At 39.6% G+C, this 128,354-nt stretch overlaps 4 protein-coding genes and 2 pseudogenes across 6 annotated transcripts; 1 reads left to right on the top strand and 5 right to left on the bottom strand.

Moving 5' to 3' along the window:
- Positions 1-17,203: 17,203 nt before the first annotated feature.
- LOC126621545 (uncharacterized) lies at positions 17,204-17,738 on the bottom strand. Its single transcript, XM_050290070.1, has 2 exons — positions 17,378-17,738; positions 17,204-17,334 (listed from the first exon to the last, which is right to left on the bottom strand). Exons 1-2 carry the CDS (start codon positions 17,736-17,738, stop codon positions 17,204-17,206), a joined length of 492 nt encoding a protein of 163 aa, XP_050146027.1.
- An 828-nt stretch (positions 17,739-18,566) lies between these two features.
- On the bottom strand, positions 18,567-21,216 carry LOC126621475 (uncharacterized). Its single transcript, XM_050289974.1, has 7 exons — positions 21,082-21,216; positions 20,656-21,012; positions 20,393-20,544; positions 20,322-20,334; positions 19,694-20,121; positions 19,420-19,549; positions 18,567-18,830 (listed from the first exon to the last, which is right to left on the bottom strand). The coding sequence occupies exons 1-7, from the start codon at positions 21,214-21,216 to the stop codon at positions 18,567-18,569; spliced, it is 1,479 nt and encodes a 492-aa protein (XP_050145931.1).
- Positions 21,217-51,474: 30,258 nt separating this feature from the next.
- Positions 51,475-66,809, bottom strand: LOC126621491 (TMV resistance protein N-like). 3 transcript variants are annotated; one of them, XM_050289994.1, is made up of 9 exons: positions 65,987-66,809; positions 65,063-65,606; positions 55,708-56,256; positions 55,326-55,601; positions 54,013-55,230; positions 53,249-53,889; positions 53,070-53,154; positions 52,366-53,004; positions 51,475-52,294 (listed from the first exon to the last, which is right to left on the bottom strand). In XM_050289994.1, exons 1-9 carry the CDS (start codon positions 66,487-66,489, stop codon positions 51,758-51,760), a joined length of 4,992 nt encoding a protein of 1,663 aa, XP_050145951.1. In that variant the 5' UTR covers positions 66,490-66,809; the 3' UTR covers positions 51,475-51,757. The 3 variants fall into 3 exon arrangements, with proteins under 3 accessions (XP_050145951.1, XP_050145950.1, XP_050145952.1); XM_050289993.1 differs by lacking the exon at positions 55,708-56,256 and having other exon boundaries at positions 64,514-65,606; positions 65,987-66,807; XM_050289995.1 differs by lacking the exon at positions 55,708-56,256 and having other exon boundaries at positions 51,475-52,264; positions 64,514-65,606; positions 65,987-66,807.
- Positions 59,657-62,569, bottom strand: LOC126621493 (uncharacterized; annotated as a pseudogene).
- Positions 66,810-69,636: 2,827 nt separating the features above from the next.
- LOC126621469 (uncharacterized) lies at positions 69,637-72,886 on the bottom strand (annotated as a pseudogene).
- Positions 72,887-99,860: 26,974 nt separating this feature from the next.
- Positions 99,861-101,595, top strand: LOC126621498 (uncharacterized). Its single transcript, XM_050290002.1, has one exon. The coding sequence runs from the start codon at positions 101,085-101,087 to the stop codon at positions 101,574-101,576; it is 492 nt and encodes a 163-aa protein (XP_050145959.1). The 5' UTR covers positions 99,861-101,084; the 3' UTR covers positions 101,577-101,595.
- The last annotated feature ends 26,759 nt before the right edge of the window (positions 101,596-128,354 follow it).

The raw sequence follows: 128,354 nt of genomic DNA, 5'->3' as shown, positions 1-128,354 counted from the left end.
AAACTTAATTGTTTTCAACTTAAAACACTACCTCTTCACTCTTGGCGCTGTCCGTTCGACGTGTATCTGCAACAAATATATAGCCCATATGAGAAACAAGATCCTTTACTACTAATTTGAATATAAATACTAAATAAACAACCTAAACCCTCAAACCCCACACAAAATACGCACAAATTAACAAAGGATGCTATTTCAACAGGAACATGCTTCTACACCTAGATGCTTGGTAACCAATAAAACATTTCATATATGGAAACTCTGGTATCCAAACCTACAGAAACTCTACCACAACAGCATCAAAGAGCTTACAGTTCCTTGATGCTATCATGGTACTGTTTCTGTAGGTTTTGGAGCTTACTGTGCAGTCACTCAAAAAAACTGGACCACCTTTTGAGAAAAACACCGTGCCTACCATAATATAGCCTTCATATTAGTTCATTAAATTGACTATACCTAACTTCAAAACACAGCCGCCATATCAGTCCATATTGATAATCAAAATATTGAGAATGGCAGCAGCAGAAATCTGAACTCCGTTACTAAGTCATCCAGATCATTTACGATACTGGAAGAAATAAACCATTTCAACTTGGACTTAAGAGTTGTGGACGAAGCATGTACAGAACAAAACTAACAGATTGTAACTACTTTGCAGAGCATAAAGGCATGGAAAAGATTCACTAATTGATAAAAGCACAATTAGACATGTCATTGCTTTTGAAAGTCTCATTGAGTTTTGTCAAGTCAGTTGGTCCACAAGTCGGATCATAAACCAACCAGAAAATATCTAACAAGCATCATTGTGCTCTATAGAGAGAATACACACTAATACAACAAAATATGGGATCACGACATATAGATATTGAGCCCACATGCACGCACATGGATTGCATACATAGGCACATCATACCAAATTGCATCTGCTGCTCGTTATTTAGAACACAGTGTATGAGTCTCACAATCTAAATGGAACCCCATCAAACATTGATTTAAATGTCCATGATTATATACAAGAATTAAGAAAAAATATGAAAAAAATTCCAACATTAAGAAGATAATAATGTAAAGAGGTTTTAAAGGGTTCTTTCTACGAACTATCGAATTCCATAGTTCAGCGTCAGCCTTTTGAAGATAAGCATCGTACTACTAAATAATGAAACTACAATGACTACAACAAACAGAACTACCACTTCTCAAGTCTAAACATAGGAAGCACAACAAATATACATACCTGGGTACACCTATGAATTGGCATACTAAGTACTGAGAAAACAAACTAGCTTACTGAAATGGAGAATATTCCATTTACCCAATGCCCAACGAGAAGTAGACTGAAGTTGATAATTTATCAGAAGTGCTACCCATGGAAAAGGTCCGATACCTAGTCATCTTCATATTAAATTCTAGTAAGAAGAATAGGACATTTGGTTGCTTATATCGTAGCAGCGTGACCTAGTGCCACTAATGGTATCCAATGTTGCCCCAATAACTCTTCGACTACACTCGTAATTGTTGCCATTGAAATGTAATCCATACCCATTAGATTGGTTATTTACTCCAGGGGGAGTGGGCTCCGAATAAAAAAGAATGTTTCAGCAACCATGAAATCAAATACGCCAGTATAATTCGGTGGATACTAGTCTGAAAATGAAACAAAAGAAAATAGAAAACACATCACCTGGGGGATAGTTCGGTGGATACTAGTCTGAAAATCTAGGTGTCGATAAACCCATGGAATTTGGAGAGCGTTCCATACTGTTAATTGGTACAGGGGCGGACCTCAGTTTGTGAGGAAAACGGGATGTGGATGTCACCATAGAAGTAGTATTATGCGCGGGCTCGTCTTGCCCAGAGATCTGTGAAACAAAAACCATGAGTCAGTGTCAAGAATCTAATAAAACTTAGATAGCCTACTGTGAAAAAGTTGCAAATGCTGGTCTGCCACCAATCACAGAAAGGCACCTCATGTAACATGAGTTAACAATAAATAACCTCACTAGTCTGCCACCAATCACAGGCGGAAAGAGTAAACGTTTCAAGAGATTTCAAACTAATGGAAGGTGGAAGGATCTTTACAAATTTGTAGTTTTTCATATTTAGTAAGATGAGATTTTAGAGAGATCCAATGAATGTGTGAACCTCAACCAATCTTGTACAGCCTATCAAGTGTTTGTTCAAAATCTAGTCGAGTATATATCCTAGTGTGGTAATACTGTTAGGATACTTGCGAAGTGGCATGATCTTGCAATGACAGATATGTGGTAGATGTTCAAAAGTTAGTTAGTTAGTTGGAAATACCCTACAAATAGCAAATTGTAAGGAAAACTCAACAGTCAATGAAATAGTACTGTTCTTTTGTTATACTCTCTCTGTGTGTAGCCATTGAAGATGTGGAGCTAGGTTCTAACATTGGTATCAAGCCAGTCGTTCATTCCTCTCAATCTTTCCTTGTTGTATGACGCGTCAAGCATCCCGGAAAAATATGGAAACTAGGATTTTGAATCTGGAAACCAAATTCGATGAGTTCAAGTCCTCACAAGATGAATTGCGATCATAATTCAAGACGTCTCACGACCTAATTCTCCTTCAATTACAGTCGCTCATGGCGCTTGGCAATGGAGGTTATGTGGGAGAATCTTCAGAGGCAACTCCATTAAATCCACATATGCAAGATGGGTCGAATCCTAATTGGGTTCCCAATTTCAAGAATCAAGATTGCAGCCATTAGTACCAGCAACAATCGCGATCGCCATTCTTGAAGATGGACTTCCCTCGATTCAATGACAGCGATGATCCACCGGGGTGAATTTATAAAGCCTAGCATTACTTTGAGTTCTTCATTGAGGATTCGAAGAAGGTCAAGTTAGCATCTTTTCACATGGAAGGGGAAGCTTTGCATTGGTTTCAATGGGCGCGATGTCTAATCAATTATCCTAATTGGGAGGAATTTACAAAAGTCCGGTGTCAAGTGGTTAAAATTCGTCAAGTGGGTACTCTTCGCGATTATGTGATCGAGTTCAAATGCCTGGCAAATCGTACCAGAGATATAAATCCATCACTACTGAAGTCTTGTGTCATTGGGGGAGTAAAGGCAGAACTCAGACACGATGTGAAACTCTTGAAGCCAAAGGATGTTCTTGAAGCCTCAACTTTTTTTGCACAACAAATCGATTCCAAGCTTACTGATCTCAAGGTGAAATCTTTCTATAAACCTCATGTGATTCAGCCTAATTTTAGGTCACCTTCAAGATTTATTAATGTGAGAAGATTAACCCTATAAGAGGTAGATCATTGTAGGAAGAATGGTATTTGTTTCCATTGCAAAGAGAAGTATGTTCGAGGTCATAGTTGTGAAAAGAAACAATTGTTATTACTTGATGTGAAAGACTATGTGGAGAGTAAAGAGAATGAGGTCGAGAATGATTTAGAAGAGGATGAACCAGAAATTACTGCTTGTGCACTATCTGGGACTCCAACACCTCCATCTATTAACACTATGAAAGTTCCTGGTTTTATTAAGAATTGTCTAGTCACAATCTTGATATATTCGGGCAGCTCACATAATTTTATAGATCTGGGATTGGGTAAAAGACTCAAGAGTCATTTAGACACAGGGCATGTGTTCAATGTGAAAATTGCAGATGGTGGTAAAGTAGCGACACATGGTACATTGTCTCAAGCTTAAATTAGAATCCAGGAATATAAAGGAGTTTTAGATCTATATGCTATTACATTGGAGGGTTGTGATATTGTTCTTGTGTAACGACCCGTCCCCAAACATTTCAGTTTTTATAATTTTATAGTGTGAATATACGAAAATGCCCTTCGAGGTGAAATCATTGACTTTTGTTGACCTTCGTACCAGGCAATGTATGACCTATTCTATTAGCGTTTTCTTGTAGTACTCATCGCTATGAACGTATGAGCGTAAATAGAATTGAATTTGGAGTTACGATGAACATTTTACAGAACTACAAAGTTGAGGGGCAAGTAGTCAATTCACTATTCTAGATATTAGGGTTTGATATTTTTATTATTTTAATAATTTTCTATCACGTGGGGCCCACACCCCACTTCCCCCTTTTTCCTGTGTCATTCGCCCCTCGATCCATTGGACTCTCTCAAACCCTCAGCTTCCTCTCATATTTCCCTCATATCTCCCTCATCTCTCTGTCATTTCCTCACCCATCTCCCGTGCCTCACCTCTGCAACAACAATGGGGACACTTACACGCATGCAGGACCACCAACTCAACCACATCTGGCCCTTCGTCTCTCTGATCTTCTTCATCTCTTCTTCTATGTCTGTGCACGCTGCACAAGAAAGCAGAAATCACATCGCCGTACTCCGACGAGCCTCATGAGCAAACGATCTTCACCTCACTCCCTTCACTACCTAATTGTACGACAGAACCAAAGGACAAAGTTTTGAACTTGTTATCTTCCCCTTATCTCTTTCTCTCTTATACTGATTAAATCAAACCATCGTCGGTGCCATGTTTCACGGCGAGCTCCTTGAAGTTCTGACCTTGGTAAGCCTTAGAACTCCCCAAATTCTCTTGTAATGATGATCTGGAACTTTCTATAACCTTAATGGGGGAAAGTGATTGCAGATGGGTGATTTCCCCAGATTCTGACTGAGATCCGACAACTTTCGAGCCATTTTCTGGCTAACTCTAGCCACAAGATAGGTATATTCCTTCTCCTTGTTTCTCTAGCTTTAAAACCATATATTATGCGTTGGTTTTGGTTGAGTTTTGACCCCAAAACGGAGCCGGGGAGGTTTCCCGACCAAAATTTCCAGATCTGGCCTTCTTCTTCCTTGAGTCCGGCGGGTGTGACCCACGAGCCTAATCGGGTTGACCCAACTTGCAACCCAAAACCAGGCCCAACCCAGTAATCGGACCCAATCCAATAATTGGCCCAAACCTTTAAGCCATGTAACCTAAACCCTTGGTCCATTAACCTTAACATGGCCCAACCTAACAACCCAAAGCCCATATCCGACCCGAACCCAAGCCCACTTTCTATGGTTGGCGCGTGGAGCACACGCGCCTCTGCCAGAGATACTGTGCTTCGTTGCCGTCGACGGCAGAGCTAGCGAATTTTTCGACGACCTTTTCGACCACCCCTCTCGGCACGTAGCCTCCCAGGCCGCCGCCCCGTGGCGGTGCGTGGGGTAACCCGAGGTCCCTCCTTGGGTTTTTCAGCGTGCTGAATCCGAATCTGCTGTCCGTTTTCCCAAATTCTAACATTTTAGTAAAGTTTTATTAAAGGGAGCTTTAATGAAAAGGGCTTGGACAAAGTTTAATTTAACCAAAAACCACCCTATACTATTATTTAATAAAAAAGACTTCATATTTAATCATAAGGACAAAACTATTCTATTTCAGGCCCACAACCATTAAACCCACATGGGATGAATTAAAAGCCCAAAACGAAATAATTTTTTTTTCCAGCCCCTGCCTATAACAGAAATCCCATTCTGTTAGCCAATCTGTTAGAATTAAACTTCTTTTTATTTACAAGTATGCCACTACCTCATTAATCCACCAAACAGAGATTAATAGGTTTGTTATTCAAAAGGTGCCTACCTCCTCCAACGAACGAGCTTCCTCTCACCTTACGATTTCTTCCGACTTCAGTCGGTTGAAATGAGATAGCTAACAAGCCGTCGAGAATGAGCTTCTGGTCCTTAGCCTCGAGCTTACCGACGTCAATCTCCATAGTCTCCGACGACGTTTCTGAAAATGCTGCGCCATACTCGGGTGTAGGTCAGGAGTCGTTCCAACACGGTCCACCGCAGCGCCTCCTCATCGTCCCCTTCCTCCCGAAACGACCCCGATCTCGGGAACACGTTCTCCGCCGAGTTCCACATCGGAAATCCCCAAAAGCTCTCCCTAGCCACAGAAAAATGCAGAGGCTTAGGCTGAAGAGGGAGATAAGAGAGAGAGAAAGAGAGAGAGAGAGAGAGAGAGAGAGAGAGGCTAATAAAAAGTGGAGTGTGAAAGTGAGAGGCACATGTTTGATTGCTGAAAGTGGTGGTTGGAGCTCTGCATTTAATTTATCTATCTAAATAAGTCTTGGTGTTTGTTGGCACAGATGAGAGAGAGACAGAGACAGAGCTTCTACTCTCTCTCTAAAATATTTCATCTTTCTCTATCTAAAATGCCTCGTTAAAGTTTTTCACAGTTTGTGCAGGACGACAGAGAGAAAGGTTCATTTAATGGTGCGGGAAAGATAGAAAGCATGAGGCCTCTTCCAAATCACAACTTGCTCGGATATATAAATCAACTCTATCTGCTCCATAGATGAAGCTTCTATTTAATCCAACGGCTGGAATTAATCGTGAAATGGGGAAGTTTGAAAGAATATCATTTTTGGAGGCTCAAAATAATTGATGCCCTTGTTTTCTTTTTTACCTACGAAAAAAATGAAAACTCTTTGTTTCTTGGTACTATTGCTATATTTCTATAAGTAGTGTTTATTTTGTTCAATTCCAGAAATACTGTGAGTTATTTTGCTATCTTTCTATAAATAGTGTTTATTTTGTGTGGAGGAAAGTGGCATTTGGTTGGTGGAAGGTTAATTATGTTGGTGCATGGAGAGAAAAGACGATGATTGGTGGTACGGGTTGGGTGATTAAAAACAACAGTGGTTAGTTCCAATTGGGAGGAGGTTCTGGTGGAGTGAGGGCAGCCTCCAGTTTAGCCGTCGAATCTATGACGGTGAGGGAGGCCTTATGGGCCTACGTTGAGAAGGGAGCAAGTAATTGTGGAGTCTGACTCCCTTAACCTCATCTTCTGAACACTGGTACTATCATTATTTCTTAAACTGAATATTGACTATTTCGTAAACTGAACATTGACTATTTCGTAAACTGAACCGACTATTTCTTAAACTTAACTGACTATTTCTTAAACTGAACACTGACTATTTCTTAAACAAAACACCCACTATTTCTAGAATTGAACACATGTATTATCATTATTTCTTAAATTGAACACGTGTACTATCATTATTTCTTAAATTGAACACGGGTACAATAACTATTTCTTAAACTGAACACTAGTACTATCACTAGTTCTTAAATTAAACACTGATTATTTCTTAAACTGAACACTGACTATTTCTATAACTGAACACGAGTATTATCATTATTTCTTAAACTTAACACTGGTACTATCACTATTTCTTAAACTAAATACTGCCTATTTCGTAAACTGAACCGATTATTTCTTAAATTGAACTGACTAATTTTTAAACTGAACACTAGTACTATCACTATTTCTTAAATTAAACACTGATTATTTCTTAAACTGAACATTGACTATTTCTATAACTGAACAGCAGTGTTATCATTATTTCTTAAACTGAACACTGGTACTATCACTATTTCTTAAACTGAATACTGACTATTTCGTAAACTGAACTGACTATTTGTTAAACTGAACATTGACTATATTTTAAACAGAACACCCACTATTTCTAGAATTGAACACGTGTATTATCATTATTTCTTAAATTGAACACTGATACTATCACTATTTCATAAAAAAAGAGGAAGATAGAAGGGAGTCTGCATATTCAAGATGAAATATGAAGAGATATAAAGAACTTGACATTAAAAAAAAATCGATTAACTTTCAATGTTTATCGATATTCTGTTCCCTATTAATACGGGATTGTGTACAAGAGCTTCAACCCAATCAAAATTTCACCCACAAGAATGGTTGATGACTTTTCAGTCAACCTGCTACCTAAATCAAGGTCAGACTAAAACATGTTCTACAGAAATGTATAAAATGGGTTTTCATAAATCATAATTCGTCCTCCAAGAGATCGATTTCTCTCTTAAACCTAATGAATTGCCTAAATGGCTCAATGATATACACAAATGTGTACTTGAACACGAAACTCCACATGATGCACAAAAGAACACAGTTAGTCTTTGAAACTGCAAAGCAACCTACTACCATCCAGCGGACATGCGATTCATTCCCCTTCCTCTTTGAGCATGTGCTTCTCTTCCACTACAACATGCATTGTCAGATCAAATTCCATCAAAGTGCCAATCCAAGATACACAAATTCACACAGATTTCAGTACCAATTTTTTCATCAACCAAACAGAGAAATATAAAAAAAAACAAGAAAATTCAATTCGATTCAATTCAATTTACCTTACTTAGCGAGAGAAGAGGTTGGTGAATTCGTTCTTCTCATTCTCACTACAAAAAAAGGAAGAGCTAGATCAATGAATCAAGCTCAGATCACACAAAATCAATTCATGAAAATCCAGAAAATTGGATTTTCTGTAAACAAGATCTGTGACGTGACAAGTAAGAAAATATTATAACCCAAGATCCAATTCCTTCCTTCCAACTAAACTTAAAATTGTGACGCAATTCACTGAGACTCCCTGCAAACAAGAACAATCACCCTCCCATCCATCCTCCATCCTATATCGTTGGTTAACCATTTCTCTCTCTCTCTCTCTCTCTCTCTCTCTCTCTCTCTCTCTATCTCTCTTCCCCCCCTCTCTCTCTCTATCTCTCTTCCCTCTCTCTCCTCTCTCTCTGTCGGTCTGCAATTGTTATTAATTATATATCCTAACACCAAATGCATGAAAAACCAGGACTACAACAGAATGAATAGTCTAGGAAAAGAAAAGGCAATTAGCCACTCTCACCCACAAAAACATGTCCATGTACGTTCACATAAACACTCGAAGAAAAACATTCTAAAAGTGGACTAGCTATTTAATAACTTGAAACTTGATAAACGACTCAACATGTAATGTTAAAAGGCATCCAAATCGGGTAGGAGGTTGGAATACCAACATATGTATTGGGATAATGAGGCCTTATCAAATCACAAACCAGAAACACCCAAGCAAACCAAACCTTATCCCGAATTTGATTTGTACTAGAGGTATGAAACTAAACCTTCTCAAACAAAACAAGCAAAGCCACACCAAATAAAGCAAGAATTTGCTCTTTTCCTCTCCTAATTTTAGTATTTCAAAACCAGAAAAACATCATTATGAGGACTATTAAAAAAGAAGGAAGAGCAATCCAAGTTGCACAACCTAACAATTTTCTCTTTTCCTCTTTTATTTTCCTGAACTATTTTCTTTACGAATGTACCAAAATCACATGCTCATTAAAAAAAAAACAATGTAATGAGAATGCCGGAATGTAAGGAGAAAACTTGTTCTGAAATGGTCATATGGAAATATGTAAGCATAATTTGGCTATTAGCAGAATCCATACCTGAGTGACTACAGGTAAACTGAGAAAAGAAGGATGGGCTGACCTCTCCGGATGCTCTTCGATAAACTTCGCCTTAACGGAATCATTCAGCACCTAAAGAAACTGGCAAACACAACTCGCTTTTGATTTTCGAACGCTCGATTCATCAACTACTAAAAAGCCAACAACCAAAATGCATAAAACACTCAAAAACCAAACGTGAAAAGAACAATTCAAAAAACAGTAACCAAACGTGAAAACACAATTCTAATCTATTTTCCTATTTTTCTGTAATTTTAGGGAAAGATATGTAAAAGCCACAATTTAAAGATAAAAGAGAAAAGGCTTGTTAATACCAAGAACTTGTGCAGTTGGTGTTGCAATAGACCATTGGATTCATAGAAATCTCAAGTGTTTGAGAACTAATGATGTATGCAAAAGAAATTCAACTGCAAAGATTCAAAATCATAAATTGAAAACAGGAATGAAACAGCAACATGCAAATTTTTGAAAACAAAAACCAGATCGAAAGAGAAAGGTAACGTGTTATACTGACAGGGGAACTCAAGCTCCAGAGAATCGATGCTGAGAAGGTCACCCGTGCTTATCCTATTCGATCGATTCGATTGATTTGAAAAATGGTGGAACTCAAATTGAATTGAAAACAAAAATACATATTGGGTGGTGAGATCGAGAGAAAGGGAGAGAGAGATTCGATCGATTCGATTGAAAAATGGAGGAATTGGAATTGAACATGGAAATAAACGGTAACAGTTATTAGATGGAGATATCGAAATAGTGAGGGAGAGATAAAGCTTGCCGTCAGGGCAAAAGCGGAATGTTATTGCTTGGGCCATTCTTATTGGGCTGATTTAAAATTGAACTTTGCACTAACCATTAAATAAACTTGCAACATGGTTTTTGGTTAAAACTTAATGTTTTTAAGCCCTTTTGGTTAGTTTTCCTTTTATTAAATGGTCTCTATTTGTGTTTAGGTGCGTCGGTGGGAAGTGACATTGTCCTCTCTAGTTCGAGCGGCTCTGACACATCCCGACCCGGAATGTCCACTAGGACTCCGAATCGAGTTGTGTTGGCCGACACCTGGAAGGTGACGAAGCCATAAAGTATTATGATGTGGAAAATGTGAATAAATTTAAACCAAAAAGTGCCTAAAGACAAGAGTGCGCTGTGAGTGGGGATGAACCAATTTCACACGCGACCTCAGAGCATAAGTAAAGTACAGTAGTGTGGATAAAGATCATACCCTCAGAGGTAGCCACCTATACTGAGATTTTCCAAGAATCCTTATCGATACGGACTTTCAACAGCTAAAACTTGGAGGGGTGCAAAAACAAGAGTGAGTGGGCCTGAAAATAAAGATTTTAATAAAAACCTTTTGAAAACGTTATAACCTCTCGTCGTAAAACCTGTATAATTTCCCAGAAAATAATAATACATATGTATATTGAAATCATGCTTGAGAGTAGTGAAAACCAAGTATATGCCATGTCAAGTATCTCAACAATGAAATAAGTAAGCTAGGTGAAATAAATCAATGTAAAATGATATGCCAGCCAGAGTCACCTAACGTGACCTGTACGGCTGAACCTACAGCTCATTAAATATGCCTGCATATGAGTCGGAACCACCTAATGTGGTTTGTACGACAGGGTTGTGAACCAAACTTGGATCCAAGGTGAGCGTACGGTGCGGGAGGTGAACTTCACGTGAAAGACTTTGCCCTGGCCACTGGCGGGAGCACTAACACCGAGGTGAAGGATAATGAGCTCTACATGCCCCTACGTATAACCATAACCAATGCAACCACTAACATCATACAATACTCACCTGAAACTTACCTGGCCTCCGTAGTGTCATACAATAGTTTGCATATACATACCAATGCATATAATAAAATGAAATGCAAGCATGACATGGCATTTAAAAGAATACGCTCGTTTAAAACAGTTTCTGGGAAAATGTAAAGCATATATACGTATATATAGAAAACCAAAAGCCCACTCACCTGGAGTTCGTGCTACAACTCCCTAGCATAAACATCAAGGCGTTACGAATGATCGGTGCCTAGAACAATTATCAAATCATGTCTTAGAATTCTTGTCAATAGAACATATAACTTACATATCCTATTCGGGAAGATCCGTACGTCGGATCCCCGATCCGTAAGTTTCTAATATGCTCAAACATTACGTATTATAACATATAAAAGTTTGGTGACGATCCAACTGTCGGATCGTCGATTGCTATAATAATCAAGCGGCAGACCTTAATGGGTTCAAACGACGAAAATTCGTCAATCGGACCTTACAAATGGAATCAGGGTATTCAAATTTAACCTAGGAAGGTGAGGGGACGTCTCGGCCCATAAGCCGCCGCAGGTGGAGGTTGGCCGCCCCGACTCGCAGGAAAATTTAACTATTTCTAAAAATTCTCAAATTTTACAGGAATGAATATCTCAATGAGTGGAGCAACTTTCATACCTACGACCAAAGCCAATTTGGCCGGGAAAAGCCTTAATTTCATGAAAACCCTTAGGAATCTTAGGTTTGGGTGTGTTTTGATTCGACCTCTAAACTCACTCCAATGCCTTAAACATTGCTTGGGCCTTGCTTCTGGGATTGAGGGGAGTCCATTGGTAGTGGTGGTTGACAGAGTTAGCTTCACGATCATTGGATTTTTGCCGTGTACCCTCAGAACCCATGAGTTCCATTCTTGTCTAAATCTAGTGACATTTGATTGGAAATGGAAGATGGCAGGTCATGGAAGGTTTCTCACGTGGTGGGTGGCGACGATTTGACGGAAAAACCAACGGAAACCGCCAGAAAAGATGGAGGAACCGGGTCAGGTCGCGGGTCAATGGGGAACCCAGCGGGTTCCTCTCCTTCTCCCTTTCTCTCATTTTCCCTCATTTCCTCTTTTCCCATTGGTTCTCCTCATTTTCTCCCTTCCTCGTTGGTCCGGTTCCTCCCTCATTTCTCTCATTTATCCTCCATCTCCACCGACCATCTTTCTTTCTTTTAATCTGGGCCACACACGTGGCTCCACCAGATTTTGCTCCAAAAATCTGAAGTATTCTAGAAATAAATAAATTTACAATTTTGCCCTCGACTTCATTCTTTAATATCTCCTTATGTGACATGACATGGTAGTCAACAAAAGTCAACACTTTGTCTCGAAGGGCATTTTCGTAAAATCACTTTTTAAAATTATAAAAATCATAATAATTGGGCACAGGTCGTTACATGCTCCCTGACAACAAAATATCTATGAGTGGACCCCATGTTTTATAAAATATTAGGCTTGCATGCATTTCATATTTCATGAATTGAGTATGTTTTATAATATGCTTTACAGATTTTTATAATTATGGTTACGGAGAAATTATGATTTATTTAAATTGCTTTTACAAAATAGTTATGACTTATCAAATTTACGTTTTACTAAAGGTTATGAATTATTGGATTTCCGTATATGAAATTATATGGATTTACAAATATGATTTATGTTGGATTTATGAGATGAGGCTTTGTGCTTTTGAGCTCTGGTGATTTGATACGAGTTTTTGAGATATGTTTTCGGTGCTTATCTAGTGGGTATGTAGCCATAGGACACAGTTGAGGATATTTACAACATACCCTCAGCTTCACTAGCGAAGCCAGTGTCGGACAACTTCACTAGCCACGACTAGTGTTGGTGTGTTATGTATATGTTTCTTCTGTGGCGTAACCCAGAGTCATACAGCTTCACCTTCGGGTGATGGACAGGTTATGCCTTCGGGCGACTATGATACCCCTAGTTGAGTACATCATTGATGTGATTTACAGAGGTTTTACGGACTTGCGTTTGGGCTACTATATCACCATTATTGAGCATTGTTTTATTTATACATGTTTTACGAATGTTTTCCATGGCATGCTAGAGTTTTCAGAAAACCTATTATGTAGACTAATACTATATATGTGCTTTCAAAACAGGGGGTTAGTATGTTCAGAAAGAAAATGGTTTTCTTATTATTAGTATTATTATTATAAACTTTGGTCCACTCACCCTTTGTTTTGCGCCCCCTTCAGGAGTTAGAGTCGAGGTATTCGATCCCAGCATCAGAGCACTTCTACATAGGTATCTTCGAGTATTCTCTGTGTAGGACCCATTCCTTTGTTCGTACCTTTTTATAATAATTCTTTCACATTATTCTTGATTAGTGGTATGCTCTGAACATGTTTCTGCATTGGCATATTTCTTTCTAACAACATATTTGATTTATATGCATGTTTAAAATGGCTTCGTCACCCTCGGGTGTCGGCCATCATGTGCTTCTCCTGATATTCGAAGATATTGGGGTCGGGGCGTGTCATCTTGGGGTTCAGTGGCTTAAAACCTTGGGACCTATATTGTGGGATTTTGATAAACTATATATGCAATTTATCAAGGATGCAAGAACCTTCTGCATTACTAGTCCTACATCTCAGGGATCACATATTGAGGATATATCAGCATATCAAATGCAAAGGTTAATAACCCAAGAAACAACAATGGGTGCAATTCTCTTTCAAGTTGAATCTGCACCAAGTGAAACTCAGCATGTCAATTATGAGTCATTGGATCAAAATTCTTAAAACCTTTCTGTTGAACAACAAGAAGCTTTACATCAGTTATTGGAGGATTATGAGATGGTATTCCTCACTCCAAACATTATGCCTCCTCACATGATCCATGATCATCGAATTCCATTAATTAAAGGCTGCAAACCTCTCAATTCCAAGCCCTACGATATGGTCATATTCAAAAAGATGAAATAGAAAAATGTGTACAAGAACTCTTGCAAGATGGTTTCATCTAAGTTAGCAACTGTCCATATTCTTCACCTGTGATCTTGGTTAGGAAAAATGAGGGTACTTGGAGAATGTGTATGGACTATAGAGGGCTTAATGATATCACTATCAAGGATAAGTTTTCTATCCCTCTTATTGATGAATTACTTGATGAATTGTTTGGAGCACAATACTTTTCCAAATTAGACTTAAGGGCAGGTTATTACCAAATTGGAATACATGTTAATGATGTTTAAAAGACTGCATTTCGAACACATGATGGTCATTATGAATTTCTGGTATTACCATTTGGATTGACCAATGTACCTACCACTTTTCAGTGCTTAATGAATGAAATATTTAGACCACATCTCAGAAAATTTATCTTAGTTTTCTTTGATGATATCTTGGTCTATAGTGCTTCTTGGAGCTTACATTTGCAGCATTTGAAAATGGTGTTTGACACCTTGAAGGAGCACACATTGTTTGTAAAGCAGTCTAAATGTGCTTTTGGTAAATCACAAGTTGAATACTTTGGTCATATATTCTCAAATGATGGTGTTGCTGCAGACCCTACGAAATTGGATTCCATTTCTAAATGGCTTATTCCTACTAGTGTTAAAGCTCTTAGAGGCTTCTTGGGGTTAACTAGTTACTATAGGAAGTTCATTCCCCATTTTGGTAAGATTATCAGTCCCTTGAAGCTACAGAGGCATTTCTCACTCTCAAACAAGCTATGCTAAGTAAACAGGTGCTTGCAATCATAAAAGTAGTGAATCAATTTTCATCCATTCATAAAAAGTAATTCAAACGAAATGTCATAACAAACTTGCAATCATATTCGGGTCTTCAAAACAGCCCCTAACTACTAAAAATTAGTTACACATAATCCTTAAATAAAACCAAAAGAAAAACATGAGTTTGAGAAGATAAAACCGAAATAAGAGAATGCCAAGATTTCCTCCTTCCTTTCCTTCATTCCCTAACGCTGTTGCCTTGCCTTTTCTTTCTGTTCTATTTTTTCTTTCTCCTCTTCTTTGCCGCTGCAACCTGCAGCCTTTTTATTCTTACTTGCTGCCCCAGTTTCTTCTTCATAACTCACCCTACTAACAACCATTTAGTGATGACAATAAGTGAGAGGAAATGGTAAAACAATTGTAACTCTTTAGGTAGCCTTTATGCCCATTACCCCCACTTATTCCTCATCTTTAATTCCATTTCCTCTGATATTTGAATAGGTATCAGTTGGCTTGTTTTCTTAATTTGTGGATAGCAATTCCCTTACTAACATGAAAAAGTAGCAACATGAAAAACATTAGCTTCCCCCTATGTGACCCTCATATAATTTCATTCAAGGAAACAAATCATCAAGAACCTTAGCTAGCACCAAACAAGCCAATCCAAGCTCATTTTCCTTATTCAAATGTTAGCAGTAACCTTTTAATCATCCCTAAAGTGTAGTGTGTGTAATAGCCATGCTAATGCAATTTCAAGTTTTTTTTTTAAAACACCACATACAAACTAGTGACCTTCTCACAAGACATACACTCAATCACACATATGTTTAGTTTAACATGTTTTGCTCAAAGAATCAAATGTGAAAGATCTACCATAAGCTTGCATAAAGATCTCATCTCCACAATCATAATTGCAAAACTTAAATCAAGAGGACTTTTATTGGTTGTAATGAGGCTTAGAGAGAGGGTTATAGAAATGAAGGGATAGGTAAACACAAGTTCCAAGCTACATTGCAAGCAATTCTCTTGTTGAGATTTATAAGAACTCAAGCTCTCCAGCCACTCTACTAATACCTCTAACCACACCCCTAAACTGAAACTTAAAATTTTTTTTTATTTGCTTTGTATACAATTTTTCTTTCTTCTTCTTCTTCTTCTTCTTTTTCTTTCTTTTTTTTTTTTACATTTTTTAAAACTAAATACAAACATGAAATACCCCCACACTTATTCTTTTGCCAAACTCCTTCAAAGTACTTCACAAACATTTCTCATAAGACAATCTCACATTGCTCACTAGCTAGCTTGGAAATGGTAAGGAAAAATGTTTAAGGTATAAGGGTAGACATATCTGGTGATAAGAAATAAAAGGCTCAACATACGACTCAAATTGGTAATCTAATGATATCATTTTTCTTCAGGAAACATGCTTATTTGGGCCATGGTGGTAAACCTAATGCGTCTTTCCTTTTCAAGTTCATGCAATCAAATGACAAACATTTCAAAAGATCGTTATGCAAGTTCTAGAGATGTAAGTCACATAAGTTCATCACACATGAAAGAATATGAGTGTATGAAAAATGCACACACTTTCAATAGGCTCAAAAACTCACATAGGCTGTATATGGTCACTATGTTCACATACGAAGCTTTAAGTCATGCTTTAGTTTCACATCAACAAGGCTATGTGCATTTGGGTTTTCAAAGATGATTAAAGATGTACAAGGCTAAAAAGAGAATAAAGAATTTCACACAATACATGCTTACTAAGTTCTTGATCACCATGGTTCAAATTCAATCCAATTATATCATTGGGTCGGGAAACTAACAAAAATCTAATTCAAAACAATAAAGAAAATAAGACTATTTTTAGATTTTCAAATTTTCTTAATGTTTTTTTTGGGGTTTTTTTAGAGTAAACAAAACTAATTAAGAAAATAAAAAGAAACAACACTGACACAAATCAAACCAGTTCTTAGTCGAAGGGAAGAAAATTTTCAATTTGGTCATTTTTTCAATCCTTACCCCCAAACCTAAACTGAACATTGTCCCCAATGTCAGAAAACACAATAATGCATAAAATAAAAATAAAATAAAATAGTAAGAAACAAAATAAAGCATTTAGACTGAAAACTTCCCCAATTTGCAATAAAATCAAATGATGACCCCCAAACTTCAATTATGCAATAAACTCCAATGGTGGACATGATCAAACTTTCCTACAAAGAAAAGAAATAATTCAGTTTAACACGAAAGAAAATTCAGAAAACAAAAACAAACGGAAAATTGAAAATGACATAAAAAGACAATGAATAGAAATATTGGGTTGCCTCCTAATAAGCGCTTGCTTTTATGTCCCCAGCTGGACGATACCAAGAGTAATCATCCAAGGGAAGATGGTTCTTGGAGGGCTACAACCTCCACATCATGCTCCGCAAAAGACTCGTAATATGGCTTGAGTCTATGCCCATTCACTTTGAACACGTTTCCAGTCTTTGCACTTTGGATTTCCACTGCACCATGAGGAAAAATATTAGTTATAACAAATGGACCAACCCATCGAGAATGAAGCTACCTGGAAATAACCGAAGGCGAGAATTAAATAGAAGAACTTTTGTCCAATGACAAAGCTCTTCCTTGATATCATCTTGTCATGAAATGCCTTTGATTTCTCCTTGTATATTCGACTAGACTCGTATGCATCATTTCGGATTTCATCTAACTCATTCAATTGAAACTTCCTCTGTTGTCCGGCAACACTCATGTCCATGTTGTAGGCTTTGATCGCCCAATAAGTTTTGTGTTCTAACTCTACTGGAAGACGATATGGTTTCCCATAAACTAACCGAAATGGGGACATTCCAATAGGAGTCTTATAGGCAGTCCTATAAGCCCATAATGCATCGTTCAAGCGCATGCTCCAATCCTTCCTACTAGGACTCACAATTTCCTCCAAAATTTGCTTCACCTCATGGTTTGATACTTTTGCTTAACCACTAGTTTGCGGTTGATAAGGTGTAGACACCTTATGTGTGACATTGTACTTCCTAAGCAATGCTTCAAATGTTTTATTGCAAAAGTGACTCCCTCCATCGCTAATGATTTGTCTAGGTGTTCCATATCTTGCAAAGATGTTAGTCTTAATAAAATCTGAAACAACTTTTGAATCATTAGTTTTGGTGGCTTTCGCCTCCACCCATTTAGAAACATAACCCACAACCAATCAAATGTAAAGAAAACCATTAGAAGATGGAAAAGGTCCCATGAAATCAATGCCCCACACATCAAAGATCTCAACAATCAAAATAGGGGTTTGTGGCATTTGATTTCTTGGGCCCAAGTTACTTGTTCGTTGACAACGATCACATGTTGCACAAAGCTCGTACGCATCCTTAAACAAACTAGGCCAATAAAAACCACTCTCTAACACCTTAAGAGCTGTCCTCTTTGCTCCAAAATGGCCGCCACATGCATAAGAATGACAAAAAGTTAGAATATATTTAAACTTAGATTCAGGGACACACCTTCTAATCAATTGATCAGGGCAATATTTCCACAAATAAAGATCATTCCACTCGTAGTATTTGGCGGTTTTGACAGTCTTATCTTTCTAAGCACGTGTAAAATCATACGGAATCTTTTTAATGACCTTGTAATTGATAATATATGCATGCCAAGGGTCAGTAGCCTTTAATGAAAACAATTGCTCATCCGGAAAACTCTCATGTAAAGGGATGAGATCTTCCTATGTGTTTGAATGCACAAGTCTGCTAAGATCATCTGCTACAACATTCTCACTCCCTTTCTTATCTTTGATCTCTAAGTCAAACTCTTGAAGCAGAAGTATCCATCGAATGAGTCGCGGTTTTGCATCTTTTTTTGTGAGTAGATACTTCAAAGCTGCATGGTTAGAAAACACAATAACTTTAGTCCCAATCAGATAAGATCTAAATTTTTCTAAAGCAAATACAACAGCTAAAAGCTCATTCTCTGTTGTTGAATAATTCAACTGTGCATCATTGAGTGTTCAAGATGCATAATAGATGACATGTGGCACTTTGTTGACACGCTACCCTAGAATTGCACCGACGACATAGTTTGAAGCATCACACATCAACTCAAAAGGTAAACTCCAATCTGGTGGCATGATCATAGGAGCCGTGGATAACAACTCCTTAAGCTTGTTGAATGCTACCACACACTCTTAATTCATATCAAATGTTACATCATTTTGAAGCAAACAACACAAGGGTCTAGAAATCATTGAGAAGTCCCTCATAAACCTACGGTAGAAACCTGCATGTCTAAGAAAAGAACGAACCTCCCTGACAGTAGTAGGGAGGGGTAAAGAACTAACAAGTTCTACTTTAGATTTATCAACTTCAATTCCATTTTTCAGATATGATATGCCCTAGAACTAATCCATGCGAAACCATGAAATGACATTTTTCCCAATTTAAGACCAGATTAGTTTTTTGGCAACTTTTTAAAACTAGGGACAAATTATGTAGACATGTATCAAAAGAATCACCATAAATTGAAAAATCATCCATGAACACTTCAATTATTTTCTCAATCACACCATAAAAGATACTTACCATACACCTTTGAAATGTGGCAGGGGTGTTGCAAAGTCCAAATGGCATCCTTCGATATGCAAATGTGCCAAATGGACATGTGAAAGTTGTCTTTTCATGATCCTCTAGAGCAACTGCAATCTGATTATATCTAGAATAGCCATCAAGAAAGCAATAATGAGAATGACCAGCTAACCTTTCTAACATTTGATAAATGAATGGGACAGGAAAGTGATCCTTGCGTGTGGTGCTGTTTATCTTTCGACAGTCTGTACAGACTTTCCAACTATTTTACACACGTGTAAGCACTAGCTCACTAGCTTCATTCTTAACAACTGTGACTCTAGATCGCTTCAGAACTACTTGAATAGGGCTCACCCACTTGCTGTCTGAGATAGGATATATGATGCCAACATCCAGAAGTTTGATAACCTCTTTCTTGACGACCTTCATCATGAGTGGGTTCAAACGGCGTTGAGCTTCCTTTGTTGGTTTTGCACCTTCCTCTAACAGAATCATATGCATACATGTAGCTGGATTAATATCTTTGATATCTGCAATGCTCCAAGTTATGACAGTTTTGTGATCCTTCAGTACCCGGATCAGTTTCTCCCTCTCTTCTATTGTGAGTTGTGACGATATGATGACCAGTAATGTTTCATCCGTTCCCAAAAATGGATACTTCAAATGTTTAGGAATCGGTTTAAGCTCCAATTTGGGCGCCTGAATCATAGAAGGAAGAGTTTTTTCGTTAGAAGTAGAAAGATAAATAAAATAGGAAGAAGACTTACCACATATTGGTGAAAGAAACTCAAGAGTTGACACTATTTGGATTAATTCTTCTTCAATGTGCTTGGAATAATTAAGCTTTCCATGTGTAATGCTATGCACTAACGCCTTTTCTAAATTATCTTGTCCCACACCTTCATTAAAATCCTACACAAAATAGTCAAACACATCAATAGAAAAACAAGATTCAAAATCACTAGGGTACCTTATAGCATTGAAGATTCTGAACTTGACGCTTTCTCTATCAATTTCCATGCTTAAGGTACCATCGTAGACATCAATCTTTGTACGTGCCATTCTAAGGAATGGTCTTCCCAATATAAGAGGAAGTGCAACAGGCATATGGTCATGTTCCATCTCAAGAACAAAAAAATCAGCGGGAAAAATGAGCTCATTCACTTGCACCAGTACATCCTCTAATAGGCCTTTGGGATATCTATTTGAACGATCTGCCAACTAGATTACTACCTTTGTTTCCTTCAAGTATCCAAGGTTCAATGATTTATACACTAAATATGGCATCAGATTAATGGATGCCCCCAAATCACACAATGCTTTCCCAAACTTTTTCCCTTCGATTACACATGGAATGGTAAAGCTACCGGCATCTTTCAACTTCGGTGGCAGCTTCCTCTGCAAAACAGCTGATACTTCCTCGCTTAATGCCACAATTTCTTGAGCATTGAATCTCCTCTTGTTCGTACAAAGCTCTTTAAGGAACTTTGCATACTTGGGCACTTGTTTCATGGCATCTAAAAGAGGTAAGTTCACTTGGACTTTCCGGAAAGTATACAAAATTTCCTTATCAGTTTGCTTTTTCTTAGACTTCATAAACCTACGAGGAAAAGGAACAGGGACACATGAGTTAAATGAATTTTGAACTTCTTTACTTACCTTATTAGAATCTTTTTTGTTCAATTCTGTAGCTTTAAGAGACTTTTCAGTTTCTGTTGAAGCCTCATCTTGCTCAAGATTTTTGGTTTGTAGCTCCCCTTGCTCATTTGTATCTTTTCGAGTCCTCTTTTGCATCCTTGGCTGCTCAAAAACTTATTTTCCACTCCTTAAAGTCACAACATTCATCTGCTCCGCATTTGGATTCACCACAGTTTTGCTAGGTAACCTTCATGGTTGGTGTTGTTGCCCCATCAAACTTGCTAACTAACTCATTTGGCGCTCAAGGTTTTCAATTGCTTTGTTTGTTTTCTGTTGATGAGATTGAGTAGAGTTAGCTAAAGAAGCAATTAAATCCTCAAGAGACTTACTTGGAGCTTGTTGTTGAGGTTGAAATGGTGCTTGCGGTCTTGCTTGAAAGAAGCCAGGTGGACGGTTATAGTTGTTGGGAACAGATTGTTGTCCGTTGTCTTGATTGTTCCACTTTAAGTGTGGATGATCAATAAATTTTAAGTAGTTCACATATTAAGAAAAACGAGTTAGGGGAATTGCTATCCACCACCAAATAATCATGCAAACATGTTATGTTTCATTCAAATTCCTTTTATTTCCAGATGAAGATGCTCAAGTTGGCTCAATGTTAGAACTCAACCTATTACTCTTTCTTATGTAATATGTTAAGAGAATGGCGTTTTCAATTTAACTTAGTCCCTAGCATGCAATCTAGAATGACGTGTTCATAGATTTAACAAGTAGAAATCATTAAGAACGAAAAGAGTTTTGAGTCATCACAAGGCATCGTAAGTACTAGAGTTGTCTTACTTATCCTAGAAATTAGTTCACATGTTAATCGCAATTAACAAGTACTACTCTAGAACATATGTAGGTCCTCTTTCGACAAGGGAAGGCACACACATATTCATAGCATTAGAATCCTAGATATGCTTACTAAGTATGCATCCGTAGAAAACACGTAAAGAATTCATCGATGAGACAAGTAGTGAACCAATTTTCATCCATTCATAAAAGTAATTCAAACGAAATGTCATAACAAACTGGCAATCATATTCGGAGCTTTAAAAAAGCCCCTAACTACTAAAAATTAGTTACACATAATCCTTAAATAAAACCAAAAGAAAGACATGAGTTGGAGAAGATAAAACCGAAAGAAGAGAATGCCAAGATTTCCTCCTGCCTTTCCTTCATTCCCCAACACTGCTGCCTTGCCTTTTCTTTCTGTTCTATTTTTTTCTCTCTTCTTCTTTGCTGCTGCAACCTGCAGCTCTTTTGTTCTTACTTGCTGCCCTAGTTTCTTCTCCATAACTCACCTTACTAACAGCCATTTAGTGATGACAATAAGTGAGAGGAAATGGTAAAACAATTGTAACTCTTTAGGTAGCCTTTATGCCTATTACTCCCACTTAATCCTCATCTTTAATTCCATTTCCTCTGATATTTGAATAGGTATCAGCTGGCTTGTTCTTGGCTGCATCAGTTTTGGCTTCTAGATTTATTCGATTTATTGCTTTCAATGCTTTCTTGTCAGTTACAAACTGCTCAGCCTCATGGGATTCTTTCAGTGTTAAAACGACCATAACTTCTTCTACCAAACTGATATTAGCAATCCGTGAAATGCCCTAGAAAATAGACATCTGTAGCTTTCCAAGCATATAAGGCTCATTCTCTAATTCATTCTGAGCTGTTTGCAACTTGCTTCCAAAGTCAGCTGACCTCTACAGGTAGTTTTGACAAATTTGTTACTTAAAATCCCACTTGTGCTATTTTTCTTTTCTTTGCTTGACAAATCCTACAAAACACAAAAACAAAGTAAATAGCTAAAAAATAAAAGGAACTAATTAAGAAAAGACAAGTGAATTTGATGTAAAATATATATAAAAATGAGCTTATCAGTAAGCCATTTATCATAAAGATTGATGCTTCAGGGCATGGGATTGGTGCAGCATTGCAGGAAGAGGGGAGACCAATAGCTTTCACAAGTAAAGCTTTATGTCCAAGAAACCAGGTTTTATCAGCTTATGAAAGAGAGATGTTGGCAATTCTACATGTTGTGCATAAATGACAATCATATTTGGTTGGGAATCACTTTATAATTCAAACAGATCACCACAACCTCAAATACTTTCTTCAAGGCAGGGCTCACACTCCTTTTCAACAAAAATAGGTGACTAAACTTCTTGGTTTTGACTATGAAATTCAATTTAAACAAGGGTGCAATAATCAAGCTGCAGATGCACTGTCCCCATTGACACTTGATTCTCCTCTGCACTCATTGGATAACATGCAACTGTTGGCATTCTCATACCTTTACTCTCAATGGATGGCTGATTTGTGCTGCATATTGAAAGAGATCATTGGATCATTGCCAAGACTCAAAGTGTATTAGCTAAGGATGAGAATGTTGCTCCAATTACCAATCTGAAATTTCAAGTAGACAATGGATTCTTGAAATACAAGAGTCGGATTGTATTGAGCCCCACCAGTTCTTGGAGGGACAAGATTTTTGCTGAGCATCATGCTACCCCAAGTACTGGACATGAAGGGTTTTTGAAGACCTAAAAAAGGATATCAAGATGTTTCTACTGGGAAGGCATGAAAAGGAATATTAAAGACTTGGTAGCTTGCTGTTCTACTTGTCAACAAAGTAAATATGAACTCTTTCACCTCTAGGCCTTTTATAACCTCTCCCAATTCCTACAAAGATTTGGTCTGATATTTCTATGGACTTCGTTGAAGGACTACCTCCATGCAGAGGTAAGACTGTGATATGGGTTGTAGTTGATAGACTTTCCAACACTACTACAATATTAGCTTTAGGTGGCGGATGATGGTGGCGGATATTAGAAAAATCATGTTGGATAAATTATATCCGACACATCATTTAATTAGTGGCGGATATTAGAAAAATCCTGTCGGTTATATCTAACATAAAGTCTTGGCGGATATTTAGCGGTGGATATAAAAAAAATCCTATCGGTTATAACCGACAGTATTTTTGAATTTTTTTTTAAATATTTTTGACAGATTCTGACGGTTTTTAAGTTAATGGTGGCTGTTATAACCGACAGAAATTGACTATTTTAGTATTCTGGCGGTTATAACCGACATAAATGAAAATTTTATGATTTTAAAATGTTATATTGATTACAAATAAATAAATAAACACATATTAATTTTTTTTTTCACTCATAACCCTAGAGTCTAATGAACCCAATTCCTACGAGCCATAAATTTTTTGAGAGAATAATAACAACATACTACAATCTGAAGCTCTATCATTTTTGTAATAAGGATTATGCTCCCTCACAGGCAAGGGACAAGATACCAAGAAATTTAAACAATTTTTTTTCAATGCGTCACAAAGCACATTGTCAGGCACATAAACACACATGAACATCTGATGAACTCTATCATGTCTGATTTTATTATTTTAAAATGTTATATTGATTAAAAATAAATAAATAAATAAACACATTTTTTAAATATTTTTTTTCACTCATGGCCCGGTCGGATATAACCGACACGAACAAAGTAAAATTTTGGACGGCCGCCAGAATAATCTCTGATTTTTTTTTTTTTTTTGCGATTTTTTACACATGCTATCTCGGAGTTTATACAAACATATTTGACTGTTAGATCGTTGAAACTAGTTTCGTAGAATGCATATCCTATCAAATTGATAGATTTAACAAACACTTAAGAGTTAATGTTATACTTCCATTAAGTATAAAATAAGATTTATCCACTGGTGTAAATATTTTAAATTGAAGATCAAATTCATTCATAGCATTCTTATAGTGTCACAGCCCATCCCGGAGATGTGTATTATTTATTTATCGATGGCGTGAAATTACCTAAATACCCTTGGACATTGAGAATTATTATGGGGTGTTGTGGTTTTGACTTAAGGTTGTGGACTAATTAGTTCTATTCCTCTATTATTGGACCCAATTAGAACAAAGTGTTTCTTTTGTTCTAGTTGGTTGGTTGGACAAGTTTAGGCCACACACACACCCCCACATCACCCGTGTACCCTCTCTCTCTCTCCTCCTTCTCGGATTTTCTACCATTGTCTGTACAACCGTACGAAAAACTCTCAAATACCATCTACCATTCACAGATCGAGGGATTTAAGGTCACTATCGTCTTCTTGGTGACTCCACGAGTCAAGTGGTACCTTTAGTTCGAGGAAAAGTTCATGGAAACTCGAGGAACCAGAAGCTCCGGTGTGAGGTATAGTACCTTGATTTTGATCGTGGATGTTTTAACGTGTTTTAATGCTTAAGAAAAGTTCTAAACAACTTTATTTAAGTTTTTGAGAAGTGTTGAGGTGATTTGGACGTTAAGAACCCGAGAAATCATAACCCCGATCTTGAGTACTGTTCATGCACTAATTAATGCGTGGTTTTTAGGAGTTTTTAAGCTCATAGAGAGCTTTAGGAGGTCCTAAGGAGGCTCGGAGTGGTTCGTTGGATAAATTTGGAAGTCGGAAAGCCGTAATTCAAAAAGTTGCAGAGGTGGCCGGAGATTCGAGCTTTCTCCGACGAGATCTCATGGGTTTTAGGACCCAACTCAGGTATAACGTTGTTTTACTCATCGAGAGCTTTCATTTGGTTCAAGTTTCATGCATTTTGGGTTAAAAATGGTCGAGATATAAGGTTTTGAAAAATTCCCAGTTTTCCGGCAACGGTGACGGTCGCCGGAGTTCGAAGGAAGAAGAAGACCGAATATTCCGTTAAGTTTAACGGAATATTCTAACGGCGTTAAGTCACACCGTTAAGTTTTATTAAGGAACAAACGAATATTCGACGAAATATTCCTGACGGCGTTGACTGACGCCGTTAGTATGCCTGTCACGTGGCCGCGCGTGGGAGCGTGTAGGGCCGTGCCCTTACCGACGCGTGAGGGGTCCAAAAATTATTTAAAAAATTTGGGGATGATCCTGAGGTTGTGTAGGTCACTGTGGTATATTCATATACCCATTTAAGCATTGTATGAGAAGTTATTAGCTAGTTTTGTCTATATGCTTTAAAATAACGTTTTTATAGTTAATTCGCATATAGGTGAGACTTATCCCAAGGACGAGCGTATCCAAGGACGACGCGGGGGCTACGACCCTTCGACTTACCAGTGAGTGGGCTTTTGGTTTTTAGTATATATTTATATACTTGATATTTTCCCAGAAATATGTGTTTAAAATGATAGTATGCCATAAATGCCATGCATATAAGTTATAATTCAAGTATGAATTGGTATGTGATGCGTTATATATATAATTGTGGTGCTGTGGACGCTCAGGTAAGTTCAGGTGAGTTATGTTTGGTTATGTGAATTGTCGATAATGCGATATGTGATTGAATAATGTTGAGCTCAATAAACTGCATTTAGGGTGATTGTGATTTAGCCATAGATATGGCACATGCCTCTTTATTATGTCACCTCCCGCACCATATGCTCATATTGGATCCGATTTAGGTGCATAGTCTTGTCGTACAGACCTTAATTATGGTTCCGACTCGTAGGTGACTAGCGATTTATCGCCCAGCTATTATGTGAGAGTAGTATTAAGCATGATTGTATTACACCCATTATTGTCGTACAAACCTTTTTGTTTGGTTCCAACTTTTGTGCAGTATATTGCCATATAGGTCATTGTAGTGACTCCGGCTAGAGTGACTTTTGAGCTATGAATTCAGCTGTACAGACTACCACAGGGGTTCCGGCGAACATGTTATATTTCTATGAAATTATTCTTACCTGAATTGCTTACTCTGTTATATCTTGGCATGGCATACATATTAATATGATTTTGTGTTGCATGATTTGAATTGATATGATTTCATATATATTTATGTATATGCTTATATCTTGATTCTCGGAAAAATTATACATGTTTTACAGCGAGGGGTTAGATATGTTGATAAATGAAATGGTTTTGTAAAACATTTGTTTTTGCCCACTCACGTTTTCTGTTTTGCGCCCCTCCAGGTTTTAAGTAAGCTTGTTGTTGGTGGCTTGATGACGTCGGCAGTTCTGACCTATCTAAATAATAGTAGGACATTCCTGGTATTGTATAACTAGTACTTGTCCTACTAGACTGCACCTAGACTTATTATGCTCTAATTAGGAGTACTTACTTTTGTAACTAACTCCTATCACTTCTAGTTTAGTAGTGCACTCTAGTAATTCGGTTTTTAATTGTTCGTATATTTCCTATCATTATTGCTTCTGCACTGTGCACATGGCTACGTCACTCTCACGTGATGGCCAACATGCCTTGATCTCGGTCGGGGTGTGTCAGTTTAGTATCAGAGCCTAGGTTTAGCAGTCCTGTATAATTCTTGAATATTCTAATCCTTGTGATGTCTTATGTCAGAACTATGCCGCCTCGTAGAGAGCCCCGTCACTCAGCTGAGCCTAGTTTCTCTGATATTGCTCAATTAGGGGAAGCTATAATTACTGCTATTTAGTCTGCATTCCGTCCTCCCCAGAGGACACATCTTGAGACGATGTATAACCTGAAACTGAATCACTTCATTGGAAATGAAGGACATGAGGGGGCGGAAAAATGGCTTAATCATATTGAGAATACCTTTCTAGTGATGCAGAGTCAGGGGAATCTTCCTCCTAATAGGTGGGTTGAGACGACTACCTGGTTTTTGGGAGAGCAGCCTGCATCCTGGTGGAGACAGGAGTCTTACCAGTTGACCCCAGCAGAGATTGCGGACTGGGGAGTGTTTAAAGAGTTGTTTCGAAAAAAGGTTCATTCCTCCTGAGTATATTGATCGTAAGAAATAGGAGTTTACCCATTTGAAGCAAGGAAATATGTCAGCTAATGAGTATTACATGATGTTTACTAATCTGTTGAGATATGATCCGGAAGTTGCTGCTAATCCGGTTGAGATATTCCGTCATTTCAGATTGGGTACTAAGAAGAAGTGGCGTTCCATAGCGACATCGACTCCCTGTGCCACTTACCAAGAGTTTTATGAGGTTCTACTGCGGATTGAGGACTCAGAAAAAGTGAAAGATGAGGAAGGAAAGAATGAGGGCCAGAGACGAGATGATAAAGGAAAAGGGCAAGCATTTCAGGGACCTCGCAAGACCCAGAACTTTAAGAGGAGTGGTGGCAGTTCCAGCTCTTCTAGCGGAGGATTGAGTACTAATATGCATAGGAGAGGTGGTAGATTTACTGGAGACCCTAGGTTCCAGAGGCAGAGAGATTTTAGTGGTCTAGGTGGTTCCGGCTAGAGTGACTTTTGAGCTATGAATTCAGCTGTACAGACTACCACAGGGGTTCCAGCGAACATGTTATATTTCTATGAAATTATTCTTACCTGAATTGCTTACTCTGTTATATCTTGGCATGGCATACATATGAATATGATTTTTTGAAGCATGATTTGAATTGATATGATTTCATATATATTTATGTATATGCTTATATCTTGATTCTCGGAAAAATTATACATGTTTTACAACGAGGGGTTAGATATGTTGATAAATGAAATGATTTTGTAAAACATTTGTTTTTGCCCACTCACGTTTTCTGCTTTGCGCCCCTCCAGGTTTTAAGTAAGCTTGCTGTTGGTGGCTTGAGGACGTCGGCAGTTCTGACCTATCTAAATAATAGTAGGACATTCCTGGTATTGTATAACTAGTACTTGTCCTAATGGATTGCACCTAGACTTATTATGCTCTGATTAAGAGTACTTACTTTTGTAACTAACTCCTGTCACTTCTAGTTTAGTAGTGCACTCTAGTAATTCAGTTTTTAATTGTTCTTATATTTCCTATCATTATTGCTTCCGCATTGTGCACATGGCTACGTCACTGTCACGTGACGGCCAGCATGCCTTGATCTCAGTTGGGATGTGTCATATAGGATCAAGGACTGTAGCTGCAAAAAATCATCAAAATCGGAGCTAAAATAACCGTTAAATTGTGATTTTTCGTTTATAACCATCGAAAACTTTTGTTTCGTTACCTAATCTCTGAATGTTTTTTTTTGCGAGTTTTTTACGTATGCGATCTCGGAGTAAATATTTTAAAATAAGATTTTGTGGTATCCACTAGTGTAAATATTTTAAATTGAAGATCGAATTTGTTCAATGCATTCTGATAGGAGCTAAAATAACCGTTAAATTGTGATTTTTCGTTTATAACCGTCGAAAACTTTTGTTCCATTACCTAATTTCTGAAAGTTTGTTTTTTACAATTTTTTACGTATGCAATCTTGAAGTGTGTACAAATACGTTTGACGGTTGGATTGTTGAAAAAAGTTTCGTAGAATGCATATCGCGTCAAAACGGTAGATTAAACAAACACTTAGAGTTAATATTATACTTCCATTAAGTATAAAATAAGATTTTGTGGTATCCACTAGTGTAAATATTTTAAATTGAATATCGAATTCGTTCACTGCATTCTTATAGGGTCGAGGAGTGTGGCAGTAAAAAAATCATCAAAACCGAAGCTAAAATAACCGTTAAATTGTGATTTTTTGTTTCTAACTGTTGAAAACTTTTGTTCCGTTACCTAATCTCTGAATGCTTTTTTTTTTTTAGCGATTTTTACATATGTGATCCTGTAGTATCTACAAACAAGTTTGACGGTTAGATCATTGAAACTAGTTTCATAGAGCATATCTCCGTTAAAATTGCCTAAATTTTGAAGTGGGAAAAGTAATTTGTGCTAAATTTTTATTTATGTTTTTCAAGTATTTATTAGACAATATTTAGTTTGTGTGATGACATTTTCATTGTATAATTATCTTTTTGTTTCTTTTTTGCGTATTTTATATGGGTTATTATATATTAAACCAAACAATTATTTATTTAATTTTTAAAAACATATTCTATTTAAAAACATATTATTTATTTATTTATTAAATCAAACAATAATTATTTTATTTTTTAAAATTGTAACAAAATTTTGGGGGGATTTTGCCACCATTTTTTTCTGTCGGTTTATATTTTAGAAAATATTTCTGTCGATTTTAACTGTGACAGCCCGTCCCTAAAAATTATAGTTTTTATAATTTTTAAAGTGTGAAATTACAAAAAAGCCCTAGAAGTGAAGGTGTTGACTTTCATTGACCAACGCGTAGTGAAACGTAATAAATATTCTTTTAGTGTATTCCTGAAGTATTCGTCGATGTTATTCTTAGGCTAATTAGATGCCTTGAGTTCAGTTTTGGTAGTTGTATGACGTAGGTTGATTGTTGGAATCTAAATTCTCTACGTTACGTTAATAGGTCATTATATGAATCGACGATCCGACTGTTGGATCGTCACCTAACTTTAATATGTTATAGTACGTAATATTTGAGAACCATATGAACTTATGGGTCGGGAATCCGACGTACGGATCTTCCCGAATTGGATTTGTAAGTTCATAAAATAAAATGTTGACCGCCACTTGATTTTGGCAATTGGTGGAGATCCGACCGTTGGATCATAATGAAACCTTAGGATGTTATTCTAGAAGTATAATATGGATCTTTGGAAGCAACGGATCGAAAATCCGTGATGCAGATCTTCCGAATTGAATTGCGTAGGGATGTGTTTTATGTAAATTATGTATTTTATCGGTTAGAACTCTGAGATGTGATTCGATAATTGGTTATAGGCGACGATGGTTCGTGATATCTCGATATGCATGCTAGGGAGTCGTAGTGTGGACCTCAGGTGAGTGGGTCTTTTCCTTTCTACTGTATATTATATATATATATATGATTGACAATTCCATAAATGTTTATAAATTGATTATTGCTTATGATTACTGTGAATGCTTTGAAATACTATTGCGAACTACGAATGGCTTGATCCCAGTTTAGGTTACGTAGGCAGTCTAACGAGACGTTAGATCCAACCATATAATAAATGAGAATGAATAATCGAGACAATAGCCTAGTTTGGGAATGGGGCATTATAGTTTATGCATTCTAGACCATTTGTTTATACGTTTATATATCTGGAAATATTATGATATGTTGAATTTCAGACTTATATCCTGGTATTTCTATCTGTATATTCCTTGCACATAATTATTGTGAACGCTCCGAAGTGCAAAGGTGAACGCATGACACACAAGTAAGTTCTGGTAAGTATACGGTATTAGTTGAATTGATGGGGTTATGGTATGACTACATTTATGTTTTAAGCAACTTCAACACTGTCGTACAGGTTGCAATAGTAGGCAACTCCGGCATTGTAGTACAATTTGCTTATGAATCGTACATGTTATATTAGATGCATTTAAAGCTCATAAACCTGCACCCCCGGTGTTAGTGCTTCCGCCCGTGGCCAGGGCATAGTCGTTCACGTAATGTTCACCTCCCGCACCATACGCTCACCTTGAATTCAAGGTAGGTGCACAGGCCTGTCGTACATACCAATATAGGTGGTTCTGACTCGTAGGTGACTCTTCACGTGATCGTAGCACTTGAGCGTATTCATTTACACCTAGTCCTGTCGTACAGACCACTACAGTGGTTTCGACTCGTGTGCAGGCGTAATGTCGTATAGGTCACTATAGGTGACTCTGGCTAGATTGATTGATGAGATATGAATATGTCGTACAGGTCTCACTATAGGTGATATATGAATATGTCATACAGGTCATTATAGGTGACTCCAGAAAGATTGATTGATGAGATATGAATATGTCGTACAGGTCACTATAGGTGACTCCGGCTAGATTGATTGATGAGATATGAATATTTATACAGGTCATTATAGGTGACTCCGGCTAGATTGATTGATGAGATATGAATATGTCGTACATGTTACTATAGGTGACTCCGGCTAGATTGATTGGTGACTCTGGCTATATTGATTGATGAGATATGAATATGTCGTACAGGTCACTATAAGTGACTCCGGCTAGATTGATTGATGAGATATGAATATGTCGTATAGGTCACTGGAGGTGACTCCCGACTTATGAGCTAGGATATGTGATGAGATATGGATAAGTCGTACAGGTCACTAGAGGTGACTCCCGACTTATAAGCTAGCATATGTGATGAGCTAGCATATGTGACGAAATATGTGATGAACTAGCATATGTGATGAAATAGGTGATACACTAGTATATGTGATCAGATATGGGTAAGTCGTACAGGTCACCCTAGGTGATTCCGACTTACGTACTAGTATGAGTTCTTAATCGCATGATTATTTGATATTACTGATGAGATGCTGTGTTGTGGTATATTATGATTTTTCTGGAAATTATACAGGTGTTGCAGCGAGGGGTTATAATGTTTTATATGGTTTCTATTAAAATTTTATTTACAGGGCCACTCACCCTTGTCTTGTCTTCACCCTCCAAGTTTTATTAGTTGAGCTTTCTTATCATCAAAGATTCGTGGCGATTCTTAGTATTGGAGATAAATTTCGAGGGTACGATTCTTAATTCACTCTCCTGTACTTACTTATGCTCTAACATCACGTGTGAAGTGGGTTTATTCCCACTCACCAGTGCACTATGGTATTTAGGCACTCTTAGGTTTAAATTTATTCACAATTTTTCCACATCATCACACTTTATGGCTTCGTCACCTTCCAGGTGTCGGCCAGCACAACTCAATTCGGAGTCTTAGAGGACATTTCGGAGTCTTAGTGGACATTTCGGGTCGGGGTGTGTCATTAACCGACAGTAATGAAAATTTTCCAACATAAAACCCCTCCATCTCTTTCTTGCGCCGGTGCCTTCTCCCTTCCCCATTCCTTCCCCATTTTCTCCTCCCTGCATTTCCTTCTTTTCTCTTGTGAGAACCCGTTTTTGGTTAGGTTTCTATGAAGTTTTAAGATCATAAAATGGGATCTTTCCCCACTTCCATCAGCCGACCTTCTTTCTTTTTCTACAAACATCATCATGACCTTTTTATCTTTTCAACATCCCCATCATTACTTTTTATTAAATCTCTCTCACTTCTTCTCTCATGTCCCATTCTCCCAATTTTATTTTATTTCTTCTCCCTATATCAGCCGGTTCTCTTCCCTCACATCTTTCTCTCTCTCTGACACACACCCCACTTTCCCATGCACTCTCCCCTCCCTCACGTCACTCTTTCTCAGCCACTCAATCTCTCTCTATTTTATATCACTTTTTCCCTCAAACTCTTTCATTTCATCTGCACGCACAGAGAGCAGTGTTGCAAAGAGCAACTTAGAGAAGCAGGGAGAAAGGCCGAGAGTACGAATAAGAGCAAAGGCTCTCGTTTGTTATCATGCAAAGGAGTTAATCAGTATGCATGTAAGCTTAAGTTATGGAGATTTTTAGATAGGTTGTCTTGTCAAAGCTCGAATTATCAAGGTGAGTGGGATGTTACATCTCTTCTCTTTTCCTCTCTCATCATTTCCTGCTCCCTTCCCCCTTCCTTCCCCATTTTCTCCCTTCCCTTCCTTTTGTCGAGTTCAACACTTGCAACTGAGAGCCTTTGGGAAAGGACAAGGTGAAATAATTCATTCATTTACGTATATGTGTGTGCTAGACATGAGTTTAAGCACAATTGTCACATTGCCAGATTCAATTGGGAGGCTGAAGCTCTTGCGCTACCTCGATTTATCCTCTTTTTGTCTGATTTTATTTTCTCGGCAACCAAACATGCATCAACTTTTGATTTCTCGGAAACCCTAATTATCTATTTCTTCGATTAAAGTGATATAGGCTACGACGAGAAGCGACATAATTTAATTCAGAGAATCGATTTCGCTTGGGCTGTGGAGAAGGACGAGAACAAGAAGCAGAAGAATAGCTCGAAAGCGAGCGCGGCAACGCAGTGGAAATGGTAGAGCATGGTGGAGAACTTGCAGCTGGCGCACCAAGAGCTCTCCGTTATCATAGATCTCATCAACATGGTAAGTATTTCGATTTTCATTCGACTTCGGGGAGAGATTCATTTGAATGAGCAATGCTTGCTGTGATTAAGTGATTCTAATGGAGTGTGAATATGTGCAGGTAGAAACAAACGATGCTGTAACAGTGGCTAGCATGACGCATCCTAAGTCGCTTCCTAATGAAGCTATGTTTGATCTTGCTGTGAATATGGAAAATGCAAAAAGTGGTTGTTTATATATATATTTTTATTATTAATATATTTTCTGTCGATTTTATTTGACAATAATGTTTTTATTTATTGTTATTAATAAATTCTATGTCGGTTATATCCGACAGAAGTTCTGTCGGTTTTAGTATTTTCTGTCAGTTTTAGCCAACATAAATGCTCTTATTTATTCATTATTAATATATTCTGTGTCGGTTGTATCCGACATAATTTCTGTCGGTTTTAGAGTATTTTTTGTCAGAAAATTCATTTCCTGACGCAGACAATTCTGTATAGGTAATTTTGTCGATTTTTGGACCGCCAGTTAGCAGTTATAGATAATTTTGTAGTAGTGCAAATACTCTCATTTCACTGCTCTAGGACATCCATATTTTACTTCCTTGGTGGCTCAACTTTTTGTGGATAACATCTTCAAATTGCATGGGATGCCAAATTCAATCATTAGTGACAGAGATCCGATCTTTTTGAGTAAATTTTGGAAAGAGTTTTTCATCTTGCAAGGTTTTTCATTATGTTATAGTTCTGGATACCATCCTTAAACTGATGGTCAAACAGAAGTTGTAAAAAATACGTGTTTGGATACCTATTTGAGATGCTTTTGCAGCCTTCAACCAAAGATATGGGTTTCGTGGTTATCTTGGGCAGAATGGAGTTTTAACACCAGCTATCATACATGCCTATGATAGTAGAACTACTAAGGTAGACTCAATAGATTAGAGTTTGAAAGAAAGAGACAAGGTTCTTTCATTACTCAAAAGTAACTTGGAAGCTGCTCAATGTCGAATGCGTGTACAAGCTGATAAACATAGGACTGAGGGCTGGTTTGGTATTGCTGTGCTTTGAAAAAAAGCTGCTGTGAGAATAAGCGGCTGTGAAATAAAGCCAGTAGAGTGTTTGGTAAACGTTTTTGTGAAAGTGCTTTTGGAAAAAAAAGCAGGATGATAGTGTGTCTTTTCATTAAATGAGCACTGTAGCTCCGTGTGCTTTGAAAAAATTGGCTTTTTTTCAAAGCAGCAAATAGCAGCTTCAGCTTTTCCTTTGATTTTCAGCTTATTCTCACAGCAGCTTCCAAAATAAGCCCTTTTTTTTCAGTTTACCAAACACAAAAATGACCCTCAGCTTTTTTTCACAGTGGCTTTTTTTAAAATCACCTTAATCCCAAACGGGGCCCGAGAAGGCCTTTGAAGTTGGTGATTGGGTTTATTTGAGGTTGGTACCTTACCAACACATGTTTATGTCTTCACATCCTTTCCACAAACTCCAACCTCGATTTTATGGTCCTTTCCAAATTTTAGCTAAAGTGGGACAGGTGGCATACAAGTTACAACTTCCTGAGCAATCTAAGTTACATCCAGTGTTCCATATTTCTTGCTTAAAAAAGCATTTGGGTACAAATGTACATGCTACTGCACCATTGTTTGTGATAACATATTCTGGCATCCTACAAGATGTGCCTATCGCTATTTTGGATAGGAGATTGATCAAAAAAGGTAATGCATCTACTACTGAAGTATTGATTCAATGGAAAAACCACTCAAAGGAGGATGCAACTTGGAACTCTATCAATATTTGAAGCACAAGTTTCTTGAAGTTGCTCAATTATGAACTTTCTTGTTGTAGTGTTGAAATATTGTGATAATTTTTTCTGATTTGTTGGTAGTGTTGTGTTCTTTCATTGTTACAAGTTGTGTTTCAAGGGGAGGGGGTATTGTTAGGATACTTGCCAAGTGGCATGATCTTGCAACGACAGATGTATGGTAGATGTTCAAAAGTTAGTTAGTTAGTTCGTTAGACCATCTCCAAAGGAGGTGTCAAATTTTGAACATAAAATTTAAATTTTGACAGCTTATGTGGCACTTTGACATCTTTTAAAGTTTTGTTTTCCAACCGATATGTCAAATTAAATTATTATTTCATAAAATAAATTATTAAACTAATTAAATTTTAATAAAGGACATTTAAAGTTTAATCAGTAATCTGTTCACTTTCCTTTATTGAAAAGAAGAAGAAAAGTATGATAATTGCATCGGTCAACTCAACATTAATTATAAATTGATTATACTAATTAAAAATGAATAAAATACATTTAATAATTAATAAAAAAACATTTGAAGCTGCTGTAACATATCATCACCACATAAGATTTGGCACTTCGGTTGGAGAATATTAATCTGATGTATACATTTTGGCATCTCTTTTGGAGATGCTCTTAGTTAGTTGGAAATATCCTGCAAATAGCAAATTGTAAGGAAAGCTCAACAGTCAATGAAATAGTATTGTTCTTTTGTTACTCTCTCTCTCTCTCTCTCTCTCTCTCTCTCTCTCTCTCTCTCTCTCTCTCTCTCTCTCTGTGTGTGTGCAGGCATTGAAGATGTGGAGCTAGGTTCTAACAAGTAGCAGACATATCATTTGTTTTTGTAAAAAGAAAAGAAAGACCAAACTTTTGAGTGTTTTCGTACCCATCTTCCAACTGCGATCCAGAGAGATTGGATACTTGAGCTTTTCTACATTGCCTTGAAATGCTTGTTCATGCTGAAACAAGGCTTTCTTTAAACTACCTGCTTGTTTTTGTACCTCGAATGGATGGACGTGATAGAAAACGGGGACTAGTGTTTGCCCCATCGCATTCATGATCCTTTGAAAGCTCATCCAAGCACCACGTCGATGTCGAGTTCGCTTAATTACTGGAAATAGTGAGAATTACTTTCGAACCTTGCCTTGACCACATCGTACGGACACAGAGGGGTCAAAAATGATGATGTAGAAGAAGAAGCAGCGATATCTGTTTCTGGGGTCATTGAGGTTGCAAATTAATTTTGCATAAATCAGATGATCCGAATCAATGTGTGTACCAAATTGCCATAGCAAATTTCTGGAATCTTTTTAAAGAATGGAGTATGGATGGCAGAGAAGTAGAACTCAACGGTTGAGGTTGAGATTGAGGGAGTGCAAGTACAAAGTGTAGGAGTTTTGAGACTCCTATTGTCCCACATCGGGAAACAACAATTTGTCAAAGGCCTTTATATAGGTGTTGACCCTAAAAACTACAAAGCCTACGTGGCGCGCAGGCCGAGTAATCTATAAGATAACTACGTCCTTCGGTGATTGCGGGGCGTGCCAACTCGTCGGCCGAGCTCGGCCGAGGAGTAAATTTGTTGATGTTGCTTTGGGTGCGCGGCTGACTTCTGCGTCTTGCGATTGCGGCCGAGAAAGGAACACGTCTCGGCCTCTTGGGCTCTCGAACCTGAAGACAAGGTTACTATTCTTACGAAGTTCAATATCAAATTCGGCTTTCAATGTGCCGAACGTAATAACGTGTAACACCTCACTTCGCCAAGAAGGCTGATGAGATGACCTCGACCAATAAGGGTTCAGAAACCCTTCTCGACCGAGACTTGGATAGGTAATCAACCGTTCTCGCCGCAGTGCTGTTGATGCCAACGGAAGATACTGCGAGACCGATTGATTCTACGGTGACAGAGCTATCTATGCCGACTTAAGATATCACCGGTTGCTCCCACAGTGCTGTTGATGCCAACGGAAGATGTGTAAGCGAAAAGGAAAAAGAAAAATCACAAGTTGTGAGAATTTGCGCAGGGCAATTTTGTGTTGATTTGCAGGGGGCTTCCTTAATGCACAGCTTCCCCTATTTATAGCGCTGGTCCTCGAGCCCGAGTTACAATCCTATTCGGACTAGGTTTCCCTCCCTGGATCAACATCACCTCGACCAATCCTATCTCCACTAGGACTACGAATCTAGTCCTTAACTGAGCCGGATTCGCTTTCTGGATTACTGATCCCGTCGAGAGTCCCTATTGTACTAGGACTCGGCTTGCGTTCTGATTTAACCGACCTAGGCTTGGAAGCCCATGAGCTGAACGATCCATGGCCCTTTCGCCGCACGGCCTCCCGGGCCGAGAGTGATCCTACCCTCGGCCCAAACTATTATTTTGGGCCCAAACATTGCCGCCTCGCTTCTGAGGTCCTCGGCCTTGAAGAAGCGAATCTACCACTCAGAACCCTAATGCCCGAGTTCCAAGGCGCATTTATTGAACATGATTGCACGATCTTGATCCTGCTAACTAAACTCGCCACGTGGCGTCCTCCAACACGGCCAACCCTAATGATGACGTCTAAGGCGTGCGGCTGCCTGAACCGTCAACTTAACCACTACCTCAATTCACGAGCCACTATCTCAATCCGTGAGTCCACCTGTCATCGTGCAAGTGTCGAAACGTCTTCCGCCATTAATTTCGCCGTCACACGCGATCGTGCGCCCCCAAAACCTGAAACCTTCGGTCTTCTCAACTGCATTTCCCAAATGTTCATCATGATCAACGATTCCTTCGATCAATTTTTCCCTTTGTTTTGAATTTCGAACGATTGCTCTTCCCTCCACAACTGTATAAATACCGAAATTCTCTCATTTGCACTTTACGCTCTCAAAATTTTCTGAAATCTCTTGCCCTTCTTCTCCAGCACATTTCTTTTTCCAGGTCTTCGTCTTCAAATCCCCCAACCCAGAAAACCTTTTACGCCGTGCTTCCTTCCTATAATGGCGTCTTTCATCTCCAAGCTTTCCAGGGAATGTGAACAGCACCAGAAAATCCTTGATCGGAGCTCGATAAAAAACATACGGTTTGAAAGTGACATGAGCACTATCCACCAAATCTTGGGTCCTCTCTTCAAGGCTACAATACCGTCGACCATTACTGGCCTTCTCCAGGAGCACTGCCTAACACCCTTGTTCCAAGGGTTTGAATGGTCGAGATGGGATGCGGCGAAACCCCAAGGCTCCTGGCCTTCGACGACCACAACCTGGGCAGCCTGGGTCGTTCGAATGGAACGGCTCTTCGGCGAGCAATGGAGAGCCCTCGGCATTTACGACGTTATCCTTCTCTCGTCAATGGATGTCATTCTCGACAAGGAGCTTCTCCTAGCCGCCTTGTGCTTCTGGTGCTCGGCCACCAACACCCTGGTTTTTCCTCTTGGTCCCATCGGTCCCACCATCCTTGATGTCACCGCCATTCTGGGGACTTCGGCAACCGGGATCCCTATCGACGCGGCCCTCTCTGGGCACCCGTCGAATATTGATCTGAAGACGCTTTTCGATCGACGAGCCTTCGAGACCTTGAACCGTGACGGTCAAATCCCGTCGAAAGAAGACATTCAGAAGCTCCACAAGAACTTCTTTAATTACAACACCCTCTATCTTCACTTCGCCGGCCGAGGAGAAGAGGACCTACGAGAGGGAGAGCATGAAGCCTTCCTCTTCTATTGGTACACAAGTGTTTGGTCGAGAACATGCCGGTAGCCGAAGCCCTGGCTAGTGGTCACGTCCTGACACTGAGTTCCAACATTCTCGCCCATCTCTTCCGTTGCCTGGCCGAGGCGACCCTCCACAAGGTCGACCCACACCAGAATGGTCCCCTTTGGGTCTTCCAGCTCTGGTTACAAGTGTACTTCGCCTCCCTTCGACCGGCCATAGCTGACTTCTCGCCAACGGAGGCTCTTGGACCTCAGCTGGCCTCCCGACCGACACCTCCTCACCAAGCCGAAGAGGTATTTCGGTACCTCTTCGCTCTTGATGATCTCTCCAACGACGAATTCTTGATATGTCGTCGTCGGGACTATCCTTCCTCCATCAGACTACTTACCTCTGTGTGGGGCGCGGAGGAGGATGCCGAGCTTCGTCAGACTTGGGGGTCGTTTGTGCTCGCTCGCGACCTCCCTCTCGGCTGCGATGGGAAACGGTCGGGTTGGGAAGTGTACCATTTGAACTTCCTTGCCCGACAACTCGGCTATCTTCAGGGTTGCCCTGTTCCCCTTCTCTCCTCCCGAACAGTCCTAAGCCGTGGACGTGAACCTCATTCCTCGGAGAAGGAATGTAAAACTACCGAGAGGGAGTTCCAAGAGTACTGCCAAAAATTCCGCCTTCGACCGGCCACCCCAGAAACCCTTTGCACCGACACCTTCGGTGAATGGTGGGAAAATTACACCCAGGAGTTCTTTGGTGCTCCGGTCGAAGAGGTGCTGAACAAACTCTTCGGTGACTGACCGAAGAAGGCCTCGGCCCCTCAATCTCAAGGTAATTGTTCATTTCTCCTCTTTTTTTTCAACTCTGCATACTGATTTGCCTTGCTGAATTGCTTTTATCTTCTCAGGTAGTCGGCCTTCAAGAAAAGCGGATGTAGTTGCCGCTGCTACGGCCGAGAAAAAATCGGTCGTGGCCAAGAAGGACAAAACTGCTGGTCGGGCCGTGCTGATCAAACGGCCTCGGCCAGAGGCCGAGCCGGCTGTCGAGTCTTTCCCGCCTGCCAAGCGGGTAAAAAAACTGGCGAAGAAAGGTGCACGAGAGATCCACGTCATCTCCAGTCATACTACGGGGACGACGACTCCCAGTGCTTCCTCTTCTCCCGCCGCCGGCCATTCCTTGGTCGAGAAACCGCCAGCTTCGGTCGCAGAGATAGTTCAAGCGTGGCCTGTCTCTGGGGCCGGCACACCAGTCGTGCCTCCCTCCGTCGAGGAGGCACCTGTCCCACAGAAGGCGGTTTCTGCGACCGAGGGCACCTCCCCCAAAAATCCAAAGCCCTCGGTCTTCGTTCTGGAAGAGAGTGAGGGGAGCGACGAGGTCCCGCTGGCACATCGTCCTCATACTCGCCGATAACCTCCTCCAGTGTCCGAGATGGCGGTTCAAGCCGGCCCCTCCACGGCCAATCGTGGCAAGCGTCCGGTCGAGGAACCAACGACGGTGTCTGAACCCCTTGCTCATTCTTAGGACCAGGGTGTTCCTTCCTCAGAAGCAGCTGTCCCGGTCGGCCCCTCCACAGCTGACCGTGGCAAACGACCAGTCGAGGAACCCGAGGCAACGGTGGAATCACCCGTTCATCCTCAAGACCAGGGCTTCCACATTCCTCCGCAGGAGGCTACTTCGGCCTTCGTAAGTATCTTCCACCGTCTTTCCTTGATTGCTTTTCCACTTTAGAATTCTAAACGAGGAAAATACTAAATGTCAGGTGCCTGTACATTCTTTTCACCGACAATTCTACGCGCCAAAGGGCGTTATCTATATTTCTTGGCCGCCTCAGTGGCCATCAAACGTAGATAACCTCCATCGGCCGCGTGAACTGAGAAGCAATCTGAGACACTGGGCTCGGCCATTGAGTTCTTTAGGTTCGAGCAACGATCCTGGGGACATGGCCGAGGTCTCCTCTCGGTAGGTTAAAAAAACGAAACCTTCTTGCTATTCTTGCCATGACTTCTTCGGAACTTAACCTGATTTGTGTGTGCAGGCTTCGTGGGAGGTCGAATTTAAAGCTCTTTTATCCAGCACCCCTAGAGGGGCTGGTCCTTCGGCCGCCGCAACCGAAATTGCTGATTTAACTGCTCTGACCCGGCTGCAAGAAGTCCTATCGCTTTCGACGTCGCAAGTTCTTGAGCGCAAAGGTCTTGATCTGCTGGGAGAATGTCTAAACGACCTTGGAGCCGATGGTCAGCTGAGCGGCGAGGCTGTCGTTCAGGCGTCAACTGCCTTGGAGCGGGTTCGAGAAACATTCAATGTTTCCGAAAATGCTTTGAGGGCCGAACAAGACCTGCAGGCTGCCCTGGTCGTTCAATATGCTCTTCGTCCCAAGGTTGACGCTTTGAAGGCTAAAGGGGAAGTTTTGGCCGACCTCGACCGTCAAATGGCCGAACTATCAAAACGAAGATCGGTCATTGCTTCCGATCTTGCCAGGGACTTCGAGTCGGGCTGCAAGGCTTGCTTAACCGAGTATACGACGAATGCAAAACGGGTCGAGCAGTTGAAGCTGGAGAAGAAAAATCGGCAGGCCCAGGTCATCATGGGCGAAGTACGGTGGTTGGAGCTGAAAGCCCTGCTCGGCACTCTTCTACCCTCTTCACCTTGAATGTATTTGATTGTAAACCGTCCAACCTACTCATTTTGTAAATGCTTATCAATCTTAATGGACCTGTTTTCTATTCCCGCATTTCCCATGTGACTGGATAATATTTCTTTAAAAACTTTCCATTAATTGGTAATCTGTGGACTACACCGGTCCGGTCTTTAAGATGATACGCCCCTTTGCCGTTTACTTTATGCACAACGAATGGCCCTTCCCAATTCGGCGACCACTTGCCAAACCTAGGATCTTTTAGTCCTACGGGCAACACCGTTTGCCACACTAATTCACCCTCGCCGAATGTTTTCTGTCGCACCTTTTGATTATGGGCTCGCTCGGCAATCCGTTTTTGTGCCACCAGTAAGTTATAGGCGTCAAGTCGTGCTTCTTCCAAATCTTCGAGTTCCTGCCTCATGGACTGACTATATTCGACGCTAAACAAACTACTTTGTTCGATTAATCGCAACGAATTTATGCTTAACTCGACTGGTAACATTGCATCGTGTCCGTAGGTCAATGCGTACGGGGTTGTCGCAGTCGCCGATCGGGGCGATGTTCGATATGCCCATAATGCCTCGTTCAACTTCAAATGCCACATGCCAGGCCTTTCTTTTATCATTTTTTCAAGGATGCCGATCAACACTTTATTACTTGCTTCGGCCTGCCCATTCGCCTGTGGATAATATGGTGTAGACTGTTCGAGCCGAATTTTCAAATTTGCCGTATACTCTTTAAACCTCTCGGCTGTGAAGATTGTTCCATTGTCAGTTATGATCGTTTCTGGTACGCCAAATCTGGTTACGATGTGTTCCTCCACGAAATCGCAAACTTCTTTAGATGTTAGTTCGGCATATGACTTCGCTTCGACCTACTTGGTAAAGTAATCGGTTGCGACTATTACCCATGCGTGCTTAGCGGCTCCAGAAGACGGCGTGATTTTGCCGATTACGTCCATGGCCCATCCTCTAAACGGCCATGGCTTTATGACCGAATGCAAAGATTCGGCCGGGACCCTTTGTATAGGCCCGTGGATTTGGCATTGTACACATCCTCGTGCAAACTCGATACAATCCTTTAGTATCCTTGGCCAAAAATAGCCGTGTCGTCGAAGTAGCCATCGCATTTTTCGTCCGGATTGATGAGCTCCGCATATCCCTTCATGGATTTCTGTAATCGCCCGAGCACTCTCTTGGGGGCCGAGGCATAGCAATAACAAACCATCTTCGCCTTTTCGGTATAACTCGTTCTGATACATGACATAGTTCGTGGCGTGAACTCTCATCTTGCGATCATGTTTACCATTGGGATTGTCTAGGTACTGCATAATGGGCCTTCTCCAATCATCTGGTATTGCCTCGACGGCACAAACGTCCACAGGGTCGTCTCTATCTAACAACGAAGGTAAGGACATGACTCTTATACGTATCACGTTGTCACGCTGGAGGACTTGTTGGTTAACCAAGGCCGGGTATAGCTGTCGCAACACGGGTATTTCTCGGCCTAACTTGCCCCCCAAGAGTTGCGCGCCAGAGGCAATTTGAGCCAATTCGTCTGCGTCGGTATTAAGACTCCGGGAAATATGTTTAAATGTAATACCGTCGAAGGACTCGGCCAAATAGCTGGCGATCATGTGGTAAGGCGCCAGGGTACAACTCATGCAACGAAAAGAACCATTGAGTTGGTTAATCACAAGTTCGGAGTCGCCGAGGACGAGGGTGCGGGTTGCCCGCAGGTCATGAAGAATTCCAAGGCCGACGATTAGGGCTTCGTATTCGGCCTGATTGTTGGTGCATTCGAAATCCAACTTAAGCGAAAATAACCAGCGATCGTGGTTTAGGGATTGAATGACAATTCCCACGCCCGCCGAAGATGACGTACTGGAGCCGTCAAAGTACATCGTCCAGTGGTTGTCGCGCGTCTGAACCATGCCGATTTCAACGTCGTTGCCCCCAAAACCGTATGGGGAGGGATGTTGAGCAAGGAAATCAGCCAGTGCCTGGCCCTTGGGCTACGTACTGCAAGCTAAATTCGGACAGTGCCATGGTCCATTTCCCAATGCGGCCCTTTACGATTGGTCGGGTGAGCATGTAGCGGATGACGTCGGTCTGAGCAATGACTTGGGTAACTGATGGGAGCATATAATGCCGAAGCTTGGAAGCGGTGAAAAACACGGCCAGGCATAGCTTCTCGACGACCGGATAATTGGTCTCCGGTTGACTGAGATTGCGGCTGAGATAAAAAATAGCCTGCTCTCGTCCGGCGTCGTTATCTTACGCAAGGAGGCAGCCGATGAACTCTTCGACCGCCGAGATATAGAGCTTAAGAGGCTTACTGCGCCGAGGAGGAACCAGGACAGGTGGGTTCGTGAGGGAGACTTTGATTTGCGTAAACGCCGCCTGATGCTCGTTGTTCCACACAAATTTATCTGAATCTTTGAGTTTCAAAAGCGTGGAGAACGCTTTCATCTTACCTGCTGAGTTGGCAATAAATCGGCGGAGGAAATTGATCTGTCCGAGTAAGGACTGGAGTTGTCTTTTCGTCGTTGGGGGTGGGGCATTGAGGATTGCGCGGGCCTTATTCTCATCGACTTCAATCCCACGGTGATGCACGAGGAAGCCAAGAAAATTCCCGGCCAATACGCCGAAGGCACACTTGGCAGGATTCATCTTGAGGTTGTGCCGAAGCATGCGGAGGAAAGCCTGTCGGAGATCGTCCAGATGTGTCTGTCGGAGTTTAGATTTGATGACAACATCGTCGATGTAAACTTTGATGATGGTTCCAATTAAATCATGGAAGATGGTATTCATCGCCCGTTGGTATGTGGCGCCGGCATTCTTGAGGCCGAATGGCATAACAACCCATTCGTAAGTGCCGAGTGCCCCCAGGCAACGGAAAGCAGTTTTGTGCACATCGGCTTCGGCAATGAATATTTGGTTGTACCCGGCGTGTCCATCCATAAAGGATAAGATTGCATGATTTACCGCAGCATCGATTAACAGGTCTGAGATCGGCATTGGATACGCATCTTTGGGAGTTGCCAGATTCAGATTTCTGAAATCGATACAGATGCGTAGTGCACCACTTTTCTTTAAAACAGGCACGATATTTGCCAACCATTCAACATATCGAGCTGTCCGAATGAACCCAGCTTTCAAAAGCCGAACCAATTCGTCCTTGATGCCGAGTTGCACTTCGGTCGAGAATCGACGAGGTGGCTGACGGAAAGGTTTACATCCGGGCTTAATACGTAATTCATGCTCGACCAGAGTACGCTCTAAGCCGGGCATTTCATGATAGCTCCAAGCAAAACAATCCTTGAACTCCGTAAGCAAGGCACGAAACTCGTCCTTCATTTGTTGGGGAAGTAACGCACTAATAAACAAAGGCCGTGGGTCATCGGCCGTCCCAACATTAATCTCTTCCAAGGGGTCCTTAACTTGGGGCTGATGATCTTCGAGTTCGGCCGGGGCAGCTTGAATTTTATCAAGAGACAAGACAGGACCATTATCTCCTTCAGCAAGGAACTCGACGAGGTTAACTCCCGAATTTGGTTGTTTAGATATAGTATACCAATGGGCCAGCAGTCGTTCCATAGTAGATGAAACCGCGGCCCTACGTGTTTCCCGATCGGTGTCAAACATCAGCTTCGGGGAGGAAATTGGCTAATCTGAGTCTCGCCGAATCCTGCTGGACAGTCTCGGCGCCAACCTCGATAGCTGAACCGAAATCCGAGTCGGCCGTCCTTCTTCATTGAAGCCTTGCAATGTAATGTAGCCGACGTGGTCATCATAGTACCGTGCTTGGATCATGTTAGCTTCGAAGGGCTGGCTATTGGCCGGGTGAACAGTGACCGAGTTGCCGTCCCAAAATACAAGCACTTGATACAATGATGAAGGAATACAGCTGGTTTGATGAATCCAGTCTCGACCGAGCAGTGCATTATACTCGGTTTTGGAATTAACCACGAAAAAGGCGGTCATGTGAGTGCGACCAGCAATGTTTACAGTTAACGGAAGTACACCTTTGGTTTGGGATTTGTCGCCGACGAAACTACTCATTGTGATCCCTGACGGAATAAGTTCGTCATTCGAGCGACGTAAGGCCTTCATGATGTTCAGAGGCATGATATTGACGGTAGCTCCACAGTCGACGAAAACTCTGGATACCTCTCGATATGGGCCGTCACATACAAAGGCTTTAAATGGTGAAGTTTGGCCGATGATGAACGAGGAAACAATTCGGCCAAAGCCGCCTTTAGACTATCATCTTTTGTTGTTGACTCAACCTCAACAACAGATACAAAATCAACATGGCCGGCTTCTTCGGCGACTACGTCACCATCGAGGAAATTCGGTTGGGTCGTGCTTGACTGAAAATCGGCGGGTAACACATGGACCATACTGATTTCCATGTTATCTAGGACTGACGGGCCCATCGGGTTAGGACCCTCCTCACTAGCTTCATCTCTGGTCTGGTCGACAACCGCGGACTCTGTTGCTGTCAAGGTTGGACAACGAGACTCTTCTGTTCCTTCTTCGATGGTTTGATCCTGCGGTGCTGCTTCTTGTTGGTTCTGCGTACCTACCTCATGTGAGGTTGAGATCGACAATGTGCTCGGGGTAAGGACCTGCTCCTGGTAGTGTAGCCGGGCATCCCTAGTGTCGAGATAAGCATCCAGACGCGCAACACGTGCTATTTCATCGGTCGTAAGGCCGAAGAGCGAAACAGTCGAGAATACTTCGAAGTGATATCGTAAATATTGAAGGTCCTCCATTGAGAAAGGAAGGTCGGCTGCATCAATATCAGTGTATGGGTCGACTTCAAATCCAAGGACACGAGCTTCTCGTATGTGCTGGAACCTTGCTTTCAGCCCTGGGTCTGAGGTTTTCTGGATGATTCGCTCGGCATCAGGACAAGTCAGGACTAGATCAATGGTGTCCTGGCACGCCTTTGGCAAGCCATACAGATCATTGGCCGAATGTTTCTTATGGAATTCTCGCATGTACTCCAAAGCCTCCCTAAGGAACGGGGGGTGCAAATTCCGTCGGATCTTGATCAAAGGTCCTTGTATAGCCGGCGGGGCTAATTTGCTTTCGGCCTCTTGCCTGAAATGTTCAAGGCGCGCCTTCATCTCCCCTGGTCGAAGAAGAAGTTTGATCCGTTTATCGGCATCTTCAAACGTGGTTTCGACATCTTGGTCGACCAGCCGTCTCCCTTGAGCCAACTCTGTCATAATGGCTGGAGGTGGTCGTTCATCATCAGTAGCCATTGTGTCCTTCGGCCGCCATTTAGGGACCGAAGTTTCTTGGGCTGCCCGTCGGCGGGCCATGCAATCTATCCTTTGATGCCGGCGTTTCTGAGATTTGGACAACGCGGTGTAGACGCCTTTCGAAGAATGATATGTATACCAACGTTGATCTCTAGGTTCGGGAGGTTTGAAGGTTTTTTGGCTCCTCGATGATTCTGAACTACTAGAATTACGTTTATAGTAATCATCGTCATAGAATGAAGCATCAAAATCGAGGCGCCGCCTGACCGGGGGTGTCTCTTCCATTCGTACTTTAGGACTGAGCCTATAAAAAACCCCTTGATGTTGGCCTACTTCGGCAACCTTCTGTTGGATTGCGGCCGTAGGTCGTTCCGTTATAAGCGAAGAGGGCTTCTCCTCTGGCTCACTACCGACCTTGGCTCTGCATTTGCTGCACAAAACCGTTGTCCCACTGTCTTCATCGGTGGTATAATCTACCATAGGTTTGACAATAGCAGGTCCCGTTAAAGCTGTAGGTGGTTTGTTTGAACGAAAATCGGCCATGAAATGTGGCCGAGAATTCTGATTCCGAAAGCGTTGCGTCACAACATCTTCGGCCTTCCCTTTCCCTTTATCTTTAGGTAGGCATGCATCAACCATATTTACTGTTGCCGTGGGGAACGGGTCAGTATCAACACTCATCTTCTTCTCTGGAAATTTCAATTTGCCATTATCAATCCAGCTTTGGACGTTGTCTCGAAACACGACACAATTGCTTGTCGTATGCTTGCTTGAATTGTGGTATTTACAATATACCTTTCCTTTAAGCTCTTCGGCCTTGGGAATGTTGTGACCAGGCCGAAGCTTGATGATTCTTGCTGATAACAGTTGGTCAAAAATTGCGTCAGCCTTTGTAATATCAAAAGTATAAACTTTTGACAGTTTCAACGTTCCCTCAGTGGCCGAACGGCTTTTGACTTCCCTAGAGTCAACTTGAGTTAATGCCTTGCAGACGTACGGCTTATCTATCACTATCTCAGCTGCATCCACACTAACGCATTCATCCTCGATTGATGCATAATTGACAGTAGGATTCTTGTAAATCGTCCCCCGAGTTGGAACCTTCGAAATTTTTTCCTCGCGGAGCAAGTAATCATACTGCTCGACATGCTGGGCTAATTCGTACATATCCCGAAAGTTTGCCCCCAAGAATTTCTTTTTGTATTCGACGTCGAGGCCGTTCAAAGCAAGCCTGACAAATTCGACTTCGGGTAAAGGCATTCGGCACCAATTCCTGGCTGATTTGAACCTGGTAAGATAATCCATTGGTGACTCATCAAATGCTTGAGCCATCCTTGCTAATGAGGAAACTGACATCTCCATTCCTGGCCGATAAAACTGCTCGTGGAATTTCTCGACCAACCCCTCCCAGTTTTGGACGAAATTAGGAGGGAGATTGATATACCAGGCGAATACTGAACCGGTCAATGAGAAGTTGAACAACCGTAACTTATGGAAATCACTATTAACATCCCCGCATTGCGCGGTGAAACGAGCCACGTGCTCCAACGAGGACAGAGACGATTCACCGGCAAAAAGGCTAAAATCTGGGATCTTGAAACCCTTCGGGTATCCGAATGTTTCCACGTAGGCCGGGTACGGATGGATAAACTTAGGAAACTTCGGCCCTTTCTTCATGGCCGAGTCGATCATCCGCTGAACTTCGGTCATGTCAACAGGTGTTGCTTCGACCCTCTGGTCGGTTCCGTCTGACCTACTATTCGACCCTCCTCTTTTTTCCAAGTCAATTTGTTTGAGCCGAGCAGGAATAGGTTCGGTCGGTACAATTGGTAACGGATTGTTTCCTGATGGTAAGTGCTGTAGAAGATCGAAAGGCCTGCTGTCACTGACTTTACTAACCAACATTTCGAGCAATTTGGTTTGTCGCTCATTGGAACTGGGTATCACGTCATGCAGCTTGTCAATGCCTCGACTAAACGTCTGCTCGACTGACCGAGATTGCTCGTCTAGTCGCTTCCGAAGAAACGACCTTGTTGGCGGATCAAATCCTTCACCACCATCCTCATCGCACTCTTCTACGATCCCTTCATTGAGAACGCATGTGTTTCTGTTAGGGATTTCTAGACCGCGTAGTTGACCGCCGAGATTAACTTCTCTCTCTCGGCGAGTCGCGCTCGTGGACTCAGGTGTCACAGCGCTAAGGGGATTCTGCGCCTGCGGCACACTTTGTCCTATGTTCTGATTCGGTAAATCGGCTGTCGACTTTCCCATAGCTGTTTTCTTTTTTACCGATCGTGTTTCAATTGGCATGAACTTCGTAGTCTAGCACTGGGTCCCACTGGGCGTGCCAAAATGTTGACCCTAAAAACTACAAAGCCTACGTGGCGCGCAGGCCGAGTAATCTATAAGCTAACTACGTCATTCGGTGATTGCGGGGCGTGCCAACTCGTCGGCCGAGCTCGACCGAGGAGTAAAGTTGTTGATGTTGCTTTGGGTGCGCGGCTGACTTCTGCGTCTTGCGATTGCGGCCGAGAAAGGAACACGTATCGGCCTCTTGGGCTCTCGAACCTGAAGACAAGGTTACTATTCTTACGAAGTTCAATATCAAATTCGGCTTTCAATGTGCCGAACGTAATAACGTGTAACACCTCACTTCGCCAAGAAGGCTGATGAGATGACCTCGACCAATAAGGGTTCAGAAACCCTTCTCGACCGAGACTTGGATAGGTAATCAACCGTTCTCGCCGCAGTGCTGTTGATGCCAACGGAAGATACTGCGAGACCGATTGATTCTACGGTGACAGAGCTATCTATGCCGACTTAAGATATCACCGGTTGCTCCCACAGTGCTGTTGATGCCAACGGAAGATGTGTAAGCGAAAAGGAAAAAGAAAAATCACAAGTTGTGAGAATTTGCGCAGGGCAATTTTGTGTTGATTTGCAGGGGGCTTCCTTAATGCACAGCTTCCCCTATTTATAGCGCTGGTCCTCGAGCCCGAGTTACAATCCTATTCGGACTAGGTTTCCCTCCCTGGATCAACATCACCTCGACCAATCCTATCTCCACTAGGACTACGAATCTAGTCCTTAACTGAGCCGGATTCGCTTTCTGGATTACTGATCCCGTCGAGAGTCCCTATTGTACTAGGACTCGGCTTGCGTTCTTATTTAACCGACCTAGGCTTGGAAGCCCATGAGCTGAACGATCCATGGCCCTTTCGCCGCACGGCCTCCCGGGCCGAGAGTGATCCTACCCTTGGCCCAAACTATTATTTTGGGCCCAAACAATAGGTCTAGTCCTTCCTGCCAGCGGTTAGGGCTTGGATCATTTGGAATGAGGATTGAGGTTTGGGCAACCAATTATGTGGATTAGGCTTGATGATTATAACAATATTATAAATTAATATTAATCGAATCAATTAGTTTTAATTTTGAATTAAGTTTTGAATTAAAATTAATTAAAAATGTTTTGATTAATAGAGGTATGAACGAGCCTATATAATTGGAGTCTTCAGTTCCATCAAAACATCATATTTTCTTCTTTCTTTTTCTTCGGTACAGATTCTCAGAGAGTAAACACACAAAACAATTCGCTAGAATTCTATAATCCAGTGTGGGTTGTAGAATTAGGTAGTTGTATCGTGGTCGGGCATACATTGTAGAACCACAAGCACAAGAGTGAGACGAAAATACTGTTTAAAGAACATAGCGTTTGCTCTAGCCTCTACCTTTGATTCACTCAAGTTAGTATCATTTTAATTTATGTATTTATTGTGTAATTTCATTTTGTATTGCAAGTATATTTGAATAATAAAGTATAAGTATTTTGAGTTCTGTATTTCTGTTATTTTTGTTTTTAAATTGTTCTCCAACACAAAGTGGCATCGTCTCGTCTATATATCTAAGACCTCCCTCCCTCCATGGAGAATTCTTTAATACTTTGACGTCGACTTTGAACAGGATGAAAGATTTAAATTCTACATTTTATATGTTCACTCTAATCAATTGATATCAGTTTACTCTGCTGCTAGAGATTTTGGTATATCATATATTTTGCTGCGTTAAAACAAACACTTATTTGGGTTGTTTGACTACAGTTAAAACATAACATCAACCCTAGTTATTTGGCAAGGTTTCCAAACAAATCCACTCCACTATTCAAGTTATTTGGCAGTTATTGAAACAAATTCACCATGTCTAATTTCAACGTACTTATAATAACAACCGCTGATGGCCTTGCAAACTTTTGAACATAAACTAATTGCTTCCTGTCAATGCATATACTTCCGTTGACAACTTCATTGTCGAATTTTTCTGGGTGCAACAAGTAAAAGGTCAATTACAACACGTTTGCCATCGTCCTTGGCAAGGGACCAGTAAGCTCTCCTAATCTTTAATCGTGTCCTGTTGGTACTACTATTTACCATATTCTGCAGCTTCCTTGCAATGGTCGCAGTTTGCAGATAACTCGCTGACGGTCAATGTTTGTACAAGCTCTTCAACATCCTCCTTGAATACTAGACGAATGGCACATTCATGCAGTCCTAAGCCCGGGCCATTGGACCCAAAAGTTGCACCGACTAGATTCAATTGATTCCACGATTCAGGAAATAGAGCACGCGGTATATAGACAAACCAAATCAAATCATGCGCATGCAACCACATGTCTTTATCTGTATCGAATGTAAAACGGAGCTTATTGTCACGATCAACCTGAGTGTTCAGATCACAAATGAGCTCACGAGCGAACTCTGAATCCGGAGTGTCATTGATGATGTTTGGATGTTCATGGATCGATGAAGAAACAGATAGAGCAATCCCTAACCAATTACCATCATCGTACAAATTTTGAGGCACTTCAATTTGTGCAGAGTCGCCTTTATTCGGATTCAAGAACCACTTCGGAAATTCAATTCCAGCAAGCTTCAATGCAAAGTGATCGTCAGACCAGACCTGAAGAGAAAATTTCTAAATGTGAGAGAGAGAGAGAGAGAGAGAGAGAGAGAGAGATAAGAGAGACATACCCAGTTTCTGATATTTTGAGAGATCAACTGGAACTTTCTTTCGTGTGGAGTACTGTGATCGCATTCTTGGGGACTATGTTTTTCCTCTGTGAGGACTTTGTGACGTTGCTCCAGAATTAAGTTTATCCAATGTTTTACCACCAATTCATTATAATATCCAAGGAGGGTGTCTGAACTGCCTAATATACACTGTATGATTGTCTGGACAAATCCTTGTAAATCTTGCTTGTACAAAATCCGGAGCCCACAGATCTTAACCTTTAAAGCAGGTTTATAGGTAATAAAGGAAAGGCAGATTTTCCTTGATGATGTTTTAGTGAACAGTTCGGGAATCATTGCTCGTGGAATGTAAACAATTAAAAGGTGATGCTTATCAGATATCACGGACTCAAAGTTTAGGGACAGATTCATATAATGTTTACCCATTTCGAGTCGACAAGAACCATGATACTGATCCTCCTTTACGATGTGCTGGTGTTCCACTGCAAGTGATACGCATAGAGAAAACCCCATCCACTTCTTACTCTTGTGCAGATTCTGAGGCAACTTGATCGTCACAGAAGTCCCAACTTCAGTGTTGAACCACGCTGGGGATCCACTTAAAGAAAAATCATAGTTTTGGTACCTATGGTTTAGTCCCTGGAGAATGCAGAAATAATGTGTTGAGAGAGAGAGAGAGAGAGAGAGAGAGAGAGAGGAGAGACCTCCAGGTATCTTGGAAGAACAGACTCAATGTTCCTTCTCAACAGAACTGTGGAACCTTCTTCACAAGTTGGAATAAATTTCTCCCTGTATATATCAAAGAACTCCAACGTTAAATGAAGGATGAAGTTTTAAATTTTTAACGCAGCTAATAACGTAGTTTTCAGAAATTAAACTCTACCATCTCAAAATGTCATTCTCCAGATTAAACCATCCAAGCTCTGATGCAGCTTTACCAACTTCATTCAAATTGGAGGGCTCAGAAGGGATTATTTGCTGACTTTGTTTGGACAGCACAGGTATTTGTTGTTGTAGCTGCTGCCGCCCTCCAATACCAAAACTATGTGGTATGAATGTTTGGATAAGCTTTTCAACATCTTGCTCATAAATTAGATGAATCCCACATTTCTGGACCTCCATGCACGGGTTGTTGGTTTCAAATACAGACCCAATAACAAAAGATTCATTTAACATCCTTGGAAAGCACACACAAGGTACATAGAAAGCACAAAGTAACTCAGAATTTGATTCAACTGAGTTGAGATGTGTCCAGTCAAGGAGGAATGGTTCCAGTTGAAATTCCTCAGTTTCCACTCTGCATTTGTAGAAGTAATCAGAAGCAAAATCCGATTCAATCTGGGAGACACCAGGTTTTCGCTTCACCAAGAAAACAATAGCAACGCCCATCCACTTCTTATCATTTTTCAAATCTGGAGGCACCGGGATTGATATGAAATCTCTGGTAGCTATGTTGTTGAACCACTTTGGAATTTCATTTTGATAATCACAAGACTTTATGGAATATGACTTATAATCGAATAGCTGTAACATAAAACAGAAGGATTATGATTAGTTATAGAAAAAGACAGATACTTGGCATAGCGAAAATATGCTCGACATTTTTTTGTGGGTATGTGTGCGTGTGAGACAGAGTGAGAGAGAGACTTCAATGTCTTTTTGCAGCACTTGATTTGGCAGTGAAAGATCATGAACTGGTTTCCATTGTTGAAGTTTATCTGATTCGGGGTCAAAACTAAAGAAACTACGCCCTGGGACAGTTGATGAAGTCCACGTCTTTGTATGTTTTGGGTCTGGTGGCGATGAAGTAGAAGATTCTTGATGCTTGGATGAAATCAGGGCACTGATTGTAGTCATTCCAGAAACATCTGAGGTCCATACTTTGAATTGATCTGGGAAATCTATCAGTGATGTACAATCATCAGCGGGCACATGTCGAACACTTAATGGAAGCTTCTTAGGCAGTGACTGAAGCCTACTACAATTCCTCAATTTGAGAGATTCAAGCTTGGATAGCTGGCCAATGCTTTCGGGTAAGTGCACAAAGTTATTAGCACTCAAGTCTAATGTCCTTAGGGAAATTAAGGTGCCAAGATCATCAGGTATTGCTCCATCTATCAGATTGCAATCACTTAAGTTTAGGCTCGTCAAAGAAGTTAAACCAGAGAATGAAGTAGGCAACAACAAGCTCACAGGAACATTTCCCTTTCTACCCCACCACCAACAAGTAAAGAGAGAATGCCACGATTTTGAAGGTAGATCCTTACATCCTTGGAAGGATAGAGTCTTCAGATTTTTCATAGCTGCAATGGATGATGATTCTCTTATAGCAGTTCCACTTATATCAAGGTCCTCAAGATATTCCACACAATTCAAATCCTCAGGTATGTCATCAAGTTCTGAGCAACCTGTTAGAATGAGAGTTTTCAGAGACGTCAAATACTGAATGGTACTTGGAAGACGGAAAAGGTTTCTGCAGCCTCCCAAATTCATCAATGTAAGACCAGTCAAACGTTGAATTGATGGAGGTAAATCTTCAATGGCAGTTCCATCTAGATGAAGCTCCAACAAGCTTTTCATATTTCCTTCAATTTCAGGAAACCTCTTGAGTCTTGAAGAACCAGAGAGAGTTAAAGTTTTAAGAGATTCCAAACTGATGAAAGGTGGAAGGCTCTCAATGGATTTGCAGTTTCTCATATTCAACAAGATAAGGTTTTTGAGAAATCCAAGGGATGGGTGAACCTCAACCAATCTTGTACAACCTTGAAGCACCAACTTCTCAAGATTTGGAACCTCAACGAAGTTTGGGGTTGCAATCAAGTACACGGAATCACTTAGATCGATAAACTGTAGCATACTCCAGCGCTGGTACAACATAGAAATTACTATAAAGTGAAATAAATAATACGTTGATATTAATATTTTTCAAAATATAAGCACGCACAAAGACATAATCTTACTTTATTTCCCCTCCATACTTGTTTGATACGGCTTGAATGCATGCGGAGTTCCACTAGCTTATCTGATTGAAAGTTTGATGGCAAAGAATTAAAAGGAAATGCATGCCATTCCAGCAGTTGTAACTCGTTAGAAAGGTATCTGATAGATCCAGGAAAGTGCACATTACTAATTTTTAACAATCTTAGCTTGCACATCTTTGAGAACGGGTCAACATTTACGTGAACCACCTCTTGTTTTGGTAGATTCAAGAATATACCTTCCACTGCAAGTGTTCCCTAACAAAAAAGAAGGAAATTAGTTGCAGTACAAGGACATAGAAAATACAAAGATGATAAATTCGTTTTAGTAATCTTTGAATCTATATTTGTAATAATATATTACCTCATTGTTTACAAATACATGGATGATATCCTTGGGAAGCCATAGCCTGCTACGTTTGCCCGGCTCTTCACAGCATTCACGACGAACAATCTCCCAACCTAATTCTTGAATCAAATCATGCATCCACAATTTTCTTCCAAATAGAGTTAGTAGAGATTTTTCCATGAGAACTGCTATATCAATGTCTGGACGATAGCCACAACTACTTTCCAGTATTCTTGTAACTCGATCTTTATCCTCCCCTTTAAAGAAACATGCAATGTCCAAAAATACTTTCTTTTCTACGTCTTGTAAAGCATCAAAACTTACTTTAAGCACATCAGTAATTCTTCTGTCAGGATTTTCTTTAAGTCTATCCAAAGCACTTGACCATACTTCTACGCTTCTACCAAAGAGGAATGAACCCAACACTTCAATAGCTAATGGGAGGCCATTAGCGTATTCCACAACATTCTTTGATAGCTCGAGAAAGTCTTCTCCAACCTGGTCTTTCTTGAATGCTTTCCGACAAAAGAGCTGAAGAGCTTCATCATCAGTTAACGGCTTAACCTTATACATTTCATCCACTCCATATGTGCATAGCAAGTGCTTATCCCTTGATGTTACAATGATCCTACTCCCCGAACCAAACCAACTATGACCACACAATGCTTCCAACTGTTCTAATTGATCCACATCATCAAGAATGACAAGAACCATTCTAGTACGCAGTCTCTGTCTTATCTTTTTCATCCCCATACGGATATTATGTACATCTACATTACTCTCAAACAGGATATCTGAAAGAAGTTGCTTTTGTAAATGGACTAGACCTTGTTTCTCAGTTACCTCTCTAACATTGGCAAGAAAGCTGTAAGCATCAAACCGAGAACGTATCCTATCAAAAACTACTTCTGCAATGGTTGTCTTGCCCATGCCCCCCATCCCCCAAATCCCTAACATGCATACATTGTTCAACCCTGTGTCTAGGCATGAAATCACTTCGTTTACGCGTGAATCCATCCCAACTAAATCCATATGTATACTTGAAATTGTTTGATTTAGTTTAGTGAAAATATATCTCACAATATCTTCAATAATTTTCGACTCATATCTGAAAAAACGAATAAATAATCCTCTCATTGAAGTTTTGTCAGCACCACTCAACCAAATAAAAAGATAACAAAATGTTAAATTTTGTATGTTCCTTCTTCTTTGTTTCAAGAACGGAAAAAGCTCTTTGGTATACCTCCTCTGCAATTTTCTTGTAAAAAACAAAAAGAAAAGAATAAAGTTTTACAGTGCTACAAGGAGATCGGTAACCTTACCCATCTTGTAAATGCCATCCATAGAGATCAGCTACTTCAGTAAGTGCATCTCTCCACTTACGCACCTTCTCTGTGTTATCCTTAAAGGCTTCTTCATGCTTGGAGAAGGCTTTCCTGAAATTCCCCATTTGTTTTCGTACCTCAGATGGATCCACGTCATAGAAAACTGGGAGTATTGTCTGCCCCATCACTTTCATGCATTCAACACTCTTTGCAAGCTCATCCAAGCAACATGTTGAGTAGGCATAGTTTCTTGAAAGAACAACAATTACATATCTTGATTCTTCAATTGCTTTCAAGAGTTCTGGCGAGATGGGATTTTCCCTCTCAAGTTGTTCAGCACCTCTGAATGCAAATACTCCCTTGTGATTCAGAGAAGTATACAGATGGTCTACAAAATTTATGCGGGTGTCAACGCCTCTGAAACTGAGGAACACATCGTATGTCCATTGAGGAGTTGGAGGAGACCAATAAGAAGACGAAGGAATATCTGTTTGGCTGATCATTGAAGGTGTGGAAGGTTACCACTTTGGCTATGGTGAAGATTACAGAAAGGTCTGTGCAGAATCTGATCAGAAACACTGAAAGTGGGTGTTAACACTATGCATTTACTCTGAACAAATGATAAATCATCACAGAAAGCTTTTTGAAAGAAGAGAGAATCTACCTAATTGGTAAATCCCTCATTTCCTCGCACTATCTCTACCACAAAAACGAAAACCAAAAACTAAATATTAATTTCGCTATATTTTTTCAGTTTTGGTATTGATAGTCTGATAGAACCCTGACCCGCAATGGCCTCAACCTGCAATGGCAGCTATGGTGACAGTGATGAAAGGACAATTTAGAGAGAAAAGGAAGAAGGAAATTCTATATTGATTAATTCCACGATGCCCTTACAATTTCCTCTGGCCACCATTTAACCACGAGCCATTGTATTTTTTCCCCACTGGACTCCACTAAAGACTTAGGTGATTACATTTGAACCCGAGTACAGATTCCGATGCTTCTTGCCATCCATCTCCTCTTACTCTGCCGCAATGAGACAAAGTGTGCTTCGCCATTCCAACATTATAGAAATATAATACCTTTGATTAGTTCTAAGTTATGTACCATATTTTCAGGCTTCAGCCAAACAATGGTTAGAGGTATGGAATGGAGACAACAATTGGCTTGATTTATTTAACGTCTCTGGAAATTGAGAAGAAGATGCATAGAGCACACAGAAAATTAGAGTGGGTATGTGAATACGTAACGCGATCCCTACAGTTATCTGGTACCAGTAGGAATTCATTGGTTCCGCCAATTTGGCAATGATACAAGTAATTCCAAGTTTCTGAATCCGATTCAATGGGGGATACTTCAGGATTCTCCTTGACCGACAAGAGAGCACACAGTGCAACCCTCGTCCACTTTCTTTCATTCTTCATATATATATATATATATATATCATTCACTATCTACCAGTCAACAGAAAGGAACAAAATCTCAAGAAAAATCTGCACTTATTTAATGGATAGTCAACAGAAAGAAACAAAATCTCAAGAAAAATCTACACTTATTTATGGATGGATGGATGCTCTTGACAGAACTATGTACATAATACAAGTATACCGACATAATAGCACCTCATGTCAATAAAATAAAAACATATGGACAAAGATTTTATTTTATTGACACGGAACAATACGGTGATAATATAAGTGTGCCATATATGTAGGTCCTTCTCATTCTTGTGACTTGATTTTATGCTTGAGATAATTTTCTGAATTTTCTATCCGCATAGGATGCATAAGTTAAGATCATGTAGGTTATTTCAAAAGCACTATTCTCATTTGTTATTGAATTTATCAAAAATCTATATTGTCATCCTCATTCATATCAGTCTAGCCCAAGAACTTCTTTAGTTAATTTAAGTGAACACAATTATTATCAGACCAAACACTAATTGTGATCTTGACAACTCTTTTTTAAGTAATCTTAAGTGTGAATGTAAGCAAATTAAACTTTGTAATCTACAAATGTAAACAGCTAATCAAATTGTCTGCCATGCCTTGAAAGTTTGACCTAATCTGCAAAATTCAAATACTGTTTATAGACATGCAGATACAAGTTCGAATCCCGATCCCGTAACTTAGACTGGGTCATTGCTTTTCAGATGAGATAAAATTGATACACTTCAATCATTAAAAAGTAAATTAGTAGTATTAGTAATAATAATGATAATGAATACACATTTAGCAACCCAATTTTGCTAACAATGGGCTTGTCTTCACCAACTTTGGTATGGCATGATTCCCTTCCAATGGCGGCTCGTGCTGCTTTGTTTTCAGACCATGTTGGGTTTCTTGGCTTCTGCTTCTCAATTTAATATGCATCTCGACATACAGGTTTGTCTGACCTTTTTATGTTCTTTTCTTAACCTGTGATGTTGCTTGATCTGTTTTGCAAGTTTAGACCTTTTAGGTTTGCTTTTAGAAGGGTTAGGTTTCATGTCTCCCTCCCCTTTTTTTCCCTGTACCATTATTGTTTTCGTTTGTAGAAGGGTAAGGTTTTATGTCCCCATTCTTCTTCATGTATTTTTTCTTTTTTCTTTTTTTTTTCCTTGTACTATGAGGGGTTTGGTTTATGTCCCTCCTGACTAAGTGTAACTTCTTTTTTCTTTATCAATAAAATTCCTCTCGTACCATCAAGCTTTCCCAAAAAAAAAAATTAAAAAGAACCCAAGTGAATCAGGTCGGCATGGTTTCAAACCTTCACAAGGAAGAAGACACCCCATTGAGCAACAAAACCCCACAACTGAAGGAAATAACTTCCCACAAAAGTTGACAAAATTGATCCAATGAAAAAAAGACAAAAGGCTTTACAAGTTGTAACATGCATGCTTGCCCTAGCACTTGAGAATCAGATGATCAACATGTCTTGTACTATACCAATTTTAATTACCCTGCCTTGCTTGTTCCGAATGATAACATTTGGCAGATAATCGGCAGAGGGTCAAAGTTTGTACGAGATCTTCCACATCCTCCTTAAACACTAGACGAAGACCACATTGATGCAGTCCTAAGCCTGGGCTATTGGACCCAAAAGTTGCCCTGACTAGATTGCATTGATTCAGCGAACCAGAAAATTTAGCACGTGGTGCATACGTAAACCAAGTGAAGTTGCAAGCATGCAACCACAAGGCTTTGTTTGTATGCTCTAAACCATGGAGTCTGACATTAGGGAGATTGGTGTCCAGATAGCAATACAGTGCACGACTAAACTCTGAATCCGGAGTGTCAAGAATGACGGTTGGATGTTCGTGGATCGAGGCATAAGAACATGCAGCAATACCCATCCAGTTAGCATCATCGAACAAATTTGGAGGTAGTTGTATCTGTGCAGAACCGCCTTTATTCAAATGCACGAACCACTTGGGAATTTCAATTCCAGGGAACCTACATGTACACTCAGCCACAGACCAGTCCTGTAAATCACAGTTACATATGTGAGATTTATATGAGAGAGAGAGAGAGAGAGAGAGAGAGAGAGAGACCTGATTCCTGTAATGGCTCAAGATCAACTGAAACAGCTCTCTTTCATGCTGCGAGGAACTGAATTGTCTACTGAGTTCTCTATCAATTTTAAGACCTTGCCATCTTACCAAAGTTAGCCAATCTTCTACCATTTTTTTATTATACTTTTCAAAGAGGGTGGTGTCAGAGCTACGCAATATGCACTGGATGATTGTCTGTACAAATCCTTTTAAATCTTGCCGGTAAAAAACACGGTACCCGCACACTTGAACCTCAACGGCAGAGTTGTCAATTCCGAACAAAGTGCTTCTTGAACTTGATCGAGTGAACCATTCCGGCAACTCTGCCTTCGGTATGTAAATAATTCAAAGTTGACTTTTATCACATATAAAATTGGTCGAGCATAGGGACAACTCTATATGAACATTGCCCGAATTTACTTGACAAGAAACTTTATAACCCCTTTTTACTTTATGCCAGTCCAGTACTGAAAATGACACACATAGAGCAACTCCCATCCATTTCTTATTTTTGTAGAGAGTTTTAGGCAGCTGGGTTGAAACGGAGGACCCGACTCTAGGATTGAACCAAGATGGGCTTCCACTTAAACCAAATTGATAAAATTGACCCATGTGGTGTAGTCCCTGCTGGAAAATGCAGAAATGATTAATTAATGTGTATCTGTGTGTATGCGTGCGCCCGCAAGATGCAAGAGAGAGAGAGAGAGAGTGAGTGACCTCCAGATATCTTGGAAGAAGTGACTCAATATTCCTCCTTAAAAGAATTGTCGAACCCTTTTCGGCGGCTGTAAAATTCTCCCTGCAACCAGATAACAAATGGGAAGAAAAAAAAAACAAAGGATTACTTTATACATACAGCATCACATAATGATCAAGAAGATTCTAGACGCAACAAAGTTCTGGTCAGAATATCATACCATTCCAAAATGTTATCCACCAAATTAAACCACCCATATTCAAGTTCTATAGCCTTATTAACCTCAATTGGATTGCAGTTATCTTGAAACGGGGTTTGATGTCGAAAACCTTCATGATCATCCTGCATAGTTTTTTGGATAAACCCTGCAACATCTTGCTTGTACACTAGACGAATACCACATTTTTGGACCTTCATGGATGGGTTGTCTGTCTCAAATGCAGCCCACATTGCACCTGATTTATTTAACATCTTCCGAAATCCCAGACAAGGTACATAAAACACAGCACAAACATTAGAACTAGATTTGACTAAGTTGCAGGAGTTTTCGGTGTCAAACACTAATGGCTCCACTATGAATTCACTAGTTCCGAATTTGCATCGATAGAAATAATTAGAAGTTTCTGAACTTGATCCAATGTGAGAAACAACAGGATCTCCTTTGACTGAGAAAACAGCACACAATGCAACCCCAATCCACTTTTTATCTTCATCCAAATCTGGAGATAGAGGGATTGCTATAGATTCTCTGGTAGCAGTATCAGTGTACCACTCTGGAATTTCAGTACGAGTAGAAACAGATTGATAGGGCGATGCCGTAAAATCCAACCCCTGAAACGTAAAACAGAAAACGATTAAAAGTTATAAAAGAAAGATGATCAATTTCTGTGCAAGTTGTCGCGTGTCATACTGACAGATAGAAATAGCCCTATAAAAGAAGAGAGAGATAGAGATAGAGATAGAGGGAGAGAGAGACCTCAAGGTCTTTTTGAAGCACTTGAGCTGGTACTGAAAACTCATCGACTGCTTTCCATTCTGGATGCTCAACAGATGATTTGAGACAACTGACAGTTGTAGTTTTCATTCCCCCTATAGTTGTTGAAGTCCACGAAGTTAAATCCTTGATGTTTCTTGAGGATGTTAAACTGTCCCACATCGGTGGGGTGAAGAAAACCAAAGGGGTTTAAATAGTATTACCCCACTCTAACTAATATCGAGGCCTTTTGTGCTAAAACCCCACACCTGACGGATTGGGCAGGTGGTTAAGTTGGGGACAATATCGATGTCGTTAGAGTGGGGTGGGCCCGACGATCCAAAAATTATTCCAACATGGTATCAGAGCCCACGGTTGTGGGCCCGTGCAAGCCAACGAGCTTGTCACCACCCGGAAGGAAACAAGTCTGAGCTCTTAATATAGAGACGACCGCTGAGTTCCAATTGAAAACAAGTGGGCCCAACGTCAGCCGACCTCTGAGTTTCAATCACCGATGTGGATCTCCACGTGTGAACCACTAAATGAGGTTACACGTGAGGGGGAGTGTTAAACTGTCCCACATCGGTGGGGTGAAGAAAACCAAAGGGGTTTAAATAGTATTACCCCACTCTAACTAATATCGAGGCCTTTTGTGCTAAAACCCCACACCTGACGGATTGGGCAGGTGGTTAAGTTGGGGACAATATCGATGTCGTTAGAGTGGGGTGGGCCCGACGATCCAAAAATTATTCCAACAGAGGAAGGAAAAAGTTGTTGATTCTAAGAGGGAATGAGGTGACTGATCGTAGTAATTCCCGTATCATTGGAAGTCCATATTTTGAATTGACTTTTGAAATCAATCAGTGCAATGCAATCATCCGCATTCACTTGTCGAACACTTAAAGGAAGCTTCTTAGGCAGCAATTGAAGTTTACTACAATGGCTCACGTTCAGAGATTTAAGATTGCAGAGTTGAGAGATACCTTCTGGTAAGGAAACAAAATTATTACCACTTAAATTTAAGATTTCTAAGGAGAATAAGCTGCCAAGATCATCTGGAACTTCTCCCTCTGTCAGATTGCAATCACTCAAGTTTAGCTTTGTTAAGGAAGTTAAACCCGAGAATGAAGTCGGCAACAACAAACTCAACGGACCTTGGACCTTTTTACCCCACCACCAACAATTAAAGAGTGAATGCCATGATTTTGGAGGAAGATCCTTACATCCTTGCAAGGAAAGAAACTGTAGATTCTTCATATCTAGAATGAATGATGATTCTCGTATTGCAGTTCCACTTATATCAAGCCTCTCCAGACATTCCACAGAACTCAGATTTGCCGGCATCTCGTCAAGCTCTGAGCAACCTGATAGATTCAGAGATTTCAGAGACGTTAGATACTGAATGGTACTTGGAAGATGCAAAAGGTTTTTGCAGTCTTGTAAGTTCAAGAAAGTAAGGCCAGGCAAACACTCAATAGACGTAGGTAATTCCTCTATAGCAGTTCCATCTAAATGAAGCTTCAACAGGTTTCCCATATATCCTCCAATTTCAGGAAACTTCTTGAGTCTCGAACAGGTAGAAAGAATAAAAATCTCAAGAGATTCCAAGCTAATGGAAGGTGGAAGGCTCTCAACACGTTTGCAGTTTCTCATATTCAACAAAATAAGTTTTTTGAGAACTCCAATGGAGGGGTGAACCTCGACCAATCTTGTACAATCTTGAAGCACTAGTGTCTCAATATTTGGAGCCTCACTGAAGTTTAGGGTCTTGATCAAGTATTTGGAACCACTTAAATCAATAAACTGTAGCATTCTCCAACTCTGATATAATTTAAAGAATAATTAGTCAAATGATATGAAACAAATAAAATGGGTTGATATATTAAAAAAATATAATAAAAAGCTTACTTGATTTCCCCTCCATAGTTCTTTAATAAAGCTCGAATGCATGATGAGTTCAACAAGATTATTTGATTGAAAGTTTGATGGAAAAGAACTTAAAGGACATCCATGCCATTCCAAAAGCTGTAACTCATTTGAAAGATATTTGACACACCCAGAAAATGTCACATTACTAATTCTGAGCAATCTTAGCTTGGGCATCTTTGGGAAGGGATCAACATTCCAGAAAACCTCCTCTTCTTTTGGGAAATTCAAGAATATACCTTCAACCGCAATTGTTCCCTAATGAAGAAGAAGAAAGAATTAGTTGCAGTACATACTGTAAAATATTACGAAGATGATAATAAGTTCTAACAATCTTGAAACCTACATTTATACTAACATTTTACCTCATCATTTACAAGTACATGGATGATATCTTTGGGAAGCCACAACCTGCTACGTTTGCCCGGCTCTTCACTGCATTCTCGACGAACAATCTCCCAGCCTAATTCTTGTATCAAATCATGCATCCACAACTTTCTTCCGAACAGAGTTAGTAGAGATTTTTCCATGAGAACTGCTATATCAATGTCTGGACGATAGCCGCAATTACTTTCCAGTATTCTTATTACGTGATCTTTATCCTCCCCTTTAAAGAAACATGCAATGTCCAGAAATACTGTCTTTTCTATGTCATGTAAAGCGTCAAAACTAACTTTAAGCACATCAGTAATTCTTCTGTCAGGATTTTCTTTTAGTCTGTCCAAAGCACTTGACCATACTTCTATGCTTCTACCAAAGAGAAATGAACCCAAAACTTCAATAGCTAATGGGAGGCCATTAGCATATTCTACAACATTCTTTGATAGCTCGAGAAAGTCTTCTCCAACCAGGTCTTTCTTGAATGCTTTCCGACCAAAGAGCTGAAGAGCTTCATCATCAGTTAATGGCTTAACCTTATACATTTTATCCACTCCATATGTGCGTAGTAAATGCTCATCCCTTGATGTTATTATGATCCTACTCCCTGAACCAAACCAACTATGACCACACAATGCTTCCAATTGTTCTAATTGATCCACATCATCAAGAATGATAAGAACCATTCTAGTACGCAGTCTCTGTCTCATCTTTCTCATCCCCATATGGATATTATTTATATCTACATTACTCTCAAACAGGATATCTGAAAGAAGTTGCTTTTGTAAATAGACTAGACCTTGTTTCTCAGTTACCTCTCTAACATTGGCAAGAAAGCTGTAAGCTTCAAACTGAGAACGTATCTTATCAAAAACTACTTCTGCAATGGTTCTCTTACCCATGCCCCCCATCCCCCAAATCCCTAACACACTTACATTGTTCAACCCCGTATCCAAGCAAGAAAGCACTTCTTTTACGTGAGAATCCATCCCAATTAAATCTGTATGTATACTTGAGATTGTTTGATTTACTTTAGTGAAAATATATCTCACAATATCTTCAATAATTTTGGATTCATATCTGCAAAAAGTAACACTGATAAGTGACCACCTCATGGTATGTTAATCAGCACCACTGCACCAATCAAAGTGATAGAATGGAATGTTTTATATTGTATGTTTTTCCATGAGTAAATTGGGTAAAACTACCAAGCCGAATTTTATTTTTTAAAAACGCCCTATACCATAATTTCAAAAGCATACAATCTGTAGCCTAAAAATCATTTTAATGTGATCGAACTATGCCTTGGTTCTAGGCTTTTTGCTTGTAGGAAACATTAATATTTTTCGAACCACAGGCTTCGATTTGTTTTTCAGTCCTTTTAAATTTTGTTTCTTTAATTATTTTGAAGTGGTCAGACAGCTGGCTTAACTACGAAAAAGATATTAAAAGCAGCTTACCCATCTTGCAAATGCCATCCGGAGAGATTGGCTACTTGAAGAAGAGCTGTTCTCCACCTTTGCAACTTCTCTATATTTTCTTTAAAGGCTTCTTCATGCTTAGAGAAGGCTATCCCGAAATACCCTGTTTGTTTTCGTACCTCGGATGGATCCACGTCATAGAAAACTGGGAGTATTGTCTGCCCCATCACTTTCATGCATTCAACTGCCTTTGCAAGCTGATCCAAGCACCATGCTGAATTGGCGTAATTTCTTGAAAGAATGACAAGTACAAACCTGGATTCTTCGATTCCTTTCAAGATTGTTGGGGAGATGGCTTTTCCCCTCTCAAGTTCTTCATCATCTCTAAACGTGAATATTCCCTTCTGGTTCAAAGCAGCATATAGATGATCCGAAAAGTTTCTGCGAGTGTCTTCGCCTCTGAAACTGAGGAAAACATCGTATGTCCATCGAGAGGTTAGAGAAGAGAAAGAAGAAGAAGGAATATCATTTTGGGTGGTCATTGCAGGACTAAGTCAGGGTGTAAAGGTCTGTTTTATGAAAAATATCAATTCAAATGGTGTATGCAAAAACTGACAATCGGAAGAACACAAGCATCTGTTTAGGTCTTTCAAGGCTAGTTCCGTGTTAGGCTTAAAACTGCAGTATTTGGGGCAACAGCCAAAGCACAATCCACGTGAAATATGCTAGTACAAAAGTTGAGGTGGAATGTTTACCCAAAAAAAAAAAAAGTTGTGGTTGAAGTTTTTCAAAAGCGATGGTCTGATTACTGATTAAGGAGGAGGATCAACACTGAAAAGCATCAGAATGAGTTTCTAGGAAATGTGGTGGGAACAACATTTAGCTTTAGCTGCTTTAATAAAAATCATCAACATTAACATTACTTTTCAAAATGCGGCAGCTACTTTTTTCTTGAGCTTTCACATAACTGTTGCAATATATCACTAATAAAAAACTTCAGAGCTAGTCCCTTTAATCTGTTCAGTGGGTCTAAAAACCTACCAACCATGGTTTTTTCTTTTCTACTAATCCCATGTTACCCATCCCTAAATTTACGGTTTTAATAAATTTAAAACGAGAACTTATGAAAATGCCTCTGAAGGCAAAATCATTGACTTATGTTGACCCTCGTATCGTGAGACGTGTTCTTGTAGTACTCGTCGCTACAAACGCGTAGGTGCGAGCAGAATTAAATTTTGAACTAAAATGAAGATTTTACGAAATTCGAATCATCGGGGCATTTTGGTAATTTTAGCATCTCGGGAGATATTTTTCTATTTCGTCTTTTCTTGTCTTGTTTGGTGAGCCGGTGGGGCCCACTTTTGATTTTTGGTCTCCCGGCCCTCTCTCTTTCCCCTCTCCTTACTCTCTTGCCCCATGAACCCTCTCTCTCTTTCCTTTAACTCTCAACTCTCTCTTCTCCCATCTCTCTCTCATCTCTCCCTCTCTATGTGAATCACCCTCCGTACGGGCATAACACAAACAAACAACAAACAACAACAACGACAGCACCACCTTGATCACCATGAATCCAGAAATGATGGAAAGCCCCCCAAACCCTTTCCTCCATCATCAAGTAGAAAACATAATACTTGAGCATCTGGCAAGAATAATATGTTTCTTAAAAAAATCGCTAAACCGTCTAACAATTCAATCATTAAACGTTACACTGCGACCCAAGATAAAGATAAAGTTCATAGTTCGTGTGAAATCCCGTCCCCAGATTTCACTGTTTAAAATTTCGTATTTCGTATTCGTAGTTTCGACGCGTATATTTTTTCGATAAGTAAAAGGACGAAATTGCCCCTATTGTACTAAATGGAATTCCTCGCGGATGTATTTGATCCTTTCAATATTTTCCAGATTTCTTTACATATTCGAATAGCACATCTCGATTCGAATGAGTGAGTGCAAACGGAATGTAATTTGGAGTTATAACAAAGAAGTTATAAATGAGCAAAGAAAAGGGTGAAATGGTCATTTGACCATTATCTGGAAGGCTCCAGATTTGTTGGAGCAAAGATCAGTGAAGCCACGTGTGTGGCTGTGATGGAAAGGAAAGGAGAGAAAAGGAGGGGTGCAGACCAATGAGAGGGGAGAGCAAGGAGGGAAAAGAGGGTAGCGAGAACCGGCCGACCGGGTTCCCTTTCTTCGACCTGCGACCTGACTCGGTTCCCTTCAAAATTTTTGGCTATTTTTCTTCGGTATTTCTAGTGAATTACACTGATCCACCACCTACAAATGGATCCTCGACCTCCCTTCTCCCATTTTCACCAAAAATCTGAGAGTTTTTGGTCTTGGTTTTACAAGAATTGCACCGATGGCATCACGGGGTTCACGGCGGTGATTCACTATAAGGTGATTCCTTCAACCACCACCACCATTAGCCTTCTCTTGAGCCCAGGAACAAACCCCAAACAAGTTTGGAGGCGGCGCAGTAGCAGAGAAGGCCAATCGAAGTTCACCCATTTTTGGGTTTCCAGCGGATTGAGGATGATTTGAGGTGTTTTCCAGCTGAATTGGATTTCGGCCTAGGTATGAAAGTTTTTCCTCTCATTGAGATCTACATGCTTGTAAACTTTGGTAATTTTTAGAATTAGTCGAAAAATTAGGTTTCCGCTCGCCATAAACTGCCACCTGCGGCAGCACGTGGCCAATGGGCCGACGATGCCTCTTTAAGTTAAATTCAATATCCTAATTTCATATTTGATATCCATTTGATGTGATTTGATTGTTTGAACCTCGTTTCATTAGGGTTCACCACTTGACTATTGTAGCGAACGACAATCCGACTGTTGGATCGTCACCAAACCTTAATGCGTTATAGCACATAATATTTGAGAACATTAGAAACTGACGGATTGGGAATCTGATGTATGGATTTTTCCGAATTGAATTTCTAAGTTTGTAAAATCAAACGTTGACCGCCACTTGAATTGGTGATTGGTGGAGATCCGACCGTTGGATCGCGATTAAATTTTAGTATGTTGTTTTATGAGCATAATAAGGACCTTAGGAAGTTATGGATTTGAAATCCGGTACGTGGATCTTCCGGATCGAACTATGTAGGGTTGTGGACCCTACCGTTGACTTTTGGTCAACATGTCTCGAGTCATTTAAAATACTAACATTAGTACTACAGGAGACTAAGTGAAGTCTAATGGGCCTACATTGGTTAGTGAGTGACTTTAATATATGTGATATGTCTATTATCTTGGTTTTGTATTTAATGTCTTTTGTGGATATCACTTGATTTTATAAAATGTGATTTGATTGTGTATTAAAAACATTTATGAAATGTGATTTGACATGCATAATTGAAATGTGGTTTGATTTGCATGATTGATATGATGTGATGAAATGTGAGGGCTAGTTGTGGATATCACTTCATTGATCTGTTCTAAATTTATTATTTGTGCTTTGTTCAGTTTGTTGAGCCTTTGTAAATTGAGAATATCTCCAACCAAACGAGGGCCAAAGGGCCATAGGGCTCGTTTTAGCTCTGTCACAAAAAACCGTCTCCAACCGAGGGCCATGGGGCCAAACATAATTTATTATTTAAATTTAAAAACTACAACAACTTAAATTTAAAAACTACAACTTATATTTAAAAACTACAACTTATATTTAAAAACTACAACAACTTAAATTTAATATCTATAATCATCATGATCTTCATCATCCGTCATTGCAAGAGTATAGTCGGAGGTAAATAACTACCCCCGGGTCATAATTTCATTTTTTTTCCTATCAAAATAGGCCTTACTCATTGGACTGTAATTCGAAGCGTTCCTTTCCATATTCTTATCATCCATCTCTTCTTGTATTTGTTTGGCTAGTTCTTCATGCCTACGGTTCCTTTCTTCCGCGGCAAAGGCATTTTGCTCTGCCATTAATCGCAATGAGGCCGCCACTTCCTGTTGAGCGACGTAATCATCATTTACCTTGCCCTTTTCCTTCAACCTTCAGGCCTTGTTTTGTCTCATAGCCCTAGGTATGGAACCTTCACCCGAAGACTGATTTTCTACCCTTATTTGTTGAATGGTGGGAGATCCATCATCATCCATATCTACAGTTAAGGATGCAGTTTCGAACACCGGCATAGGACCTACTCTATGTTGAGGTGGATCTTCAAATAACACCCACCCTTTACAAATTTCCCAACAACTATGATGCTGAAAGGGTTTCGAGCTGCCCTCCATATACAATTCCTTCGCTTGGCATACCTAGAAAGTATAATTACAAAAATTAAAGGAAATTAATTTATGAAATTAAATGTAATATAATTAAATATTTAAAATAAATTGTGAAAACACTTACTTCGTCGTAGTAATTGGCGCTGCTTTCATGTCTACTTGCGGCTACTAACAGTGCTTGATGCCATTTGTTCAAACTTGGCTGAATATGTTTCTTCCATCTTGAAGAACAACTCTCGTGGTTTTGGGTATTCGATGGAGTGGTGCCTTTGTAGAACTTTAAGTATTTTTTAGACACACGAGTCCAAACACCATCACTTGTTTGAGAACTCCCCCTCACACTATCTTCTGAGACCTATCTATAAGCCCTGCAAAGAGCTTCATCTTCGTTTCAGGTCGAAGTCCTACTTTTCAATGCATCTGAGGCCATTTGAAAATTATTGAAAAAATTGAAGGAAAGATTATTGGAAGAGGTAAGAAAATATGAGAATTGAAATGGTGTAGGAATGGTGAAAATTTTGTGAGGAATGGTGTAGGAATGGCTTAGGTATTTATAGGAAAAAATGAGAATTTTTAAGAATTTAAAAAAATATATTGGCCCAAAATAAATAAATAAATAAATAACCAACGGTAACTTACGTCAGTTAACTGTTGGGGATTCAAAATTGAGCCTAGCCTGGGGCTGGCTAGCTGGCTTATTTGGGCTGGCAGGTTGGCCCTTTTTTTGTCCAGTGGGGCCCACGAGCCCTTTGGCCTAACCCTCAGTTGGAGACGGTTTTCGAGCTACTTTCGGCCATCTGGACCCTTCGATTGGAGATGGTTTGAGTAACTTGAGTGGTCCGGAATTGTATCCACTCGAATTTCGTTGAGAGGTTCGAAATCTCTTCTAGAATCGTATCCTAGTTTGGATTCCCTTGAGTGGTCCGGAATCCCGCTTGGTATTTTGGTTTCGTTAAGTGGTCTAGAACCCGATGTTGTTGGATTTCATTGAGTGGTCCGAAATCTCATTCTTCAAAGATGTAGGTTTTGGTTGAACTGTGTCGCTCTAGCCCTGCATTTTGGTGCATTGTATATGTTATTGATTGATATGATTGTGGAATAGTGTTGGGAAGCATATGAGTGTGAATGGTATACCTGTGTGAATGGCACGATAACAATTGTTGTTCGGCTTATGGTTGGTATGTAGTGTGGTACTTTATGTTTTCTGCTAGAAGTATTTTACGAAAGGTTTAGAGTTTAACAAATGGTGAACTATGAATGACTTGATTCCTTTTTAGGGTGCATAGGCAGTCTAACAAGGAGGTTAGATACAACCATAAAGTATTTCTACGTAATTTAAATCTTGTGATGTGCTTTGTACATATGCCGGAGGCGGGGTATGTAAGAGATACGGATACCTGATGACATCACGTGTCGATCCTGGACGTATGTCGGGCTCAGGGCGTAATAGTTCGTTTACAAATCAAAATGAAGTGCTATCAAAAGAAAATGTTTAAGATGTTGAAAATACAAAACTGGATTAGGCAACCATATCTTTTATCAGTAAGTAAACAAATAATTTAGAATGATACAAACCCGATTCTAGCTCATCTGACTCCTCTCTCATCCTTAGCTCTGTATTTCAAAGGTTGAGTAGCCAACTTTGGAGAAGTCGTCAAATAATCATCATCCATAGATTGAGAATAACTGATGCAGGAGAAGCCAAGGGTTCTTGAGGATACAAGGATAGATGACCTGGGATTTGCTCAACCAGGGGCAACAGAGCTCACTCACGTCGCTAATCGTGGATTTGCTCACACGACCAAGCCAAATGCTTGATTGGGGAAGGAGAAATCACTCGCTTCAATTGCACAAAGCAAAAAATATTTTAATTCATTCAAGTCTCCCTAAACATACATATGGAGTCCTTTAAATAGAAAGATTACAATACATTGGTAGGATAAATACTTATTACTAACGATTATAGTTACTAGGAACCTAATAAAACATAGCTTTGAAAGATGAAAAGCCACAAACAATCAAATTTAATATAAAAACTATATTTAATGTCATGCATTGCATCATACTCTTCTTCTCAAAAAAAAAACTCGTCATCGAGTTTCAGTTGACTTTTGGTTTTCCCTCGATCTTTTGGAAGGCATTTCAAACTTTTCCATAACAGGTACAATAACACAAGAAATATACAAGTGTTCAAAGTCTTAATCCATATTCTTTCTTCAAATGGATAAGCTCAAAATGGCGCATGACTCCAATGGTGAGCAATGCTTCTCTTTTTCAAAGACTTTCTTCTAACCAAATCATCATGATAAAGAAATTTATCCCACATATAATCATGAATATCAGAGTAAGGAGTTTTTGCCCAATGTAGACGTTGTGCATTAATTAAGTCTGAATTTACCACCTCACTCATAAACTGTAAAGTTTCCTTTACATCCACAATCTTTACTTGGTGCTCAACATTCAAGAAACTACCTTCAAGAATCTCATCGATCACGTGAATAACAATATCATCTTCTAAGAAATTATACAAACTTGAGGAGTATAATCTGCTTACCTCACGACCTTCCTCATCAACTTCATTCACAAAACGATTATTGACTTCGTCTTCATCAATAAACTCATCGTAAATTGGTGGTGAATTCCAATTGATGAAGCTAATTTCTTCGAGAATTTGCTCTTCAAATAGATTGTAAATCACAGACATGGTCTTCAACTGCAGTGGAAAAACTTGCTCTGATGCCACTTGATGCAGGAGAAGCCAAGGGTTCTCGAGGAGACAAGGGATAGATGACCTAGGATTTGCTCAACCAGGGGCAATGGAGCTCGCTCAAGTCGTTAATCGTGGATTCGCTCACACGACCAAGCTAAATGCATGATTAGGGAAGGAGAAATCACTCACTTCAATTGCACAAAGCAAAATATATTTTAATTCATTCAAGTCTCCATAAACATACATATGGAGTCCTTTAAATAGAGAGATTACAATACATTGGTAGGATAAATACTTATTACTAACGATTATAGTTACTAGGAACCTAATCAAACATAGCTTTGAAAGATAAAAAGCAACAAACAATCAAATTTAATATAAAAACTATATTTAATGTCGTGCATTGCATCAATAACCTACATTCACATTGCACAAAATTCTATAAAAAAAAGGGGACAAATTAACATATTTAAAGCATTAAGATGCAAATATTTTTAAGATAAATTAAGCAAAAAAACGAAATGAATCCAATGAAAATACAAAAGGAAAAGGAATTAAAGAAAAGTTACACTTTAAATATTTCAAATTAGTAATTAATCAACCAGTTAGTTAGTCTTAATGATCTAACATACTAGGGATATCATACAAAAATTCAAATAAACCCTGTAAACTCTCAACTCCTCAACTCCATCACTCTACCACCACTGTTTCTGAATCACCTCTCCTTCAAGCTTTCCGATTACAAATTTATAATTGAATAGTCCATTTCGAATCATATACATAGGCAAAAAAGCAAAAGCTAAACTCCCACTGTAAGATCCCACATCGCCCAGGGGAGTGATCCTTATATGTATATTCACATCCCTACCTAGCATGAGGCCTTTTGGGAGCTCACTGGCTTCGGGTTCCATCGGAACTCTGAAGTTAAGTGAGTAGCACGCGAGAGCAATCCCATGATGGGTGACCCACTGGGAAGTTCTCGTGTGAGTTCCTAGAAATAAAACCGTGAGGGCATATTCGGGGCTCAAAGCGGACAATATCGTGCTACGGTAGTGGAGTGAGCCCGAGATGTGGTGGACCCCGGGCCGGGATGTGACACCCACCACATAAATTAATCAGTAACCAAACAAAGAAAAATTCTTGGAGACCAGAACAAACCTAATTGAATTTTCATGCAAGTTATTGTAATTGAAAAGAAAAAAACATATATTTAAGTGCCCAAAATTTAAGCTTTACACCATATTATGTTCTTCTAAATGCACAATTCTTTGGCCTTTAGGTAGTTTCTGTTGTGAAATTTCGTTCCTGGATTTCATTGTTATAATCTACGTATTTGTATTATTGAGATTTTATATTATTTCTCAAGAATTTATTTTAATTTGTTTGAATTTAGATTTTAATTAAACTAGTTACAAAGTTTGAAGTTTGGAAATTAATTATTTAAAATCCGTAGACCTTTCGAGGTCACAATTTATATTCTGAATAGATCTCGAAACCACGAACGCATAGGTGAAAGCTGTTTGCGAGTCCTGATTATAGCGGTATAGTTACTAATGTTTGAAGTTGTGTTACTAAACTATAAATTTTAGAAATTATTTAAACTCCCACTTTGAGGGAAAAATCCCAATGACGTATGTGCTTTTGTGGCCAATCAGAAGTAAAGGTTGGAGGGGGAACAATCAGAGGGAAGAAAGAGAAAGGAGGGAAAAGAGAGAAACAAAAAAAAAGGGGGGGGGGGGGAGAAAGGATAGGGTCTGTTTCGACCCGTGTACCCCGGTGACCAAATCAGTCATTCTGGCCCCTTTTTCTGGTGAAATTTCATCGGGGGAAATATTGAGGAAACACCCTGATCCCTTTTCTTCATTTTTCACCCATAAATTTAGTGAAATTGGCTTTGATTTCTCTTAGAGCTTGCCGACGGGTTCGTTTGGGGTGTGGCATTGATCGGTCCATTTTGCAGGTACCACCATCGAGTACCACCATCAATCAACTTGTTTTGGTCCCAGGAACAAACCCCAAACATAATTTGGGGCGACGGAACACTGGAAATATCGAATTGAAGTGGAACCATTACTAGGGTTCCGGCGAATTTAAGTGGAATTGGGGCCTTTCCCGGTCAAATTGGACTTGGCCACAGGTATAAAACTTGATCTACTCATTGAGATCTTCATTTTTGTAAAATTTGGTAAATTTTGGAAATAGTTGGTATTTCGGGCGAATCGGGCCTGCCGGCCGCCACGTGTGACGGCGTAGGGCCAGTGGGCCGACGCTGTCTTTTTAAGTTGAATTCAATGTTCTAGTTTCAAAATTGATAACCGTTTGATATAGTTTGATAGTTTGAACCTAGTATGGTGAAGTACGTTACTTGATCATTTTATGATTCGACTATCAGACCATTGGATCGTCACCAAACCCTAATGCGTTATAGAACATAATATTTGAGGATAACTGGAATTTACGGATTGGAAATCCAATGTATGGATCTTCCCGAATTAGATTTCTAAGTTAGTAAAATTAATTGTTAACTGCCACCTAATTCTAGCAATTGGTGGAGATCCGAACGTCGGATCGCAATGAGATTTTAGAATGTTGTTTTTTGAGCATAATGTGGACCTTAGGAATTTCGGATCTAGATTATGATGTGCAAATCTTCGGGATTAAATTGCTAGGGTGTGGACCCCACTGTTGACGCTTGGTTAATAGGTCGTGAACCATTTGAATTACTAAAATTAGTATTACTGGAGACTCAGTGAGGCCTTGCGGTCTTGTCTCGGTGAGTGACTTTAATATATGTGATATGGTTATTACCCTGTTTTCTTATATTAATATCCTTTGTGGATATGACATGGTTTTTTAATTGTGTTTTCTGTTAAAATGTGATTCTTTTATAATTGGCCATCTATCTATTTTTATTAAATGTGATTTGATTCATGGATTGGTAATATTTGTGAAAAAGTGATTCGAATTGCATATTGAAATGTTTTGTAAATTGAGGGCTAGTTGGGGACTATGACCCTGCTTGGTTAATTCGCATTGGGGGGTCACTAATTGTCCTGCTTGGTTAATCCGTATTGGGGGACCATACTATATATGGATCGTGCTTGGTTAATCCGTGTTGGGCGATCCTTATGGCCATTTATACTTAGGGTAATCATGCTTGGTTAATCCACGTTGGGTTATCACTGCCTAACAGTTCTGTAAATATGACTCTGCTTGGTTAATCCGCATTGGGGAGTCACTACCTATCTGATTATCTTGACCCTGCTTGGTTAATCTGCATTGGGGGGGGGGGTCACTAGTGGTCCTGCTTGGTTAATCCGCATTGGGGGACCATACTATATGTGGATCACGCTTGGTTAATCCGCGTTGGGTAATCCTTATGGCCATGTATGCTTAGGAGTGATCATGCTTAGTTAATCCACATTGGGTGATCACTTCCTAACAGCTGTAAGAGTGACTTTGCTTGGTTAATCCGCATTGGGGGGTCACTACCTATTTGGTTACTTTCTGGGTGGCTCTGTTTGGTTAATCCTCTTTGGGGGGCCACTTCGTGTTTGGTTACTTATGTAGGCTTAGGCCGAACTGCGTCTTTCTAGCCCTAGTTTTTAATGTACTATGAATGATGGTTTTTTTTTAGAATCTTGGTGGTTTGAATGAGAAAAACCGTTGGATGTCTGGGTGACTCCTACAGTTTTTTTCCGCGACTTGATTATGATTCCATAAAGAATGATTTTATACTTGATGTTTATAGAGTGTGATCGATGGTCTGTTTTAATTGAATATCACATACTTGTATCATTGTCACTCACCTGAGCTTCGCAGCTTATCTGAGTGCCTGATTTGCCCAGTGTACCATTCCCATAATGTAGGCATTGATTTTACATGTGACAGGTCTGGGTAGATTATGAGAAAAGTGGTCTGGAATCCTTGCTCTTGCTCATTTCCATGAGGTTATCTTAGAATCCTAGATTCAAGTGAATGTGAATTACCCACATTTAGCCTTGTGAATTTATTTACCATGTTATTGCTCATAATCCAAGTAGGAAATTATATAGAGTTCCTTGGTTAAGTTCGTAAAATGATATTTTATCGCATTGATTGATTAACGTAAATAAATGTTAAGATCATGCATTTTTTATTCATGAATTGATTAATTGACGGAATTGCGGAATGACTTTGGAAATGGATGTTATTGTTATGATTATTTTAGTTGATCAATGTGGCTTGAGAAGAATATTGTGCTTCGTCATTGGTTCTTTGACAAATTGCATGGTATGCATTGTGATATATTGTTGAGACATAGCGATTTATGTGATGGATGTTTGAGTGTAGTGAAATGACGAACTACAAATGGCTTGATCCCTATTGAGGGTACGTAGGCAGTCTAACGAGGAGTTTAGATGCAGCCATAAAGTATACGAAAAAATTATTACGCAATTGGATCTCTAGTTGTGTTTTGCCCATATCCCGGAGGCGAGGTATGTTAGAGATACGGGTATTTGGTGACGTCACGTGTTGATACTGGACGTATGTCGAGATCGGGATGTGACATATGTGGCTTACGATCAAAAGTTATACTTATATACAAAAAGTAAAATAGTTGATTGTAGACATTGTATTGCATAATATGCCTACTTCATATAATTGCTAATAAAGGAACAATTCCTTTCTTTACTGACATTAAAAGGAACATCAATTCCATATAATGTCCATTGCTTTCATTCTCAAGCACACACCACAGATAAAACTAACGAAGGATCCAACATATCAGTGAACTAATCAATATCATTTTATATTTACTAATTGCTATAACGCAAAAGCACGGAATTGTCTTCAACTTTTTTCTTAATTCTCTATACAACCAATCATAACAAAAGAAGGAAGAGGATGATGCTTACCTCTTTATCTTTGATCACATGCATCTCTTTGATTAGTCTATTATCTGCCCATGCTTCTCAAATTACTGAACGAAGGTATCTTTGACCAGATAATACAACAAAAACACTGAATAAAGATATAAGCAAAATTTGATGAAAACCCACTAATATTCCAAAGCATAACAAAGTTAGAAGCTGTTAATGAAGTCCATTGAGCATCAAAATTCACCAAAATTCATATAAATTTTTGTTAAAATCTTAAAACCACAATCCCATGATATTTTAAATTAAAAAAAAAATTATGGGCATCAAAACACTATCTGTCACAGCCCGTCCCAAATATATGTTTATCAACGGCGTGAATTGATGAAAATACCCTTGGACGTTAGTTGTGTAATGTGGTTTAAGTATAGCTTTGGGTTAATATTCTTAAATCCTAATTGTTTGGAACCAATTAGGATTAAGTTATGGTATTTTTTAGTGGTTGACCAATCCTAGGCCACACACACACACTCTCTCTCTTCTCTCTCCCGTACCCTCTCATCTCTCTCAGACTCTCACTCTCTCCCTCCTTCAAACTCGTATGGAAAAACATCCAAAGCCCTTGAAACTTCGTGGATTGAAGCTTTAAAGGTAAGGTTCTTGCTCATTGTAACCTCCTGAGTACATTGATACCCTTGTTTGGACGCGAATGCTTCTAAAACCTGATAAAACCTTAACCCTGATTTTGTGCACTGTTCATGCACACGTAAAACCTTGTGTTTCAGGGAATTCTAAGGAAATAGGAAGCTTAAGGAGGTCCTCACGAGTCTAGGGGTACTTCGTTGAAAGGATTTGGACGTCGGATCGAAGCTATCCTAGGTAAGCCGATCTATCGAGCTTTCCCTAGGAAAATGTAGTAGTTTTTAGGTCTTAAAACTATTATAATGTGATTGTAGATGTCCCTAGCTTCATTTTGGTACAAATTTCATGAAAAATGGTTAAGAAACAAGTGAGAAATGGGCAGTTGCAGGTCTGCCTAGAATCCTGCGTCGGTGACACAGTTCCGACGTCTGGAGGTTGAAGGTGATGCGCGTGAGGGCGTGTGAGGCCATGCCCTCCCCGGCGCATGAGGGCGCGTGAGCCATAGAAATTTTTTTCTAAAAATATCATGATGTTCGTGAGGTCGTGTAGGTCACGTTGGTATATTCAAATACCAAAATTGAGCAATGTATGAGAAGTTATTAGCTAGTTTTACCTATGTGCTTTAAAATTAGTGGTTCCGACTTATGTGCAGTATATTGCCGTATAGGTCATTGCAGTGACTTCGGCTAGATTGACTTTTGAACTATGAATTCAGCCGTACAGACCACCTCAGGGGTTCCGGCTAACATATCATATTTCCATGAAATCATTCTTACCTGGATTGTTTACTTTGTTATATTTTGGCATGGCATACATATGAATATGATTATGTGAAACATGAATTGAATTGTTATGATTTCTGATATATATATATATACAAATTTACTCTTAGTGGCAGATTTGAGTCTTTTAGCTTGTTTTGTGCTGTTTTGAGTCTTTTGAGTTGTCTTAGTGTTTTAGAGTTTAGTTTTGCATTCTTTGAGTCTAGTTTAGTGTTTTAAACTTAGTTTTACGTTTTTACTCAGTTTCAAGTGTTTTAGCAATCCCTCCTAATCCCCGGCCTAGAACGATCCCTACTTACATTTTTTACTACAATTGACACAAGAGGGCTTAATTTGTGTGCTAAGTTAATTTTCGCATCAAATTTTTGGCACCGTTGCCGGGGATTAGCAACTTTGCTAATCTCTTGTTATTTCTTTTTGTTTATTTTAGTGTGTTTTTGTTATAGTTTATGACCTTGTTTCGTGTTCTTGGTTTAGGTACTAGTTTATGACTCGGAGTTCTCAACCGGTTCGTGATCTTAGACTTTGACGACGATTTTGAGCAGACTTTGAGACGGAAGAGGAATTAACAAGAATCCAATCCACCTAGCCCTGACCTCGTGCTTGAAGAAGAAGAAGTAGAGGAGCAAGAGGAGGCCACGGCAGGGATTTTTGAAGAAGTACAAGACATGGCAGCGGACAATCGAACAATCAAGGAGCTTTCCGCTTCGGGATTGGACAATGCCATGCCCTTATGCATTCAATATCCAAGGGAGGCCCAAGACAAGACCAACGAGTTTGAATTAAAGTCTAGCCTATTGCACCATATTCCTAAGTTCCATGGGCTATCCATGGAAGATCCTAATAAACACTTGAAGGAGTTTGAAGTTGTTTGTTCGAGTATGACTCCCGTGAATGTTGATGGGAGCATTTTGAAGATGAAGGCCTTTCCCTTTTCTCTCTTGGACAAGGCTAAAGATTGGTTGTATGAACTAGCTCCTGAAACTGTCACATCTTGGGAGAGCATGAAACAGGCGTTCTTGGAGAAGTTTTTTCCAACTTCTCAAGTCATTCTTCTACTCAAAAGGATTAGTGGCATTCAGCAAAACCAAGGTGAATCATTTCCAACTTATTATGAACGTTTTAAAACGCTTGTTGCTTCATGTCCACATCACCAAATGACGGAGGAGCTTCTTCTTCAATACTTTTAGGAAGGGCTTCTACCAATTGAACGCCAAATGCTAGATGCCTCAGCGGGAGTAGCTTTGGTGGACAAAACACCTATGGCTGCCAAGACACTAATCGCAAACCGTGCATTGAATGCACAACAATATGAAGGCATTGGGCAAAGGGACACCCCACGGCAGCAAGTAAATGAGGTAAGTTCCACATCCGATATTCAATCTCAATTAGCTAATCTTACTTCCATTGTGTCTCAGATGGCCGAAGGAATGAGGATACAAGGACCAATTGTGTGTGGCGTATGTTTTATCTAAGGACACTCATCTGAAAAGTGCCCTCAATTGATTGAGAATGGTGGATGGGAAAGCGCCAATGCAATTGGATTTCAAGGCCAAAACTAGCCAAGGAACGATCCATACTCTAATACGTATAATCCAGGTTGGAGAGACCATCCAAATTTCAAGTGGAGGGAGCCCTAACAACAAGGAGGCTTTATGCAGTAACCCCCAGGCTTCTATACCAAGCAATATGCACTAACACAAGCCCCACAACAACCTGCCCAAAACACTTCGGGTACATCTTTAGATAATGACACACTTCTTAAGTTACTCACTAATTTGTCTCAGGGGCAAGAAAATCAAGCCAAAGCAATGCAAAACCAAGACAAAAGGGTGGACCAAATGGAGAAGCAAATTGGGCAGATTGCGGAGTTTGTAGGACAATTCAAAAAGCAAGGTAAGTTGCCTAGCTCAACCGTTGTCAACCCGAAGGGAGGATTCGAATCTGCCAAAGCCATGAGTTTGCGAAATGGAAACCAAGTTGGATTTGATCCCCAACCTTCCAAATCACATTCCAACGAGGTTGAAGAGTTGATAATTGAAGAGAAAAAGCAAAGCATACCAAAGGCAAGGGTAGAACCACCCTCACCGCAGCCACCCAACCAATCCAATTCGGCCAACAAAGGTAAGGAAGTTCCAATTTTGATTAATTCTAACGTTGTTCCTCCAAATGTACCATTTCCTCGTATCTTTTCTCGTATCTTTATTATGCAATTCATGTAGGGAACTTGTGAAGAATGCTTTGGGTTGTTGTATGCAATCATCCAATTCAATGAAATTAGGAAAATCTGAGGGTTAATTAGTGCAATTCACAGTTAATCTGAGGCGTTGAGGATTCATGGGTATTGAAAAGCAACTGGAAATCATTTTGTTTGCAAGTGTGTCAAGGGTGGAGAAGAACCTCCTAGCTAGCCTATCATCCATAGTTTTACCCCAAATTCGTCCAAATTTTGCTTAGTTTACAATCTGTTTGTTTTGTTTTCAAGTTCACCAAAACCAAACCCCCTCCCCTTTTACTTTATTGAGTCATATTAGTTAGAACTTGATTTAGTTTGTGTTTTTAAGTGTTTTGAACCAAGTCAAAACCTATTTTCGTTCAAATTTACTCGTAGTGGCAGATTTGAGTCTTTTAGCTTGTTTTGTGCTGTTTTGAGTCTTTTGAGTTGTCTTAGTGTTTTAGAGTTTTGTTTTGCATTCTTTGAGTCTAGTTTAGTGTTTTAAACTTAGTTCTACGTTTTTACTCAGTTTCAAGTGTTTTAGCAATCCCTCCTAATCCCTGGCCTAGAACGATCCCTACTTACATTTTTTACTACAATTGACACAAGAGGGTTTAATTTGTGTGCTAAGTTAATTTTCGCATCACTTAAGTATTGACCCCAAGACCAAGCCAGTGAGACAGAAGCGAAGATCTTATGACGCTGAACGGTACTAGGCAATGAAGGCAGAAGTTGAAAAACTCAAAGGCATAGGCTTCGTCCGCGAAGTCTATTATCCAACGTGGGTAGCAAATGTTGTCCTTGTTAAGAAGAATCCGACCAAGGAAAGTCTCCTGCTCCAAAAGGTCTTGTGGAGATTGTGTGTCGATTACATCGACCTAAACAAAGGATGCCCGAAGGATAGCTTTCCTCTTCCTCTTATAGACAGACTTATAGACTCTACAACAGGGTGTGAACTCCTGAGCTTCATGGATGCTTACTCAGGATACAACCAAATCCTTATGGACCCTTCGGACCAAGAACACACAGCCTTCACTACTGACAGGGGACTATATTGCTATAAAGTCATGCCCTTCAACCTAAAGAATGCAGAAGCGACTTATCAGAGACTAGTCAATTCAATGTTCACCGAACAGATTGGGAAGAGCATGGAAGTTTACGTTAATGATATGCTAGTCAAGAGCAAACATGCTGACCAACACATCACCAACCTATCTGAAACTTTCACCATTCTAAAGAGGTATCGAATGAGGTTGAACCCCAATAAATGTGTCTTTGGCGTAGGCTCTGGCAAATTCTCAGGCTTCATGGTAAGCCAACGAGGCATTGAGGCTAATCCCAAGAATATCAAAGCAATCCTCGACATGAAGGAACCGGTAACTTCAAAAGACATCCAGAGCCTTACTGGCAAGGTGGCAGCCTTAACTAGGTTCATCTCTAAGTCCACGGACATATGTGCTCTTTTCTTCAAAGCACTTAAGGGAAGTAAGAAGTACATTACATGGACTGATGAATGTGCTAAGGCATTCAAGAACCCCAAAGACTACATGAGTAAAGCCTCTTTGCTCTCCAAACCTAAGGTTGGTGACACTCTCATTATCTATTTGTGGGTATCGGCTTCATCAGTAAGTTCCGTTCTCATTCGAAAGGATGGTAATGTTGAATGGCCTGTCTATTACGCTAGCAAGGCTTTACAAGATGCAGAGACACGATACTCCAACATTGAGAAATTGGCTTTAGCATTGGTCATGTTTGCTCGAAAACTTCGCCCTTACTTCCAAGCACACTCCATCATCGTACTTACCAATCATCCTCTTCGACAGATACTCCAAAGTCCTTACACTTCTGGGCGAATGATCAAATGGGCAATAGTATTGGGTAAGTTTGACATCTCCTACCAACCAAAGCCAGCTGAGAAGGGCCAAGCAGTAGCAGTCTTTATCGCCGAATTCACATATCATGTTGACATTGTTTCTACGCCTAAAGAAGTGGTTTCATTACCCTCGGAAGCTCAGAAAATAGAACCAACAGCCCCAGCATGGAGTCTATATGTTGATGGCTCGTCCAACCAACAGGGTTGTGGAGCAGGACTAGTCCTTACGACCCCTGACAAAGTGGCGATGGAGTATGCTCTTCGTTTCAAATTCAAGGCGTCGAACAATGAGGCCTAATATGAAGCCCTCCTAGCAGGCTTACGTTTGGCCAAACACATTGGGGTTAAACAAATTGATATCTTCAGTGACTCCCAATTGGTGGTTAACCAGGTCACCAAGAACTTTGACGCTAAGGATAGCTCCATGGCAGCATATCTGGCACAAACACAATTGTTGCTTAAGCACTTCCACTACCAGATCACCCAAATTCCTCGAGCGGCAAACAGTCATGCAGATGCTTTGGCTCGCCTCGCCTCAGTGGTGGAAGACAAGATTGGGAGAAAAATTCAGGTCGAATTGTTGGTAGCACCAAACACCATGGCTGCGGAAGTGTGCAACTTACAACAGGGGGATAGTTGGATTACCTTGATTTATAGATTCCTTGCTCATAGCACCCTTCCAAATGACAAAGTCCAAGCTAAGCAGATTCGATACAAGGCTACCTGTTACTTGATTATTAATGACAAACTCTACAAACGGGGTTTTAACCTACCATACCTAAGATGCCTTACGCCCGCAAAGGCGGAAACTGTCATTCGGGAAATACATGAAGGAGTTTGCGGAGATCATGCTGGATCTTGATCTCTAGCACACAAAGCTTTTCGCCAAGGATATTACTGGCCAACACTCCACCAAGATGCCATCAGAATATCCCGCTTATGTGATAAGTGTCAACGCTACGCAACTATTCCTCACTCTCCTCCCGAGCCGCTCACTCCTATGATCAGCCCTTGGCCCTTCGCCCAATACCTGCAAGGAAGGGCAAAGTTCGCTATGCAATCGTTGCAGTTGACTACTTCACAAAGTGGGCCGAAGTAGAACCCTTGGCAACCATTACTGAGGCAAAAATAAAAGACTTTGTATGGAAGAACATCCTTTGCAGATTCGGCATTCCCAATGCGATAGTCACTGACAACGGGCGACAGTTCGACAATAATAAGCTTAGGATGTTCTGCTCTAAGTTCAACATCAACTTATGTTTTGCCTCCCCAGCTCATCCCCAGTCTAATGGACAAGTTGAAGCCATCAACAAAATAATCAAGCGAACTTTGAAAACTAGCTTGGATAAGGTTAAAGGTTGTTGGCCAGAATTTGTATCCCAAGTTCTTTGGTCATATCGCACTTCGTATCGGACATCAATAGGAGAAACCCCATTCTCACTTGCCTTTAGTATAGAGGCAGTTGTCCTAGTTGAGCTTGAGCAAGCAACGTTCTAAGTCCAAAACTACGTGCAAAGCGAAAATGACAAACAACTTACCCTCAACTTAGATCTAGTCAGGGAACACAGAAACCAGGCTCACTTGAGGAATGTCGCCTACAAGCAGCGCATCTCCAACTACTATGACTCAAGGGTCAAACCTCGTTCTTTCAAAGTAAGGGACTGGGTATTGAAGAAAAGATTACTCTGCGACAGAGTCCCAAGTGAAGGAACACTTAGTCCAAACTGGGGTGGACCGTTTGAAGTTGTTGGCATCAGTCGCCCTGGCTCCTACAAGCTTAGAAGCTCTGATGGTAAGACCCTTGGCCATCCATAGAACGCTGATCACTTCAAGTATTATTACAAGTAAACTCACATTGTACAAGTGTTAAGCTTCAGCTGTTCGGCATCCTATGTAACAAAGACTATTTGGCAGGAATTCAATAAAGAGGTGATGTAGACAACTCGGTCCTAATCCTCTTACATTCCTAGCAATGAAACACTCGGGTTTAAAGCTTCAACATGAATGCTTCCAACATGAAACAAAGTCTAAGTATATGTCAACAAGACTATACAAATAAACGAACAGCTTCATAGTATATTCGTTCAATCATACATTCCAACACATTCATACAAAAGCCAACTGTGCTTTGAAATGGTTCAACATACTTTGTGTCATTCGACACTTGCTACAATGTGCCTAGACACCTTGCCCTTATTCTCACCAACCCGGTGATGAAATGTGAAGAAGGAACTCATCTTCATGCCACCAACCAGGTGATGAAATGTACAACCTGTACTATAATATCATTTGGCAACTTGCCATTCATGCCACCAACCAGGTGATGAAATGTACAACCTGTACTCTAATATCATTTGACAACTTGCCACTCATGCCACCAACCAGGTGAAGAAGGAACTCATCTTCATGCCACCAACCAGGTGATGAAATGTACAACCCGTACTATCCTTCATACCACCAACCATGTGATGAAATGTACAACCCGTACTCTAATATCATTTGGCAACTTGCCATTCATGCCACCAACCAGGTGATGAAATGTACAACCCGTACTCTAATATCATTTGGCAACTTGCCACTCATGCCACCAACCAGGTGAAGAAGTAACTCATCTTCATGTCACCAACCAGGTGATGAAATGTACAACCTATACTCTCCTTCATGCCACCAACCAGGTGATTGATGCGATGAAAGTTAAGCACTCAAATTAAACCCTCTTGTTGTCAAATTGTAGTATAAATGCAGGTAGGGATCGTTCTTAACCGAGGATTAGGAGGGCTTGCTAAAACCTCTAAACTGACTTAAAACCATATAAACAAAGTTAAAAACACTAAACTAGACTCAAAGAACTTAAAACAAACTCTAAAAACGCAAAACAACTTAAAAACACTCAAAATTGCCTAAAAACACTTACTGGGCAGATTTGACTCTAACACAACTTTGGATGAATTTAGTATTTTGGTTTGAATCAAAACACTCAAAAACACTAACGAAATAGAAATTTAACACTTTGAAACAACAAAGTAAAAGGGGGATTTTGGTTTTGACGAATTCGAAACAAACAAACAACTTATAAAATTAGACAGATTGTAAAGCGAATTTAAGAAATGAGATGATGGATGGATTAGTTATAGGTCCGTTCTTCAAACATGACACACTTGTACATGAATCGATTTCCAATTGCTTTTGAATAAACTATGATGCTCAACACCCCATATTAACCGTGATGCACAAATTAACCCTCAGATTTTCCTTTACTCATTGAGTTGGATGAATGCATGCAACAACCCAAATCATTCTTTAAAAGTCCCCTATATGAATGCATAATAGAGATACAATCAGAGATCATTACGTGCAATGAAAATCATAAGTGTTGACGAGACAATTATAACTATGAATGCATGATACATTTGCCAAGAATTCAATTAACACGATTGTGATAAACAACCTTCACTACTCATTAATATAAACTTGTAACGATTAGATGAAACTCATTTATATTCTAGCATCTAATTCATGCATGAAAACTAAGTATGCATCCTTAATAAACATACAAGAATCAGTTATGAATAAAATAGATAATTGAATTGCAATCACAACTTATCAAATCACAATTGGAAGAAATCAATTCATATCTCAAGCATGTTCATGGCTTCAAACTTCCCCCTAACTAAATAGGGGTTTAGCCACTCATAATTGCAACAAAATTAGAAAATAACAAAGTAGACATTGAAAGCAAGAACGAAGTACACCTAAAACGCTCCAAAGTTCCAAGCTTGAAACACCAAGGACCTTTGTTTTCACCACCTTGTTGTAGCACAAGTGTCTAGGATGTGTATGGATATATGGATGGAATGGATTTGCACGGCTAAGAGATGTAAGTGTATGGATTGGTGAGATGTAGTATGGCTAGATGAATGGATGGAGGTCATGGCAAGGAAATTGTGTTTGTGAATGAAGTTGTGAGATGTGAAATGTAGTGTCTTTGGATGATGGCCCCCAAATTATGGTGAAGGGTGGATGTATTTATAGGCTAGGGAGAGGAGTGTATGGAGTTGTAATGAGTGGATGTAATGGGTGTAGTGGGTGAGTGTTGTGGTAATGAGTGGATGTTATGGGTGTAGTGGGTGGATGTTATGGGTGTAGTGGGTGAGTGTTGTGGCAATGAGTGGATGTAATGGGTGTAGTGGGTGGATGTTTGGTAATGAGTAGTGTTTGGTAATAAGTGCATGTAATGGGTGTAGTGGGTGAGTGTTTGGTAATGAGTGGAAGTAATGGGTGTAGTGGGTGGATGTTTGGTAATGAGTGGATGTAATGGGTGTAGTGGATGAGTGTTTGGTAATGAGTGGATGTAATGGGTGTAGTGGATGGATATTTGGAGTTGTAGGTCAACACACTTGCACACACATATGCTGATTTCTAGCCTTCAAATCTTCAAAAACGTCCATCCTCATGTCTCCATGCTTGCACTATCCAATCTTGGCTAAAAAATGTTCTAAAATGCTCCAAAATGCACTTTCTTATTATGACCTACAAACACACGAAAATAACGTAAAATACATAATTAACTAAGAAATAACAACATAAATGCACAAGAACAAGCTAACTAAGTCGCATAAATATGTTCCTATCAGTGATGAAATGTACAACCCGTACTTTAATATCATTTGCCAACTTGCCATTCATGCCCCCAACCAAGGGAAGAAGGAACTCACCTTCGTACCACCAACCAAGTGATGAAAGCAACTTACCATTCATTCCACCTACCAGAAGACGAGTGGTACAACTTGTACATGTTAACTCCTAGCATTCACAAATAATCAAAAACCCTCAAGCTTGATAACTCAACTAGGGGAGCACTTATGCCCAACAAGAGTTATAGTCACCAACAAAGGCTTATTGCAAGCCAACAACAACTTCAGTGCATGGCATACAAAGATCAAGCTATTTAGCCCTCTTGCATCTGCTTCAAACATTTCCCCTTTGTAATAATGCAAACACTAGAACTCGTAGAAAGCTTCACACACTCTTAATCAAGATAGTGTGAAGCAGAACAAATTTATGGTGCCAACAAGAGCTTCATTAATGGAGGGCAACCACAATTCTCAAAAGCTTCACACACTCTTGATCAAGACAGTGTGAAGCAAAACCAATTTATGGTGCCAACAAGAGCTTCATCAAAGGAGTTCAACCACAATTCTCAAAAGCTTCACACACTCTTGATCAAGACAGTATGAAGCAAAACCAATTTATGGTGCCAACAAGAGCTTCATCAATAGAGGGCAACCACAATTCTCAAAAGCTTCACACACTGTTGATCAAGACAGTGTGAAGCAAAACCAATTTATGGTGCCAACAAGAACTTCATCAATAGAGGGCAACCACAATTCTCAAAAGCTTCACACACTCTTGATCAAGACGGTGTAAAGCAAAACCAATTTATGGTGCCAACAAGAGCTTCATCAAAGGAGTTCAATCACAATTCTCAAAAGCTTCACACACTCTTGATCAAGACAGTGTGAAGCAAAACCAATTTATGGTGCCAACAAGAGCTTCATCAAAGGAGTTCAATCACAATTCTCAAAAGCTTCACACACTCTTGATCAAGACAGTGTGAAACAAAACCAATTTATGGTGCCAACAAGAGTTTCATCAATGGAAGGCAACCACAATTCTCAAAAGCTTCACAAACTCTTGATCAAGACAGTGTGAAGCAAAACCAATTTATGGTGCCAACAAAAGCTTCATCAATGGAGGGCAACTACAATTCTCAGACCTTCAGACCTTCAAAGCAAATTCAATTTATATGGTTCATCCAAACCTTCGACTACTACAAGGTGTGGCTTGCATCACAATCTCTTGCTCAACAGTGTGGAAGCAAAATTTGTATATGTTGTCTCTCCCACAAAGCTTCATCAATGGAGGACAACTACAAATTCTCAAAAGCTTCACACTATCTTGATCAAGATAGTGTGAAGCAAAATCAATTCATGGTACCCAACAAAAGCTTCAACTCCAAAGCTTCACCAACAAAAGCTTCATCAGTGGAGGACAACAACAAATTCTCAAAAGCATCACACTATCTTGATCAAGATAGTGTGAAGCAAAATCAATTCATGGCACCCAACAAAAGCTTCACCAACAAAAGCTTCAACTCCAAAGCTTCACCTACAAAGCTTCACCAACAAAAGCTTCATCAATGGAGGACAACAACAAATGCTCAAAAGCTTTACACTATCTTGATCAAGATGGTGTGAAGCAAAATCAATTCATGGTACCCAACAAAAGCTTCACCAACAAAAGCTTCAACACCAAAGCTTCAACTCCAAAGCTTCACCTACAAAGCTTCAACTCCAAAGCTTCACCAACAAAAGCTTCATCAATGGAGGACAACTACAAATTCTCAAAAGCTTCACACTATCTTGATCAAGATAGTGTGAAGCAAAATCAATTCATGGTACCCAACAAAAGCTTCACCCACAAAAGCTTCACCCACAAAAGCTTCACCTACAAAAGCTTGACCCACAAAAGCTTGACCTACAAAAGTTTGACCCACAAAAGTTTCACCCATAAAAGCTTCACCTACAAAAGCTTCACCCACAAAAGCTTCACCCAAAAAAGCTTGACCTACAAAAGCTTCACCCAAAAAAGCTTGACCTACAAAAGTTTCACCCACAAAAGCTTCACCTATAAACGCTTGACCCACAAAAGCTTCACCTACAAAGCTTCAACACAAAAGCTTCACCTACAAAAGCTTCACACTATCTTGATCAAGATAGTGTGAAGCAAAATCAATTCATGGTGCCCAACAAAGCTTCAACCTCAAAGCTTCACGTACAAAGCTTCAACACCAAAGCTTCATCTACAAAGCTTTAAAATATATATATATATATTTTTTTTTTCGGAATTTCGAAAATTCAAAAATTCGGAAATTTGAAAATTAAAAAATTTGGAAATTCAAAAATTCGAAAATTTGAAAAGAAAAAAAAATCGAAAAAAAAAATAAAAAAATAGTCTAGGTCTCCTCTTCTTTGGGCCTAACAACTTTCATAACAAATATATATGAAGAAGGAGTTTTGGGCTACCACTTAAAAAGGAAATGCCTCATTCGTCAACTCCCTCGACCGGAGACTTGGGGGACTCCTACCATATGCTACTGCACCTTGATACTCGGAAGTCTCACGACCACTCAATGACTTGGATTTTTCAAGTCTCTAAACGAGAAGTTTTCCTCACTCGGGAAATTAAGGGAGCACTACCTCAGCCTACATGCTTCACTCACAAAGCTTCAACATACAAGCTTCAACAAAATGAAAAATTCAAAGAACTTAGTGAAGAAGGCCTTGGTGTATTTAACACAATACGTTGAAATGAACCAAAGCTTGTTTATTGATATCTCCGAAAGGTGATCATTCGGAGCCTCAGTACTGGGCAGAACCCCAAAAGGAGGAGGCACCGAAGGTTGATCATTCGAAACTTCATTACGCGGTACAACCCCAGAAGACGAAGGCAATAAATGCCTTTGGAACAAACCCACAAACCTCTGATGATCAAGCAAAATCTGACCATCAGATTCCTGCAGCTGGTCAAGCTTCCTCTTCATGTTTGTAGCATAGTCATGTGCGAGCCTGTGCAACTGTTTATTCTCATGCTTGAGCCCTCTGATCTCCTGTTTGAGACTTATCACTTCAGCCGCCAATGATTCAACTTGGCGGGTTCGAGCAAATAGGCGTTGGGTCATATTAGACACAGAACCTGCACACTGAACACTGAGAGCCAAAGAATCCTTAATAGCCAACTCATCAGACCGTTTGGAAAGTAGTCTGTTATCTTTGGGAGTGAAAAGGTTCCTGGCCACCACCGCAGCGGTCATATCATTCTTCATCACAGAGTCCCCAACGGTAAGAGGACCAGTAGGGGATAAGAAGGATGGGCGCCATATGTTGTCTTGAGAAGGCATGGTTACCTCTTCACCGAAGTTTAAGTCAAAACGACGGTCGGATGGGCCAAACATTCTCAGAAATGATGAAGGAGAAATGAGGTGCAATAAATCTCTGAAGTAAGGGGAAAATTCCTACAAGCAATAACTCTCTGAATGTACTCCTTGCACACAATTGGTGCCCTTATAAAAGAAAGGGTAATAAGGTTGTTGATTAAAAAATCGAAGAGGCACCACTCTCCGGATTTCGAAGAGGCACCACTTTCCACACGCAACATCAGTTCCTTCGTACAACAGATAACTTTGCCAAAGATCTCTGACAAAGTTTAGACACATATAGTTTGAAGGTCCAGCTACCCTACTATTACCCACAAGGGTAATGGAATAGCACCACTGCTTGATAACTAGAAAGTCTCAATGTGTGTCAACCTCCGTGCTCCGTGGCAAGGCAGACTGGCAAAAATGCCCAACCTTTACTCACATTCGAGAGAACACTCCCAACAAGATTGCTTGCTCAAAACTCGAAGAGGAACCACTCTTTGAATCTTGAGAGCCAGACTCCTAACAGGATTACTTTCTCAAAAATCGAAGAAATATTGCTCTCCGAATCTCAAAAGTCAGACTCCCAACATGATTGCTTTCTTAAAAATCGAAGAGGCACCGTTCTCTGAATCTCGAGAGCCAGATCCCCGACAAGATTGCTTGTTCGAAAACCGAAGAGGCACCGCTCTCCGAACTTCGAGAGCCAGATTTCCTTGGATAAAGCTTGTCTGCAATCTTCACACGCAACATCAGCTTTCCAGATACCACAGACCACTTTTTCAAAGCACTCTGACAAAGTTAAAACATGTGAAGCTTGCAGCTCCCACTACATTGCTATGACCAAGAAGGGTAAAAGAATAGCATTATTACTTGCTCAAAAATCGAAGAGGCAACGCCCTCCTAATCTCAAAAGCCAGACTCCCAACAGGATTACTTTCTCAAAAATCGAAGAGGCACCGCTCTCCAAATCTCAAGAGCTAGACTCCCAACAGGATTGCTTTCTCAAAAATTGAAGAGGCACCATTCTCCGAATCTCGAGAGCCAGATCCCCGACAGGATTGCTTGTTCGAAAACCGAAGAGGCATCGCTCTTCGAACTTCGAGAGCCAGATTTACTTAGATAAAGCTTGTCTGCAATCTTCACACGCAACATCAGCTTTCCAGATACCACATACCACTTTTTCAAAGTGCTCTGACAAAGTTAAAACACGTGAAACTTGCAGCTCCCACTACATTGCTACGACGATAAAGGGTAAAGGAATAGCATTACTACTTGTTGTTAAGGAAAGTCCTATATATGTCAACCTCCATCCTCCACGGACAGGCAGACCTGCAAAAATGCTCAACCCTTCCTCATATCTGAGAAGGCACTCCCAACGAAGCCTCTCGAAATACTCAGCTTTCTTCCCCCCTAATAATACTTATGCAAACCAGCCATACCAGAGCAAGAGTATCTCATATCATAAGGGTCAAAAGCAAGAGTATCCCATATCAGGCTTTTTCCCTGCCTTTTCCTTTGCCCTTGTTCTTACCTGCAAGACAAGGAGAAAGAGAGCAATCAGTCAGCACTTAGAATCAAGCTTTCAGTCAGGAACTGATTGCCTGGAACCCCTTGCCTGATTACTTACCTGGCATTGCTCTTAAGTACTCATCTTCAACATCTTATGCTTCCAGAAAAGATACCACATCTGCCTGAGAAACAGATAGGGCAAGTGAGAAGGATACAAGGAAGCATATGGAGACAAGCACAACAGAACACGTGTCGATTCATCTATTACTTCATCAACAACAAAAGTATCCCATATCATCAAGGTCGAACGCACTCTTGATTTGATGGACTTGTTTTGACCCTCAAATTCTTAAGTCGGCCTTATACTCTGGAGGAAACCAGAAAACCCTCGTGCCCAGTTCAAGAATAAGCCTGTAGAGAGTTACTTCTTCAAAAGAAAAAGTATCTCATATCATCTCTTCTCCATTTGCTTCTCCTTATCCTTGTTGATGTTTACGTCACAAGGAGAAGGAGAACAATCAACTGGAGGCCGAACTCGAACCTCCGATCCAGGTTGCTTGCTTGGAAGTTTGATTGCTTACCTTGTCTGTTACCTCTTTCGGCAAATCTCCTAGCTCAGCGACTTGGGGGACTCCTATTATAGGGTTTTGTATCGTATTTGACCAAACCCAAAACTACAAGTAAGCTTCAAGTGAAATTGATACATTACCTTGTACATCTTCATCGGTTAAAGATAGCACCCCTGGATGGAGGAAAAGTACTTCCAGAGAAGATGCCACATCTACGTATGAGACAGATAAGGCAAGTGAAAATGATACCACACTTCGGTACTTAGAAGTTTCGTGATTACTCAATGGCTTGGATCTTGCAAGTCCCCAATCGAGGAGCTTCCCTCATTTGGGAACTTAGGGGAGCATTGTTTGTACCATACTTGACCAATCCTGAAACTACTGAATACTGGTCAACGTTATATCGTCAAGGACCCAGAAAAGTTTTCCTCCAACCAGGAGGCTAATCACAGCGTGACATGTGTCGACATCAGAAGCCAATCATAGCGCGACACGTGTCAACATCAGAAGCTAATCACAACACGACACGTGTCAATGTCAGAATGAAACTAGAAACTCTCTTCTATAAATAAAGATCATTCTCTCACAATATTTCCTAATGTCATTTGTACTAAATCATTCACTAGTACTCACTAAAGGAGAGCTTGAACCTATGTACTTGTGTAAACCCTTCACAATTAATGAGAACTCCTCTACTCCGTGGACGTAGCCAATCTGGGTGAACCACGTACATCTTGTGTTTGCTTCCCTGTCTCTATCCATTTACATACTTACCCACGCTAGTGACCGAAGCAATCTAGCGAAGGTCACAAACTTAACACTTTCTGTTGTACCAAAGTCCTCACTGATTTTGTGCATCAATAACGTATATACTTGTATTTTCTATTTTTACGATAATGTGTATATCTGCATTGCTACCTGCAATATCAAATCATAAATACAATTGTTTAAAAGCATTAAACAAAAGTGTGGTATTCAGATATATTTTATAAATATATAATAGGGTAGTTAACAGTTAAACTCCGCCTATGTAAGTTTATCTTACATTGCCGGTCCCAAGCCCGGGTAAAGGAGGAGGGGGAGGGCGTCAGGTAGTCGACAGCCGGCACTCCACAGTTACGTCGAATCCTTATGAAAATGAATTCAGAACGAAATCGCGCTAAAGCTAGGGCGTCACCCGTAAGTGGCGCGCTGTGTGGCCCGAGCACAGTGATAAGTGAGCAAGGGTCGCTGTATCTCCATAGGCACCCGGATGCAGTGTTAAATGAGCAAGGGGGCCATAGAAACTTCTTTTCGAATGACTCCACCCAAAGTTGTTTGGGAGCATATGCACCTATCAACTTTACACGGGGACACACAAAAGAAGTACTTTGATTCCATTAGACGGGGGAGGGTGAAGAAGCTAGGACAGAAGGGTAGAGTTCAGGAGAGTATAATGCGTTTAGGAACGTGGAATATAGGAACCTTAACGGGAAAATCTATGGAAGTAGTAGAAGTTATGGTGAGGAGAAGGATAAATATTATGTGCCTACAAGAAACTAAGTGGGTTGGTCTTAAGGCAAAGGATCTAGAAAACTCAGGGTTTAAACTTTGGTACTCGGGCACAAATAGAACGAGAAACGGTGTTGGCATCATCGTGGACAAGACCTTGACACAAGATGTTGTAGATGTCAAGAGGGTAGGAGATAGAATCATGGCAATCAAGATTGTAATAGGACAAGAACTTATCAATGTGATTAGTGCGTACGCACCTCAAGTAGGGTTGGATATGAGTTCAAAGGAGAAATTTTGGGAAGACCTTGGAGACTTGGGCAGGGAGATAGGCAACTATGGAGGTTTTCATGGTGGCCATGGTTTTGGGGAGAGAAACGAGGATGGGGAAGCTATCTTGGATTTTGCAATGGCATATGATCTCTTCTTAGCCAACACCTTCTTTAAGAAGAGAGATGAACATGTGATCACCTACAAGAGTGGGTCATCAAAAACACAAATAGATTTTCTTCTAATGAGGAAAGGGGATCGTATAACTTGTAAGGATTGCAAAGTTATACCAGGAGAGAGCGTGGCTAATCAACATCGCTTGTTGGTGATGGATGTACATATCAAAAGAGTGAGAAAAAAAGAACAAGACTTGGAAGTGCCCAAGGACTAGATGGTGGAATCTAAAAGAAGAAAAACAAGTCATTTTCAAAGAGAAAGTAATCACCCAGTGTGTGTGGGATAGAGAGGGGGAAGCTAGCCAAATGTGGGATTCCATGGCTAGTTGCATCCGAAAAGTAGCAAAAGAGGTATTAGGAGAGTCCAAGGGCTTTGCCCCACACCAAAAGGAATCTTGGTGGTGGAATGAGGAGGTACAAACAAAGGTGAAGGCTAAGAAGGAATGTTGTAAAGCCTTATACAAGGATAGGACCGATGAAAATGGTGAAAGGTATAGAAAAGCGAAGCAAGAGGCGAAGAAATCTGTGAGAGAAGCTAAGTTAGCGGCTTATGACAATATGTATAAGCGACTAGATACCAAAGAAGGAGAGTTGGATATCTATAAACTAGCTAGAGTAAGGGAAAAGAAGACAAGGGACCTAAACCAAGTGAGGTGCATCAAGGATGAGGATGGAAACGTTCTTGCTACAGAGAACGCGGTTAAAGACAGATGGAGAGGTTATTTTCATAATCTTTTCAATGAAGGACATGAAAGGAGTGCTTCTTTAGGGGAGTTGAGTAACTCAGAAGAGTGTAGAAACTACTCTTTTTATCGTCGAATCCGGAAGGAAGAAGTGGTTGTAGCTTTGAAGAAGATGAAGCATAGAAAAGCAGTAGGCCCAGACGATATACCAATCGAAGTGTGGAAAGTTTTGGGAGAGACAGGTATAACATGGCTCACTGACCTTTTCAATAGGATTTTGAAAACGAAGAAGATGCCAAATGAGTGGCGAACGAGCACTTTGGTGCCTATCTACAAGAATAAGGGCGACGTACAAAATTGCATGAACTATAGGGGTATTAAGCTAATGAGTCATACAATGAAGCTCTGGGAGAGAGTCATTGAGCATAGATTGAGGCAAGAGACACGGGTTTCGGATAACCAATTCGGGTTCATGCCAGGGCGCTCAACCATGGAGGCAATCTATCTCTTACGAAGATTGATGGAAAGATATAGAGATAGGAAAAAGGATTTACACATGGTCTTTATAGATTTGGAAAAAGCGTATGATAGGGTCCCAAGAGGCATTCTTTGGAGGATTTTAGAGAAGAAAGGAGTACGAGTAGCATATATCCAAGCTATAAAGGATATGTATGAAGGAGCAAAGACTGCCGTAAGAACTCATGAAGGACAAACCGAAAGCTTTCCCATAACTGTAGGATTACATCAAGGCTCATCCTTAAGTCCTTACCTTTTTGCGTTGGTAATGGATGAGTTAACAGGACATATTCAAGATGATATTCCTTGGTGTATGCTTTTCGCAGACGATATAGTGTTGATAGATGAAACTCAGGAAGGGGTAAATGCAAAGCTTAACCTTTGGAGAGAAGTGTTGGAATCTAAAGGTCTTCGCCTAAGCCGATCAAAGACAAAATATATGGAGTGCAAGTTCAGTGCAAATGGAGGCCAAAACGAGTTAGGGGTGAGGATCAGAGATCAAGAAATACCAAAGAGCGATCGTTTTCGTTACCTAGGATCTATCTTGCAAAAGAACGGCGAATTAGATGAAGATCTCAACCATAGAATACAAGTTGGATGGATGAAGTGGAAGAGTGCATCTGGCGTGTTGTGTGACCGCCGTATGCCGCTGAAGCTCAAGGGAAAATTTTATAGGACTGCAATAAGGCCGGCGATGCTGTATGGCACAGAATGTTGGGTGGTGAAGCATCAACACGTACACAAAATGGGTGTAGCGGAGATGAGGATGCTTCGTTGGATGTGTGGGCACACAAGAAAGGATAAGATTAGGAATGAAGATATCCGGGGTAAAGTAGGAGTAGCCGAAATTGAAGGAAAGATGAGAGAAAATCGGTTACGGTGGTTTGGACATGTGCAAAGAAGGCCTACTGACGTTCCGATTAGAAGATGCGACTATGGAACAGAGGTTCAGGGCCGAAGGGGTAGAGGAAGACCTAGGAAAACTTTGGAAGAGACTCTAAGAAAAGACTTAGAGTACTTGGATCTAACGGAGGACATGACACAGGACCAAGCACAATGGCGTTCAAAGATTCATATAGCCGATCCCACTCAGTGACTTGGATTTTCCAAGTCTCCAACCGAGAAGTTTTCCTCACTCGGGAAATTAAGGGAATACTACCTCAACCTACATGCGCCACTCACAAAGCTTCAACATACAAGCTTCAACAAAAGAAAATTCAGAGAACTTAGTGAAGAAGGCTTTGGTGTATTTAACACAATACGTTGAAATGAAGGAAACTATTTATTGATATCCCCGATAAGTCACAAATATGTACATATACATGAGTCAAAATAAACAAACAAGAGGGAGCCTTCACAAAGGTTGCTTAGGAGAAGTCTCAGCAGTCGGTAAAGCCCCAGAAAGAGCAGGCACTGGAGGGGGATCATTTGGAGCCTCAGTACTAGACAGAACCCTAGAAGGAGGGGGCAGCAGAGGTTGATCATTTGGAGCTTCATTAAGCGGTACAGCCCTAGAAGACGAAGGCAATAAATGCCTTTGGAACAAATCCACAAATCTCTGATGATCAAGTAAAACCTGACCATCAGATTCCTTCATCTGGTCAAGCTTCCTCTTCATGTTTGTAGCATAGTCATGTGCGAGCCGGTGCAACTGTTTATTCTCATGCTTAAGCCCTTTAATCTCCTGTTTGAGACTCATCACTTCAGCCGCCAATGATTCAACTTGGCGGGTTCGAGCAAATAGGCGTTGGGCCATGTTAGACACAGAACCTGCACACTGAACACTGAGAGCCAGAGAATCCTTAACAGCCAACTCATCAGACCGTTTGGAAAGTAGTCTGTTATCTTTGGGAGTGAGAAGGTTTCTGGCCACTACCGCAGCGGTCATATAATTCTTCATCACGGAATCCCCAACGATAAGAGGACCAGTAGGGGAGACGAAGGATGGGCGCCATATGTTGTCTGGAGAAGGCGTGGCTGCCTCTTCAACAAGGTTTAAGTCAAAACGACGGTCGAAGGGGCCAGACATTTTCAAAGGTGTTGAAGAGAGAAGAGGTCGGACAAATCAAGATCTTAGAAGTGCAAGAATGGAGCTTCTACTGGTGGAGATTCAAGTGTGCTTTGGAACTTAATGCCAGCCTCTATAAAAATCTGCACTCGACGGAGCTTCAGAAATCGAAGAGGCGTTTGCTTTCTCAAAAGCTGGGCTGCTCAGAGACCACGAGACGTTTGCTTTCTCAAAAGTTGGGCTGCTCAAAGACCACGAAGGCCGATCTCAGAAATCGAAGAGGCGTTTGCTTTCTCAAAAGTTGGGCTGCTCAGAGACCACGAGGGCCGATCTCAGAAATCGAAGAGGCACCTACTTTTCCAGCCTTGTCAGCACTTGTCAGCTTTGCGGAAATTATGGGCATTATGTCGAAGATTTCTGGTGAAGTAGAAAGCACATGAATCTTACTGTTCAATCACCCACTTCCCACACGCAACATTTGCTCATGCGTACCACAGATAACTTTGCCAAAGTTCTCTGACAAAGTTGAGACACGTGAAGCTTGCAGCTCCCACTACACCACTCTGACCAAGAAGGGTAAAAGAATAGCAAAGAAACAGCACTAACAAAGTTTAGACACATAAATTTTGAAGGTCTAGCTACCATATTATTACCCACAAGGGTAAAGGAACAGTACCACTGCTGGATAATTGGAAAGTCCCTGTGTGTCAACCTCTGTGCTTCGTGGCAAGATAGACTAGCAAACATGCCCAACCTTTTCTCACATTCGAGAAAACACTCCCAACAAGATTGCTTGCTCCAAAATCGAAGAGGCACCGCCCTCCGAATCTTGAAAGCCAGACTCCCAACATGATTACTTTCTCAAAAATCGAAGAGACACCGCTTTCCGAATCTCGAGAGCCAGACCCCTAGCAGGATTGCTTTCTCAAAAATCGAAAAGGCATCGTTCTCCGAATCTCGAGAGCCAGATCTCCGACAGGATTGCTTGTTCGAAAACCGAAGAGGCACCACTTTCCCAACTTCAAGAGCCGGATCTCCTTGGATAAAGCTTGTCTGTAATCTTTACACGCAACATTAGCTTTCCAGATACCACAGACCACTTTTTCAAAGTGCTCTGACAGAGTTAAAACATGTGAAGCTGGCAGCTCCCACTACCGTGTTATGACCAAGCAGGGTAAAGGAATAACATTACTACTTGTTGTTAGGGAGACTTCTATATATGTTGACCTCCATCCCCAACAGACAGGCAGACCTGCAAAAATGCTCAACCCTTCCTCATATCTGAGAGGGCACTTCCAAATAAGCCTTTCGAAATATTCAGCTTTCTTTCCCCTCGATAATACCTCTGCAAACAAGCTATACTAGAGCAAGAATATCTCATATCATCAGGGTTAAAAGTAAGAGTATCCCATATCATGTTTTTCCCTGTCTTTTCCTTTGGCCTTGTTCTTACCTGCAAGACAAGGAGAAAGAGAGCAATCAGTCAGCACTTGGAATCAAGCTTCCAGTCAGGAACTGACTGCCTGGAACCCCTTACTTGATTACTTACCTGGCATTGCTCTCGAGTACTCATCTTCAACATCTTATACTTCCAGGGAAGATACCGCGTCTGCTTAAGGAACAGATAGGGCAAGTGAGAAGGATACAAGGAAGCATGTGGAGACAAGTGTAACAGCACACGTGCCGATACATCCACTACTCTGTCAAAAACAAAAGTATCCCATATCAGCAGGGTCGAACGTACTATAGATTTGATGGACTTGTTTTGACCCTCAAATTCTTCAGTCGGCCTTTTACTCTGGAGGAAACCAGAAAACCCTCCAGCCCAGTTCAAGAATAAGCCTGTGGAAAGTTACTTCTTCAAAAGCAAAAGTATCCCATATCATCTCTTATCATTTTTCTTCTCTTTATCCTTCATGCTGCCTGCAAGATAGGGAGAATGTGAATAATCAGCCAGAACTCGAAATCAAAGTTCTGATCTGGGACTGATTGCTTGGAGCTCTGATTGCTTATCTTGTCTGTCACCTCTTTCAGCAGATCCCCTAGCTCGGCGACTTAGAGGACTCCTACTACATGGTTTGTATCGCGCTTGACCAAGCCTGAAACTACAAGTAAGCTTCAAGTGAAATTGATACATTACCTTGTGCATCTCCACCAGTTAAAGATACCACCCCTGGATGGAGGAAGAGTACTTCCAGAGAAGATGCCACATCTACCTACGAGACAGATAAGGCAAGTCAAGACGATACCACACTCCGGTACTTAGAAGTTTCGTGATTACGAGATCATTCTCCCACAATATTTCCTAATGTCATTTGTACTAAATCATTCACTTGTACTCACTAAAAGAGAGCTTGAACCTATGTACTTGTGTAAACCCTTCAAAATTAATGAGAACTCCTATATTTCGTGGACGTAGCCAATATGGGTGAACCACGTACATCTGGTGTTTGCTTTCCTATCTCTATCCATTTATATACTTATCCACACTAATGACAGGAGCAATCTAGCGAAGATCACAAAAAGCGACCGTTTTCGCTACCTAGGATCTATCTTGCAAGAGAACGGAGAATTAGATGGAGATCTCAACCATAGAATACAAGCTGGATGGATGATAGATGAAGTGTAAGAGTGCATCCGGCGTGTTGTGTGACCGTCGTAGGTCACTGAAGCTCAAGGGAAAATTTTATAGGACGGCAATAAGGCCAGCGATGTTGTATGGCACAGAATGTTGGGCGGTGAAGCATCAACACGTACACAAAATGGGTGTAGCGGAGATAAGGATGCTTCGTGAGATGTGTGGGCACACGAGAAAGGATAAGATTGTGAATGAGGATATCCGAGGTAAAGTAGGAGTAGCCGAAATTGAAGGAAAGATGAGAGAAAATCGGTTACGGTGGTTTGGACATGTGCAAAGAAGGCCTACTGACACTCCGGTTCGAAGATGTGACTACGGAACAGAGGTTCGGGGCCGAAGGGGTAGAGGAAGACCTAGGAAAACTTTGGAAGAGACCCTAAGAAAAGACTTAGAGTACTTGGATCTAACGGAGGACATGACACAAAACCGAGCGCAATGGCGTTCTAGGATTCATATAGCCGACCCCACTTAGTGGAAAAAGGCTTTGTTGTTGTTGTAGTTAACAGTTACTTTGCAGATAATTCTTCAATTCATGAACAACTTGCGCATCTTTGACAAATGAAACAGCTGCAGAAGGCAACTTGATTGTCCACTCCAAATTTAATATCTTCCCAATATTTCTATGCAATAAATAAGTTTAGGCAACTATATCGATTAGGGAAACATATCATAAAGAAAGAAAAGAAAACATCTGTAATAGAATTTAAAGGATTTAATCGATAATTTAGGAGTCCAACCAGTGATAGAAGGCGATGATGCACTTTTCCTCACTTTTTTCATATTGTGTTTGTATAGATTCCTCCAACAAAGATAATGCAGGAAAGACAGTGGCCCCAACAATATCCACATGCGAAATTTTATTTTCATTTCATACGAGAGTGATACCTTAGTTCTCTCTAGTGGTAAGGTTAAACCGTTAAAGTCAAACACCATTCAAAGTGCGTACAAAATTAAAAATATACCTGTAAGTCTGTGCATAACAAACATAAAAACAAAATATGAAAGAATGATGATAGTCACAAAACCAGTAAAGTTATTCTTCTTCCTTCTTAATTTGCCTCTTTTTCCTTCTCTCAATTTTCACTCTTCTTAATTTGTAGGCATCAATTGTATCAAGAGTATTATGTTTTTAAGGACAAAAGACTAATAAGTTGATTGTTTATAAATAATTATCACAAAGATAAGAGTTCTGGAAGCCCTTGACAGTGAAAGTTTGACAATTACCTGGTGCATTATCTTTTACAATCTAGCAGCTGATGCATGAGATAACATGATATTATGATGAGCTGCCATGTACGACTTGGTTGAGGAGTTACCTCTAGAACAGTTGATACCAAATGGAGCTGAACATCGTTGTGGCGGAAGAAATCCAATATCTTAACCTCCAAGTATAAAAACATTGAGCTCATTCATTGTAGTCCAGTGCAAAACTCTATCCCCAAAATTTTTTAGGTGCGCATCCACAGATGCAGTGAAGTATTTTCTGCATTCACAAAAGTGTTCCATCATGATCATCTCAAATCCCATTGTCTGCATGTCCCATTTAAAACTCACCCATAAATGTTAAGAACTAACATAATTTTTCGACTAACTCATCCTCCACACTCATCTTCAAGTGCCTGCGGGAGATTACTATAGTGTAAAGTAACACGTGGTTCGATTCTTGGTCGAAACAAAAAACTTAATTAATTATGAACATAAAGAATTGTAGATCACTACAACTACTAAATTATTAATAATAAGTGATATAGCTACTAAATTATTAATACTAAGTGATATTTTCTTTCTTTAATAATATAAGCAGGGAACTGTCGAAACATAATTTGGATAGACTGTTACCATGGCTGATCAGTTCATCAATAATATTGTTGTAATATTTTACATCATTTGGATTGACAGGTCTTCTTCCATTTGAGAGAAACAAACCGATTATTGTTTTAAGTGTGAAAGCTACTTGTTTTGTTCAATCTAATTTAAATTTGGTGATCATTCATGATTAGGATAAGTCTTGACCATGAGATGAAAAATCTATATGCCTTCAAACCAGTATTCACCATTCGTTGAACATCTTCCTACAATGGTATATATGATATAATATGATGCGTGCGTATCAAATAGCATCAACATGTTTCTAATTAGTATGATATGGATTTCTACAATACAAAAAAAACTCTTAGTCCCGAATCGTCTCAACAAATAAATGAAAGGATCGATTTCCTCTATTTGCTGATAAAGAATTAGAGCAAACAAAGAGGGAATTAGCATCAACATGTATATTCTAATTTAATTTAATAAATTCCCCTAAAATCCGCAAGAACCCTAATTTATAACCCCAAACAAAGGCAAAAAGTGTTGGTATTTAGAAGTTTACAAACTCAATACCAATTATGTGGGTGATAGGTTTTCTAACTCTATCACACCTCTCTTTCTTTTACTCTCTTTGTAAATGGACCGATAGAAAGAAAAAAACAGCAAGCTTCTTGAAGAAACAAGTACTTGATATATTAAAAGAGTTTCAACTCTATTGCTGAAAATATGAAAATAGGATTACAAAGAGCCTTACGGAAGGCCTTCTTATACTTGCAAAAGCAAGAGAACCACACAAGTGGTTTTCATAAACAAATGCAAACAAAGACTTTCTAGACTTAGCTAGTGGAAAACTATCTATGCAAAATAAAATAAAGAGGTTCAAAGTCTTTACTTGCAGCAGTTTTAGACTATTGAACACACACACACACTACTTTATACTAGTGGTTTACAACCATATTTCGGCTAGCACAAAAGAGAAGCATTAATTTGGGCAAGTGCAGGAAGTATGAGTCAAAAGAAACAGCTAGCAGCCCACTAACATTGAAATAATGTTTTTATTTGAACTTCCAACACTCCCCCTCAAATCAAAACGCCTTCATTCCTAGCATGTCACGCAGCAGCCGGAATGATTCAATTGGCAATGGCTTTGTGAAGATGTCAGCCACTTGTTCCTTGGTATGACAATAGATAAGCTCAATTGTCTTTTGCTTCACATGATCCCTCAGAAAATGGAACCTGGTATCGATGTGCTTGCTCCTTCCATGTTGAACAGGATTCTTTGCAAGCTTGATTGCAGACATGTTATCCACATGAATCACAGTAGATTCCACTTGTGGATGACATAAAGATTTCAACAGATTTCTTAACCAAATTGCCTCACACACAGTTGAGGCTGCAGCAACGTACTCGGCTTCACATGATGACAGAGCAATAATTGATTGCTTCTTTGAAGTCCATGAGAAAGCTGTTGATCCTAGAAAAAATACATAGCCAGTTGTGTTTTTCCTTTCATCTTGGTCACCTCCCCAATCACTATCTGAATAACCAAATAATTTTACATCTTCACCAAAATTATAAAACAGACCATAGTTTAGAGTGCCTCTTATGTACCTCAAAATTCTCTTGGCAGCCAGCCAATGAGACTCCTTTGGTGTTTCCATGTACCGACTCACGAGTCCAACACCATAAACTATATCTGGTCTTGTGATTGTAAGGTACCTCAAGCTTCCAACAAGGCTTTTGTACACGGTTGAGTTTACAAGCTCACCTTCTCCTTCCTTGGACAGCTTCAATCCAGTTGCAACTGGAGTGTTGACAATATTGCACTTGTCCATATTGAATTTCTCCAATATATCTCTCATGTACTTTTGTTGAGAGATGTAGATACCGTCACTTTCTTGCTTCACCTCTATGCCAAGAAAGTATGACATTAATCCATTGTCAGTCATCTCGAATTCACTGAACATGGATTGCTTGAACTCACAGAACATTGCTTCATTGTTTCCTGTAAACAACAAGTCATCTACATAGAGACAAATAATTAAGAACTCCCCTTTTTCACCGTTCTTCATGTAAACTGAATGCTCGTATGGACATTTCTGAAATCCATTTTGGTGAAGGTAGTTATCAATCCTTGAGTTCCAAGCTCGTGGTGCTTGCTTGAGGCCATACAAAGCCTTCTTCAAACAATACACCTTATCTTCTTCTCCTTGTACTTGGAAGCCTTCTGGTTATTCCACGTACACTTCTTCCTCAAGAACTCCATTAAGGAAGGCTGACTTGACATCTAGTTGATCAATTTTCCATTTATGATGAGCGGCGAGAGAGATTAGCAATCTTACCGTGTCAAGTCTTGCAACTGGAGCATAGACTTCATCATAGTCCACTCCATACTTCTGTTTGTAACCCTTTGCTACAAGCCTTGATTTGTATCGATCCACACTCCCATCTGCAGTGCGTTTGATCTTGTACACCCACTTGACACCAATAGCCTTCTGATTTGGTGGGAGCTTTGTCAACTCCCAAGTGTCATTCTTTTCGATGGCATGGATTTCTTCCTCCATGGCTATTCTCCAACGATCTTCTTCCACAGCTTCATTGAATGAGAGAGGCTCTTGGTCTACATACAAGCAGAAAAAATTGGTTTCTTCTTCTTCTTCTTGTCCATATATCTCGGTGAGACTTCTTAGCCTTACTGGAGTTGATGAGCTGCTTTCCTCACTGGATGTAGGACCACTCCTTGCAATTCTGTGCACTGAAGTTGTTGTGGTTATTTGAGCAGGCTGTTGCTCGACAGGTGGTACAACTTCTGGTTCTTCAAAATCAGTGGAAACAATCTTCTCTTTACTGACTTCTTTGTTGTTCCACTTCCATGCATCTTCCTCACTGAAGATGACATCTCTACTAACCACTAATTTGCCAGTTAGTGGGTTGTAGAGCTTATATGCCTTGGACTCTTCACTATAGCCCACAAACACACTTTTCACCTCGATCATCAAGCTTCCTCCTCTTGGCTTCTGGAACCTGAGCATATGCAACACACCCAAAAACTCTTAGGTGTGCAACATTCGGCTTGTATCCACTCCAAGCCTCTTGTGGTGTCATCCTCTTGACACTCTTTGTTGGACATCGATTCAACAAATAAATTGAACAAGCTACAGCTTCTGCCCACAATTCTTTTGGCAAATTCTTCTCCTTAAGCATGGACCTTGTCATGTCAAGGATAGTTCGATTCTTTCTTTCAGCTATCCCATTTTGCTGTGAGGTATAGGCAGTAGTCAGTTGATGCCTAATTCCTTGCTCCTTGCAGTATGCTTGGAAAGCATTGGAGGTGTACTCTCCACCTCTATCTAATCTCACAGCCACAAGCTTGTGGTTGCTTTCAGCCTCTGTGAGTGCCTTGAACTCCTTGAAAACGTTTAGGGCAACTGACTTCTCCTTGAGAAAATAGACCCAAGTCTTCCTACTGAAATCATCAATGAAGGTAATAAAATACCTATTACCTCCATAGGACATAGGATCTAACGGACCACATATATCCGTATGTACCAACTGCAGTGGTGTTTTTGCTCTCCATGCATCACCAACAGTGAATGTGAGCCGTGTTTGCTTGCCAAGCACACAACCTTCACATACTTGGCGTGTGGCTTCAATCTGGGGTAGACCACGAACCATTCCTCCACTTGACAGCAACTTTAGGCCATTGAAATGAAGATGGCCAAACCGAAGATGCCATTTCCATGACTCATCTTCCATTACACCGATGTTGCAACTCCCAATCTTTGTGTTCAACTTCAACGGGAACATTCGGTTCTTTGACATTTGAACACGTGCAATAAGTTTTCTCCTTGCATTCCTGAGAGTGAGAAACATATCCTCCATATGTATAATATACCCTTTCTGGAGCAGTTGACCAATGCTCAGAATGTTGCTCTTCATTCCTGGTATGTAGTAGGTATCGGAGATGTATTCTTCTCTACCATCCTTCTGGATGATTTTGATCTTTCCTTTGCCTTCAACTGGCAACTTTGAGGAGTCACCAAGACTCACAGATCCATAAGGCCCATCTTTGAGTTCGGCAAAAAACTCTTTCTTTCCACACATATGGTTGCTTGCACCAGAGTCCAAATACCAAACATCTTGTTGGTTACTGGAATCATGGTGTGCTAGTAAGACTGTAAATTCCTCACTAGCATTTCCACTTGATTCTGCCATGTTGACATGCTCACCATTTTTATATGAACATTCATTGGCATAATGTCCATATTGCTTGCAACTGTGACACTGGATATGTGCCTTTCCTTGAGTAGATCTCCACTCCTGAGACTGACCTCGATTTTGTGCATAGCCTCGACCTCTTCCTCGGGCTCTTCCTCGGCTACGGTTGGATGAATTCCCACGACGTGAGTTCCACTGCCCACAACCTCCATTTGGTTTGTCAATATTCAAATTTGACTCCAAAGCTTGCTCTAGCGTTGTGGGGCTTGCATTCTTCTGAATACGTTGCTCGTGAACTAGGAGGGATCCTAGTTGCTCTTCTGCGCTCATCGCCTCCAAATCCTTGGATTCCTCAATGGCAGTCACCACATGCTCAAACTTAGATGTGCGTGACCGGAGTATTTTCTCCACAACTCGTACTTCATCGAGTCTTTCGCCATTTATCCTCATCTGATTTACTATCACAATGAGCCTTGAGTGATAGTCGGAGATGCTCTCCCCTTCATTCATGTGAGCAGTTTCAAAATCTGCTCGAAGTGACTGTAACCTCACTTTCTTCACTCGATCTACTCCTTTGTAGATTGTACTGAGTGTGTCCCATACTTGCTTGCTCGTTGTTGCTTCTGCAACCTTCTCGAACGTTGAATCTTCTAGACCCTGGTATAGAAGATACAACGCCTTCTGGTCTTTCTTTCGTAAATCCTTGAGAGTGTTCCTTTGTTCTGCAGTATATGCGGCTTCTTGATCGGCAGTGGGTACAACATACCCATTATTGACAACTTCCCATAGCTCCTGTGATCAAAACAATGCTTTGAATTGGATGCACCATCTTTCATAATTTTCTTTCTTCAATGTGGGAACCTGGAGTTGCACTAAGTTGGACGCCATAACTGTTGCAGTTGCCAGAATGGTATTCTGGCTCTGATACCAATTGTTGGTATTTAGAAGTTTACAAACTCAATACCAATTATGTGGGTGATAGGTTTTCTAACTCTATCACACCTCTCTTTCTTTTACTCTCTTTGTAAATGGACCGATAGAAAGAAAAAAACAGCAAGCTTCTTGAAGAAACAAGTACTTGATATATTAAAAGAGTTTTAACTCTATTGCTGAAAATATGAAAATAGGATTACAAAGAGCCTTACGGAAGGCCTTCTTATACTTGCAAAAGCAAGAGAACCACACAAGTGGTTTTCATAAACAAATGCAAACAAAGACTTTCTAGACTTAGCTAGTGGAAAACTATCTATGCAAAATAAAATAAAGAGGTTCAAAGTCTTTACTTGCAGCAGTTTTAGACTATTGAACACACACACACACACTACTTTATACTAGTGGTTTACAACCATATTTCGGCTAGCACAAAAGAGAAGCATTAATTTGGGCAAGTGCAGGAAGTATGAGTCAAAAGAAACAGCTAGCAGCCCAGTAACATTGAAATAATGTTTTTATTTGAACTTCCAACAAAAAGGAGAGAGAAAACCCAAATAAAGGGAAATTTGAGGAATTCAACATACTGTAATCAGAGGGAGGACACTTTCCGATGGCTGAATTCGTCGACGACGGTGATGGCTGTCCACCGTCGCTGCCTCTAATAAATTCCCCTAAACATGCTTCATTACTTGTGCATAATTGTTATAAATATTTTCAGTTTAGTCCAGTAAGAAAATAACTATTACACCCTTCTCTCTTCACCTTCTTCATAAAAACAAAAGAATTTTAAGTTAGTTAGAAAATAACTATGGTATGAATAATACATTCAATAAGTACAAGATTTCTTACTTGTACTCAATGAGGGTACCCGACTGGAACAATCAGTTTGCATAAAGATGATAGCTTTAAAAATGAAACTACATCATGAAGCTTCCTACTGACTCTCTTCTTCTGGGTTCTAGGGTCCATAGACCACGCACATCATAGAGCAACACTGGAGTATTTGTGTATTTATGTGCAATACTCTCCATAACTTCCACATTTAAAGGAGAGAAACCTCCCGAGTTATCAACAAAGAATTGAAAACCTATCAGAATACATACACTTAAGCTTCTACATTAAATCAAAGTACATGTTGAACCCCAACATTAAGAGGCTTATACAAAATAGGAGCACGAAAAACTCATATGAAACTGAAAATATTGGATACTGTAAACATGAAAATCTTGCGACAGAAGAGACAAGAACATGTGTACAAAATAAATTTGTTTGTATTAATGAATTTGTAGGGTTACAATCTCTTTACAACTTGATCATCTGATTCGATCTCCGAAATGTGTGGATGTGTAGTGTTGTTGATTCAAGGATCGCAATGACTTGATCTTGGATGAACGATTGCCACAAGGTTTTGGATCTTGGCAATGGAGGAACCGGCACGTGTAGGGGTGCTTGGTGGTTCTTCACGGGATTTGATGAAGAACACGAAGGATTTTCTGAGTCTTATTGAGTCTTATTGAGTGTTTGAGGATTTGAGTGCTTGAGAGCTTCAAAATTTCAAAGCTTCAGCGTCTGGGTGTGAAATGATTTCTGGACCCTTTTCTTTGTCTTGGAGCCTTCTATTTATAGACTTTCCAAGCCTTGACTACAGATGCATTTGGCCTTGATTAATTGATGAAAAAACCAGGACTCTTTTGTGGGCCGTTCGTGATTTGACTCCATCAATTAACATTTGATTTAATTAAATTAAAATCAAATAATTCCTTTCCACCAAGTGTTGACACGTGTCCTTCTTGATAACTCATCTGATTTTGTTGAGTCATACGCCATGTGTACAATTTATGCGACACGTGGCGCATGCCACGTATGCCTTGGCATGTCAAAACTTTAATGCGTTGGTGAACATTTATTTCACCAAAATTTCGATGTCTACAATTACATCTACTCATGATGTTCAAAAGGCTAAGAAAGATTTATACAAAATCAATATTAGCCTCAGTCTTGAAAAACAATTGTACATGTAAACACACTCATGTAGTGTTGGACAATGAATAGATCATTCTCCTAGTGTTTGAATCTAAATGCAAAAGAGGTCGTACGAGGTGTGAAGTGTAGGAGGTGAGTGGGTGATGAAAAAAACAAAACCAGGAAACGAACAATGCAACACAGTGTCTGAACTAAAATGTAAAAGTGCAAAACCAATAAATGGACACTACATTGTAGTGGTTGAATCCAAATGTAAAAATAATATAAAAATAGAACTAGCAAGTGAACACTGCATTGCAGTGCTTGAATTCAAATGCAAAAATCAGGAGTCACGTGAAGCTAGGAGGTGTGTGAGAGGAAAAAAAGTACAGAATTAGGAAACGGACACTGCAACACAGAGTCTGAATCCCATAAAACCATAATCGATAAACAGACACTGCAACATAGTGTTTAAATCCGTATTGACCTATTCCAAAATATAAAAAATATGAGAAATGAGGTGTCATTAAGTGGGTATAAGCAGTAATGACAGATTTTGCATTTTTTGTTTGTCTTAAATGCATTTAAGTATTACAATACATGATTGATCTATTTATAATTAACATAAATATTGTTATATTTTGTTCAATAAAATATGGCTTATTATATTAACACCCCACAAATTGTTGAATAAACCCCATGATGCGATGAAAGTTAAGCACTCAAATTAAACCCTCTTGTTGTCAAATTGTAGTAAAAATGCAAGTAGGGATCGTTCTAAACCAGGGATTATGAGGGCTTGCTAAAACCTCTAAACTAACTCAAAAACATAAAAACAAAGTTAAAAACGTTTGAATAGACTCAAAGGACTCAAAACAGATTCTAAAGATGCAAAACAACTTAAAAACACTTAAAATTGCCTAAAAACACTTATTGGGCAGATTTGACTCTAACACAACTTTGGATGAATTTAGTGTTTTGGTTTGAATCAAAACACTTAAAAACACTAACGAAATAGAAATTTAACACTTTGAAACAAAAAAGTAAAAGGGGGATTTTGGTTTTGACGAATTCGAAACAAACAAACAACTTATAAAATTAGACAGATTGTAAAGCGAATTTAAGAAATGAGATGATGGATGGATTAGTTAGAGGTCCGTTCTTCACACATGACACACTTGTACATGAATTGATTTCCAATTGCTTTTCAATAAACTATGATGCTCAACACCCCAGATTAACCGTGATGCACAAATTAACCCTCAGATTTTCCTTTACTCATTGAGTTGGATGAATGCATGCAACAACCCAAATCATTCTCTAAAAGTCCCCTATATGAATGCATAATAGAGATACAATCAGAGATCATTACTTTCAATGAAAATCATAAGTGTTGACGAGGCAATTATAACTATGAATGCATGATACATTTGCCAAGAATTCAATTAACGCGATTGTGATAAACAACCTTCACTACTCATGATTATAAACTTGTAACGATTAGGTGAAACTCATTTATATTCTAGCATCTAATTCATGCATGAAAACTAAGTATGCATCCTTAATAAACATACAAGAATCAGTTATGAATAAAATAGATAATTGAATTGCAATCACAACTTATCAAATCACAATTGGAAGAAATCAATTCATATCTCAAGCATGTTCATGGCTTCAAACTTCCCCCTAACTAAATAGGGGTTTAGCCACTCATAATTGCAACAAAATTAGAAAATAACAAAGTAGACATTGAAAGCAAGAACGAAGTACACCTAAAACACTCCAAAGTTCCAAGCTTGAAACGCCAAGGACCTTTGTTTTCACCACCTTGTTGCAGCACAAGTGTCTAGGATGTGTATGGAAATATGGAAAGGTTAAGAATGTATTTAGGATTGGTGAATGTCTCGGCCAAGGGAAGGAAAATATATGGAATTGTGTTTGATTTTTGGTTGGATGAGTGCCATGGCAAGGAATGAAAGTGTAAGTGTATGGAGTTGTGAGATGTGAAATGTAGTGTCTTTGGATGATGGCCCCCAAATTATGGTGAAAGGTGGATGTATTTATAGGCTAGCGAGAGGAGTGTATGGAGTTGTAATGAGTGGATGTAATGGGTGTAGTGGGTGAGTGTTGTGGTAATGAGTGGATGTAATGGGTGTAGTGGATGAATGTTTGGTAACGAGTTACCAAGTGGATGTAATGGGTGTAGTGAAGGATTTATTTTGAAAAAACATGTTCATTTGAGCAACATCATATAGCATGCAATTAACAATTAAAGGCGGAATCATGCTTGCATGCACTCAAAAACAAAACATTACCATGAAATTCAAAGCCTAGTAGATTGATGAACCAATTATCAACTCAAAACAAAGTGAGTTGAAATTATTACCTTTGTAGATTCCTCTTTGCATAAGCAAAGGCTAATCACCCAAAGAGATAGGGCCTTCATTCCTTGCTTCTTAGATCCATGGATTTGGATGGAAAAATAGGTTTCTCCAAGTTCCCAAAATAGGGAACCTCTAAGTCTCTTCACCAAGGTTTGATTGTAGAAGAAATGAGTGACCTTGGAGTAGTAGGATTGCTAGATGTACCCTCCAAGGTGTTGGCCTCTTTAGAGAGAAAATGGAGAGACAATTCTCACCAATTTTCCCCCAAAATAAACCCTTAATTTTTCCTCAATGAATTTTGGCTATAAAGTCATTTATATAGTCACTTCTTTAAGTAACCTAAACAACCAAAACCCTAATTCATCTAATATGGCCGGCCATTTAGGGATGTTTGGGCTTTTGGGCTTTAATGAATCTTTATTCATTAAATTGTCATACAATTTAAGTTAATGGGCTTGACGTTCGAAGCCCATTGGGCCTTAAGGTCCAAAACTATCCCGAAGTCTTTAACGAACTTATTCGTTTGATTAATTAACATATTAATTAATCCTTGCCATAATTAAATGATTAAACCATTTAATCATTCTTACTCATTTCCGTTTAATCTCCAATCTCTACCTTTTACGGTGTGCGATCCATTAGGTTCCTTTTAGCGAGGTAGTGGGCGATTAAAACCATTTTACATCGATTGTGAATTGAAACTATTTTCAATTCTCCCTTTAGTGATTACACACGTTTAGGGCTTCCACAAACCATGAGTGACACCTAGCAGCATATCATGGTTACCCAAGCTAATCAGAAGAGGTGGAGAACCTATTCAGTTCGGGATTACAAATGCAATACGGTCCTTCTCTAATCTAATACTCTTGACCACATTGTTTGGCATGATAGTTTATTTACTCATGTCTACTATCCAATGTGAATCGTTTGCTTATATGATTTCCTTGAATGTGATTTGGAACGCATTCCCCAATCTCATTCATACTCTGGCCAGAGATTCCAAATCATATCATAGAGTATTCTCCCTCAACTGTTTGAAGGTTAGAGATCCCTTGTTGCGCATTCACTTGTCTCCATAGCTAAGTGGCTTAACCCCAACGATGCCGTGACACCCCGAGGGGGTGAATTAGACATAATCAAAGATTAAGGACTTAACCACAAGACAACTGTGATGCCTCAGGTCAAATGACTACTTTGCATTATCCCAACCATGAGTTCTCATGTGACATGGAATATAAGAACTCTTCGTTGATCACGTTCAGTGAACTCATTCTCTTATTGAGCACCTACGTACTTGTCTTGATGTCACACACACCAATGACTCGAGACTAGTCACACTCCCTGAGAGAAAACACAGTACGTACTGATCTTAACGGACTGTCAATGCCCAATTGGTAATCCTATGATCAGGAACATTTAGGATGTGTCTACGAAAGAATGGTCTCATTAATCTAACTTCATTAGATTGCATTCTCCCAATCACATATTCCTTGGACTTTATCGTTTAAGCATATAACATTTATATGAGACGGCTCAAACAATAATCTTTGCCCTTTATATATTAAACTAGATTAGTTTAACATTTGAAATGTCCGTAAAGTATCATCATATGATTGGTTTTAGGGCACATTTCCAACAATCTCCCACTTGCACTAGAGCCAATCAGCATTGGTCATCAGTGATGATACCTCTTCTGTAGTCATTTCATAAATGGCTGAAAAGTAGGCCTAGACAATGGATATCTATATGTGTTATCCATAGAAGCAACCTTGAGAATAACGACGTCACCATTATACATGATTCTCAATCATGTGGTTCAGTCTCTCATTTGAGTTCGGATCTTGATGAGACCTTGATTCCCAGGCTTGAGCTATCGCCCCATTTGTTGGAAATGTGCCCTAAAACCAATCATATGATGATACTTTACGGACATTTCAAATGTTAAACTAATCTAGTTTAACATATAAAGGGCAAAGATTATTGTTTGAGCCGTCTCATATAAATGTTATATGCTTAAACGATAAAGTCCAAGGAATATGTGATTGGGAGAATGCAATCTAATGAAGTTAGATTAATGAGACCATTCTTTCGTAGACACATCCTAAATGTTCCTGATCATAGGATTACCAATTGGGCATTGACAGTCCGTTAAGATCAGTACGTACTGTGTCTTCTCTCAGGGAGAGTGACTAGTCTCGAGTCATTGGTGTGTGTGACATCAAGACAAGTACGTAGGTGCTCAATAAGAGAATGAGTTCACTGAACGTGATCAACGAAGAGTTCTTATATTCCATGTCACATGAGAACTCATGGTTGGGATAATGCAAAGTAGTCCTTTGACCTGAGGCATCACAGTTGTCTTGTGGTTAAGTCCTTAATCTTTGATTATGTCTAATTCACCCCCTAGGGGTGTCACGGCATCGTTGGGGTTAAGCCACTTAGCTATGGAGACAAGTAAATGCGCAACAAGGGATCTCTAACCTTCAAACAGTTGAGGGAGAATACTCTATGATATGATTTGGAATCTCTGGCCAGAGTATGAATGAGATTGGGGAATGCGTTCCAAATCACATTCAAGGAAATCATATAAGCAAACGATTCACATTGGATAGTAGACATGAGTAAATAAACTATCATACCAAACAATGTGGTCAAGAGTATTAGATTAGAGAAGGACCGTATTGCATTTGTAATCCCGAACTGAATAGGTTCTCTAACCTCTTCTGATTAGCTTGGGTAACCATGACATGCTGCTAGGCGTCAACCATGGTTTGTGGAAGCCCTATACGTGTATAACCACTAAAGGGAGAATTGAAAATTGTTTCAATTCACAATCGATGTAAAATTGTTTTAATCGCCCACTGCCTCGCTAAAAGGAACCTAATGGATCGCACACCATAAAAGGTGGAGATTGAAGATTAAACGGAAATGAGTAAGAATGATTAAATGGTTTAATCATTTATTTATGGCAAGGATTAATTAATATGTTAATTAATCAAACGAATAAGTTCGTTAAAGACCTCGGGATAGTTTTGGACCTTAAGGCCCAATGGGCTTCGAACGTCAAGCCCATTAACTTAAGTTGTATGACAATTTAATGAATAAAGATTCATTAAAGCCCAAAAGCCCAAAATTCCTTAGGTGGCCGGCCATATGGTGATGAATTAGGGTTTTGGTTGTTTAGGTCACTTAAAGAAGTGACTATATAAAGAACTTTATAGCCAAATATTCATTAATGTGATTAAGGGTTTATTTTGGGTGAAAATGGGTGAGAATTGTCTCTCCATTTTCTCTCTAAAGAGGCCAACACCTTGGAGGGTACATCTAGCAATCCTACTACTCCAAGGTCACTCATTTCTTCTACAATCAAACCTTGGTGAAGAGACTTAGAGGTTCTCAATTTTGGGAACTTGGAGAACCTATTCTTCCATCCAAATCCATGGATCTAAGAAGCAAGGAATGAAGGCCCTATCTCTTTGGGTGATTAGTCTTTGCTTATGCAAAGAGGAATCTACAAAGGTATTAATTTCAACTCACTTTGTTTTGAGTTGATTATTGGTTCACCAATCTACTAGGCTTTGAATTTCATGGGTAATGTTTTGTTTTTGAATGCATACAAGCATGATTCCGCCTTTAATTTGTTAATTGCATGCTATAGATGTTATTCAAATGAACATGTTTTTCAAAATAATCCCTTCACCATTAGTGTCATACACTTTCTGGTTGGAACCGTATAGAGAGTTCATAAATGAACTTTCCCATCCAAACAACATTGTTGTAAACTTCTATATGGCAATATATCTTGCATTCATAATGGAACACACTAAAGTCATTACTTTAATGTTTCCATCCAAATATCTCTTTAGTCATAATAAAGAGATATCTGTTTATTTCTTCATTCGTAATGAAGAAACATCCAATGATGGATTAGATTCATAATCTAATACATTTACGCTTCCATTACGTTACTCTAATTCTTCCTCGATCTTTGAGGAATTTATCCTTTAGTATTTCTTAAATACTTAAGGACTCACTTGACAGTTGCCATGGTTCTGATCCTGGGCTTGTATTGATAACGTCTTGTACCGTTCTAGGTACAACTCATATCAATGTTTTTCATACAATATGAAATACATAAATCACCTTTCTGCTTACGCATAAAGGATTCTATTTACGCATTATTTCTTTGGGAGTCAACAACTTCTTAGTCTTACTAGAATTGTCCATTTGATTGAAGTTTATCATCATATGAGAAACTTCCCAGCATCTCTTGTCTATTATTAGGGATTGATACAATCCAATTATATCCTAAAATCTATCAATATAGATTTCATTCCCATGTATATAGACTATATCTCCCATATACATTCTATCTTTTTATAGAATGCTTAAAGTCATAACTTTAACGAAGAAGAATTCATTTCATTTCCAAAATTAATATATCATATATATTTTAAATTTTAGGAACATGATTAACTCCCACTAATCTTTTGTAAACCTAGTAAACAAAAGATTCATTTACATCTTTATAAGCAATCAAACGATTTGATCTTTTTCTCATAAGATGCAAATAGCTCCCACTAGCTTGCTAAGATCCATGATGGATGGATCTCTACAACTTACATGTCTTGTGATTCATAGTTTTAGACATATATTATCAAGACTATCTTAATAATGTCCAAACATTGAATCACCATTTAGTTGTAGCTAGCAATCTTCGAATTAATTGAAACTAAGACTATCTCAAAGATGGTTTCTTCAAAGTCAACCATTTTCTTTGATTGTAGTCACCTTAAGCTACCAATTAGCTATGAAGGTTTCATTATTTCGAGTCAAATGGTACTTTACCATTTCCTTGAGTATATATTGTATATGCACTCAGTGTATAAGGATTTTCATTCTTACTTCTTTCGAATTAAGAGGTGCAACTCTATGACATAGTCATAAAGTTCAAAACCATTCAACTGAGACGGTTTATAAATCCTTATTGACTACCTTGGAGCTTGAGGTATAGGAACTAGGTTGTTATATTTGTTGATTACTTCCTTGTCTCTCAAAGAACCCATTCTTTGAGTTCTATCTCTCGTTCATTTGCTCTTAGGCAAATCACATTGTAGGATTACAATGAACTTCCCAACAAAACAACATTTGTTAGTTGGATTATAGAAGCGATATCCAAAAGTTAATTTAAGGATATCCCACAAGATTGTTATCAAACAAATATTGCTTATTAGCACACAACCTCAAATCTTAACATGCTTAAGATTTGTCTTTCTTTCCAACTACATCTTATGGAGTTATGAAAATTTTGGAAGATCTTCTAATTGACAATCATATTGTTTTAGAAGTATATATCCTATATATGGGTAATAGATAACATCTAACGAACTAAATCTTATTCGAGTTCGTTTTTCTCCTAATGGAGAAATTCATTATCTCATGATGCTCCTTTCCTTGATATCTTTCAAGGAAACTCATCTAAAGTGTTACTTTTCCTTGGATCAAATCTAAGGAGGTAAATACTTTAGACGTCTTACTCATCAACTAACATTACTTGAATTCTTTGAAACCTTTTGCAAAGTATTCGGACTTGTGTTTATTCAAAATAAACTATAGTCCAACCGAGAGTGATCTTCGGTGAATGTCATATAACATGAGTAGTATTATGTTGTGGACAAGTGCCACTAACATCTAAGTGAATTAACCTCAACAACTTTGTGATTCTTTCTTCTTTCAAAAAGAATAAAGATTCGAACATTTCGCCTCTATACAATTTTAACAAGAAGGTATTGGATCCGGATCTAACGATCCAAAGCATCCTTGTTTCACCAACTCGTAACTTATGTTTTAGAGGTATCACAATTTAGCTGGGATTAGTCACTACCTTGCAACCTTTTGGGTTTTAAGCATCATTATATTCTAAACAGTTAACACTACCATATCATCTCTACTATAGAGACAATCAATTAGATTACTATAATCCAATTTCTTTGGTAGTTCATATGAGGAAGTAAGTACTATCTGCTTTCGCAGAGATCTATATCTTATTCACGTTCCGTATGTGAAGCACCTTTTCTTCTCTCATATATCTTCTACTTCTTATTAGTCACACTTTTACAACCATTTGTAAAATATAGTTACTAATACGGAATCATACATTCAAGTAGAAGAACCAACTGTTTTGAACTTTTCAAGAACATTTTACAACACCTTCGAAAGGTGTGTTCTTGACACTTGCAAGACATTTCTTGCAAATACCCCTTCCAATGTCCATCTTTTCATAAAGAAAGTTTGTTCCCTTGGAGTTATTTATCTTCTTTATTTGAGTTTCACCTTTGACTACATTAGTCATGGTCCCTAAACTCCCACTATCTCTCTTGAAACCTTTTTCAATTGTGTTATACACATCAAACAATTTGGAGAGTATGTGGTTATTGTTCACTACATAGTTTACCATAAACTTAGTGAACCATTAGGATAGGGGAAACAAAGGTGAAGTCCTTGCCTAGTTTCCGTCTCGTTAAGTGGTTTAACACTTCAACACTCAATGATTCAAAATCATCATAAGTCCATGTTAATGGACTATTTTTGTCAACCAACCATTATGTTCTAAACATAATTACAAACTTTCAAGAGTTGTACAAGGCAACTCTCATTTCTTCATACAACAATTTGCAAGTGAAGAATCATGGCACATTAAGTGTCCATGCCTTTGTGCTTTCTTCTCAAGTTCTTTGTTCATTTAACAAAGAAACAAGCACTAAGTGTTTGCATTGACTAAGGGTTGTTCAAAGCAACTCCTATTTCTTCATACAACAATTTGTAATTGAAGAATTATGACATTAAAAGTGTTGTCCTCTCTATGATAGACCTTTTCTAACATATTCTTCTAATGATACATTATCAATAGGAAGATTGTGAGGATGAGACTACTTAGGTACATTTACAAGCCATTAAAGACAATCTATGGTTTTGTAGTACCAAGTCCGTAAACTAAACGTTCGGCTTTTATTTGTCAAGTGTTGGATAGCGTTTGCAAATATATTGGTAAACAAATACATAACGTATATAAATTGATTGATTTTAAGCCATTTGATTCGGGTCTTTAAATCAAATAGCATCACCCACTATTTTTGGCAAATTCCATATCCCTCATTGGAATTCGAGAGTTTTGGATGAAACTCTTAGTAGGTTATGGGAGGCTCACTATTATCAAGCCCACCTCACGATGATACGATATATGGCTAGCAACAATAATAATGAGAGAGTACGCTTACTCATTTGCAACTAATGCAAGTACCCATCTTATTTGGCCTCTAGAGAATGTAACCTCACAATGATATGATATTGGTTCCATTGCACTTAGTTAAGTTCTTCCCACCATGCTTAGTGCGTGAAGGGGTTCAAGAATAGCCTCACGATGATACGATATATAGCTATCCTCGTTGCCTACACTCACCTCATCATATGTATATGGATTCCTCCTGAGTATAAGCATGCACTTTGTACTCCCCCATGATAGGGTGAAGCCGGTGTACAAGTCATAAACGATTGGATCCCACCACGGTGGAAGGCCACGAAGAGATATTCTAAACATCTCTCGCTTATCAACTTAATATTGGTTTGGTTGAGGGTTTTTAGGTCTCATCACATTTCAATATACATTTTAATCTCTATTAAAACAATTTTGGTCCTATTACAACTATTGGTCCATATGATTGTTTTAGTTGTACATAATACTCCCACTATACTTTTAAAACGGTTTTTAAAGCAAGAGTATATGTTACTACTAACATTAGGTTTGCATTCATTTGATGGACTATATAGTTGCCTTAGGGCCTTAGGATGACTATGAACCTTTGTTTAGATTCAACACGAGCCTTGTGTTGAATCTCGGTCTAGGGATGGAGATTGATTTTAGTTACGCGTTTAATCACATTAAGGCGTGTTGTCTTAGGGGCGTTGGACCCAATTACTTCATTTTCATGCATATCATATAAAGCAAGAAAGAAATACTTCAAAGTAAAGGATGAGCTTATGCTCATTACAATATTTGCATAAAACAAATTACCTTAAAGTAAAGAAGGACTTATGCCCTTTTATAACATTTGATCAAATCAAATTACAACCAAAATCTAATCTACACATTCCCATGGTTCAAACAAATTTGAAACGCCTTTCACATAGCTCAATTATATTAGGCTTAGGTTCATAATCATCCTTTAATTAATTAACGCTTTAACTAATTAATTGAATGCAACATTTTCATTTGGTTTTTGTATCCATAAAATTGATTTAAGTGGAGCTAAACAAAATGAAAATCCAATTCTCATTTAAAGAGACAAAACAATTTTGTTCTCATCCTATTTGGGCCATCATGCAATAACCACAACTTTTTGGGCCATATTGCGAAAACATAAACTTTTGGGGTCACTTTGTAAAAACACAAAAGTCACTACTTCATGTAAATACAACTAGAACCCAAAATTTAAATAAATTCAAAACTTCATTAAAGGAGCAAAACAATTTGTCCTTTAGCGTTTTTAGGCCTTAACGTCAAAACGTAAACTTTCGGGTCAAAGTACAAATACACAAAAGTATCAAAACTTTATGTAATTGCATAAAAGCCCCAAAAATACCCTATTTTATTAGGGTGGCCGGTTTTTAGGGATAAAAAGGAGTGGTGGGTGTTTTGATTTATTAGTTTTGTCAAAAACAATCAAGTAGTGCTTTCACCTTTCATAAAAATAATATATGTTTTGATGATTGATATTTCTTTCATCATTTATACAAATATTTAACACTTTAAATACTTTCATAAAAATAATATATGTTTTGATGATTGATGTTTCCATCATCATTTATACAAATATTTAACACTTTAAATACATGATAAATCATTTGAAAAACATATATCATAAACTTTATGAAATAAATCAAAACTTTGAATCAAAACACAAACCTTTGTGTTCTTGGCAAGAACATCAAGAACATATGAAGAACATCCATGAAAACCCATAAGAGCTCCATGAATGTTTTCAAGCCAAAAAACTCAAATTTTCATCATTCAAAATGAGGCTAACATCCTAGGGTACTTAGGGGTTCCAAAAGTCACCTTAAAACCATTTTAACAAGACAAACATGAACCCAAAAAATCACCCTTTGGATTTGGCCGAAAATTCCCAAAATCATGGCACCAAATTTTAGCTCCAATATTCATCCTCATATGAACTACATCTACAACATTTGAGATGACAAATTTTCAAACAAAATTTACATTCAAAGAAGCAAGAATAAAGCTTGTAACAATTACAACTTTTAAATCATAAACTTATGAACTACAAAACCCAAAAGGATTCACCAACTACTAGACCTAGGCTCTGATACCACTTGAAGGATTTATTTTGAAAAACATGTTCATTTGAGCAACATCATATAGCATGCAATTAACAATTAAAGGCGGAATCATGCTTGCATGCACTCAAAAACAAAACATTACCATGAAATTCAAAGCCTAGTAGATTGATGAACCAATTATCAACTCAAAACAAAGTGAGTTGAAATTATTACCTTTGTAGATTCCTCTTTGCATAAGCAAAGGCTAATCACCCAAAGAGATAGGGCCTTCATTCCTTGCTTCTTAGATCCATGGATTTGGATGGAAAAATAGGTTTCTCCAAGTTCCCAAAATAGGGAACCTCTAAGTCTCTTCACCAAGGTTTGATTGTAGAAGAAATGAGTGACCTTGGAGTAGTAGGATTGCTAGATGTACCCTCCAAGGTGTTGGCCTCTTTAGAGAGAAAATGGAGAGACAATTCTCACCAATTTTCCCCCAAAATAAACCCTTAATTTTTCCTCAATGAATTTTGGCTATAAAGTCATTTATATAGTCACTTCTTTAAGTAACCTAAACAACCAAAACCCTAATTCATCTAATATGGCCGGCCATTTAGGGATGTTTGGGCTTTTGGGCTTTAATGAATCTTTATTCATTAAATTGTCATACAATTTAAGTTAATGGGCTTGACGTTCGAAGCCCATTGGGCCTTAAGGTCCAAAACTATCCCGAAGTCTTTAACGAACTTATTCGTTTGATTAATTAACATATTAATTAATCCTTGCCATAATTAAATGATTAAACCATTTAATCATTCTTACTCATTTCCGTTTAATCTCCAATCTCTACCTTTTACGGTGTGCGATCCATTAGGTTCCTTTTAGCGAGGTAGTGGGCGATTAAAACCATTTTACATCGATTGTGAATTGAAACTATTTTCAATTCTCCCTTTAGTGATTACACACGTTTAGGGCTTCCACAAACCATGAGTGACACCTAGCAGCATATCATGGTTACCCAAGCTAATCAGAAGAGGTGGAGAACCTATTCAGTTCGGGATTACAAATGCAATACGGTCCTTCTCTAATCTAATACTCTTGACCACATTGTTTGGCATGATAGTTTATTTACTCATGTCTACTATCCAATGTGAATCGTTTGCTTATATGATTTCCTTGAATGTGATTTGGAACGCATTCCCCAATCTCATTCATACTCTGGCCAGAGATTCCAAATCATATCATAGAGTATTCTCCCTCAACTGTTTGAAGGTTAGAGATCCCTTGTTGCGCATTCACTTGTCTCCATAGCTAAGTGGCTTAACCCCAACGATGCCGTGACACCCCGAGGGGGTGAATTAGACATAATCAAAGATTAAGGACTTAACCACAAGACAACTGTGATGCCTCAGGTCAAATGACTACTTTGCATTATCCCAACCATGAGTTCTCATGTGACATGGAATATAAGAACTCTTCGTTGATCACGTTCAGTGAACTCATTCTCTTATTGAGCACCTACGTACTTGTCTTGATGTCACACACACCAATGACTCGAGACTAGTCACTCTCCCTGAGAGAAGACACAGTACGTACTGATCTTAACGGACTGTCAATGCCCAATTGGTAATCCTATGATCAGGAACATTTAGGATGTGTCTACGAAAGAATGGTCTCATTAATCTAACTTCATTAGATTGCATTCTCCCAATCACATATTCCTTGGACTTTATCGTTTAAGCATATAACATTTATATGAGACGGCTCAAACAATAATCTTTGCCCTTTATATATTAAACTAGATTAGTTTAACATTTGAAATGTCCGTAAAGTGTCATCATATGATTGGTTTTAGGGCACATTTCCAACATGTAGTGGATGAGTGTTTGGTAATGAGTGGATTTAATGGGTGTAGTGGGTGGATGTTTGGTAATGAGTGGATGTAATAGGTGTAGTGGATGAGTGTTTGGTAATGAGTGGATGTAATGGGTGTAGTGGATGGATGTTTGGAGTTGTAGGTCAACACACTTGCACACACACATGCTGATTTCTAGCCTTCAAATCTTCAAAAATGTCCATCCTCATGTCTCCATGCTTGCACCATCCAATCTTGGCTCAAAAATGCTCTAAAATGCTCCAAAATGCACTTTCTTGCCAACTTTGTTATTATGACCTAGAAACACACGAAAATAGCTTAAAATACATAATTAACTAAGAAATAACAACACAAATGCACAAGAACAAGCTAACTAAGTCGCATAAATATGCTCCTATCACCCCACATACTTAATACACCCCACATTTGCTTTTTCACATTAAAATTATCTTAATACACCCTACATACTTTTCCATAATACCCCCTACACCCCATATTCTCAATATACACCTTATATTTTGTACATACACCCCAAATTTTCTATACACCCCACATTTCTTAAATCTTATAACACTCATTTTTAATTTTTACGGACTGAATCTGTCACATCCCGGCCCGAGTCCACCACTTCCCGGCCCACTCTACGACCGTAGCACGATATTGTCCACTTTGGGCTTACCATTCCCTCACGGTTTTGTTTTTGGGGACTCACGAGAACTTCCCAGTGGGTCACCCATCATGGGATTGCTCTCGCGCGCTACTCACTTAACTTCGGAGTTCCGATGGAACCCGAAGCCAGTGAGCTCCCAAAAGGCCTCGTGCTATGAAGGGATGAGAATATACATTTAAGGATCACTCCCCTGGGCGATGTGGGATGTTACAATCCACCCCCTTTAGGGGCCCGACGACCTCGTCGGCACACCACAGCCAAGGTTAGGCTTTGATACCAAACTGACACACCCCGACCCGGAGTGTCCACTAGGACCTCGAATCAAGTTGTGCTGGCCGACACCTAGAAGGTGACGAAGCCAAAAAGTGTGATGGTGTGGAAAATTGTGAATAAATTTAAACCTAAGAGTGCCTAAATACCAGAGTGCACTGGGGAGCAGGAATGAGCCCACTTCACACGTTTTGTTAGAGCATAAGCAAGTACAGAAAAATGATATAAGAATCGTACCCTCGAAATAGATTCTGATACTAAGAATCGCCGCGAGTCTTTAGTGATAATAAAACTCAGATAATAATACCTGGAGGGTGAAGACAAGACAAGGGTGAGTGACCATGTAAGTAAATTACTAATAGAAAACATATAACACATGTAATCCCTCGTTACAACACTTGTATAATTTCCAAGGAAATCATAATGTACCACAACACAGCATCTCAACAATAATATCAAATAATCATGCGATTAATATCTCATAATAGTAAGCAAGTCGGAGTCACCTCTAGTGACCTATATGACATATTCATATCCCATCACATATCTCATCAATCATGGTTAGCATATAAGTCGGAGTCACCTCTAGTGACTTATACGACATATTCATATCTCATCACATATCTCATCAATCATGGCTAGCATATATGTCAGAGTTTCTTCTAGTGACCTATACGACATATTGATATCTCATCACATATCTCATCGGTTATGGCTAGCATATAATAATCGACGTCACCTCTAGTGACCTATACGACATATTGATATCTCATCAGTTATAGCTAGCATATAATAGTCGGAGTCACCTCTAGTGACCTATACAACATATTGATATCTCATAACATATCTCATCAATCATGGCTAACACCGTATACTTACTTGAATTTACGTAAACTTACTTGAACTTACTTGAACTTACGTGAATGTCCTACGTTCACCTTTGCACTTCAGAGCACTCACAGTAACAGAATTATATATATATATATATATATATATAATGCATCATATACCAATTCATATACGAATTATAAACTTATATGCATGGCATTCAAGGCATAATCTCGTTTAAACAAATTTCTGGAAAAATATCAAGTATATAAATGTATACTGAAAACCAAAAGCTCACACACATTGCTCAATTCCTTAAACAAGGCTATGGTCTCGATTATTTAATTTCATTTCTTATATGGCTGCATCTAACATCTCGTTAGATTGCCTACGTACCCTAAACAAGGATCAAGCCATTCGTAGTTCACATTAATCATTTATAGTAATACGCATATGGATAGATCACGATGAAATCTTACTCAACCATCTCATATTTTATAACTTATATATATATATGTGTGTGTGTGTGTGTGTGTGTGTCATGGCATAAGTTTCTCAGTTTTATTTAAAAGCATTTATAGAATTATCAATCATGAAACATAAGATGAGCAAGGAAAGATCCACTCACCTGGAATCCACGCTACAACTTCCTAGCACGAACATCGAGGCGTCATAAACGATCGGCGCCTGTGACCAATTATCAAATCATATCTCAGAATTCTCGTTGATATAATACATGACTTACATCGCATATAAGTATATGTAATTTAGTCCAGAAGTTCCACAAACCAGATCAATGATCCATAACTTCCAAGGATCCACATTATGCTTCTAGAACAACATACTAAAGTTTCAGAATGATCCAACGGTCGAATCTCTACCAATTGCCAAAACCAAGTGGCGGTTAGCATTTTATTTTACGAACTTACAAATCCAATTCTAAGAGATCCATACGTCAGATTCCCAATCCATAAGTTCCTATATTCTTCAAATATTATGAATAATAATCTATCAAAGTTTGATGATGATCCAACAGTCGGATCGTCGATTCATATAATTGCCTATTAACATATCTTAGAGAATTTTGGCTCTAACGATCAATCTACGTCATTCACTTCTCAAAATTGAATTCAAGACATCACATATAGTCTAAAAATAGCATTGGCGGCCCTCAGGCCACGCACCGCCGCGGGTGGCGGTCGACTGCCCCGACTTGCCGGAAAATTCAACTATTTTTAAAAATTCTCAAAAATTGCAGAATTGAAGATCTCAAAGAGAGGAACAACTTTCATACCTTTGGCCAAGGCCAATTTGGCCTAGAAGGGCTCCAATTTCACCAAAACTGTACGAAACCCTTGATTTTGGGTGTTTTCAATCTGCCTCCAAAACAACTCTGCCGTCCCAACCATTGCTTGGGCTTTGTTCTAGGCCTCAAGAGGAAGCTATAGGTGGTGGCAATTGAAAGAAATTGCTTCAAAAATGGAAGAATTTTGAACACCCATCGGTGCGTTTTTCTCAGTTTCTAACTCCAAACTTCCCAAATTTTGGGATGTAATAGGTAGAGGAAAGGCTAAGGAGTTGATTGGTAGAGGTGGAAGGTTGTAAAATGCCAAAAAATTGGACGGAAATCCGTCGAAATTGGGTGTGGGCACCGCCGGGTCGAAACGGGTCACGGGTTCTCCCAACCTGTTTCTCGTCTTTTCCTCCACTTCTCACCCTCTCTCCTTTCCTCCTTTCCCTGTTCCGATTGGTTAGTCTCACTCTCTCTCTTCTCCCAATTCGGCCCTTCTCTCCCGGAGCTCTTCCTCTTCTCTGGTTGGGCAGTTATGCCCAATCTTTTCTTCTTCCTTTCTTTCTTCCACCAGCCATGCACACACACACACGTAACCTCCTTTCTTCTTATCCCAGCCATCCATTTATTTCTTCATTAAATCTGGGCCATCCACTTTCATAAAAGAAATTCCAAATTTTACTAAAACAATAATTCCTAAAATGCCCAAACTTCAAACGTTAATAACTTCTTCGATATAGCTCCAAATCACAAACCGTCTGCTCCCATGTGTCCGAAGCGACGAGTACTATGAGGATATACCAAGAAAACAAATCTTAGGTGGCACGACATAGCAATTAACCTCAAACAAAGCACGTGCCTCAAAGAGCATTTTCGTAAATTCACGCTTCTATAATTTATAAAATAATAAAATTTGGGACGGGTTGTCACAATCTACCCACCTTAAAGAATTTCATCCCCGAAATTTAAAATCATTGTTATTCCACACTCGAAGATAGGAGTATAAGACATATACGTAAAGCAGAAATCAAGTTAGAACATTTGTGCAAAAGAGAAAATGACATCCCAACATGGTCAGAACGTAATTATCCTCCCTTCCATGCCTCGAAGCTCATACTATCGTCCTTCCTCGATAATGTAGTGGTATAAAATCACATCCCGGCTCGAATAATTCAGTGAGCTGCGCTTCCAGAGTATTATTGACACTTCGCCAACCAAGGAAGAGAAATTCACATTTTACAACCCTAACGGTCAACGGAATTAATCCTTACCAATCACATAGCCAAGAGAATCTATGCTCATCATCAATTTTGTTCACAATATCAATTTTGTTCACAGGTGCCGATCATTTATGACGCCTCGATTTTCGTGCTAGGAAGTTGTAGCGCGGACTCCAAGTGAGTGGATCTTTCCTTGCTCATCTTATGTTTCATGATTGATAATTCTATAAATGCTTTTAAATAAAACTGAGAAACTTATGCCATGACATATATATATATATATATATATATATATATATCCATATGCGTATTACTATAAATGATTAATGTGAACTACGAATGGCTTGATTCCTGTTTAGGGTATGTAGGCAGTCTAACGAGACGTTAGATGCAGCCATATAAGAAATGAGATTAAACAATCGAGACTATAGCCTTGTTTAAGGAATTGGGCAA

This window comes from Malus sylvestris, chromosome 5, assembly GCF_916048215.2.
Source record: "Malus sylvestris chromosome 5, drMalSylv7.2, whole genome shotgun sequence".
Lineage (NCBI taxonomy): Eukaryota > Viridiplantae > Streptophyta > Magnoliopsida > Rosales > Rosaceae > Malus > Malus sylvestris.
This window is presented reverse-complemented; position numbering and strand designations above follow the sequence as displayed.

What these genes read in the sequence shown, in the direction of transcription:
- LOC126621545 (XM_050290070.1), bottom strand. Translation starts at nt 17,738, where the DNA reads ATGCGCTTGAACGATGCATTATGGGCTTATAGGACTGCCTATAAGACT. An exon ending in GGTAGCTTCATTCTCGATGG is followed by an intron (nt 17,335 to 17,377) that starts GTTGGTCCATTT and finishes CTCATGGTGCAG; the next exon opens with TGGAAATCCAAAGTGCAAAG.
- LOC126621475 (XM_050289974.1), bottom strand. Translation starts at nt 21,216, where the DNA reads ATGCAAAAGAGGACTCGAAAAGATACAAATGAGCAAGGGGAGCTACAA. An exon ending in ACAAAAAAGATTCTAATAAG is followed by an intron (nt 21,013 to 21,081) that starts GTAAGTAAAGAA and finishes AGGTTTATGAAG; the next exon opens with TCTAAGAAAAAGCAAACTGA. An exon ending in GATACTTGAAGGAAACAAAG is followed by an intron (nt 20,545 to 20,655) that starts GTAGTAATCTAG and finishes TTTGTTCTTGAG; the next exon opens with ATGGAACATGACCATATGCC.
- LOC126621491 (XM_050289994.1), bottom strand. Translation starts at nt 66,489, where the DNA reads ATGACCACCCAAAATGATATTCCTTCTTCTTCTTTCTCTTCTCTAACC. An exon ending in GAGTGGATAAAATGTATAAG is followed by an intron (nt 56,257 to 65,062) that starts GTTAAGCCATTA and finishes GAAATGTATAAG; the next exon opens with GTTAAGCCGTTAACTGATGA. An exon ending in GAGAATGACATTTTGAGATG is followed by an intron (nt 53,155 to 53,248) that starts GTAGAGTTTAAT and finishes TGATATATACAG; the next exon opens with GGAGAAATTTATTCCAACTT.
- LOC126621498 (XM_050290002.1), top strand. Translation starts at nt 101,085, where the DNA reads ATGAAGTGTAAGAGTGCATCCGGCGTGTTGTGTGACCGTCGTAGGTCA.